Source organism: Phoenix dactylifera, chromosome 11 (genome assembly GCF_051530095.1).
Source record: "Phoenix dactylifera cultivar Ajwa chromosome 11, Ajwa_hap1_PhDact_Kaust_v1.1, whole genome shotgun sequence".
In the NCBI taxonomy this organism is placed as follows: domain Eukaryota; kingdom Viridiplantae; phylum Streptophyta; class Magnoliopsida; order Arecales; family Arecaceae; genus Phoenix; species Phoenix dactylifera.
The window spans coordinates 21,687,804-21,806,965 of NC_143200.1; the positions used below are offsets into that span (position 1 = coordinate 21,687,804).

At 41.8% G+C, this 119,162-nt stretch overlaps 9 protein-coding genes across 13 annotated transcripts in view; 5 read left to right on the forward strand and 4 right to left on the reverse strand.

The window, feature by feature from the left end:
• The window catches only part of LOC103714027 (inositol diphosphatase DSP4-like), an 8,671-nt gene extending 7,171 nt beyond the window's left edge, over positions 1 to 1,500 (forward strand). The window contains exons 3-5 of the mRNA XM_008801141.4: positions 663 to 720; positions 827 to 870; positions 965 to 1,500. Coding sequence (XP_008799363.1) covers positions 663 to 720; positions 827 to 870; positions 965 to 1,153 — 291 coding nt within the window. The 3' untranslated portion in view covers positions 1,154 to 1,500. The remainder of the gene's footprint in view (positions 1 to 662; positions 721 to 826; positions 871 to 964) is intronic.
• Positions 1,501 to 4,106: 2,606 nt separating this feature from the next.
• LOC103714034 (uncharacterized) lies at positions 4,107 to 6,726 on the forward strand. Its single transcript, XM_008801155.6, has 2 exons — positions 4,107 to 6,143; positions 6,240 to 6,726. The coding sequence occupies exon 1, from the start codon at positions 4,356 to 4,358 to the stop codon at positions 6,120 to 6,122; it is 1,767 nt and encodes a 588-aa protein (XP_008799377.3). The 5' UTR covers positions 4,107 to 4,355; the 3' UTR covers positions 6,123 to 6,143; positions 6,240 to 6,726.
• Positions 6,727 to 12,602: 5,876 nt separating this feature from the next.
• LOC103714043 (uncharacterized) lies at positions 12,603 to 13,805 on the reverse strand. Its single transcript, XM_008801175.6, has one exon. The coding sequence runs from the start codon at positions 13,468 to 13,470 to the stop codon at positions 12,847 to 12,849; it is 624 nt and encodes a 207-aa protein (XP_008799397.1). The 5' UTR covers positions 13,471 to 13,805; the 3' UTR covers positions 12,603 to 12,846.
• Positions 13,806 to 20,045: 6,240 nt separating this feature from the next.
• Positions 20,046 to 34,150, forward strand: LOC103714051 (zinc finger CCCH domain-containing protein 3-like). Of its 3 annotated transcripts, none has more exons than XM_008801186.5 (7): positions 20,046 to 20,576; positions 20,844 to 21,010; positions 21,194 to 21,247; positions 27,410 to 27,526; positions 27,679 to 27,990; positions 33,029 to 33,277; positions 33,394 to 34,150. In XM_008801186.5, the coding sequence occupies exons 1-7, from the start codon at positions 20,504 to 20,506 to the stop codon at positions 33,733 to 33,735; spliced, it is 1,314 nt and encodes a 437-aa protein (XP_008799408.3). In that variant the 5' UTR covers positions 20,046 to 20,503; the 3' UTR covers positions 33,736 to 34,150. The 3 variants fall into 3 exon arrangements, with proteins under 3 accessions (XP_008799408.3, XP_038973969.2, XP_008799415.3); XM_039118041.3 differs by having other exon boundaries at positions 20,129 to 20,576; positions 20,847 to 21,010; XM_008801193.5 differs by lacking the exon at positions 27,679 to 27,990 and having other exon boundaries at positions 20,129 to 20,576.
• A 5,843-nt stretch (positions 34,151 to 39,993) lies between these two features.
• Positions 39,994 to 42,766, reverse strand: LOC148700712 (putative plastid-lipid-associated protein 2, chloroplastic). Its single transcript, XM_088707237.2, has 3 exons — positions 41,961 to 42,766; positions 41,625 to 41,823; positions 39,994 to 40,519 (listed from the first exon to the last, which is right to left on the reverse strand). The coding sequence occupies exons 1-3, from the start codon at positions 42,443 to 42,445 to the stop codon at positions 40,208 to 40,210; spliced, it is 996 nt and encodes a 331-aa protein (XP_088563363.1). The 5' UTR covers positions 42,446 to 42,766; the 3' UTR covers positions 39,994 to 40,207.
• Positions 42,767 to 45,133: 2,367 nt separating this feature from the next.
• LOC149751648 (uncharacterized) lies at positions 45,134 to 48,808 on the forward strand. The gene is made up of 2 exons (XM_089926401.1): positions 45,134 to 48,498; positions 48,607 to 48,808. The coding sequence occupies exons 1-2, from the start codon at positions 45,134 to 45,136 to the stop codon at positions 48,806 to 48,808; spliced, it is 3,567 nt and encodes a 1,188-aa protein (XP_089782527.1).
• Positions 48,809 to 52,648: 3,840 nt separating this feature from the next.
• ATZW10 (centromere/kinetochore protein, putative (ZW10)) lies at positions 52,649 to 70,945 on the forward strand. Of its 3 annotated transcripts, XM_008801215.6 has the most exons (14): positions 52,649 to 53,358; positions 53,549 to 53,686; positions 56,086 to 56,259; positions 57,508 to 57,666; positions 59,245 to 59,478; positions 59,566 to 59,712; positions 62,686 to 62,778; positions 63,437 to 63,532; positions 64,451 to 64,579; positions 64,682 to 64,759; positions 65,980 to 66,138; positions 66,223 to 66,379; positions 66,540 to 66,622; positions 70,112 to 70,945. In XM_008801215.6, exons 1-14 carry the CDS (start codon positions 52,801 to 52,803, stop codon positions 70,193 to 70,195), a joined length of 2,289 nt encoding a protein of 762 aa, XP_008799437.3. In that variant the 5' UTR covers positions 52,649 to 52,800; the 3' UTR covers positions 70,196 to 70,945. The 3 variants fall into 3 exon arrangements, 2 of the variants coding, with proteins under 2 accessions (XP_008799437.3, XP_088563364.2); XM_088707238.2 differs by lacking the exon at positions 53,549 to 53,686 and having other exon boundaries at positions 52,672 to 53,358; XR_015971343.2 differs by lacking the exons at positions 66,540 to 66,622; positions 70,112 to 70,945 and having other exon boundaries at positions 65,961 to 66,138; positions 66,223 to 66,299.
• Positions 70,946 to 72,082: 1,137 nt separating this feature from the next.
• LOC103715864 (ubiquinol oxidase 4, chloroplastic/chromoplastic) lies at positions 72,083 to 86,155 on the reverse strand. The gene is made up of 9 exons (XM_088707239.2): positions 85,788 to 86,155; positions 85,279 to 85,471; positions 83,767 to 83,860; positions 83,487 to 83,602; positions 75,081 to 75,189; positions 74,560 to 74,628; positions 73,543 to 73,614; positions 73,404 to 73,451; positions 72,083 to 72,464 (listed from the first exon to the last, which is right to left on the reverse strand). Exons 1-9 carry the CDS (start codon positions 85,952 to 85,954, stop codon positions 72,259 to 72,261), a joined length of 1,074 nt encoding a protein of 357 aa, XP_088563365.1. The 5' UTR covers positions 85,955 to 86,155; the 3' UTR covers positions 72,083 to 72,258.
• Positions 86,156 to 93,936: 7,781 nt separating this feature from the next.
• On the reverse strand, positions 93,937 to 114,921 carry LOC103714087 (triacylglycerol lipase-like protein). Its single transcript, XM_008801224.5, has 5 exons — positions 114,610 to 114,921; positions 113,960 to 114,032; positions 97,421 to 97,485; positions 94,838 to 94,947; positions 93,937 to 94,500 (listed from the first exon to the last, which is right to left on the reverse strand). Exons 1-5 carry the CDS (start codon positions 114,778 to 114,780, stop codon positions 94,281 to 94,283), a joined length of 639 nt encoding a protein of 212 aa, XP_008799446.1. The 5' UTR covers positions 114,781 to 114,921; the 3' UTR covers positions 93,937 to 94,280.
• Between the last annotated feature and the right edge of the window lie 4,241 nt (positions 114,922 to 119,162).

Below are 119,162 nucleotides of genomic sequence, written 5' to 3' on the forward strand. Positions count from 1 at the left end.
TTATAAATCAGTGCTGATTACCTGGTTGAGGCAGCTGTAAATAAGTGATTGTTTACTGTGAATCCTGAAAGGTTGGTAGGATTGGAGACCTCCCTAACTGTTTATACGACCGGAAAATTATCATGCAACTTGGCAACAACCCTGTAAAGTTTGTTAGTGGCCAGAAAAAGCAAGATTTCATATGGAAGTTGATTCTTCTTTTGAGGCACAAATCATAAGCCACCAATAAACTTGATATAATGATTCCTGTTGACAAAATTTGGAATGATTTTCCATTTGTATTAAGAGATTTACTTCACTTAGTGTGAGAACTAAATTAAATCTAACAACTTTTTAGAATCCAAGGCCTTCATTGGGTTCGTAGATCATTTTGTGGTTAAGTTTGAGTTCTTTGCGTAGCTAATGAATGAAAATCACTTCATGCTCAAGCATTTTCCGGAGACTTTAGAGATCTCATCCTGATATAATGTCTCTCTTTATTGTCGAGCAACCTACCTCCCATAGGCCAAATCTTATAACGTCCTTGCAGAGATAATTTACAGGACACCTCTATATGGTTTCATGATCTAATTCCTTTTCTTATCTTTATTTATTCTTTGCTACTTTATGTTTCTTTTTAGTTAAGTTGTAAAGATTACACCAAAAGAAAATATTCCTTGCAGGAACCATTTGTCAACATTCCAGAAGATACAATTCGTGAGGCTCTCAAAGTTGTCCTTGGTATCAAACTATCAATCATGCACGATATGTTTTTTCTTGCTTACTGGATGGAATTCTGTTGAATTCCCTCTGCTTAATAGTTATATCATCCAATTTTTAATTGCAGACGTTCGAAATCACCCATTGCTTATTCATTGCAAACGTGGAAAGGTAAAAAGCTAACTTCAATCCTCTCCTTGCTTCCATTGTCCAAATTATGTTAAACTGAAGAACTCTCTTATGTTGGTTGTATGAACTTGTCCAGCATCGAACTGGCTGTGTGGTAGGATGCTTAAGAAAACTGCAGCGATGGTGCCTCTCTTCAATATTTGACGAGTACCAGCGGTTTGCTGCTGCCAAAGCTAGGGTTTCTGATCAGAGGTTTATGGAGTTATTTGACATCTCAAGCTTGAAACATCTGTCACCTTCATTTTCATGTTCAAAAAGCTCATAGGGAGGCCGACTTTTCTTCATATGGAGAAATTATGAGTTCACTCTCTAAGATGATAGAGGATTATTGCATTCCATTGGCATTAGTCATGAGCTAGAAAAGAATCCTTTTCTTGGCAATAACAATATTGAACTGCACACCGTCTGGGATAAATGCTGGCGGAAGTTTGAGTTCATTTATAGCTGTCTATTATTCTGGTATACTCAGCTTTTTGATTTAGATATTTATGAGCAAATTGCAAGCGGTTTACTTTTCTTTAGATCCCTTGCATATACATTTAATTTCTCCAGTCGCAACATGTAAACTCCAGTAACAATTTATTAATGTCATGTTGCAAGAATTACCAGTCCTCTTATTTGTGTCATAATCATATTCAACTTCAAAAGGATCTTTTTTTTCCTAATATTTGAGGGATAGCTCCATTTGTTATTTGTCATTTTCTTGTGCTTATCTCGCCCTAAGATTTCGACCAGCTGCTTACAAGCATTCTAAGGCAACTTGGATGATCCTTGATTACTATGTAGACGTTTTTCTTCCCCTTTTCTGGTCGAGGCTTTTTTTTTCCCCTTCTTTTTCTGGGTATCCATATACATTTGCTGCATAGCCTTTCTCATGAGGTGCATTGCATCATTTTAAGTTTGATCTATCCATATATAACCAATTTTTTAAAGAATATAAGAAAGAAAGATCCTTAAAAAGCAAAATATAAATCATTGAAGCATGTAAGCAAGAAGCAGTTGGGCTTGATGTGGACTTAAAATGTGGTGGATGTAATTTTTAAAACTTCCACTTAATGCTTCATTTCTCTTTGCTTATTCACACTTTCTTCGTTCATTCCTTGGGTGTTTCAATGCATTTATATTTTCAAAATCCTGGAAGACCGTTTCTAACCGTGAAGGGGCTGAAATAGCCATTAAAAGTGAATATAATTATTCTACTTTTGGTAGAAAAACTAGTTGTTACTGTTGTCAGACGTAGAGAGGTCGACTTGACTTCTTCAGGAGTCAACTCGTTATCTTCGGGAATCGACTCTTCTTCTTCAAGGGTCGATTCGAGAAAACGCTCAATTTTGCTGCGTTTTATCTTTCACTTGTGGCTATTGAGGGGTTGACTCGTTTAGTTTTAGGGTTGACTCGTGCTTGCCAAGGGTCGACTTATGATCCACTCAGGTCGGATCACAAATAAACTGGTTTTTCACTGCTTTCCTACTTTTATCCACAGCCATTCTAGGATCGACTCAACTTGTGCTAAGGTCGACTCATAATTTTTTAGGGTCAACTTGCAGAAGTATTGTTTTTCACTCCTCTACGTCTTTTGTCTGAGACTATCTTGGGATCAACTAAGCTGGTTCTAGATGTTAACTCGTGAAAGCATGCCAGTCTTCTTCATTATGCCGGGGTCGACCCATGTGCTTCTAGGATTGAATCCTGAATCCCTCCAAAAATAAAGCCTTTTGTCTAGGCCTGTAGACTTTCAGAGGTCGGTTTCTTATGTCCTAGGGTCGACTCCTCTTATATTGAACTTCATAAAATTGATTTACATCCTTTCCGCTTTGAACATTTTGAATTGAAGTTATCTTGGCTTTCTGTAAGCCTTCTTGTATACTCCAAAAATATAATTAGCGAGCTTTTTACTCAAATATTTTGTACCATTAAAATCAAACTTTTTGGGCCAACATTAATTAAAATAAACTTGAACTGAATTGCTAACAAAATAATGAGCTAGCTCATGAAAAATTTGCTTGTTTGACAAAGTCTTAAAATTACCAACAAAACATAAGCCCTCAAAGCAAATGAACACAGTCAGTCTGTCAATGAGATGAAGTAATAATAGCAACCCCTTTTTTAAGAAATGTGATATCAATTTATTTATTTTATTGAAAAGGTTGAAATGTGATCAATGGAAAATTAACATGATAATCATTTTCCAGCATTGATCTCTCACTTTTTTTCTCGCTTCTGCATTGTCAGGAGTTTTTAGAGGCTTTATGGTATATGTCCTATTCACAATCTCCCAAAAATCTTGCATGATCAAATAAGATTTGATGCAAGTCTTCCAATATGCATAATTGGTGTTATTCGGTTTTTTTTTAATCCTAATGTTAGAGATGGTAGTAGCTCTAACTATGATGATTTATCTCTTGAATTACCAAATAGGAGTCCACATGCTTGCACCGCCGCACAGCAAATTACTGGAAGCTCTTCAACCACGTCGAGCCTATGGCTCTAATAACATGTAGAATGGTACGTTACGTAGAGTAGATTGACCGTCCCAGCCTAAGATTTAGAACAAATTGGAACAAATAACAGAAAAATATATTGGAAGAAAAATAATTAGGAGAAAAAAATTATTAAAAAGAATGAGCCACATGAAAAAGTTCTCTCACTCCTCACTAAGAAGGATAACTCTCACTCTCTTTTTTCTTATGTCACTTTTCTTTTCTTAAATCACACCGAAGGAGACACTTTAAATAAAGTGAGATATTTGATTCCTACTCAAATTTAATACTTATTAAAGGCTTATTACTACTAAAAAAAATAAGACTTATTACTAAAAAATAGTTGAATGTTGGATTGCATCTCACATAGATCTCAAAGCAACCGAACTCCTCCATCATCCATCCTAATAGATCTTGAAGCGATCATTGTGCGGTCTACCGCTTTTGCGTTACAGATACAAATCCGTCCATTCCTGGTTGACATTACAAAGGGTCATCTATAGAATTTTAGGATAGGATTGCATCTTTTGTGCCAAAAAAACAATTCATCTTCCTTCACCCGAATTTTCCGTTGTATCGTGCAATAACTAACATCCAGATGGATATGTTGGAGTGTTTGAGTTCTATTGGGGGCGCGATCGAATGGTTTGTCTTCGCGAAAGAACTTAGTCGTTGTCTCGGTTGAAATATGCAACCTGAACTTGACTTTTACCCGATACACTGCTATTCCACCCGCCCTCTTTCTCCCCCAAACTTCCCACCAAAATTCTCACGGGCCGTTCTCCGCGAACCCGCGTTGCTTTGCTTTTATTCCATCCCGACTACTGTCAGGAAACCAGGCGCCCCCACCATCCCTTTCATTTCCTTCCCTTACAAGCAATCCTCTCCGTCCATTCCATCTCATCAACCCCCACCACCCCCTTATTTTCCATCCTTGCTCCTCCCCTTGCTCGCCCCTTCTTCCGGAGCCCGCTTGGCCCTCAACCCATGACTCCTCCTCCTCTTCCTCCTCCGCCGTCTGTCGCCGCCATTGCCACGCCCGCCTTGACCCTCGACCATATCCTCCATCACCTCCTCCCCGTCCTCCTCGTCGCCGCCCTCTCCGTCAAGTCCTTCGTCGGCCGGTGGCGGCTCCTCCATTCCAAGCTATCCCTCCTCCAATCCTCCCTCGCCGACGCCGCCCGTTCCCCCCACTGGCCGGGGAATCCCCTCTTCGTCGACCTCCTCCCTCCCCTCCTCTCCACCCTACGCTCCCTCCACTCCCTCTCCACCCGCTGCCTCGACCCCTCCCTCCCCGCCGGCAAGCTCCTCCTCCAGAGCGACCTCGACATCGCTGCCTCCACCCTCTCCCTCTACCTCCACGATCTCGACCTCCTCCTCCGTTCCGGCCTCCTCCACCACCTTCCTAGCGCCGGCGCCATCGTCCTCCCCCTCCCCGGCCCCTCCGCCACCCGCGCCGACCTCGCCCTCTTCGCCCGCGACCTCTTCGCCCGCCTTCAGATCGGCTCCATCGACCTCAAGAGCAAGGCCCTCGACTCCCTCCTCCAGCTCCTTGCCTTCGACCCTCCAAAGATCGCCCCGCTAGTCGCCGCCGAGGGCGACCTTCCCTACCTTGTCCGCCTTCTCGACCCCTCCGCCCACTCCCTCATCCGCGACCAGGCCGCAGCCGCCGTCTCCCTCCTCGCCACCGCCTGCGACGCCTCCCGCCGTGCCGTCTTCGAGGATGGCGCCCTCGGCCCCCTCCTCCGCGTCCTCGACTCTGGCTCCCTCTCCGTCCGCGAGCGCGCCGCTGCCGCGATCGAGGCCATCACCGCCGATCCCGCCAACGCCTGGGCCGTCTCCGCCTACGGCGGCGTCCCGATCCTGATCGCCGCATGCCGGTCGGGATCCAGATCCCCCGCTGTCCAGGCCCTTGCCGCTGGTTCCCTTAAGAACATCTCATCCATCGATGACCTCCGGACCGCCATGGCCGAGGAGGGCGCCGTCCCGGTCCTGATTGACCTCCTTCTGTCAGGCACCCTCGACGCCCAGAAGAACGCCGCCCTCTGCCTCTGGTCTCTTGCCTCCGCCGGCGGCGAGGAGATCCGGGATTCCATTGTCCGGGAAGGGGGCCTGCAGCGGCTCCTCCAGCTGCTCCGCGAGGTATCGGATTCGGAAGCGGCGGAGCACGCCCTGAGAGCGATCCACGCCCTCTCCGCCTCCCCCGCTGCCGCCAGAGCCCTCTCCTCCTCGCGGGGATTCTTCGCCCACCTCACCGATCTGATCCCCCGCGGCAGCGCAGCCACGCAGCAGACAGCAGCGGCGGTAGTCTGCAACCTCTCCCCCAGCGACGACATCAAGCGCTCCATGGCCGGATGCATGGCAGCGCTCGTGAAGATGCTGGAGTCCCCGAAGCCGACGAGCGCCCAAGAGGTGGCCGCCCGGGCGCTGGTGTCGTTGTTGACCGTCCGGTCCAACCGGAAGGAGCTATCGAGGGACGAGAAAAGCGTCACAAGGCTGGTCCAGATGCTGGACCCGCGTAACGACGAGGTCGGCAAGAAGTTCCCTGTGTCGGTGGTGCTCGCGCTCGCCGCCGGCGTCGGCGGCGGCTGCCGGCGGAGGATCTCGGAGGCGGGCGCCTGTCAGCACCTCCAGAAGCTCGCCGACGCCGAGGTTCCCGGGGCGAAGAAGGCACTGCAGAAGATCGCCGGCAGCCGGCTAAAGAGCCTCTTCTCCACGGCATGGAGGGAGTCGACCGTGCTACGTCCACAGTAACTAACCCAACCCACCGTTAAGGTACCTGTTAGTTTAGTTAAAAGCTCGGGATATTAGTTTACTAATTTCAGTTAGATGTTCGGATTAATTTTGTTTAGTTGTGGGGATCGAATGCAGGCACTCACGCCGGCCGGGAAGGCTAACTGTTGGAGAGGTGAAGACAAATGATTAAATTAATAGAGAACAAAAGCATATGAGGATGATAGGAGTTACAAGAAAACAAAAGAAAGAGGAGTTTTCATTGCAAATAGATTATAATTTGGTATTGTTAGTCTCAGCGACAAAAGAGAAGCCTGGATGCGGAGTTTTAGGAAGTATCCTTGTGCTCTTTAATTTTTTTTTATTTTTTTTTTTTTTGTTATGTTTGTTTGATTCGGTCTGTCATAAACCAGTGCTTGTTTTGGTTTTTAGTTTCAACTGTGTCGATTTTGTGTAAATGACTTTGGCTAAGATCCACACGCACATGTTGCATGTTGAGGGAAAGGTGGGAGCCATGTGGGTTTTGTCCACCACTTTTCCATGTTTGGCCGGTGTTCCAGATTTTGGCTGAAGACTTAGTTTGTATTTATTTGGTTGTTTTTGTAACAAGCTATCTTTTTCTTGACTTGCTTTTTATGTATGCGTGTGCTCGACTCAAATCTTTGAATTGATTACTCCCATGGAGTCTGGCGTATGTATATGATAGTGGTGTAATAGTATTGTAACCTTGCAGTGAACCTTGAAAGGTGCGACAATGCAAGGTCCTTTCCAGTCTTTAATTAGGATTTACTATTATGTTGAAGCCAATTAAAGATTCTCCCTGGGCAAAGCACCATTATTCGACTCTCAAGAAACATTCACATTTGTAGTGTTACAGCCATTGCAGATCTACTAAAATTTTATCTAAGCTAATGCATATCCTGCCACTCATTCCCTAAGGACATGGTGGATTCTCGGTCATCATTGGATTTAAGATTGGCCATCTTTCTCAGATAAGTATTCGTTCCACGGACTGGAAATTCGAGGCAGGAGCACCAGACTTCCCAGACTCCCAGGGACAATTAAAGGGTCTCGAGAGGGGGAAGAAGGGTGAGGGAGACAAAAACGCAAAGAGACTGATTCCCGGGGGACCCGAAGGGGCGACAGCGAGCTAACATCCCATGGAAAAGGACGGGAATTAGGTGCCGTGGGAGCTGGGTCTGGGTCCTTGGGAGATGAGTTAACAGGCGGTGGAGCTAGCGAGCGGCCTCTTCCCTAATTCCCCTTTCTCCACCCCCACCGGCCATCCCTGTCCTCCTCCCTCGGAAGTTGGAATCGCCTCCCCCCCCCTTTTCTTTTTCTTTAATGCCAAAACTCTTCGATTGGAAAAAGGTAACTTTTCCCGCCATATGTCCCGTGAAAGCCACTATAGCAACTGCAGCGGCGAGCTGTAAAGCCACCTCCCATTTTACCTCTCTCATCATTGCTTTCTTTACTCCACCACCTCCACTCTCTCTCCTCTTTCCATCTCCGCTGTAACTTCCACGCATTTACCAACGACACCTGCAGTAAAAATTTCAGCAAGGCTAGCCCGTTGGTAGCCACACATTCACCTGTCCTTATCGCACTTTTGCTTATCATCGCATGCCTTTTGGGCTATGCAATGCATCAACTACATTCCAACGGTGTATGATGAGTATTTTCTCCGACATGGTAGAGAAATTTTTAGAAGTTTTCATGAATGATTTTTCTGTATTTGAAACCAATTTTGAGGAATGTCTACACCACTTGACACTTGTGGTAGAACGCTGCAAACAGAAAAACTTAGTTCTTAACTGGGAGAAGTGTCATTTCATGGTAGAATCAAGTATTGTTTTAGGACACATTGTGTCACAAAGGGGAATTGAGGTGGATAAGGCCAAAGTAGAATTAATTGCTAAATTGCCACCTCCCAAAACTGTTAGGGAAGTCAGATCCTTTTTAGGGCATGCGGGTTTTTACCGCCGCCCCCCTTTTTTTTTACGGGATCGAGCCTGAGCTTTTCAGATGCCTTATTAAATGGTTAGATTACGTACCAGAGAGAAAACGAGGGTTTCCGGATGAGCATGGAATTCTTGACTCACCACATAACCAGTCCAATGTCGGACGTTTTCATCCATCACCATAAAATGAGGAGGAGCCAACTACGTCTCCAAGAAGCCATGGACTTCGTATTGGAGGCGAGAGACCTGAGAATTGCCATTGCCCGAAATGGACGTCAGCACGTCGCATGAGCGATGGAGCCGGATCCGATGACCCCATGAGCAAGAATTCCTTTGTTCTGCATGTGGTATGGCATTGGATCTCACCCCAGGCCATGTGACATGCATCATGGCTGCGTACATTTGCAGATAGCTGCGATCAAAACGGCATCCCTCCCTAAAATGATCGGAACAAGAACAAAAACCATTGAAAATAGCGATGCATAAGAAACAAAAATATAGATAGAGATAAAATATAGTAGACACCAAGTTCCAGACACACACCCCGTCTTTGCTCTTTTCCTATCTTAGGTCTGCAAACGATGCCGCTTACTAGATTACCTTCTTTGCTACTCACCACGCTGTAAAATTTATCTAGACGGACCATGTGTTTGCACCAGAGCCCTATGTAGCCTTTTGTTTTTTGATTTTATTGGCTGCATTCATATTCGCAAGATGTCAGCCACCATTGTACCACAAAAAAAAAAAAAGAGCCGAAGAATATTTCCTCTTCCTTCATCTTCCTTGTAATGTGCCTAAGCTCTCTTCTATTATATGTGAGAGGGGAAAAAGAGTTTTCCCTTATGTTTGTGTGTTCTCCGGTGAAAATGACCTTGGCTTCACTAGTTTCTGATTTAGGGTTTCTTCTACCCATTATTTATGTTTGTTCTAAACTATACCTAGGTTTAGTTAGTGCTTGCCTACTTTCACCTTTTATCATAAGTTGGTATTGTAACATGATTGAAAAGTTTATGATAACTTGTTTCTTGATCGAAAAAATGATCATAATTTTTTGATCAAGATGACTAGCTAATTCTTGTGAAAAAACTGTAAGGAAATCTGGAAGTTCCTCAATATAGACTTCAAATTCTTCGGTATGATTTCCATATTTTGCCCATATATGTGCTATCTCATTACCCGATCTTTTGGCTAGGCTAAATATATTTTTTGAAAGCTTTGCTTATAATTTTTCACATCCTTTTGGAGCAAACCTGCATCAGAGTAATATTGGTTTTGGGTGCTCATGATTTTTTATATTTAAAATGAAGAATTACTAGTAAGCAGATCTTGAGAAAGCTCAATTAAATATGAGATTTTTTGCAAGGGGAAAAGGAAGTTTCTCTGTTATGAGTTCATATTTTAATTTAAGCAAAAGTAACATGACATTTTTTTTCAAAAAAAAAGAAAGAAAACACTCTGTACCCAAAAAGAAATAGAAACACTAGTTAATATCTTATGTAAGATTATTTTATATGTCTGTTCCACATTTTGCTTATTTTTCATGACATGTTGGGTGCTCAAGGGAGGTAGGGTACATATGTGCATAGAATATTCTCAAGATCAAATAATATTTAGTCAGACTAAAAACTTTCAGGGATTAATTCAAAGATATCTATAATCTCGATCAAAGAGATAACCTTTATCAAGAAAATCATATCTAGAAATGAAAAGCTAAAATTCCTCAAAATGCTTTTCTCCTTTCTGAAAGTGTTGGATTAATGTTACTTGTTTTTTTTTCTAATTGTTATAATTTCCATGGTTAAAAAGTGATTATTTAATTGGTGTCTACTCTGAGTTAAATTGGATCAATCAAAAACATGTCTATAAATTGCTACAGATTGCGCTTTATATAAACCAGTTGATTTTTGATCGAGTTGGGCCAAGTTTTCACTGCCCCAATTTATCAATTGTAGAAAAGGAAATTGGAGTTGTGGGAAAATTCTTTCTTCAATCTATTTGGGTAAGAATGTCTCCATATTTATAGTGTTTCTATATAATTGCTTATACAAGGAAGAAATGTACAACAACAGATTTCAAGAATATACTCTGAACTTTCTCCATAATTTTGGAGATTTTACGAATAACTCAAGAAAATGCCACAACATAACATGCATCAACAAACCAAGAGAGCAAGAATATGGATCGTATTTTTTTAATCAGAATAAATGATTACATTATTCATAGAAAGCTGCAATAGATTTTCTATTGTTTACCTGAAATTTTGATTAAGAGCATCGTGCCTTAATTAGAGTGGCTACAATTACGAGGCCGATGAGCAAATGAAGAGTAGTTGTTGTTAAAACCCTTCTGACCGCAGCACCAAGAAAAGGGCATTGTTGTGTAAATGGAGAATTGTTGAAGAACAAGCCACTGGCTCATCAAGATAAATGCCAGGTTAGTTATTGAAATCTCTGGAAGTTATCAAAAAGGACCGGACCAATCCTTAGGTTACTTAGGCGGTCGTCTAAAGCTGCGGCCCAAAAAAGCCAGAAAAGCCTCAAAGACAAAATGGAAAGAAAAAAAGATCCCAAATTCACTTTAGGCCGGTCTACTGCAGAAAAGGCCTCAAAGATAAAACGACTTTAGGTCCCAAATACATTGGGCCGTTTCTATTATCAAATGCCTATGATTGCAAGCAATTCCATGAAATTTAAGGTATGAGGGATGAATAAGAAATCACTCTCTTTTTGGCACACTTTGACAATTTGCAACTGCAACGACTACGGCAGCACCTAGCTTATGTTTGGACAATGTATCCATGCATGTACCCCTTTTTTTTTCCTGACGTGGAGCTTCAATATTTGCTGGAGAAGATTAATGTTGCATTCAATTGATTGCAAATAGAGTATTTTCTTTCTCAATTAAATCTCTTTGGATTTTCTAATCTATTACTGATTTTTTTGTTGTATTTTATTCCTCTTCTTGCTTGTTTGCTTTGGCTACAAATATTTCATGTCCTTAATTCTAAAACACCAAACGAATTTTATCTGATCGACCTAACTTTTTGATTGACTTCATAGGTCTAATGCACCGCTCTATCCAGATTAGGTGTTCTCCTTGGAAACAATATTATTTATATAGTGGCTCATATAAAAGCAGGGCCAAAGAAATATATCTCTAGGTTTCTCGTGGTCTCATTTCAGATTTATGACATATACTGGCTAAATTAGGTTAAATTGGGTAGGATTAGCTAAGCAGTGGAACAGCCATCCCTCGTTATATAATAGTAATGAAATGGATGCAACATTGAGAAGAGAATCTGGAGATCCTCGAGCAAAAAAGAGCAGGAATTAAAGAGGGAGAAAACCTGAAAACCCCAGGTTGCTAAAAGACGGGGAAAGGGAAAGGCTTGCATATGCAAACAAAATAATATTTCATTACCTACAAATGACCGTTGATACTATTTCCCAAGAGATTTAACTACATCAATTTGAATTTGAGTCGAGAAGCTTGCATATGCACACAAAATAATATTTCACTACCTACAAGTGACCCTTGATACTATTTCCAAAGAGATTTAACTACATCAGTTGAATTAGAATCGAGAAACACACAAATCATATTGAACACGATTTGTTAAAGGAAAATTAATGGTCCTTCCCAAACCTCCCAAATGCTATCGAGTTATTGACCAAAAATTTAAAGCGTTAGGACGAGGACCGGCCCAGATTAATAAATCCATATGGCACCTCTTTTATTAGTTAATATAAGACTATGATTATCTCGCCCACCCAATCTCATGATGTCCTCATTATGATTGGTTCCTACTTGAGGGAGGAGGCCCATCCATGGATTAGGTCCTACTCGATCCTACCTTATCCTCCTTTACTGATATCCCTCATTAAAAGGTCTATATGATTAGTAAAAATTGTGAGGTATAATGGGCCTTGCTCTGATACTTGTCACACAGTATCTGTTTTATTAGCCAATATGGAACTACGATGCGAAGCACTTGCTACCGACTTTCCCCCTCTAATGAACCACCAAGGGTAAAATTGGCATTTAGCTGTAGATTAGTCCAGCTTTCCATGTTTTCTGCTCGTTGAACCAAAAAAATCCACCATGAGGTTTCCATTCTTTCCTTTGAGATGATATTATTTTTTTCCATTAAGATGATATTATATAAATAGCACTGCTCAACATCTGAAATCCATAAAAGATAGTCAGATATTCTTAAACGCATGTCATGATAAATATTATTACAAAACCAGACAATAATTATACAACCTGCAACACGTTAGCCTTCCTAATATCCCTATAGAATCTAGTAAAATTCCCATGATATGAAACAATTAGTAAAATTTTTACAAGACTAACTGGTTGATAAATTTAATTAAAATAAACAAGACATCCGTAATAAATGAATTTTGCAGAAACAGTTATTTATTTGTTTCCTATAAAACTTAGTTTTAATAGTTTAAAAAGGCAAGGACATATAACGTACATCCATATTACTAATGTTGTACCAATAGTTAAACAAGCAGATCCAATTCCGGTCGAATTAGCATGAACAGATCCTTCTTATAAACTTGGAATTACAAACATCCATCAAAATAGCAGAGTTTCCGAAGGGCACAGAAAAGAGAAGTACTGAACAAGAAAACAAGGGAGGACACCTCGCACCGCTCGATGAATCGGAAATAGCTCCGAATCGAATGCGGGACAGGAGGCGGAAGCAGGTGGCAGCGGGAGGAGGGAATCACGAAGCGAAGAGCCAAAGATTAAATGAAGCAATGAGGGATCGATCAGTAGATGTCCAGCGTCTCGAGGATCAACTGGTTGCAGAGCGGGCAGGAGCCCCGGCTGATCCAGAGTTCCCGCGCGCAGACCCGGCAGAAGGTGTGCCCGCACGGGATGAACGCCGCCCCCTTCCGCCTCCCCATACACACGCAGCATCCCCACCACTCCCCGCCTTCCGCCATCCCCTCCCCTCCCTCCTCCTTGCTCCTCTCCTCCCCACCTTCGTTCATCAGCCTCATCAGCGACAACCGCTCCGTGAACGGCGTTATCGTCCCGTCCCTCTCCGCCGCCAGCGCCATCGCCAGGTTCATCTCCTCCTCCTCCTCCTCAATCGCCGCCACCGCGTCCCCCGCCGGCGCCTGGTCCAGGATGCATCCGAAATCTTGATCGCTCTCCCTCCGGTTCCGCGCCGCCGCCGCCGCCTCCCGCCGGTACCTCGGCCCCGCCCCGGCCGCGGCGTCTTCTTGGGACGCGGTGGTGGAGGCGTCGAAGGGGGAGCGGTGATGGATGTCGGCGGCGCGGGAGCGGGCCCAGGGGCTGCCGCACCAGGCGACGCCCTTTAACCGTAGCCGATCTTTCAGTCTCCTCCACCGCTGCCGGGGCCCCATTCCTTCTCCCCTTCTTTCCATGCGCCGCCCCTTGGCTCCCCTCCTCCCCCTTCCTTCCTATCCTTGATTCCCTGTACCTTACCTAAATTAGGCGCCGGGTACAACAAATCAAGGAACCGACAGCGAGTCGGTTTTATTTACAGAAGGAAAACTACCCTACCCATCTCTCCGTAGGGATTTAAGGTCTCAGAGCCAACGGAGCAAAACGAAAGGGGAACGGAAAACATTCAGGCGAAGAGGAGGGGTACAAAGCGATGCGGATGTGTCCTTATTAGTGTTTTATAGGAACGTGAAGTCGGCCAACGCATTGTACTTGTCAGTAGGAGAAGACGAAGATGGAGAAATGGGGTGTCGGTTTTCTTTTTTTCGGTTTTCTTCTTCATGCTTTTGGAATTAGGTGGTGGGTGAGGACGCCACGAGGTCAAAAGAAACCCGACAGGTGGCGCGGGAATTGAGGCGGATTGGCACGTGGCCGCCAGCTGCGGTAGTGAGAGACGTCCCAAGGCCAAGGCAGGGGCGCTCCGCTTTCCCGCCAGCATGCTACCGTCCGAAATGGACAAGGCATCCCATGCGCGGCGCCTACTTTTCCTACGTGGCAGGTAGATGGGCCTATCGCCAAGCACCACATCATCCGAGCGTCAAACGGTCATTTTTGACCAAAAAAACGTCGTAAGGTCCTCAACTCACTACGAAGTTTTCGCTGGGAGACTAAAATCTGGGATGTACAAAGAATGAACAACCCTGAACCAACCACTCTGATTCATCAAAGGGCACACTTCATGATACGAACTCGAAAAAGAACAATAAGAATGCACCACACCAGCTAAATAATTTTTTGAGTGATATTTTTTGAGATACTTAAGCATTTTAATCTAATTATATATGATAATTTAATTTAAGAAACAAACAGGAAACTTAGATTTAAATTTCTTGTCAAGAGTGCATAATATCTTGCTGAATTCCTCCCTCACATGATCACTTGTAAGACTGTCGAAATACCAACAGTGGTCTTACAGAGAGTTTGGTTTATATGTGGTTTTAAGTCTAATTGATTAAAAATAACTTGTTGAAATTATGTTGGGAATTTTAAGAATTTTAGATTTTTTTTTTCCCTACAGATGAAAGGAAAATAAAGCATTCTTGGTTCCTAGCAAATAAGAGAGCTGTATCCATTTTGCAGACAAATATCTTTTTACAAAAATAAATTTTATCGTTTCCATAAATCTTTTCTTTATCAAATCATGTGATATCACCTGAGTAAGCTAGTTAAATGGCCAAAAAACGTTCAAGATCGAGTTCTTATTATATATTAACGTAGATATATAATTATTAAGATTTATATAACTTCCACTGTTTTGCTATTGCAATGGCTGCTATATAAAACGAATTAAAACATGTGTTATCTTATTGTTCATGTTCCAATTTATATGATATTTATGAAATTTCACATTTGTATTGTCATTATGCAGAGGTACGAAGATTTAGGCGAAAATGGGATTGGTCACCGAAGATCCATCTCTACCTCCAACTTGTGGTTTATAATTTAAGCTAAAATTTGGTGGGAGTTAAAACTAGTAAAGCGGTCTCCGGAGCTCCATAGCCGGCAGCTGACTGCTGATAAGAAGCCTGCAAATCGAGTCAGGCTACAATGGGCCTGTGGGTCAGCAAGTCAGCAAGGCAACACAAAGGACCAGGATGGGCCGAACAATCGTACACATACTTCCGTGTCACCCAACGTACACCCTCTCATAAAACTATGGGGACCATCTGGACCATACCCTGAATATCCAGTTGTTGACATCGGAGACCTCCACGCGGTGCCGTCTAAAACTATGGGGCACCTCTTGCCGATCCAGCATCAGACTGGGAGACCTTTCCCAGGTTATCCAGCGAGAGCATGAGTCGGGGTAGGACTGCATTTGGATCTGGAGGTCGGAGCTTCACCCGAGGGCGGCACTCTTTCTATGGAAGGTGGCGTGGGACCGCCTTCCGACGAGAGCAGTGCTGAGCAGGCGAGGCTGAGGAATCCCAGCGGAGTGCGTACATGCAGTGTCGAGGAGTCGGTCGACCACGTGCTCTTCCAGTGTACGTGGGCGAGGTTGGCATAGCAGTGGGCAGGGATCCCGCGAGAGGTCTGGAGTGGGAGGCTTCAGTTCTTACAGATGATACAGCAGTGGTTGGCCCGCCCTCAGATATGTTGGGAGGCTATCAGAGCGACCTGCACTGCTCATTAGATCTGGTTGGCCCGGCCCGCACCCTCGGTGAGCGCAGGGTGTCACCGAGGTTTGTAGCGGAGTTCGCGCGAATACAGGCATTGGAGATCAGACCCTCTTCTAATGGACCTTTGATAGCTTGGGACACCTGAGGTTCCCTCTCTGCTTCGGCAGCTCCTCAGATGGTGTTTTTCACCTGGGAACCCCCACCTCCGAGTTTCCTCAAGGTTAACTTCAACGGATTTGTACAGGATGGAGGTGCGCGGGTGGTGCGGGTTTTGTGATACGGGGTCCGCACTCCAGAGTGGTGGCAGCAGGTGGTTGTCAGTTGTTCGGCATTTCGGTCCTCGGGGCAGAGCTACGAGCTGCTTGGGCGGGTCTTCGATATGCGAGGCAAGTATTGCGGGCTGGCTCGGTTGTCCTGGAGGGCAACTCGGCCACAGTCATCAGGTGGATCCAGGAGGGGTTGAGGGGTGTGGGCACAGACCATCCCTTGGTTCGGGACATTGAGATGATGTGTGGGGTTGGGATGGCCGTCGAGACCAAACATGTATTCAGAGAAGCTAATGGGGCGGCCGATTGGGTGGCTGCCTTTGCGGCTCATCATTCAGGGTATACCTTTTGGGTGGGGGAGACGGAGATGCCATTGGCACTCTGTGAGCTAGTATTTTTTGATTTTATTGGATGTATTCATACACGTAGTGTATGGTAACCCGTTTTCAGAAAAAAAAAAAAAACACTTTATACCATAGCTAAAAAAAAAAAAATAGTACCTATTTTAATGAATGAACCGTGAAACACCCTCGCCGCTTCGTACCTGTTTTAATTAAACTGTGATCAGTCTGCCTTGCCTCCGGACACTGAAATAAGAAAAAAATTAAAACAATGAAAAAAACCCGACGAAATGGTACCCATTTTAATGAATAAACCCGGAAACATCTCTTCTGCTCCGTACCTGCTTTAATAAATAGTTAGTAGTCTAACTTCTCTCCGGAGTATATAGCCCACTAAAACAAGAAAAAAAATAGGTGGAGAAAAAATGAAGGAGATCACTCTTCAAACAAGCGTGATTGTGTCATCACATTGGTAGAGGGATGTCTGCGGTCGACTTGCCTCGTCATAGCTACTGTTGTTGACCAGTCGAGTCGTACTTGTCCTAATGAAGCAAGAAAAAAAACATAGAAAAACAAATTGGGAGAGATTACTCCACGCGTGACCGAGCCATCTCGCTTATAAGCGGATATGTGTGGTCAGTTCCAGGGAGTTCACACCGGCTAATAAATAGTGGCACGGGTGTTTAGGCAATCCCATAGGGCACGCTGGCTAAGAAATAGTGGCACGAGTATTAAAGCAAACCTATGGAGAAGGTGAAACATGATGTGAACATGGATCTGAAGGCAGTTTAGATGTTGAAAGAGTGAACAAAAGATAGATATTAGCATGGATCTTAATCTTATACGGATGAAAAGAGGGTGAACATAAGGAAAATAATTGAATTTAAATTTGGAAACGCATTTTGCTTCTTATTTAAAAATTCTGTCGTTAATAATTTGTTTAAATATAAATATATATAGTTCTTGCACAACTCTCAGAGCTATAGAATTTAGCTATTGTAGTCTTTTATTTATTGTATATTTAAGATTTAATGTTAGTATGATTTAATGCTGTTTTTTTGAGTTAAATATCATCTACATGCAATAAAAATTATTATAATTTGAAATTGAAAGTTATATTTTCCTACTCATTTTAAATTTTGATTGTTAATAGTATGTTTAAATATTGATGCATAAAATAGTTGACCAAATCTCGACTTTATAGAATTTTGCCATTGCATTTGAAATTAGATTTGGAAACCACATTTTGCTTCTTATTAAAAAATTTGATCATTAATAATTTGTTTAAATATAAATTTATATAGTTGTTGTACAAATCTTGGAGCTATAGGATCTAGCTATTGCAATTTTTTTATTTATTGTGTATTTAAGATTTAACACTAATATGATTTAATAATGATTCTTTTGAGCTAGATATCATCCAGATGCAACAAAAATTGTTATAAGTTTGAATTAGACGTTGTATTTCTCTATTCGTTTTAAATTTTAATTGTTAATAGTTTATTTTAACATAGATTCATAAAAGGGTTGCGCAAATTTCAAATATATAGAATTTTGTTATTATATTTTTTATTTATATATATTTAAGATTAAAAATTAATGTGATATAATGCTAATTTTTTTGAGTTAGATATCATCTCAATGCACAAAAAATATCAACATGCATTTGGGCGTGTACGAGACCTATGCACATGCACTGCATGTAGTCTAGTTATATAGGAAGGTACTAAGAATACATGAAAAATTTAAAAGATCGCAGATTTTGGATATATAATAGTCGCATGTATAATAAATCTCTCGTTAGGTCCAAAGATATGCGAAGCCAACTTTGATAATCTTGGGTTGGTTCGATTTGAGCTCAAGTCCAAATCAACGATGACCAATTGGGTCGTCCAAGTTAGCGTCTATGGACATTGGATGTCCCGAAAAAAAATATCTTATGGCAAGTGGGCTAAATCGGAAACCATGGGACTCAGGCTTTCTAAGGATCATAATGGTTCATTTGAGGTTAGGTCAAGATTTAGAGTGAGGATTTTACATAAGGTTGCGCTGACAAAGACATCAAATAGGCCTAGTTTGAGCCTTTAGATCCGTGGGCTATCTAAAGGCTAGGGCAAGCTCATATTAGATATGGTCAAATTAGCTAGGATTCAAACTTGGGACTAGGATAGGACAGGATTGGGCCAGAGCTAAAAGCCAGGTCATTTGGGATAAAATGTCATCCATTCAGCTGACAGGTTTCGTTGCTTTGCTGCAGTCTTTATCAAGTTCGTTCGAATAGGGTGGCTCTTAGCCGAGACTTCCAAGTAGAAGTTGAAGCACAAATTACGAAGAAAGAAGGAAAGAAGAAACAAGGTGGAAAGGATACATTTTTTGTGCGAAAATGAAGAGCAAATTCAAGTGATATGCCCCCTTCAACTGTCTCATGCAAGATCTATCTAATTCATACAGTTAGGATATGTTAGAATATGTCTGTATGCTTGTTTTTGACTTTGGATGGGATACATTTTTCAATTTTTTATCAAATATTTTTATATGGTTAACTATCAATTGCTTATTGCTTTTGTTTTGTTGATAATCATATCAGAGTATGGATGTTAAATTAAATGTTCATGAAATAGCTCTTGATACTGGATAGGAACCCAAAGGTCCCAAACTCCATCCATACCTATTCAATCTCAATGCATATTGCCCAGAATGCAAGATTTAAGATGCCTAAATCTAACTATTTGATGGGTCGTTCTGTCTTCGAATGAGCGCCTCTATCTCGACGTCTTCCACTCCAAACCCTCTGAGCCCCCCAAGCCCCTTGTTGGCACCATCCACTACCCCGTCAAGGACCTCCTCGGCACCGTCGCTTTCGCCGCCACCGTCGACGACTACCCCTACCCCATCAAAACCCTAGAGCTCTGCCGCCCCGAGGGCAAGATCCGGATCAAGGTCGTGATCCGAGCACTTGCATGTCATTTTTTTAAACGTCTTTTTTATTTTTTTTTTGGAACATATCCGAATTCGTGCGATCGAGAACCCTAATTGATCGTCGGAAAAAGTTCTTCCTCATCGATTCATCGCATATTGGATTCGTCGGGCTCTTCAGTTAGATCACCAGTCCTCTTTCCGACAAGCTTGCTATACCAAACATAAGGCATGGCGCATAATCCTATAGAGTGACTTAGTATAGATGGTTGAGTGGGGGGTGTCCGATCATCTATTTTTGGAGGCTGCTGAGAGAGTGCGATGGCTACCAGATTATGCATGTGTTTCATAAGACGAATCGAATTGCTGATTGGGTTGCCTTCTTTGCCGCTTATCATTCTGAAAATTTTTTTTGAACCCAATTTATATTTATTTTTTATTGTGGAGTATTTTGTTTTTTAATTTTGATGGCAATGCGCAGACGAGACTTAAAAAAAAAAAAAAAAAAAAAAAAAAAAAAAAACATAACTAGCATGTCAAAATATGATAGATTTGGTGATGAATGATGGTTGTCCATTTATGAGATGAAAATGTATCACCGTGGAACCTTATTCGTGACCCTACATGCATGCGTTGATGTCAGAGCCAGACAACCAATCGGATTCCTTTGGCCCCACAAGCGATAGCGGCGATGACGCAAGCACCGTCCGACTCCCAAATGCTTTCGCGCGCGATTACGGTGGCAGCACGTTCCTTTATTTATTATTCTTCCCCGTTTTTAAGCTATTTATAATTAATCAAGAAATTATATCACCAACTACTATAACTCCTAGTTAATGCCTCTTTAGCATCTAATCTACTTTAGTTTTTTACTTTATAAAAGAAAACTCTCACTTTCAAATAACATATAAATATTCGAAAACGGAGGAAAGCCCTAGTCTTTCAAATTTCTCGTGTTGAATTCGTCGGGAGAAAAAAAGGCAATTTAGGCAAAGGGAAAGATAGAGCGACAGATCGATCGATCCACGGAGATCTAAAAAGTTGTCGGGAAGTTAATCCGGTCCTTCTTCCCCCAAATTCGACGGTTTTCGGACCCAAATCGGTGGTGTCAACCCATAGATTCGCCACGAAATTCCACAGGAACGGGAGTTCCTCTTGCCAAACGCGCAAACTCCGACTCCATCTGTATCAATCGAGAGGCGATCGCTGAGGAGATTTCCCCAGTTGAAAGGGCGTTGTTTTGACGAAGCAATTGGTGTCTTTTGGAGATAATAATAATAATAACAGGGTTGGATTACATCGCCTGGAGAGATGCCGGATACCCGGCCGGTCCAGAGCAATGCCGTTGCCAATTCCTCCAATGCTTGCCCGGATAACCTCGGAGGTAGTTTCTATTTTGGTTGGATCCGTTTTTGTTCCTTTTCTTCTCTCTCTGCTTTAATTACATGCCTCCCATCGTGGATTTGGTGCTCCATCTTTCCCTTTTTGCATCGATTCGAGTAGCAATCCCCATGTTAAACTGTTTTATTGCATCATCTTGTCCTATTTCTTGAAAACGAAAGAACTTTGTCTGGTAAAGCAAGCAGACAACTGGTTCCTGACAGAGTTTGTAATGGTTGGTGGAGTAAAATTAGGTTGGTTTTTGTTGCAGAAGCCATGTGGCAGTTAAAGATCGAGGATTGCAGGGGGGGAGCCGACGCTATCCCGAATCTGTATCCCGATCGCCCTGGTGAGCCTGACTGCATATACTATTTGAGGACAGGGTATTGCGGCTATGGGAGTAATTGCAGATACAATCATCCTAATTACATTGGGCAGGTGAGAATAGTAAGAGTGATATGATTGCTGCCAAGAATTTTTTTTCTGTTGTTAATTGTGCTAAAATGCATTAATCCTGTGCTTTTGCTGTCATCTTAAGTTGCTAAACAAAAATTGTGCTTAGCATCTGTCTGTTGAGGTGTTTAATGCATCAATTTGATACAATTATATCGATTTTTGTAGGGGACTCTTTATACTGGTGAACTCCCAGAGAGGGATGGTCAACCTGATTGCCAGGTATGTTTAACTTCACCTGTAGCTACCTCAGTTTTTCTACTAAATTTAAGCAGTGTTCAGATTGACAATTTAACCATTTTATTCGGTTGGGAAATTAATTGATTATGGAAATTGAGTTCGTAACCAAAACTATAAGCGCAACCGTTGTCTTAGTTACGTGGCGCAACAAATTCCAAAGAGAAGCACATTATGATAATTCTAGAGATTGGCGTAAATAGAAATAAAATAATGAGGAGAAAAAAATAAAGAAAATGCGACATGACTGAACTTTGATTGCCTGTTTTGCTTTGCTAATATATGTTAAGACTCAAGAGATGACCTGAGTAATGAAATAATCTTTATTCTTAAAGACTAATCCTTATATTTCTAATAGTGGATATAAACTTTCAATCAAGCCAGTTGTTAAAAGTGATCCACTGGTATTGTTTTTCTCATTTATTAAAGATACTGTTCCAAGATGGTTATGGTAGTGTAAATATATTTCAGTTTATATAATTGTGATAAAGTTCTAGAAACTTTTTATTATCAAAATTATTAAATTTGGTACAGAATACAGCTTTTTATTTTTTTAAAAAGAATCAATAACCAGATGAATTTGAAAAGAAATGAAGAACATTCTAAGATGCAAGAACTAAAACAACATAGAGGGTGTTGCTAATAACATAAGCAAGAAGATGAAGATCCAAAATAATGCATGTGTTGATATGCCCGATGAACCTCTTTCTGGAAGATATGCACTGAGGAAGGGGAGAGTTTACCTCAAGGATTAAAGGACTCCATCATGGTTGTAATCGAGCCAGCAATAAGCATACCAAGCCATGTTGTGCCTGGTGCTGGATGAAAGAATTTGTTACCTAAATGAACCACTTTTCACTAATCAATAATCCTAAATGGTTATGGTTATGTGAGTCAAACAATATGGCCTGGTATGTCGTGCAATTTTTAGCCCAACGAGCTGATATAGAAACCATAATAACAGCTCTACACTACAAACCACCAACAAGTGTCCCATCAGCACTATCAGGGAAATAAAAATCATACTGAGGTAATAAAACTTCCAAAATCTTTTGCAGAATAAGTGTCTTGTTTTGCAACTAAGATACTCCGTTTTTTCATTGCGTAACAACCAACATGCTATCATGCTAAAGTGCATTATGGTGTTTATTATGCTTTCAATTCCAAAGAGGTGCTTGATATGATATAGTAATGTTGATACTTCAATCCAGGATTTGAACTATTGTTGCCTAGAATAGCTACTAGGCATTCATGTTTACACCTCAAAAAGCACAAAAAATATGCTGAGCACAGATGACATGGGGTCATATATGGATTTTCTCTATTCACTCAAATGAATATGGTTGAAAGACCGCATACATTTGAACCTCCCCAGACCCCCTAGTGGTGCGGGCCTTGTGCAATGGGACAACCCTTTTTTTTACTTAATTAAATGAATATGGTTTAAGGAATCACCTCAAGCCTTGAGCTGATCTCAATGATGAATGGTCATAAATGTGCTATTATACAACATGTTGTACATAAGTGTATCCTCATTCCAAGCATTAAAATTGAACTTTCATTTATGCAATCTCTTTCTCAAAATTGCACATTTCTTGTGATAGTGTTTCTTCATTATTCTTAATGGGTAAAATGTTGATATGAGTTAACTAGAAAAATTCACTCCCCCCCCCCCTCTCTCCAACTAGCAACTTCTTGTATAGTAAAAACTAGTTTTCCTTGGTACATAATAAATTAATTGCATGAGCAAAAATGGAAGATTTTGTACTGCGAGTAGGTTTGTTGCAGAATTTTCTGTGGTCTTTATATTAATCAAATCTCTCAAGTTGGGGCATATTTCTGTATTTTAATAACATATCATTTTAGAAAAACTTTGATATCTGCTTCATATCATAATCATACCGTCCAACTAGCACTATAAAATATATTTTATAGAAATACCTTGAATTTAGTCAATTAAACATTACCTTCACTAAAGACCCACTAACAAAGCCTGTGTTTGAACTTTACTTTTCCCTTTTTTAGAAATACAGTGAAGTTGCCATTATTTAGGATCGAGCATGGAGCCTCTCTATTGAGGAGAGGGGTGCCTACGGTTGGTCTAAGTTCTGTTGGCATGTTTAAGCATAATTTATTTCTTCTCATAAATCAATGAATAGTAAATGAGGAATAAGATACAAGGTCCAGGATGCATTTTTTCAACCTATAATAGTGTGTCCATACCTAGTGTAATTGTTTAAAATGTCACAATCAGTACTAGGATGTTTGGGTGATCAATATAAATGTCATTTAAATTGCTATGCTACCATTGCTATGATATGACCAATTTGTTTTTAACTCTTGGGATCCATATACTTCCCTTGATATACGTATTCCTTATCATGCCCTTCCTAATTTTACCACACCATGTCAACACTGTCATGTCACTCTACGTATTTAGATTGCTCTTCAATGATCATCTTTCTTGATCATATAGCTTTCTGAGCCTTATAAGTTGCAAAGACATCCATTAATTGCATAACATCCTAGAATTACCTAATCACTTCACTCACTTGGCTCAATTCTATTAGATCTATCTTATTTCTCTTTGATCTTTTATATAACAGATTCAATATGGCGAAAATGACTGCGACGTGCTCCCATAGCCATCAATATTTAGTGGGAGTCATTTTCATTTCTTTTCCACTAAAGTATCCAGGCATTTTGTTGTAATGCTGCTGTTATTATTTAGTTCTTTCATCCTCCATTTTTTTCTTCATAATTCTGTCTTTGCAAGCAACACTACTCTTATCTTCTTTTATATTATGCTATATTATTTGCAATAAAGAATATGTGCATGGTAGCTCTTCCTATATATTAACACTAAGTTTACCTATATTAAGGGTAAAGAGATGTGGTTTGGTGCTGACCCTTAGTGTTGGACTACCAAAATTGGAAGTTCACTTTTCTTTACCACTCTCAGCACTTGTCGCCCACCATCATACATATCCTAAATAATTTCGATATATTTCTTTTGTACACTTCTACTTTAATCTCACTTGATTGGTTCTTGAAATTGTTATTATGTTCAGCTTTAATGCAATATCCTCTCTGTTAACTTCATAGCATGGCTCATAAGTTTAAATTCATTGTGGTTGATGCAGTTTCGTGCCTCAATTGTATTCTATATGTATAAGACACTATTTCTCAAATCATTTAATATCTTCCTTTTGAAGTTCTTATCATAAAAGCTTACAAGCAAAATTGGCCCTACTTTTCCAAAATAGTTTTTTCTTTAGCATCATCATCTTTCACTAAAATCATCTTACCCTCACTTTTGGAAAATTCTTGTCACTTTCACTCTGGTTCTTTAATTTGTTGGTTTTGTGCCTTCCATCATTCTGTTTTGTCCGCGATCCCCATGGCTTTCACACCGCTTCATTGATGCTTTCAATTTCGAAAAGTTTCAACTCCTTTTGAATGCTCTCATGGAGACATTCGAATGTACTTCATAAGATTGAATGGTTATTAATAAAGATCTCTGAAGAGATAGCTCGCTTGTGGAACTTGGAGGTATAGTCCTATATAAATTGCTCATACTTTTTGTTGAAGGTTTTGCCAATTGATCCACCGATCTTGTTCATAGTCGATAGGGTAAAACATTTTCTTGATTAAATTTTCGAATTTCCTCCTTGTCGTATTAGAAACATCATTGTTTCTCATATAGGAATTCTACCAAGTAATAGCATAGTTGAAAAGCTTCAAGTAGGCAAAAGCAACTTTCTGGGCACTTGTGTATCTATAAATAGTAAAATAAGTTTCTAATTGATCTGCCTGGTTATCCATCATCATTGCAATTTTAGATCCATCACACGGGTATCTCAATTCACACTTCAACTTTAAAAGGCCGAAGTAGAATTTGAGTTCTTGTGGGTTGATCTTCTTTGCTGATGGACTAGTCATTGTCCCTAGATGTTGGGACAGTTTGGCGATAGAAGATGCAGGTGTTAAAGCTGAAGATATCAGTTGAGACACATGAGCTCGGTGAGTTGTGCAATTTGCTTCTACAGTTCAGTGAGGCGAGTTTTCACATTGTCATCTCTCGAGGTGGAAGCAATCATCCTCACTTGTCCTTTGATGTACTTCGAATATGAAAAACTTTTCTCTTCTTTGCTTGTACAGTTCGTGATTCTGGACTATAAACTAGGGCTCCACAAAGTTAGGATCCTAGGATTTGATACCAACTTGATTCAATCGAGGAGAAGAAGTAATTTTCTAAACATGCTCAACTTGAATCTATAAAGCAAAATAATCAAGAAAGAATTTTAAAAGTAGGGTTCTAAGTCCCTTTTTCTATCAGCAATTGCTCCATCAATTGATTATAATGCCTCTATTTATATAGTTATACAATTTGGATAGGATTCCTCTTCTTGTTGGAAAAGATTATGACTTTTCCAAAATAGTCGTGACTAGTGGAAACAATCATGAAAATGTTAAAATTTTTCTGGAGCTAGATATTAACTCCTACATCAACTTTGTCTCTAAGCTTTTTGTCAAATTTTTCTTGTATTAAGAGTTTTGTTCGGTTAAAGCCTTTCTCGAAAAGAAAATTTTTTACTTTGATCGGCTTGATATGAAGCCCAAATATTGTCACTGGATGCGTTGAACCATTTGGGGGTGGATACATCCCCATAGTATTGTTCAAGAGTTTTTTTTTTTTGGCATCTGATACACCAAAAATGGACGTCATATGAGAAAATTATCGCCTCTAGAAGTTGAAGTACGTGACTGGATCTTCTTAGATGTGGTAGATTTTGCTCCAAAACCTGCTCAGACCTGTCCAAGATGGCTGGTGCGGTCCATAATGAGTCAGGCGATCCTTCTGGATTAGCATTCATTTTCATCATCATACACTAATTCACAAGTTTTCTATACTATATTAAATTAGAGAGTAAGATTTCAAATACTAGTGCCAGGTCTTGTACCGGTTTTTGTTGAAACAGTACAGTATCAGGTATTGTCATACGATAGGGACTGCATCCTATGCCTACACAATATGTACCAGTGCTAGAAACCTGTTGGAACAGTATGGTATTGTTCGTACTTCGTACCATCTCATTCTAGCGGTATTTGAAATCTTGTTAGAGAGGAATATGCCAAAAAGATTCAGTTGATTAAAATTGGATAAAAGTACTATTAAATTTAATTAATAAAACTTGCTAAAAGATGATATTTAAAAGGATATAAATGAAACATGAACAGTTAAGAGTATTTTTTGTTTTTTTGAAAATGTTCCTCTAATCCAATTGTCAAACTAATATCTTTAATATCTTTCCTAACAGCCACCTTATTTATGAAACAAACTCAAGCATCTATAAAAGTTTAAATCTTAATAATAAAAATCAGATTTGGATAAAAATAAGCAACTTGGTTTAAAAAATTAAATATCAACTTATTTTTATAATTATTACTTTTTATTTATTTTCCTTAAACATGCATTGCATGTGCTCGATGGCTAGTATTAATTAAAACCTAACATTTGAAATGGCTGATATTATCTGTTTTGTTAATGTTAGCTTCTTCATTGTCTCTCATTTCATTGATGCAGAAATTCTTCTTTGCTTGCTCCAACTAGGATCCAGTGCAATGTTTTGTTTCACATTTAAACCCTAACCAATCCTTGCATATGTCTTACCATAATTAGTTAAATCTCCGGCACCCTGTGTACAGGGGATTCTCTCGCCAACCGTGCCCATATCTGACCTATTCCTTGCATGTGTATCCCTTTGATGCATAAATAACAGATGAAGCACATGATTTCTTGTTTCTAGGCAATACAGACATCATAGATGTCTGCATTTTCATTTTAGAAGGGTACTTGTGAAAATGGTCAGGGCCAATTAATGCTGAAGGTATTTTGGCTTCTCTCTCTAAAGGCACATATAATCAGGTAGCTTTTCATTTTGATCTGGCAGTTTTGTTTTAATTTTCTCATGAATATTTTGAAAGCAGCCATACTTTGATGCTAATCGAGTCAAGCAACAGACATGTTTTGCTGAATCAATTTAATTTATTGTTCTGTGCTTGTTTCATAAATGGATGGACCAAATATGCTTTAAGGCTTGCACGTGTAGTACACTCTGATCCTGTCTCACATTATTGTCACAGTTTTTCCTGAAGACTGGTACTTGTAAGTTTGGAGTGACCTGTAAATATCATCATCCACGAGACAATCATGAAGTACGACAAGTTCAGCTGAATATTCTAGGTTTACCAATGCGGAAGGTATCTGCTTCTTTTCTATTTCCCCTCATGCAGCTTGAATATCAGCTTCTCCAACACTTCAAAAATTGGCTTATGGTCTTGTATATAATGATTATTTTTTCCAAGAGTTCATTGATGAGATATTTATATTCATTGTTATTCTCGTATCTCAGGATGAAAAATCCTGTCCCTATTACATGAAAACTGGACTCTGTAAGTTTGGAATTGCTTGCAAGTTCAATCATCCCCAGCCTACCACCCATGCAGCCATGTTACCTGTAACAGGACCCTCAGCCTATGGATCTACAGGATCTTCTGTAGCAACACCATCCGGACTACCTTTAATTGCTGGGCTTTCAGCATGGTCTTTGTCAACAATCGCTTGCATGTCTAATCCACGTATGCAAGGCCTCCCTTACATGTCTCTTGTTCTTCCACTCACCCAAGGCACCATGCCTGTACAACAAGGATGGAGCACGTACATGGTTAGCATCTATTATTTAATATTGGAAAGCTGAAACTTCATTAGATTGCCTAAATGGTTGATATTGTTTTTGTTGCTTCAGTATTTTTCTTTGCAAAAGTCTTGCATGGTTTGGTGATATGTTAGGCATTGTACTTCATCTTGATACAAATCGAAACTCATTGATCATTGTTTAAACTGATGCCAGTGGAAATGTTTTTGTAACCTCGTACGTGCTGATAATGCTCCACAGTCTGTGACTGCAGATACATCTTCTCATCTCATTATTTTGTGTGACTGTGTATACATCATCTTATCATGTTATGATACATAAAACATTTTGGAAATTAAATTTTATATGGAATGACAATATGAAGGTGTTACGATATGATTGTAATTTTGTTTTCCTTTACTGAGCCTTTTAGATGCACTTATGGCTGTGGTCATGTGTTTCAGGTTTTGACTTATACTGAACCTAATTTCTTCTTGAAAAAGATAAAGTCTACCAAATTTTAGAATTCCTAATATTGAAGGTTTATTGCAATATCATGTATCATTAGTATGTACTACTAACAACACTAATGTCTATATTGTTATTCTCTTGCTTGTTATATGAAGATATAGACTATATTTGTTGAGAAGATGCCAAATGCCTATAATTGTCAAATTAGAATGTAAAACACTTTCACGAAATCCTGTATATGATCTTTAATTTATCTAATCTTCAAATACTTATAGTGTTTTGAAACTGAACTCTTGCCAAGACTACATAGATAAGCTACAGACAGACAATATCGATATTGTGAACATGCTATTTGAAGTTTACTGAAATATTTGAAAGCTTGTGAAATTGATTTTGGTGACTTAATACCTGGCTAGATTTTTTGGGATAATTGCATTAAATGAAAAGAAGATCTTTCATGGTCCTCATGTCTCTTACTGGTTTGTGGAATTATAAAAAAGATTTTCAATATTATCCTAGAACTTTCATTTGCAAGTGGAAAAGAATGGCATGAACATATCATTTGAGGATTAGTAGGATAAAGTAAGAAGAAGGTCCATTATTTTAAATCATCCATGTTTCTTATATTACATCAATTTGCAAAATGGCTTGCCCAAGTACATCCTAACGTTTGCTTCTCTAGTATTATACATCTACACATCAATAATAAGCAGAACCAATATAATGACTCATGAGCATTATAAGCACTGAAAAGGGATTGATAAGCATTTCTTATATTATACTTCTAATTGCGGTACTGAAGAGCTACACGAAGTCTGATTTTGAACTGTGGAGGTGGTGCATGATAAATATGAAATCTGGTGAAATGCACCATAGTGTGCCGTATCGGACGATACGGGGTGTGCCGTACCATACTGGTTCGGTACCGGTATCTAGTATGGGTGGCGTACCGATACTCGATACGCCAAAAAAATTTCGTACCATACCGTATCGACACTATGTTAGTGTGGCACCGGTACGGGGTCCGGTACTGAGATGGCGAACCTTGAAATGCACTGTAACATAGTCTAGCCTTCATAGGAGGCCCAAGCGACAATGCAGGTGGAACTCCTTGAATAGTGACCTTGACAAAATGTACTTCTTGTTGAAATCAAATGGCAACAGAACAGTTTCATTAGTGAAATCAACTATCAGGATTGACTAAAATGGTAGAAATGAAAATTTCACATCATAAGCAGATGATCTCAGAATATACAATCAAAAAATGGTGATGGTGTGGAAATCACCTAAACAAGGATGCAAGCAATGATGGCAGCTGAGTCTTGCTGCAAGATCTTAAGATTAGGATTTGAGTAATGCCAACATGTGAGAGTATGATGTAGGTGAAAGAATTTGTTGGCCTAAGAGTCATGAGTATCTTATGATAACAAAGCCAATAAGAACTAAATGTAAAAGATCTATTACTTGATGCAGATAACATAAGTGAATGGATGGCTGATGATCACGAGAGAAGTTATATGCCAAGTGCTGGCAAGCCTTAGATAAGTATGGTTATCTATGTTGAAGACTGGGAAATCTGTGAGTTTGCCTGCTGGGTGTAGCTTGAGCACAGGAGTCAACTACCTTGATAATCAGTAAATAGATGAGTCAAATATGACATTAGACAGTCTGATGGTTAGTATTGCATGGACATGGACATGAGACTGTCAGTCAGAGTAAGAAGCTTATCAGGAATGTGATACAGCAAAACCAGGAAAAAAAGGTCACATTGCGATATAACATTTGTTAAAGTGAAATATTTTTTTTTTATTAAGCTGTCCATCTTATATACAATTGCCGGGCGCATTTTTTGATGTTGTTGCTGACTTATTAGTAATTGATTAGCTCATATAACCATGACAATATTACGTGTACATTTCATATGCTAAGAGATCATCTCAAGCATGCCAAAAAAGGTGTAACAAAAAAAAAAGAAAACTAAATGATGCTTTAGAGTCCTTAAAAATGGTTACTATTATAAATCATGGTTTTTAATATTTTTTGTTTACTATTTTTGTTTGTAACTTATGGGCCTTAGCATCAAATGAAAACAAAATACTCTAGCATCATGAATTACATGTCTTCTTCCAAGTACTTACAATAATATTATTATTGTAGAGTTGTAAAAGATTTGAGGAATAACTTCTTGCATTTGCTTTTCTGTTGGTTTTGCTGTTTTGCTTTCTCTGTTGTGATGCCATGAGGTTTTTTTTAGCATGCTTGTTGAAGTGCCTTTTTTTAGTAAATTATTATTTTTCCTTCTATCTTTATTCTTACTCATTTTTAACATAGACATATTTGTGTGTCTCAATGCCCATTATTTAAAATACAAGAATACTTTGAGTTGCAAGATGTGGCCATATTTGTTATTTATTTGATACGTAATGGATACAACTAATATATATCTTGATAGTTATTTAAGTATATAAGATTGAAAAGTGGCTCAAGGTACATACTTAATACTCAGTTTTTTCTGATACATTTGGAGATGATTCTTGTTGGTGATAAATGCTAAACTTTTATCAATCAATATGGTGGGTAATTTTAGAATTTTTGATGTTGCTGTTGTTCTATTATGGTCTATGTTATTATGATAATCCACTATGTTCTGTGGATGATTTTATATGTATATGTAAATACATGTATGTACATATATATGTACATATCATTTTGTGAAAAGATCAGGCAAAAGCCTAATTACTTCATATGGATGTATATATCAGGAATCCCATATCTGTGTCCATGCTTCGTGGACTATTAAATGATGGGAATAATTGTTGTTATTTGACCATTTTAATGTTCATCTGATTAAAATAATCTCCTTTAAATTCAAATTTTAACATCAATTCAAAAACAATATTTTGTTAAGTGAACAGTGATATTTTAATAGAACAATTATCAAATGACACTTGCTTTCTTGTTAATTTGCATTATAATGGTGCCATGACAATATTCATTATTTTATTGCAAAAAAGTCCAGTCAAATGCTGGATTGGTAGATAATGGTTTTATGTCTGTTACTGCATTTAATAATGGTTTTGAAGGGGAGTGGTCATGACAGGGTAAAGGTGTTATCGAAATTTTGTAATGCAGAAGCCTCATTTGCAAAATATGAGTTACTTTGCTCAACAGTTCTTTGTTGGAGAACTGACTGACATGATAAGATATTTTTTGGGTTACTTCATACTCACCTCAATTTGATGACTAGGTTTACTTTTGTTGGTGGTAGAATTTGTCCTGTTGAGGCTTTCATGGTTTATTAAAATAGAAGACAGTTTTACAATCGTTGAAATTAAAGCGACAAGTTACCATAATAATAACAAACTACAATAATGAATAATAAATCTTTTATATTTGCTATTCAACTCTTTAAATCCTCACTGTTTGTTCCAATTAAGACAAGCATTCTTTGTCACAGCCAGTTGCTGCAAAACTTCTCATAATTTAGCCACATTAACCATCTTCTCTTTCATGGTCCTTCTATTAAACCCAGATTCTCTCCATGCATGAAAAGTTATAGGGTTTATATTCTCTATATTTCTGTCTACAAAGTTAAATGGGAATTTTGCAAGAAAATTACTTTATTTTCATTTAAGTCTAAATGGGTTGCTTTTACTTTCTTTTTTTTTTTCAAAAGATGGTCCATTTTGAAATTTGCTAGACCATTGTATAGCTGTCCTTATGACTACTATCATTTCTGTATGCACATTGACTTGTATTATGTATACATCTGTTACCAATATGTGATGCATTGACCTATTATTTCGCACATTTATGAGCTAAATGTGTGCATCTATGAGTGTGGGGGGGCGCAATGGTCTAGTCCAAAACAGGATGTTTCTGAAAAAAAGATTAAGGGGCCCATTTTTGCAAAAACGAAATAAGTGATTTTTTCCTGCAAAAACACCAAAGTTGATTTGTTACGCATTATTTATTATATTCTGTGTTTTCAATGACTACTATCTACAACCCGATTTTACAAGTCTAAATGCCCAGTCCATCTAGATCCCAGTATCTCACAGACAAGGGAATATTATATGAATGTTTCACGGGCTCAGGGGCCATTTCTAATGATGCCTATCTCATTGCTAAGGTATCCATGCTCTTTTTCAATTTGCTATGTGCCTCTTGGAATTTAATTCATCATATGTGGCTTGTGGCTATGGTGGTGCAGCTGTTGGATATTGTGCAAGGAGTGAATCAACGCCTTACTTGGATTGCACTTCAGATTGTTGAACTGTAGGATCTACATCGGCAGTCAGATGGATTTGGCTGTGAAATAATCTATGATACAGCATTGGATGGATTCAATGTGTCTCTTTAAGATTTCTTTGCTAATATGAAAAATCAATTTTCTTCTGAACTTGCTGCTCTCTCACAAAATAAAAGTTTCATAATTTTTGTTTATATTTCATTTAGATGTGAAAGATGGATCATACAGATATGAGAGATGGTGTAATAGCATTAATGCCTTCCATTTGTTTAATGCAGTATTTATTCATGTAGCTGACTTTTAATATGCCATTTTATAACTGAACATACTTCTGACATAAACCAGGGTGGTGTAAACCATGTCCCTTCTACTGATGTTGCTGGGCCTAAGCAGATTTCCTACCCCAAGCATCATGCACTTTTGGGTTCCAGCGCACCGGTAGATTTCCCTGAGAGACCTGATCAGCCACAATGCCAATACTATATGAAAACTGGGAGCTGCAAATTTGGAACTTCTTGCAAGTTCCATCACCCAAAAGAGAGGAACCAAGAAGCTATCTGCACAATTGGACCCCTTGGGCTTCCTCTAAGACCAGTAAGTTAGATTCCTATTTTTATTTTTTTATTACTTTTTACAACATCAATATCTTCTTTGCTGCAAGTATCTGACTACTGGTTCTTGGTTCATGTTATCGTGGTTTGACCACAAAGGGCCAGCCTCTGTGCACCTTTTACAGTATGTATGGAAGCTGCAAGTATGGTTCAACTTGCAAATTTGATCACCCATTCATGGGTTACAACTACACCTTGCCTGCATTCTCTGTTCCAGACCCTCCTGTTCTCTTTCCCAACCGAAGGAATTCACAAGCCATGCGAATGTTAGCAGAAGATTCAGACTCCAAAACAGTGAGGTTGCCTGATCAGCATGTGAAATATGAGACAAGTGACGAACCCCAGGACGCAAATGACCATAATCATGGCAACTCTTCTACACAAGTTTCTCCATCCTATACTGCTCGTCATTCAGAGTCCCCAGGAAAATACTCTGATTAATATCAGCTTTTCATATTTACTTCAGTTCCATCCGTGCAAATTTTGACATCTCTGCCTCCTGTAGCACCATTTTCGCCTGCGGCTGTGTGGTCTGAGTTGGGTTGTCCAAAGATTCATATAGTGGGTGACAGCAGGAGGCAAAAGGTCTTTTGTATTGAATAAAATGGAGGCGAGAATTTAAATCAAGTTATTATTATTGGACAATTGATGTGTGTTTCTTATGAGAAGAATCTGAGACTGCTGAAGGGATGAATATGATTTCTGTCTAGTCAATAATGTATAGCTAGTCTGTCACAATAAAGATGGTGTATGGGACTTTCATCCATTGCTACAGAAGTAAATTCTCAAACAAACCACAGATGGAACATATTTCTATCAGATTTACATTGACATATGAACTGAAAGGAGTTTGGTATGGTCGGTTGTGGATATGGTGCTATCATGATTCGTAGAACTCTTCTTTCTTTTTTTCCTTTTTTTGAGTGAAAACTAAGGCCAGAGGCCTAATGACTGCATTAAGTACTTCTCGTTTTCTTGTTTTCCGTAGAACTTCTCTAATCTTCCTTTTTTGGGTAAGGAACTTTTCTTTTTCTTGGCATGTTTTTGGGGTTCTTATGTCATTCACTGGCAGCTGCCGTGTACAGGGCATATGTGAAAATCGCCAAATCTAATGGATGATCGAAACATTTGTGCCAAAAGAGAAGGAAAAAAAGAAAAGGGATTGCCTTGACATTAGTAATTAATTTTCTTTAAAAAATCTTTTTGATTTTTAAAAGCAGTTTGATTAGATTCCGTATAGATATAGATACTTTCGGAATTAATAAAACATATTAACAGGAAAAAGGTATTTATTGCCTGGAGCAAATTGGGACAGGGTATTGTTTCTGTATAGTGGTAAAATGTTTCCTGACGAGCAATATTTCATTGGCTGTTCCCTGACCAGCTGCAGTAGAGTAGATCATTATCTTCAATCATATACAGGATTATCTAACTTCAAGCTATCCGAACCATTTTCTTTTTCCGCACCCTCCAGCTGACAAGGCAATGACGTGTCGGGGAACGTCTTTATGTATTGATTCTAACCAATAATCATTTATCTTTTATGAAGCTCCTTGGATTAACTTCATACTTGCCCATATAAACCTATGAGCTTCTCAGTATTTTTAACGTTCCAATGAGATCAAAATTTCAAAATTTTATAATAATATAATTTTCTTATGATCCATGATATCAGAATCTTTTAGAACTGATTTGCCACAGTTGTACCGTATCTTCCATAGATATCAGAATCTATGTGAATACGGCCCGCCCAATAAGAGGAGTTCCAGAAACCAGATGCGAGGTCAACATGTCTTGCATGTCGACACAACCCTCAATTGTTGTAGGTAAATAAGGTATTCTCCACTCTACTGGAAAAAAAAAGCTATTCTCCTATTTATGGAAATATGGCTTCCTAAATGGCCCTAGACTCACCCTAATTCATCCTAATCACTTCTAAACCTGATTTTCCATTTCCAACTTGTTCTTAGGTTGAATTTTCCCATTTTTCCACTCAAGTAAGGTTCTAGGGTCCCTAATCTAAGAAAAAACCTGATCTAATCTTGCCCTTTCTAACCTCAAGATCCTCCCTAAACCTTTTCAAATTACCCACTAACTAGATCCAAGTATATCTCCTAAGTCACCTATTCACATCCCTATCTATGCCATTATAGCGCAGCACTTATCCACAAGTGAACCACACAAGTCGCTAACATGTCTCCTAATTGGGCCCTTGCACCCGTACACCCATTCACTTAGCCACTTGCACCCTCATGCACACTTATGTACCCCCTCTTTATACTTATAAGCCTTATTCCATTTTCTTTAATTACATCAACCCTAGGACATTTGGCACCCCCGTGCTATGCTATCTCACTTCATTTGTGGGAAGCACCCTCATATCCACTCTTATATAAACCACACTCTTTTACACGTGCATGCACCTTAGCCACTTCGCCTAACAAAAGAAGGACACTTTACCTTACTAGACAGATTTCTATCTCCTTTACCATACCCTCAAGCAGACTCATAACTACCCAAGATTCTTATTTATGAGATAGGATGAGAGAGATCTCCGTAACAACCTCTTTCCCCTATCATATCAACAACTAAGATAAGCTTTATCAGAATTTCTCCTAGTTTGAGGTTGTTTTATTTATTCCTTAAGGCTTGTTTCCAAAATCTAGTAAGATTGGGCTGGATTTTTTAATAGAAATTTGGGCCTGTTGGATTTTAAAATTAAAAAAAAAAATCTATGAAGGTCTTTTTTTTTCTCCCACATGATTTGAGCTAGAGAGTGATTGAGTTGACATGAGCCTTGCTTAAATAGATTGTGTAATCCATGATCCAACTGGAAATCTAACCAATCTTACTATTTCTCAAGTAGGTTCTAAATAAAAACTATGATATGCAATAATCTTGCATGGATGCTATTCCTCTCAACCTTCTCTCTTAATCCTCGCTTTCCTTTTATGGTAAGACAAGTATGCACTCTTTAAATCTTGACCTTCATCTTTTTCCACTCAAGTAAGGTTCTAGGGTTCCTAATCTAAGCACAAACCTGATCTTATCTTTCCCTTTCTAACCTCAAAATCCACCCTAAACCTTTTCTATTACCCACTAATTAGATCCAAGTATGTCTCCTAAGTCACCTATGCACATCGCTATCTATGCCATAATAAGTCAACCCTCATCCACAAGTGAACCGCACAAGTCCCTAATATGTCTCCTAATTAGGCTCTTGCACCCGTACACTCATTCACTTAGCCACTTGCACTCTCATGCACACTTATGTACCCTCTTTTTATGCTCATGTACACTTATATACCCCCTCTTTATACTTATAAGCCTCATTCCATTTTCTTCAATTACATCAACTCTAACCCTAGGACATTTGGCATCTCTGTGCTATCCTATCTCACTCCATTTGTAGGAAGCACCCTTATATCTACTCTTATATGCACCACACTCTTTTACAAATGTATATACTTTAACCACTTTGCCTAAAAAAAATAGAAAAACTAAGATAAGCTTTATCAGAATTTCTCCTAGTTTGAGGTTGTTTTATTTATTCCTTAAGGCTTGTTTCCAAAATCTAGTAAGATTGGGCTGGATTTTTTAATAGAAATTTGGGCCTGTTGGATTTTAAAATTAAAAAAAAAAATCTATGAAGGTCTTTTTTTTTCTCCCACATGATTTGAGCTAGAGAGTGATTGAGTTGACATGAGCCTTGCTTAAATAGATTGTGTAATCCATGATCCAACTGGAAATCTAACCAATCTTACTATTTCTCAAGTAGGTTCTAAATAAAAACTATGATATGCAATAATCTTGCATGGATGCTATTCCTCTCAACCTTCTCTCTTAATCCTCGCTTTCCTTTTATGGTAAGACAAGTATGCACTCTTTAAATCTTGACCTTCATCTTTTTCCACTCAAGTAAGGTTCTAGGGTTCCTAATCTAAGCACAAACCTGATCTTATCTTTCCCTTTCTAACCTCAAAATCCACCCTAAACCTTTTCTATTACCCACTAATTAGATCCAAGTATGTCTCCTAAGTCACCTATGCACATCGCTATCTATGCCATAATAAGTCAACCCTCATCCACAAGTGAACCGCACAAGTCCCTAATATGTCTCCTAATTAGGCTCTTGCACCCGTACACTCATTCACTTAGCCACTTGCACTCTCATGCACACTTATGTACCCTCTTTTTATGCTCATGTACACTTATATACCCCCTCTTTATACTTATAAGCCTCATTCCATTTTCTTCAATTACATCAACTCTAACCCTAGGACATTTGGCATCTCTGTGCTATCCTATCTCACTCCATTTGTAGGAAGCACCCTTATATCTACTCTTATATGCACCACACTCTTTTACAAATGTATATACTTTAACCACTTTGCCTAAAAAAAATAGAACACTTTCTATCTCCCTTACCATACCCTCATGCAGACCCATAACTATCCAAGATTCTTATTTATGAGACTGGATAAGAGATATCTCCTAGCAAACTCTTTCTCCTATCTTATCAACAATTAGGATAAGCTTTATCAGAATTTCTCTTTGTTTGGGGTTGTTTTATTTATTCCTTAGGGCTTGTTTCCAAAATTTAGCTGGATTGGCCTGGATTTTCTATAGGAATCTGGGTCTGTTGTATTTTAGAATGAAAAAAAACCTATAAAGGCCTTTTTTTTTCTCTTACATGATTTGAGCTAGAGAAGGATTGAGTTGACATGAGCCTCGCTTAAATTGATTGTGTAATCCATGATCCAATAGGAAATCTAACCAATTGTGCTGGATTTCCCAAACAGGCCCTAATTAAAAACTATGATATGCAATAATCTTGTATGGGTGATGTCCCTTTCAAACTTCTCTCTTAATCCTCGCTCTCCTTTTATGGTAAAACAAGTACGCACTCTTTAAATCTTGACCCTCTATTTCATCGATGCCTATCACCTCTCCATGACTGATCATAACACTCTACATCACTATTATTCTAATCCTTAGATTAGAAAAACTCCAAATTCTAGCCCTTCATTGCCATCCTACTATCACAACTCTTGATACTAGCATACATCCAAGAAACATATTCCCCCTCAATTTTCACCATCTACGTCATTGATCCTAGTCATTTCCCTTTTAACCAATAACCAATCTCCATGTCATGACACCCTACAACCCTTAGATTAAGAGAACTCTCTAAAACCTTAATCTTAGCCATCAAACCCTTTCTTCTTATTAGAAAACGCAACTTTTCTCCCTGTACATAATCCTAATTGTCCATCATAATCCATCTCATCCATCTTTGTGATATAGCCCCCAACCAATTATCTCTCACCATCTCACAACCCTCTTCTAGTTAGCTATTAGATGAAGAGAAGACTGCAGAACCTCTCATCCTAGACTTTCACCTCTCTTTCTCCCTCTTGTTTATTCTCTCACTTCTTTTTTCTCTATATCTTTCTTTCCTTAGTATTAAAGTTTATTTTTATTCTAATTTTTAAAAGCAAGTTAGAAGTAGATTTCCAAGCATTAAATTATCTCTATGACCTTTACTTGAAGGGGTGATAGGGACTGCCCTTCTGTTGCCTTCCCCTCCATCAACAGATATCCAGATCCAGCCTCATGCACTCTTTTTCAGGTTTTCCTAGAATTCTTATCCTAGAAGGCTCTAGATGGTTACTCCATTTCAAATCGTGGGGTAGCCTACAATGATTTCCTAAACATTATGACCTATACAAGTTTTTGTAAATAGTAGGAGATTGATAGTTGCACTAAGCTTATGAGTCAACCATCTCAAGTTTCCTACAATATCTATAATCACATTAAGATATTGCCATCTATAAGTATACGAGGCAATATTTGAACCACTGAATTCAATGCCCATATAACTAAGATAGCAGGTTGGAATGGTATTATATTGACATGGAACTATCGATATATGATTTCCATATCAAGCAAAATTGATACATTAAAAACATATATTTTATTTATTTTTTTGTTGTTTTATATATCTTCCACTAGAGTAGCATAAAATTGCTTATTGTGAGGATAATCTTTTGGGTCCAATGAAACAAGCCTTTTTCCCAGAGTCATGCATTTATTATGTTTTTGATTACACATAGAAGTACCTTTCTACTTATCAAGGTACAAAAATATCTTTTTTCTTATCTCATTGATATATTATGCAACAGGTCTAGAGATGCACATATTTGTTGAGGAACCCATACCAGGTAGGTTAGGGACACTATTTGCTCTCATGAATCTATCCAACAATTTAAGATTTAGAACCGAATTTTAACATAGTACTGAAGCAAATTGTTTTTTTGTTTACTTACTAACACCTCAACTTGCGTGTATCCATAGACTAGATATTCCATATTATTCTTAGTTTTTATAAATATTTTTATTCTCTGAATTTCCTCAAAAGACTCCCTTTACATGCCATGGTTTGCTTTTATTGAGTGTTGGTTTGGGTTTTGCTGTAGATGCTTATGGTTTTTCTTATAATTACATATTTCATCAAATCTCGATATAGATTCTAATATATAATGCCAACTCTGAAAGGAGTGTGTTGATGAAGTGTCGCCACCTCATGGTTGTTCATCCATGCGTATGCGTGATATATTGGGCTTGAACGGACTAATGACAAAGCTGGGCATATGTTACTCAAGAAAAAGGGCGTGCAATGCTTAAAATGATCAATAATTCAGACAAAAATGCTTACAACTTTTTCCCTTTATTCATCCAGAAATTCTTAAGGTCTCGTTGTAAAACATTTAGATAGCAAAGCGCACACAAGGGATAAAAAGCACCAACAGCTGCTTACAAATGATACCCATAAATTAACTAGCATTCTGTGAAAGTTATATTCCACAGGAAGACATAGTATGTTCATCCACCATGAACAGAAGGTGTGCCTCTAGTTCAAGAGCGAGCTACCTTCCTTGATGAGAACGAAGACGCTGCCACCATCAGCTCTCGAGATTCTAAGCTCCTCGTCAAGGTAGGTTGTCAGCAACCAGGACTGCGCGTTGTTGTTGTTGATTGGGATCTTCCATGGCGGTCGTTCGGAGATTGTCCTAGCCACCGATGATGCTGCATCCTGGACTGAAGTGATCACACCCTTGAAAGGAGAGAGGTCAATATTCTGCCCCAGGAACTCTACTTTCTCGGGTATGACAATGGAGTCTGTTATCTGTGGAGTGCCTATAATGCCTTCCTCAAATTTTATCTGGAAAGAACACCAGTTATCCATTATCTCAGGAGTACTCTTGCTGAATGCTTAACATACCTTAATCAGAAATCATGTAGGAGCAAGAACTAGTAATTTGTAATTACAACCATACTCAATGTTTGTACTTGCATATCTTGACTGATCTTTTGGACTATCAGCATCTATTATGTTTTCTATAGTATTCTCTTATTGTTTTGAATGGATTAAATAAAACATTATAAGATAATCTTTAAAATGTACTGCTGAAATAAGTAGAGGCATCTTCACTTTTATATGGTACTTGCTTCTATAAATATAGTCATGAATGCTAAACAGCGAATATCAATGAGACTTAGGATTGTCGAACTACTCAGATGAATAATTCTTGAAAAAAGGAGGATGACCCCCACCCACCCCTCTATTTCACACACATACGCACATCAACAACCTCTTATCAGTTTCTCCGAGCACACTCTCTTTTGCTTTTTGGTAAGCTGGATGGTTTAAAATTTTAAATAGAATTAGAGAATATATACCCCGTGGAATCAGCAATAATTGGTCGCCCACACCACAATCTGAGCACAATTTTCTAATGACAGCGGTCCAACTATTGTCTGCACAAGCAATTCTCCTATGAGTACTCTATTTTAAACCAGTCGATCTTCTTCAACTCTGCGAGTCTCTCTGTACAATGGGAAATGAGCCATAGACAAGAAAATATTTGATCTACACAACAAAGTAATCATTATTTTCAAAGTTATAGCGATCCGTCAGTTAAAGTATGTGGTTTCTTACGAGCAGATGGATAGGAATCACTAATATCCATGAGGAAAGTATGTCAAAAACAATTAGACGAGTATGAAGGAAAACCACTTTATCACCTCAGAAACAAGCTATAGCGTAATGTGGTATTTGACTGAAAAAATGGATGAGAAAGAGTAATGGACCACCCTCTGAAGAAGCCTAAATCTTTAATTGATTAGGATTAAGGTTATTATATTGGAAAACATAACACCAAGAATTAACAAAGGAATAAGCCAAAATTTAGTGCAAGGAATGAGCTGCAAAGCATGAAACTTAAAAACAGAGATCAGAAATGGTTTCAGGTGGAAGTAGTGAGTACCTGCACGCGCTTGGGGCTTCGGACTTCGAACTTGGCGTTGGTGGTGACACAGGTGGTGGCGAGCGGCCCTGCAAACTGCACTGAATTCTGCACCGTAAAATTCTCAGAGTCGATCGTTTGCGATATCTCCTCCACCTTCACCACCTCCGGCAGCCTCCCCGACCCCAACAGTGGGAACAGCGGCGAGAACGAAGTATACCTGCAACAACCGATTCAGTTCAATTCAATTCTTCAGATTAAGAACAGAGCAATCCACAATTCAAACTGTTATACTAAGAATCGATAAAAGAATCCAAGAAAAGAAGGGGGAGGGTTGAATTGGATCGGCGGTCATACGCAAGAATCCATTTGCCGTTAAGGAGGGTGAGGGCCTCGGTGGGGGCGGGAGTAGGGTTCTTGGATTCCAGCTGGGTGATGAGCTCCAGGATCTCAGCCCGCGTCTCGCTCGACGCGTTCAGGCCCCGGTCCGTCCCGTACAGCAACTCCATCAGCTTCCGCTTCAGTTCTCCGATCTCGCTCGGCTCCACCTTCCCCTCCTCCTCCTCCTCCGCCACAGCCAGTCCCCCACCCGCCGCCCCCTCCTCCACCCCAACCTCTCTGCCCAGCTCGTCGTCGTCCGCCACTGCCCGGGGCCGGAAGGGCGCCGCGGCGAGTGGTAGCCGCGCTGCGCTCCTCAAGATCGGGGCTTTCTGGAAAGGGGAAGCTGGGGCGCCGATGGCGACGGGGTGGATGGATGGGTGGTGGCGGAGTAGCGGGGCCCCCGTCGCCACAGCCGGAGGGGCCTTCAGGGCCAAGGGTTTCCAAGACGCCACCCCTGCCATCTCTTTTCTTCTTCCTTCCTCCTTGCTCGAATTAACCAAGAGCCAGACTATATAGCGTTCTCTTCTCCCTTCTCGGCTTCTTCGATGGCCGAATGGAAGCAAAGGAAGAACTTGAAAGCGTTATTATTTCAATAACGGAGCGGATGCGTGCAAGTTTTCAAAGCGATTTCTTGATTTTTTTTTTTTTTCGGTACATCACTGCCCGTAGTATTTTTATATAAATATTATACAGCAAATAAGGCAATTCAATCAGTCTAGTTTATCTTTCGTAGGACGAGCCTAATTTGAACCGCATAACACCTTCAAAACAACGGACGTGTGCCAACTAAAAAAGAATGCCCTAGCTACCAACACCACATGCAGGAGAGAAAATATTCTCTTCCCTTTACCCTTCTCGAAACCCTTTGGAGGGGCGGCAGCTGGCGCTAGGGTTCCGGCGAGGGGCGGCAGCTGGCGCGAGGGCCCTGGCGTGGAAGACCGACAGCAGGCGAGAGGTGTGTAGGGAGCGAAGGGAGCGCAGGAGCACTAGACGGTGTTGAGAAAGCACTTTCAAACAACCGGTGGGCGGCCATGGTGACCCCGGGCACGGCGGTGCCAGGCGACCCGGGTAGGAGCCGACCCTCATACACTGCTCCTGGACAGGCCAAGACTACGCCGACGTGGTCGGAGGTGGCGAGAGGGGCGGTGCGTCGGCCGGAGGAACCCAGTCATCGTCTCACTGCGGGTGAACTGGAGGATCTACAACGGAGGTTCCCTCGGGTGGCGGTGGTCCCGGAGGAGCGGGTAGCGGCAGCCAGGAACCAATGGAGGGAAACGGCGGTGATTGCTAAGAGCCTGGGACGGAGAGTCTCCCCGGAGCTAGTGGCACGGGAGCTCAGAAGCAGGGGAAAGCTGAAGAATGAAGTTGAGGTATTACCTATGATGGAGGGCTTCGTCACCATCCGGTTTGCATCGGGCGACGACCGGGCGGCGGCGCTTGCTGCTGGGCCGTGGGTGGTGGCGGGGCAGCTCTTGGCAATGGAAAAATGGGTTCCCGATTTCATTCCGGGCACCCATTCGGTGAATCGAACGGTAGTCTGGGTCCGGCTGCCCGGGCTCCCTGTTGAGTACTGGGACATGGAGGCCATCAGGGTGATTGTGGCGGAGGTGGGGAACCCCCTGGAGCTCGACCGATTCTCCCATGAGAGGCGGCGCATCGGGTATGCCAGGGTCAAAGTTGAGATCAACGCCCGGCAACCACTGATCCCGGGGACCATTGTCCAGGGCGTGCAGGCGAGGTTCTGGCAGACCTTCGCCTATGAAGATCTGCCGGGGCTATGCTATCGCTGCGCCCGTTTGGACCACCTTGCCGGTGATTGTTGTTACCAGGCTCCGGGAACGCATTTGGGGACGGAGGCGGAGGGCCAAGGCGCGGAGACGGTAGGGCAGGGCGAGACTGCTAGTGGATCGGAAGCTCCCCCGCAGATGACTTTTGGTCCGTGGATGACGGTGCCCCGGCAAAGGCACTGGAGGAACACGGGCGCCCCGGGCGGTGTGAAGAAGACGATGGAGGCGGCCGAGTCGGCTCGGCGAGCAAGCTTGGTGAAGACGACCCCGGAGACGGCTGAGGTTGATCTGGCTGACTCTTCACCGGACACTGAGGGGTGGCGTAAGCCAAAGAAGGTCGCCCGGCGAGGGTCGCCGGGGAAGGGGTCGGGGCAACCGGAACCCGGCGTGGCGGAGGGAGTCCAGACGACTGAGCTGACTTGGCACCAGGACCGAGTGCCGGAATCGCCAACCAGACCCCAAGATCCAGGCCCAAGTCAGATTCGCGGGCCGAACATATCTCCAGGCCCACTGGACGTGGATCGGGCCTTTCATCGAGCCGAGGCGGGGCCTGTTTTGCTGAAACGGGCTCGTAGCCCAACCAAGAAATCGATTGGCACGGCCCGGCTGGCACGGTACCCTTCCGTGCCAAGCGTGCCGCGGCCGGTGATGGCAGGCCGGGGAGCTGACCGGCGGAGCTTCCGCAGCCGGAGTTTGTCGCCGGCGGTTGTGGGAGGAGTCCGGCCAACTGATGGGAAGGCCTTCGTTGCCGTGTTCGGTGGTACGGTGAAGGGGGGCCGCGACGTCAAGGCGGTGGATCGGCCGGGGAACTCAAGTTCGGCTTCTTCATCGGCGGCCGGCGGCGGGATCCCGGCGGAGCCTCCAGTGGATGGTTCGCTCTGCTCTGGAGGAGGGGAGAGCACGGTTACGGGAGACCACAGATCCTTGCCGGCCGACGGTGTGCAGTTGAAATCGGTCAGTCCGGATGATGGGGGAGGAGGCAACGCTGGCGGCTCGGCTCTTGCAGTGATTGCCAAACAAATGAGGGAGACTTTGTCAAAGAAGGTGGAGGATGGGTCGTCCATAGAGGAGAAGGGGCCACGGGTGGTGGATGGGTCACAGGCATCTGAGACTCCACCAAGCACTGTTCAGCTGTTTTTATGAAGGTCCTATTGTGGAATTGCAGGGGGGGCGGGGAAGCCGTCCTTCAAACCGGCTTTCCAGAGATTGGTTAGTCTTCATGATCCCGAGATTTGTATCTTATTTGAGACAAGATTGTCGGGAGGTAGTTTGGAGCGGGTCAGACATGTTATCCCGAGATCTTGGGGTACCTATGCAGTGGAGGCGCAGGGGCTATCTGGAGGGATTATTGTGTTGTGGAGGATGGGGTCGTGCAACATTGATGTTTTCCACCAGTGTAGGCAGCAGGTGAATATAGTGATATCAGAGGGTAATGCTCCCCCATGGGTTTTACTTGCAGTATATGCTAGTACGGACTATAGGGAGAGGAGAGTGTTGTGGGAGGAGGCCACAAGCCTTATACAGCTGGGGCACCCGGTGTTGGTAGCAGGGGACTTTAATTGCATTGACAGTCCAGTGGAGAAGAGGGGCGGTAAGGCATTCACCAATAAAATTGAGGTCAGGGAATTTCAGAACTTTTTGATGTCTAATGGGCTAGCTGATCTTGGATTCACCGGCCCAAGATTTACATGGTGCAACAACCAGCAGGGTCAGGCCAGAGTTTGGGAGCGGCTCGATCGAGTATTTGCCTCGACTGGATGGATTCAGAGATTCTCAGATTACTGGGAGCGCCATTTGCCTAGGATTGCCTCTGACCACAGCCCCATATTGGTGAGTACTTCACATTTTATTCAGTCTCATTCTCCATTTCGATTTGAGAAGGTATGGTTATCCTACCCGAGGTCGTGGGAGGTAGTGAGGGAGGCCTGGAGAACGCCTGTTCGTGGGAGTGCAATGTACAGGGTGTCTCGGAAGCTTGAGCTGACTAGACGCCGGTTGATTCGGTGGAATAAGGAGGAAGTGGGGAATCTTTTCAGAAGGGTGGAGGAAGTTGAAGCATCTATTACTAGGGCGCAGGCCCAAGAGGATAGTGGTGGAGGATTGTCGGAGGAGGACCAGGGGGAGCTTAGGGGACTCTTGGCCATGCACCATTCTCTACTCAGGCAGCAGGAGGTGTTCTGGAGACAGAAATCGAGGGTTCAGTGGATCCGAGAGGGAGATCGCAACACGAGATTTTTTCATCAGTCGACTATCATGCGGAGGCAGCAGAACAGGATTCGCAGGATCAGGGATAGTAGTGGGCAGGAGTCAGAGGATATGGAGGTTGTCAGGAGGACACTATTGCAGTTTTTTCATGCCAGATGGACTGACACAGAGCGACTGGATGGTGATGGCTATGAGTGGGGATTGGTTCCAGAGGTGCAGATCACCGAGGGAGAGAATGCAGCTTTGAGCAGACCAGTATCAGATATGGAGATTCAGGAGGCCCTATGGTCTCTAGGGGAGGATAAGGCCCCAGGGCCGGATGGCTTTCCCCCACTTTTCTTTAGGAGGTATTGGCAGATCATTAGACAGGAGTTTCTACAGGCTGTTCAGCAGTTTTTTGCATCGGCTTCGATGCCTACGGAGTGGAGGCGGACTTTTATCACTTTGATCCCGAAGAGACATGATCCAGTAGAGCCGAGCCACTTTCGGCCTATTAGTTTGTGCACGACTTTGCACAAAGTAGTGGCCAAGGTACTGGTACAGAGGCTGAGAGTTGTTTTGCCCAGGATTATTTGTCAGGGGCAGGGAGCTTTTGTAGGGGGACGTTCGATTTCTGATAACGTCCTCTGTGCCCATGAGTTTATGACTGATCTGCAGAGTGCTCCCCGCTGCAGGAGTCTGATGGGGATCAAACTGGATATGGAGCGGGCGTATGACAGGATGAGGTGGGATTTTGTTAGGCGGTCCTTGGAGATGTTTGGATTCCACCCACAGTGGATTAGATGGATTCAGGGGTGCATTCTGGCACCATCTTTTGCATTATTGATAAATGGCTCCCCATCGCGGTATTTTGAGTCATCAGTGGGTCTGAGGCAGGGTTGTCCATTGTCACCACTCTTGTTCATCATCTGCTCGGACTGTTTGTCACGAGCACTCCGCCATGCAGCAGTGACACAGGAGATTGAGGCATACAGGCCGGCGAGGGGCGCGACAGGTATCTCACATTTACTTTTTGCGGATGATTGTTTACTATTGACCCGCGCGACTCGGAGGTCAGCTCTGGCTATTAGTGGAATCCTGGAGGGATATTGTGGAGCTTCAGGTCAGATGGTCAACTTATCTAAGTCAGCCATCACCTTCAGCCCGAGGACTGATCCTAGGGTGAAGGCATCCATGATGAGCAGTTTGGGGATTGCCGAGCAGGAGGGGACCCTTAGATACCTCGGGGTCCCGATTACTGGTCGACGTCTACGGCAGGGGGAGTGCTCGTCCATGGAGGTGTGTATCAGACGGAGACTGGAGAGCTGGCAGGTGAGCACTCTTTCGATGATGGGCAGAGTTACCCTACTGAGGTCAGTTTTGAGCTCTATTCCTGTTTACCTACTGTCTAATACACTGGTACCGGTTTCTGTGCTCCGTAATCTGGAGAGGTTGTTCAGGAGTTTCTTATGGGGGCACCGTGGGGACAGAGGGGGCATCCACCTACTGGCTTGGGAGGCCATCTGTCAGCCAACCAGTCGGGGTGGGCTGGGAGTCCACTCTCTTTTGGAGCGTAGGGAGATACTGGCCACTAGGCTGGCAGTCAGATTTATTTTGGAGCCGGGAGGCATTTGGGCTTCCTTGCTGAGAGCGAAGTATGGTGACCCCATTACTTCGGATACATTCAGAGCCGGACGTGGATCTTCCTTTATTTGGAGAGAGATATGTACTCGTGCCCCGGGGGTGCTGCCTATGATCCGATGGGAGATTGGGGACGGTCGGACTATCAGTATCCTAGAGGATAGATGGCTATCGGAGGACAGATTGCAGGATTGGCCCACACTGATGGATCACGGGTGGCTGGAGGGGCGCACATTGAGTGCTTTGTTTGTCCAGGGGGAGCAGAGATGGGATGCAGACCTCGTTAGGCGGGTTTTTGATGATCAGCTGGCAGAGAGAGTGTTGGCCTTACCGATCCCGATGGGGATGGTAGTGGATAGGAGGATATGGAGCTTGTCCGGGAGGACGATAGTGAGCTCCCGCGACATAGCGCAGTGGAGAGGAGGAGTGGGGACCCGACACTTTGATGGTGCCTGGATCTGGAGACTACGCGTTCATCCACGCATCGCACTATTCCTGTGGAAGGTAGCATGGGGTTGCCTACCCACTAGGAGTCTTCTGATGCGACGGGGAGTACGGATAGCTGCAGATTGTGTTGTCTGTCCGGAGGTGGAGGAGTCTATCTATCATGTGCTAGTTGAGTATCCACGGGCTGTTCAGATTTGGAGGTCTGCAGGGATCGCCTATGACCCGAGACAGAGATGGTCGTCCATAGCCGAGCTTATCCGTTTCCTGGAGTTCCCAGGGGCAGGACCCGGGGTGGAGGAGAGAGGGACTCGTGTTGCATATCTGGCTTACCACTCCTGGTTAGACAGGAATGTACGAGTCTTTGAGGGTCGCAGCTCGTCCCCGGGGGCGGTGGTGGCCAGGGCCTTTCTGCATGCAGAGGAGTATTTTAGCACTGCTGTTAGGTCACCTTCCAGGTTGGCCAGGGACATCTGGGGTACCCCGACCGCTCTTAGAGCGCCCTTCTGTTTCGTATCCTGGGTACCCCCACCCCCTGGTTTTCTGAAGGTGAATTTTGATGGTAGTTTGGCAGCTGACGGAAGTGGTGGAGGTGCAGGCTTCGTCATCCGTGATCATGATGCCAGGTTAGTGGCACTGGGGGGGCAGCGGATCTTCGATGCATCGGTGGTTTGTGCGGAGCTCCGAGCCGCATGGGAGGGCATATCTTATGCGAGACGGATATTGCATGCCGACCAGGTTATTCTTGAGGGCGACTCAGCTGATTGATTGGATTAGGGGTCGAGGTCGTGCAGGTGAGGGTAGACCATTACTCATGGATATTCGCGGACTTTTGCAGGCGTGTGGTACCCATCAGGCTACACATGTCTACAGGGAAGCGAATTGTGCAGCCGATTGGGTCGCTTCCTATGCGGCTCACCATTCTGGTGGTTTTACTGTGCGGGAGCCCGACACTGTGCCGGAGTCTCTTTTAGATTTACTTGCTTCTGATTTTGTAGGCCGTATTCATACCCGTAGGGTATGAGCCGCCGTTGCACCAAAAAAAAAAAAAAAAAAAAAAAAAAAGAATGCCCTATCTTCTCTCTCATAGGCGCTCGATCAGCGAGACTGAGCCCCCTCTGGATGATATTTTTCTACTTTGCTTTGCTGGGGCCAATCGGTCAAGAAGAGATCGAGAGTTTGACCACAAAAAAAAAAAAAAGACGAGATTGAGCTTCTCTAGGAGGAAAAGAAAGTGTCTAATTGGCGGCTGACGATGCCACGTTTGACACCTTTTACGTGGGGCCCACAAGCAGTGATGCTGAAACATGCGTGGCCTGAAACGCCACGTACACGCGTTTTCGTGGGAACTTATTCGCCGCTCGATTAGTGTTAATTCAACGCTGCGTGTCGAGGCGAGCTCATCCGCATGAGCGTGTCGGTAATGTAGTGAAGCTATGGGCGGGGTTGGTTTTTGTGAAGCATCTCATTGATCGAAATGGACCAAATCTACCCCCTCTCACCAATGCACGGCAGCACGGGCTCAAGCCTTGGAAGCAATATTTGACGCACCCATGTTTATTAAGAACAAAAAAATAATGATAATAGTTGATGCACCCACTTTGGAAGACAACCAAATGTACATCCTCTCACTAAAGTTCTGATCATCTGCGGTGCTTTTTTTTTTGTGTGTTGCTTAAGAAAAAGAGGGAGGGGGCGGGGAAGGAACAAGCCCACCTCCGCATAGCAGCCCCTACCCCGCCAGGAGAATATTCGATGCGGATAGAAATAACCGTGTATTGGGCACCTCGGTCGGTTTTACTCATACCCTCCCCACCAATGGGCCCGGCTCGGTTACCCCTTTGGGCTCCAGCACGAATACCACGTGTGAGTATGTCACACCTGACACCACCGAGGCCACCAGCAGAGCGATACGTCCTTCCTGACCCCGCGTCCGAGCAAGGATCATCCGGTATCCACAATTTAATCGACGCCCGTGCGTTTCGAACTCGAAACTACTTGGTTGGAAGTAAAGCCATACTCCCACTGGGCTACCACCTCAGTGGTTGCGGTGCATCTTTTCACCGCTGAGAACAGAGCATGCTTGGATTGCTGCCATATGGTTCGTCCCAACGGTGAAAGGCTCTCTTTATCTCAAAAAAGGAGGATGTTTGATTGACGAGAGCCTTCAGATGGGCAATATGGCAAGGATCTAAGTATACACCACTCTCTGGAGGATGAGGTACAGGATCTTTGCTCTAATATCATGTTAAAATCATCACTTATTTCAAAAACTTAAGTTAATAGAGTTAATAGAATGAGGTAGATTTATTTATATGCTTTATATTTTTTTACATGTTGGGTGTGCTGAGCTTTTCATTCTTTTCTTGCCCTTCCATTTTATGTTTGGATGGAGAGAATGCTAGTCTTGAAACGTGTGGTTATTGAATAACTTGGTCATGCAGAGCATGTGAAACAAGAGCTAATTAAATCTTGAAACTCCCCACCTAGACCAAATGAGTTGCAGAGGATGGAGATTGATCATTAAGAGATTGAACATGGCAAGATGTCTTTTTAGGTTTTAAAATCACTTCAATTCAAATTATGTAAAGTACAATTCATTTTCAACCTATGATGTGATTTTTAAAAGAGTAATTGTAGGAAATTTCTGTTTTTATAGTGCTTGAATTTATAATCACATAGTCATGTGTTTTCTTCTTTTTTTTGTTTATTTTTTAAAAATGTCGTCTAATTGTGATTAGCATGGCATCCTTTTTAACCTCGCATAAAATTCTCTTCCCTTGCTCGAGAGAAGAGTCTTTCTCAACATAATAAGCTATACATCAAGGCATCACGATTGTTGCATGAGAAAGGAATTTTGATTTTGTACGCATGTTAGGTATATTTGATTTAGACATGACCATGCATAAAAAGAGATGATGATTTGAGACTCTTTATTAGGTTTTCCCTTTTTTATACAGTGAATGAACCAGCCATTACTTCTCTACCCACCATTGTTTTATAGAATCGCTGGATTATGGTATGTGTTATGCACATAAAAATGGAGGCATACCACCAATATGCTTTCAAATTACAATTTAATTGTGAAATGGATTTAAAAGACAAACTTTTATTTAATAGGTTAATTGGTAATAATCGTTGTTATATGGACCAAGCTTCATTAGCTTTGGAGAAGCTCATAAAGTACCTTTGAGAATAATCATTATCCGTTTGATTCATACTTTTAATTTTTGGCTTAAAGAGAGAGGGCAGCTGTGATGCCCACATATACAAGTCCTCATTCCAACCTGCATCTCCAAGCTGTGGCTTAGGAGGTTCTCCAAAATTAATTTGAATGAGCCTTTTCTGGCTCTGGCATTCTTCTTTTTCTTTTTGAGGAAAACGGAGGGAGACCTATCATACTATAATAATGTAAATTCAAACTTAGGGATTCACTACTAAGAACCGAATCTAGAATTTCTGATTGCGAAGCAAAGGATGTGGCCACTAGGTCCAACCCTAGTTCACCATCTTTAAATTCAATGTTTAAAGTATTTATTTATTTATTTATTTATTTGTTAAGGCGGGTGAATCATACCAGACGAGTACAGATGCACCTAATAAAATCAAAAACCAAAATATCTCGGAGTGCCGGGGACAACTCCCCATATCCAGCCTACAGATACTACCGGAGTGATTGGCTAAATAAGCAGCCACCCAATCCACCGCTCTATTAACTTCACAGAAAACATGCTTGGCCTGGAATGTCCCTCTATCTCTCACCATTGCTTAGATATCTTGGAGCAAAGGGTGGACGCATGATTTTCGGGACCACAATCTTTCCGGGACATGATTTCGCATGTAAAATTTAATTGGTGTCCTATTCTTTCTACTTGTCATCAATACTCCAATTGTGTGGTGAGTTCTCTTTTTTTTTATAAATTGGAAAAACAAAGAAATTCTCACATATGTGTAGATTTTAGAGATCTATGCGTAGATTTTAGCTTTCGCAAAGCTCGCACTGAACTCAACCCGGCCCAGTCTGACATCCTTGCAGCGTGCATAAATCTTTTTTTTTTTTGGTGGTTCGACTGCTCAAACTGCTCTCACATGAGCACTACCAGCTACATCACTAACAAGAATACTAGTAAAATCAGCAGGAACTAAAGCCTGCGGGGTCCATAGAAACTCTCTTGAATGCTGAGCAGCGAATAAGGCGACCCAATTAGCAGCTTGGTTCGCCTCCCGATGGACGTGCCTGATCTGAATAGTCAGTCCAACAATTTCGTAGCATCCATCGCATGTCGCACAGAAACGGGTGCTCCACCACCTCCCACTTCTCCGCCTGAAGTCGACTAATCAAGACAGCATTGTCCCCCTCCAATTAGTTCGCCTTTCGAAGGACGTGCTTGACCTGAATAGTCCGGCAATCCCATAACATCCATTGCATGTCGCACAGAAATAGATGCTCTACCACCTTCTGCCTCTCCGCCTCAAGACGATCAATCAAGACAGTATTGCATGCACAAATCTTCCGTTCCGCTTGACCCAAACCATGCGGCCATAACTCTTTCGTTCTTCTTGACCCAAACCATGCGGCCATAACTCCGTCTAAAAGCCCAAAATCGAGGCGAAATCTAAAACACCGACTCGTGAGCCGTGACGCCCGATTTGCAACGGGGCGAGACCCCCCATCCGCCCCGCTCCTTTTCCCATTGCCCCAACCAAGAAGTCCGGAATACGAGCGAGAGAGGTAACAAGAAAGAAAGATCGAAGAAGAGATGGACGTCCTCTTGGGCTCCATCGACGTGAGGGATCTCCTCTCGGTCCAGGACCTCGACGAGTCCTCTCCTCTCTCCGCTCCCGACCTCCGCCTCCTCATCGACCGCCTCCAGATCCGATCGCTCCACATCAAGGACAAGGTGCGCGACTACGTCCTCGCTCACCGCCAAGACTTCGCCGACATCTTCTCCCGTTGCTCCCAGGCCGCCTCCGGCGCTGATGCCGCCGCTGTAACCCTCTCCGACGCCCTCCGCCTTCTCTCCGACCGCCCCCTCGACCGCGAGATCCGGGAGATCGCCGAGGAGATCCGGAGCAGGCGGCGGGAGTTGGAGGAGCGGCGGGAGGCGCTGGCCATGGTGCAGACTGTATCCCTGCTGCGGGAGAGGCTGCGGTCTTCGAGGGAGGATCTCAGGGCCGGGAGGTTGGTGGAGGCTTCCGTAGCCGTGAGGGATTTGAAGGCGGGGCTGTTGGTTTCTGGGATGGAGGAGGTCAGCGGAGAGAAAGAACCGGCGGTTTATGGGTTCTTGAGGAAGGATTGGACGGAGTGCTTCGATGAGGTATAAAAGATTTCATGATTCCTTCCAGTTAATCACACTTACTTCAAAATTCTCTCCTTTTTTTCAGTCATATTGGTACATTGCCATGGAATAATTAGGCTTTGTATTTTACTAACTTATTTCTTGTTTTGATCATTTAAGTCTCCCAGAAGTTCACAAAATTTAGTGTTTCTTTTATTTATTTTAATAGCTGCAAGGGGTGCTTGCGAAAATTGTAGAAAGTTCTGTCCAATTTGATCTAGAGAATGTCAGAGTTATAGTAAGGTCTAGGTCCACTGTTGGAGATATGGGTGAAGTAGAGCTCCATCAGGCATTGGAGGCAATGGAGGTTAGTTTTCTCAATACTATACGTTTTCAGTTTTTCACCACTTGAGAAAAGCCAACCCTTTAATAATAACTATTTCTCTGCATTAGTGGCTTATCAACTATGGTTACTCTTTTGATAGCATTATCTTGGTTTTTATCTGTATGCAAACTCATATTTGACTTTCCGTATGTCCTTTTCATTGACAATGTACGGCTTTTTACATCTCATGAATTGGCATTTCTTTTAAGAGTACTGCTACTGATTACTATGGGAAGAGCAGGAAATAGTAACTTAATGTGTTTTGATTGAAAGAGACTGATGATAGAAGGCCAGTGAGCTGAATTTGAATCTTAAAAAACAGTTCGTTCCTAATGCAAATTGAAATCTTGTGGAATTTCGCATCTTGAAACACAATAGGCTTACATGATAGCCTGAGTTAAATCACATGCCATTCTCCCGATTACCCACCTTCAAGGCCATGCATAATTGGTTGTTTGGCATATAATTACGGCATTTATCTACTCCACTAAATGACGGCAAACCTCAAGGATCCTTGAATAAGAGGAGAAATGTATGCAACTTTTAGTTTCTTTTTCTTTCTTTTTTTTTTCTAACTGATCCTTTGAAGCCACAACTATTATCTCTTTTTTTCATACATGTGGTCAGTGATGAATCTCCTTGGATGAGGAGCTGTGCTTACACTTTACAACCATTGTCTGAAAGCCACAATACTCAAAGGGGATTATAGAGGAATTGACTCTTCTTACCTCGAGATCATGGAGGAGTCTTACATGGAAATTACCACCTTAAGTCAACGAAAAGCATTATTGGCATTAAAAAGTTTATACTTCAGGGGCTTTTATGGTTGACACCGGTTTGAGCACTATCAACTTTAAAGCAATAGTTCTGGTCAAAAGACGTGCTAACACTTGTCATCTGTTTACGATGTGATATTGTTGATGCTACCATTGGCTACAGCAGACTGCAGGATTCAGTGTTCGAGACTTTTTTGGTGTTGTTTTAATGTTTCTTCTAGTTCTTCAAGCTTGTAGGAATTGAGTCCAATCAGAGTGGTGATTATTAGGTGCCTTTTAGATCAAAAATAAAATCTATTAGAGGGCTGCTTCTTGTTTTCTCCAGGTTTTCTTGATAAGACCCTTTGGACTAAGTTGGTTTGGTGCTATGGTTGTTAGGATCCTAAAGTTTCTTCTTTTGCAGATACTATTAATGCTCTGTCCTAGGGAAGCCATTGTGTTAATGGTAGAGTGAGTTGTGTTGGAGGCTTGTTGCTTTTTATGGTTGAAACATCAGTAAATAATTTTTGTACTGACAAATGGAAAGAAAACCTAAACCTTTCTTTGCTAGAGAAATAACTTTTTTAGGTCAAGAATATCATGTTTCTACAAATCTTGAGCCAATTGATTACATCTTTCTTACTTTGCTTTCCAAGGTTAAGGCAAGCTTAAAAAACTTTATATTAAATGTAACTTTAAAAAATACCTTTGGTTTGTTTGTAATGATTGACTTATGACTGCAGTATCAGCCAGATTTTGATCAAAGAAAAGAGATGACTTCTTATGGTAATATTTTGCTAGCAGGGAAAGTCTAGTTGTGTTGATAATAGTTTGGTGATGGTGCCTTTGATAATTGATAGCATATTTATTATCCATTACTACTTCAAGCACTGGCTCAGCAAGAAATAAAGTAGGAATGAGATAGTTACAAAGTTAAAGCCACTGCTTTGTCAAAGATTGCAGATGTAGCACCATTTGGAATACATTTTGCAATCAATAACAATACTCAAAAATGGGAATTCATACTGAAGAGGTCCAAACATCCCTGAACATGTTCTTTTCATTTTTTCTGGACAAGACTTTACCAATCATCTCCAGGTTCTGAGGAAATAAAATCCTGTGCTTAAAACCTTTCCTTATTGGTCCCAGTTGTCTTCAGCATTGACCTTGTGGCTACAAAAGCTTGGCTTTTTGATGTTCTTCTCACCCCTATTATGATGTCTCAGAGCACACAGATTAAAGAACACATCTTTAGTGCCATTGTCTGCAGTTGAAACCACACAACTCGGTAATGAAGTAACAGAAACTATGAGAGTAAACTAGCATAAGTAGAAGGTTGGTTTAATGCTTTGCACTTATCTTTTGTTCTTATTCCTGTTTGAAATTTTTGAGTGTCATTGCACTTGTTGCTACTGGAAATTATTTTATTGAAAATTCTTATGGATAAACTCATGTCCTTCACAAATTTGGCTGATAATTGATGTCGAGTTGGTCCAGGTGGCCCATTAACATGTTATTTTCCTAAGCTGTAGCTTATAAGATACCATCTTTTAAGCTGGTTTGCTAATAAACTCAATATTATCTATTTTTCCTTTTCCTACTGTCTCCTTTGTGCATCATATGCAGGTAGTTGATGTTCTAGATTATGGACTGGCAAAAATGGCAGATTTAATGATCAAATATGTCATGGTTCCTGCAACAAGTAAGAGATCCATCAACATTCTTGTGGAACAACTAAATCAGGATTCTGATGGAAAGAGTGAGGCAATTCTTAGCCTGATTTCATCATCTGAAGTTCAGGTAAGTGCAACAGTTCTGCGGTCAATCAAATTTTAACTGTATAATATTTTCTTAATGCTACAATTTAAATGTATATGCTTCATCAATGTCTTTAGTCAATATTCCATTACAAAGGAAGCTGCAAGCTAAAAAAAAAAAAAAAAAAGCTGCACCATGAATAATAAAACTAAGAAATTATGTATTACATTTTTACAATTTGTAGGACATAAATGTACTATATTCTCTTTGTTTTATTGTTATATATGGTGCAGCTTGATGCTTATGGTTATTGTGTTTTTGAGGTTTACCTTCAAAGAAATGCAAGATCAGCTGGTGTGCTGGTCTTAACCACCTTTTGTCCTTTAACAACCTTGATTTTAATATGTTTAAAACAGGTTCAATAACAAAAACTTGTCTATTTCCAATATATAAAATTCTGGGTACATCATTAGACTGGGGTACATCATTAGACTGGTATACATCATGATCTCTGTTATTAGACTTTTTGTAATTTTATATGCAGGTATCTAATACTTACATGTCCAAGAAGAAATTGGCACATCACTCCTCATCTTAACCTCTAAGAGGGATTTGTTTTTTGCTGGAGTTCTTTATTTTTTTTGTTATTTTGATGTGACATCCTAACATATTTAAATTAACCCCCTTCGCCTCTTTCCTTCTTATCTTTCTCTAACTTGCTGCAACAGCTGTTAAATTGGCTGTGCTGCTTCCTCTGTTGGAAGGGTGGCCTTAATTATTCTTCAAGTTAATTTATCTAACACAGTGTCTGAGTGTAGCACTCTAGCTTAGGAAGATAATTTAATTTTTTGATACCCTAATCTTCTTACTGGATTTTCAAGTTAAGTTTGATCTTATTGACACTGTATAACTTTTAAGTTGAAGAGAGAAGATTAACAGTTTTTCCCTGTACTATCAGTGTGCTTAGGCAGTCATAGAAGGTATGAGGTGTTTGTCTTCATTGAGCCTTTATTAGCTGAGGTACACATTTCATAAATGATGAGTGTTCCTTGATTAGATGGTTCAATGCGTCATACTATGATGTGCCTTAAGAATCTGTGGAAACAAAATTATGAGCACTTCCTTTTCTAAGCAGTAAATATGCCACATTCAATTCAGCAAGGACTGTCTTCTTGTTTTTATTTCTTAAATAGTTTTATGATGGCTCCTATTAAACATAATTTGTTTATTAGTGTAAGGCTGGACAGATTCGAAAAATTCTTTTTTATGTTTTTGCCTCCTGTTTTGTAGGAGAGCCTAGATGGTGCAACTCCTTATGCAATACTTATTCAGATAATAAAATTTATATACCGATTCATTTGCTTTGAGAATGGTACATGGATGCGGTGCTTTGGAAGATTGACTTGGTCAAGAATGTCAGACCTCATTATCACTCACTTCCTCTCCAAGGTGTGTTTCAACTATTCAACTCATCAAACATTTTCATTTTTGCTATTTACATCAGCATTAGCTTCACATTCACAGTGATTATAATTTTAGTTGCATGATGCATACATAAATTGCCACTAGTATCATAGATGCTTTGCGAGGTTCTAAAATTGGCAAAGACTAATATTAGTAAAATGGCATGTTATTATCATGTACTGCATCTTCTAACTGTTTATTGCCGTCAACTAATGTTCCATTTTGTAGTCGTGTCATAGATCTTCGCCTAGGGGCCTATATGCGGTCGGCCTAAGTGCCTAAGCAGGGCTTGCTACTGGGAAATAACCACATAGGCACTGCATAGGTAAAGTGGCCACCTAGGCACTGCATAGGTAAAGTGGCCACCTAGGCACTGCAGTAAGTCTAGGTGCCCCCTTAGCCCTCTAAGCTAGAACAATGTACATGTTTTATGTTGTTATTTATGCGAGTTTGCTGAAGTTATTTTCTAAGTTTATTTAACGTTGCTCAAGATGTGTTGAGATGCTCAAATTAATAATTAGCTATAATACATTTATACTTAAAATATAATAACACTTCATATTCACATAACTTTGATAAAGTTATATGAAGAAAATAGGGACACTTTTCTTGAAGTATCAACAAAACCTTGATAACTTTCTATTGGAAACATAAGAAAACGATTTAAAATATCTAACATTCAAATCTAAGAGTCCTCTGCATTACACTGCAAAAAAGTGCCAAATGGCAGCTGATATCAACAAGACACTTCAAAGTTGAGTGTCCAACAGGTGTTGTGTCATTTTATATTGAAATGTACAAAGTGTCAAAACTCCTGGAAACCATAAAAATGGAGTGTCCGGGTAACATAGGTGCGTGCACATAAGCCCTACTTGTTTCCCCTGTTCATGAGAGGAGTGTAAAATATAGTGCCCTATAAAAAAGGGGAAATCAAATTTCATGGGTTTAACATTAGTCATCTCCTCAGGGTTGACAGAGACATTCAGCTGGGCTCTCCTTGAACATTGTTCCTTTTATTTTGTTGTGAGAAGGAATAAGCTACACCAAAATTTCTTTTTGTTGTAGTAAATCCTTTACATATGTAATTCCTCATTATCTTCAAATGCTACTCCAAGGTTCATTTTTCTGATGGCATGCTGGTTGTTCGTTTATTGAAGAGTTAGGTTAATTCCAAGAAAGCAAAAATATTTTCATGTGAAGTAATTTGTAATGAACGTGTGATCTTTCATCAATTCTTTGTTGCATTTTCTGTTGAAGCTAAGGTATGCCGTCTCGTTACCGGGCCCCATACCGGTGCGATTCTGTTACTATATCAGTACGCTCGGTATGGAGGCCGGTTTGGCATACCAAGTATCGGTACATCCTCATATCGTGTACCGGTACCAAATCGGTATGGTACGATACATTTTGTACCGTTTGATTTGGTACAGTATGGCATACCATGATTGAAACAGTATTGTACTTTTAGAGATTTTTTATTTTGGGAATGATGTTGATGTCCTGTTCACAACTTTGAATATGATTGTGAATGCTAAATAATAAAAGTTAGAATGGTTGTTTCAGGCTGTCCCTGATGATGCTTCAAAGATCACGGATTTTGAAAATATTATGAAATGTACTGCTGAATTCGAGACCTTCTTAAAGGAAATGATGTTTATTTCGACGACCGATAGAAATGAAGAAAAATTGAGTCATTTTGCTTACAATGTTGAAGTTCATTTTGCTTCTAGGAAGAGAAATGAGATTTTGGCAAATGCGAGAAACTGCCTTCTGCAGTTTGATTATTTCCTTTCCCCGGTGAGTCTATGTATGCAAATGTAGTTTTTATCATCGACTATTTCTTAAGTAAATTACTGTAACATGAATTGGTAATTCATGTTACAGGAAAATGCATCAAAAAGTTCCACACATGCTTCTGGTGTTGTAGAATGTCCCTCCGAGTATGTTGCTGATTTGCTTTTCCAGCCTGAAAGGTGTATCGTATCCAAAGCAACCTTTCAACTTATGAAATTAGTGCATGAAGCACTTAAGGTATTGTTCTTTTTGTTTAGCTTCTATATGGGCCCTTATCACTTTAGGATCAAATATTTCCTGCTTAGGAATTTCCTGTGCTCCCTGAGAATTTTGCTGTTATTGAGATTTGTACATAAACTTGCACAACTTTCTATGTTATATTGTTAACTCTGGGTCATGCAGGAAATCATATTGTAGATTTGTAGTTTGAGATTCATAATATTTTGTGGAAGTTTTCTCAAAATCTATTTAGTTGTATTTTGTTCAAATATTTATATCTTATGTTGAGTAAAAAATATAGATGGAACAAGGAATGCCAGGTTTTACCATGGATGGTAGCTCATTATCTTTTGCATTATTTTGAACTGCTAGGTTTATTAAACTTTACTTGCTGTATAGGTTGTGAGTGTGTTGTCACAAGTTTCATACAATAAATGGATTTTATAGTGTACTCTGAATAGTGATTTATCAGATCTCATTGCATTGGATGTGATCTTTTTTCTTCTGCTATGTCCTTTTTGAACTTTGGGAGATGCTTACCTACATTTGAGGTAAGCTTGGTTATTCATATGTATCTTCCTTTTTAGCAATGCTTCCATGTCCTAATCAGACTCCTGGGATGACAGTCTTGGATTGAAGAAGAACAAGAAGATGATGATGATGATGAGAATAGTGATTTATCAGATCTCATTGCATTGGATGTGACCTTTTTCTTCTGCTATTGCCTTTTTCAGTTCTGGTAGATGCTTACCGATGCTTGAAATAAACTTAGTTATTCATATTTTGCTTCCTTTTCGGTAAAAGCTTCCATGTCTACACTGTCCTAATCAGACTCCTAGAAGAAGAAGAAGAAGACATTGGCAGCACTTCAAAAGCCAGTGTTTTAAATGTGCAATTGTCAAATGAACTTGTACCCAGCTTAAGAGGGTTTGGATAAGCAGATCCAGGTTGTAAATTAGTTGGCCGACTTCAGGTTTAGGTTTAGAGTCATGACTTGTTTAATAGTTGGGTCAGGGTAACTTATGAACTGACTTGTTTAATACCTATTTAAGCCATTTTAAGACTTGTGTAATCCATTTAAACCTATTTAACATGATCCATCCTGTTGATTAAACGAGTTATGCAGATCGGGTTGGGTTACCTATTTAAAAGAGGTCGGGTTTGGTTTTGGATTTTTGACCTATTTAATAAATGGGTTAGGTCCAGGTGGACAAAATTTTGATCGACCTGTTTCCAACCTGGCCAGACTAGTATCTGACCCAACCCAACCCATTTGCCACCCCTAGCCTTGTAAGAGGGATTGGACAAATCCCACTTACAGGAAGGCTTAAAAATAACAAATGAATGTCAAATAAAAATGCCCAAATTACTTTTAATCCATGTCGAATTAAAATATGAAAACTCTATTAAGTCCAATGAAATCATGGGGGTGTGTTTGTCATGGATGTTATAATGGGACCTTCCCTTTATTGTTTAGGATTCTTAGTAGCTTGGTTACTGGGGCTGGGGTTTCTTATACTCAAAATCCACACCCTGTTGTTGGGCATTCCAACACTGAAACTTGTACCTACACGTTGTTGCCTGATTAGGAAGTGGCGTCTGTCCTAATTCATGATTGAGCATTATATTGCCAAGTTGCTTTTATGCTGTAGTTCTCAGTTTCCTTAACCATATCCGGCATGAGCTCTAGATTGTCATCTTCCTTAGCTGTTACCCAAGGATATGCATCCTCATAATAGCCATATATTTTTGCAGATAAAATATAGTTTTCTGACGTTCATATTGAATCTCCTGTAATTACATGATCATGTAGTGATACACAATATTCTAGTAGTGCTTCTTGTGTATTTATTTAACACTTCTTTTCCTGGGAACATAATCATCCATATCTCCATCCACTATTATAAGGTTTGAATCATTATTTGTGACTATGCAGATTTCAAATTTATTTGATTGGAGTGCTGGATAAAATGTGATAGATAACTGCTAGTCTGCCATATGTTCATATGCTTGTCTTCTTTTCCGCTTTTATATATCCATGAGCAATTTGTAGACATGCTAATTCTATTTTACTACTATTGTTTCCAATGAGGGAAACACTAGGGCATGCTGGGCTCCTAGAGCCATCTCAATGGGTAACCTCTTTAGTTATGTTGGATGCCCCACTCTTGTCCCTGATATGGCAAAGATTAATTTTGATGGATCTGTTAGAGATGGCAAAGCAGGTGCTGGATCTATGATTAGAGATAACAACAGCCATGTACTCTATGCTGGTTTGCGAAGATTCAACACTACATCTGTTCCAACAGCTGAGGTGAGAGCAGCAAGGAGGGACATGTTGCTGCAGTCTATGGCCTTGGGCTGACAAGGATTTCATGGAAGGGGACTTATTGACTGTTTACTTGGATCGAGAACTATTCAGAGGCCACAGCATCTCACAATCCACTTCTAAAAGATATTCATCACATTAGGAGACCACTCTAGGCTTTCCACGTAACTCCTACTATGCATGATGCCAATCAGCCAGCTGATTGGTCAGCAAGTAGACACATCAACCAGGACCTCCCCGATCATGATGAGCTTCATCCTCTACTTTATCTCCTGGTCAACGCAGATAGTTCTCTATTCTCCTTAGAACTTCACTTTAGGTTCACCTCCCACTGTACCACATAAAACAAGAGTCAATTTGTTTCCTATTTCAAGATCACTGAGGCATTAAAAACTTCAAAGGAACTTGTTGGCATGAACTTAAATCTGCTTTCGTTTATATAGAAGGAAATCAGATCTTTGCTTCTATCTTTGCTGTCGTTTACACTAGTTATATTCATCATAAGAACAACCTAATTGATTCAGTGGCCGTATATTCCTCCTCTATACCTGTCGTCGTTGCTGTTATTATGTTGAATGTAATTCGAATTTTGTTCTTTGATCTTTTGATCAACCAACAATATTTTGATGTGCATAATTTTTAATTGTGAACGATCAGTGCAGGATGCTTGTTTGTCATCCACAAGAGTTGCAAAGGAGCTTTATCATGCCGCAAGGGATGCTTTGCTTCTATACAAAGCTATTGTGCCAATCAAGGTTTGCACTTTGTCACCTATTGCATATAAAAGAACTCTACAATCTGAACTTCCTGACTGCTTGTAGATATTTAAGTTTACATGAATTTGAATTTTTTTGTACTTGGTAGTTTTATCTTTCCAGTAGGTTATTTGCAATGGCATCAATTTAGTGTTTTGCTTACCCAGAATTGCCATCGTATTAGACTTTGTTTCATTAATGTTGTCAAGGATATAGATTCAGCTACAGATCTACAGACTAATTCACCCTGTTTTCTTTGCTCACTTATCCCTTCTCAATCTTTAAGACCACTTTGAATGAGAATTCATGCTTGCAATTCTAATCCCATATATCTGATTCAGCACAAGAAAAAATTAATTTTTGTTGTTGATTTTACTGCATTATGATTATACTGATTCATCTGACAACTGCTACTTGATATACATAATCTAAGTTTTGTTATATTAAAGAGAATTTGTATATATTAAAAAGAATTTGAATATATCAAAAAGAATTTATATGCTTGCCAATATTAAGTGAATTAAAACATAAAGGTTTCAGGATTATTCCTCTAGTGCAATAGATCTTGCACTGGTGGTTCTTGATGTTTTATGTGTACATAACATATGTATCACCACTATGGCAATTGAACTTATCCTTTCTACTTCTGTGTATGAAGCTTGAGAAGCAATTGGATAGTATCAGCCAAGTGCCTATAGTCATCTACAATGACTGTAACTATCTGTCTCAAGAGATTCTTGGACTTGCCTTTGAGGTATGTATCGACTTGCAGTCTGCACTAATCATACATATACATATAGTCTATCAATATATCCTTCGTGTCTAGTTTTTTGTTTTTTATTTGACTGTTTGACAAGCAATGTGAAGACATAGTATGACAGCTTAAGTTGGTCAAAATTAATCTGAAAATATTCACATAGTGTGGTTCCTGAAAAACTGAAGTTTATAACCAAGGAAATGGTTTTCCGAGTGGTAGCACACTGAAGTTTATAACCAAGGAAATGGTTTTTCAAGTGGTAGCATATATCTTATATGCTAGCATTCAACTTGTGGTTTGTTGAAGACTCTCAACAGCTTCTGTTTTCTATTATAAATTACTATATGTATAAGTTGTTTAGGTATAAGTTAAGGGTTGCATTCAGATTTTTGTTCATTGGCTTATGGAGCTGGAAGCAGTTCCTGAGGCTCATTATCTTCTTTCAGTTTGTAGCACTTCTAATAAGTCCCTAAAATTTGCGCATTTTGTGGCTTATTCTTTTAAACCATTAAAGCATATGAAGATGTATAATATATGCTTGCATTCCTGAAGTGATGATTATTTACACTTTAGTACCTTACAATGTGTTTGACGCATGGTATGCTGTACTATACAGTACGATACTAGGCGTACCGTACCGGTTCGGTACTGGTACCGGTATGGATGGCGTACCGACCCTCAGTACGTCAGAAAAATTTCGTACCATATCGTACCGACACTATGCTAGTGTGGCACCGGTACGGGGTCCGGTACTGGTACGATGAACCTTGGTTTGACGTGATTCACGTGATAAACCTTGCACTAGATGTTACCTTTCTATGTACTTAACTATCTTTTACTGTGCTTATGAAACTACTCCAGCCTAGATTTTATTCAATTGACTAGCTTATACGAGATGAATTTCGCTCCGTTCAGTATCGTGCAGATTTTCCAAGTGGCTTGAAGAATCAGGCAGTATTTGTTGATCTGGCACCAAGTTTTTACCAGTTGGCAGAGGACATACTGCAAAAGCAAGTGCAACTAGTTTTTAGTAGTTTGAAGGAGGTACACCTTTGTAGTTTATTAGAATCATTTTCATCTAATGATTGCATTGCTCAATTCTTGTTAGACGTTTATCATTTCCATTTGATTTTTTTTGGTTTTCAGGCTATAGATGGGGCTAATGGGTTTCAGAATACCCACCAATCTCAACAATATGGGTCAGCAAAGTTTAGCATAGAGCAGGTATTTTAGCTATCTTGGACCATACACTAATAAGACTTTTCATATTCTTAATGTATTAAGATGGTCAAATGATTAGATTTAGTAAAATTGTAGTTATATTTCTTGAATGTGGTCAAACATGCTTGCTCTTTGGGTTGTGAAGCTTTCAATTTTGTGTTTCATAACTGTCTTAATTCACAAAAGTAATAATAGAAAGCAATCTGTTCTAGTTTGCATTTTCCCATATTATGTTGAAATAAAATTTATCTCAGTTTCTTGCTCTTTGGTATTCCATAGAAATGTGGTTTTCTTACAATTGGAATTTTTATTTGTTGGATGAACCTGGCATCCAAAATGTTTGGGTAGTTAATGCAGTACTACTTTTAAAGTTGTCTCTACATTATCTATCAATATCAGATCCCTCCAAGAGGGACTTGATGGCTTGTTACAAGTGCACCTGCTAGAATTATCAGCATCAGATGGTATGTGCACAGAGGTGAGCCAGAATTCTGCACATCCCCTTCTCAACTGCAGAGCTGTCACTGTGGACAGTTTTGGTTCAGTCTTGTCAACTTGCAATCCATCTCTATTTACATTGTAGATTGAATTGTTGACATCAACCTTCTTCTTGCTGTGGCTTCAAGAGTAAATTAAGTGGACATTCTAAAGACTGAACTAGTCAGGCTTACTAGAGCATAAATCCTTGTAAAAGGTAATCTATCCTTGTTTCATATGAAGATATGACTTTTAGACATTGGAGGTCTTGACCTTTTGCACTTACTTGATGCATGGTAGGGGTCCACTAAAAAAATGATTTTTTGTTTATTGGTACTTATAGTGGTATAGATCGTGATCAACAATATGGATCTCTATTTTTAACATTTTACTAAAGATTTAGCATTTCATGTGTAAGCATCGCCCTCTCTCCACTCCTTCCTCCCTCTCTCTCTCTCTCTCTCTCTATATATATATATATATATATATTACACATGAACATATGTTTATATGTATATTTATTTATAATTCAATATATCAATAGGAAGGATAACAAGGGATCACATGATTTGGGTTAAGTATGCTGGGATTAGATTGCCACCATAAATTTGTGTATCAGATTTGATCATTCTGATTATGAGAATGTTTTCTTACCCTTTCACGTTGTTACCATTTGAAAACAAATAGTCAGTATGTGATTAATACCTTTACATGTTGTGGTCTAAAGATGCATGGATCATGTTCAGGTTGTCTTCATTCTAGAGAAAGTACATATTATGTGGGAGCCACTTATGCTGGCATCAACATACAAGAAAAGTATGTGCACAATCTTGGATTCTACCTTTTGTAGAATTACTAAAGATATGCTACTTTTAGATGATATGGCAGCTGAAGAGACTTTGCAGGTTCTCCCAAAATCCCTTATCCAGATTCTTTTTATAGGCTTCAAATTACTGCAGAAGATAGGTAATATGCTCTTATCATTTCAGCTACAACGACTGATCCACATGGCATTAGAGAATTTATCCTCATTGTTGGAGTCCCTTATTGCTAATATGGATGAAAAGGAGAAAGTCTTGAATGACACTATATGGGTTAAATTAGATGACATGGTACCTTCTTTATGCAAATTCCGCAAGCTAGCAGGTATGTCCTTTCTTTTCTCCTAGACTTTATACATAGATCATAGATACATGCAAACATACGTAGATGTATGTGTATATGTGTGTATATGCTTTTGTATATTTACGTCTATATTCATTATAAAATTCTGACATGAATTTATTGGTGCAATTTATCCTGCTAGACTTGTATGATATGCCTCTGAAATCCATCATAAGATCATGGGAAAGTGGAGAACTGCTTGCCTGTGGCTTCATGTCATCAGAGGTATGTTTAGTTTTGTTAGCAGATCTATGTTGATATTTGTTTGACAACATAATTGCATTCTTGTTCCTCTCAAAGAAAACATAATTGTGTATTTTCCTTTTAGAGCCCTTCTATATCTAAAGCTTGTAATGACAGTTATTCATCTTCTCCCAAGCAACTCTTAGTGATAGCTTGAAATATAGAGATTTGTGACCTTTCCGTTAGTTCAGAAGAATGGGAAGATCCAAAAAAAATAGATGAAATGGAAGAGATCTGAGTGAATGGAAAAGAAACAACATAGGGGGAATTCCACTTTCACTTGGAGACATGCTATAAACATAACCTACTTTCCGAAATTATAGCACAAGTGATCTAAATTTTTTAAAAAAAGGGTACAAGTGTCTTTTGCAGTACATGATTACTGTAAACACCAATTTACTCTAATTTTGATAGGTATTGGGAAAACTTTTGGAGGCTGATGTCACAAAGCATTAGTAAAACATGAGTCTTGCTGCCCGGCAACCAGCCATCTCTTTTCTTTTTGTAGAGATTTATGGATTATGTAAGTACATTAGTATCCATCTATTTTAGGATATGGGTGTGCATCTTACATAAACATAAACATAACCATCTAGCTTGTGCTCAACTTTTCGGAATCGGCTTTATAAATCCTCATTTTCTAAGTATTCCTATTTAGGTGGCTCTGTGATGTTTTTCCAAGTTTCTCCATATCCTGTGACAACCTTTATCCATGTCACTTCAGGTCTTCCTTGGTCTTCCCTTCCTTTTCTTACCACCTGCAACACGAAACAAAATACCTCTCCTTACGGGAGCCTCCTCAAATCTTCATTGTACATGTCCATACCATTTCAACAGATTTTCCTTTACTATGTCCTCAATTTGTGCAACTCCTGTAGCTCCTTTAATATATTTGTTTCTTATTTTAACTTTTTAGTTTCATTACACATGTATCTTAACATTCTTATTTCTGCTACGCTCAACCTATTTTCATGTACTTTCTTCATTGTCTAGCACTCTATTTTACTGTTGTTCTATAAAATTTTCTTTTATGTCTCCAGGATATGCACCTATTACATGATATTCCAGATGCATCTTTCCACTTCATCCAACCAGCTCTAGTTCTGTTACATATTATCTTCAACTATCTCCCTATCATTTTTGTATAATAGATCTTAAGGTCATTGAAATGGGATGGAGATGTTTGGTGAGGTGGCAATTGTCCATGTGTAGCTAAGCTTGGAAGGAAAGACCTTTTGGTCCCCTCAGCTTTCACGTACCTTTTTTTCAACAGTATTAAAGAGGTTGTAGAGCCCAACTTCTATAGTTAAGAGAATTAATCAGGATTCTTATTGCAGTTGAACTTAACACTAGCAATATTTGTTGTAAATAGAATAAAGTCATGCAATAAGGAGGAGCAGAAGATGGTTTATAATGCTATTTCATTTTTGTAATCCTCTTTGATATTTAGACTCTTTGTTAGTCTAGGATGATTTGCTACAAGGATCATTAAAAGTAGAATGCTTGCTAGGGTAAGTTGTCTCTTGTTAAAATAATGACTGCACTGCAGGTGTGAAGTCCTTGTAGGAATTCTTGAAAATATAACAAAATTCAATCTGGTTTCTGAGAAAGGAGTTCTCATGTTTATTCAAAACGAATGTGCTATTGGTTTTGCACAGTTGCTAAAGGGTGGGTCTATATCTTATCAATAGGAGCTTCTTCACCATCCTATAAATGCTAACAAACTTGACCTGATAGTTGTCACATAGTTTAGGCAAACCCAGTCAATAGACTAGCCTATCACCCATGCAGTTGCTTGGAGCCTAGCTGATCATGCAGGTGACAAACTTAGCCAAAAAAAAAAAATCAAGATTCTTTGACTCAACTACTTATGTAAATGTATTTGGAACTATTTTAGTAAGTTGACATTTTAATGTACCTTAAGGTATACATTGCGAATGTAAATAAATCAAAGACTTCTACTAAATTTTGTCAAACTTATGTTAAGATGATAGAAGTAATGGCAGGTATCATTGCTGTCTTAGCTAAAATGGTAGGGTTTGTTGAGCTTCCTTAGTTGTCCATCTTGCTAGATGTTAGGGCTTATATCAAGATTTTGAATGCCCATGAGTTATTCAACACTTAAAATAGTTTAATTTAATTTTTTTTAGATACTACATTTTTTCTTGAGATCCACTCTAAAAGTGCTACGCTCCCTTATTAGCATATACATGTCTCTTAGATAAAGATTACAAGATGATAAAATATCTATTACAAGAAGATATATAGAAATGACAAATTCAAGATCTGCATGAGTTTGCTCCAGAATGAAGAAAAAAGACTATATGGTAAACATCAGAAACTTCGAGATGGCTACATAGTTGGATTTTGATATGTAGGTAATATACATGTTCACAGTATAATACATCAGTACAATTTATGATTTTCACCTATATGCGGTATTGGCTTCAGCATTGAACTACTGAAACTACATAAAGAAAGAATTCATGTAACAAAATACTATAAAATGTTGTTCGATAACTTGCTTGGCTTCTTTTTATTTTTCTTCTATCCTTTTAATGTTTTTTGAATTTTTTTCCTGATTTTGTTGGCCAAAACTCTGAAAGTTGGAGCAAAATTGCTGAAATTGAAATTCCAAAGGCCCAACTGAAATGAAAACCAAAACTGAGTTTTTGAAGCTTTGGTATCAAAATTTAGAAATGATATTGTGGCTGTGGTGGAGTTGGTATAATTTTTAGAAATGAGGGTGGAAAAGATTTGGCAGCTATTGCTAAGAAACACAGAAATATTTCAAAAGCAAAAAAAAAATTGAAGCTTTGGCAGTGAGGGAATAATTGTAGTTGGGCTATATAGTTTTGAGAGAAAAGGAGATGCCTTCGGTATTATACATGGATTTCACAAAAGAAATACTTGTAATTATGAGATTGGAGTTCTTTTTGAAGATTCTCTCTCTTGCTAAATATGTTGGTGTAGTTTTGTTCTCCTACATTGCTCGCTTTGGTAATGAGGTGGCTCATTTGTTAGCCAAGTATGCCTAATCTTTGGATGATTATGAAGCATGGATCGAGGAAGTCCCATCTGAGCTTTGTGACATAGCATCTTCAAACTGTATGGTTTGACTCTTTGGTGACATTAATAATATTCTCTTGTTATCATTTTGGCCCAAAAAAGAACTTGGCTACAAAGTTGTCTGTCACAAATTTCTTTCTTGAGATAATGATTTTTCCATTTCTTCTTTTTAAGCTGCCTAGTTCTGAATGAATGGATTTCATTTGCCAAGGAAAACACTGTGGGTACAACTGATTTAGTCGTTTAATACAAATCACTTAGATTATTTTTAACTTGCCTATCAGAATATTCTTTTAATTTTTGCAGTTGGAAGTTCATTATTTCAAAGTTGGAAAGATAAGACATTCAAATCTTTCTTGATTGAAAATTTTGCCAGCCTTAACCCCATGTTTCTTTATGCAGATAGAGAACTTTGTCAAAGCAATTTTCGCAGATTCTCCATTGAGGAAGGAGTGTTTATGGAGGATAGCAAATACAAGTAGATAAGCAATACAGCGTCCAGAAAATGGGGGGCCTCAGTCTTATTTAAATATGATGCCATTTGTGTGGATATGTTTTTGTTTTTGGCCCTTGGGAAGTATATGGTTCTTCAATTGTAGAAGCAAGTTGTAAATTCCAGCTTTTGGCCCGCCCACAAGAGGATTGAATGATGGGGATTCCCAAAGCTTGACCCAAATATATGGGGAAGGCTTCTTGGTGGGTTATGGCGAGAACAAATTTCAACAAACAGGCTACTTTCCTGACTGCGCTCTCATATTTCTGTGGAGTACGGTACTGAAATGAGGTCTTCCAGTGTGTCTGACAATTGCTAACATGAAGTAACCGTTATCAATGTTATTCCTGTTCTCGATGGTCAATTGGCCAGTCATGTCTGTAACACTGAACCATCAGTAGTATTTTCATACTTTTCTTGGCAATCAGAGACTAAATAAATAGTGAACTTACGAAAGAAGAAGCCGAAGCTGCCAGGTAAATCTCTGTGCACTAGTTGGTTTGCATCATTAATTGTCATGGACCTTGCAAACTAGTGAATTCCTAAGAAAAGAAGAGGCCACGGTTTCGCTTGCGATCAGAACCTTACAAAAACATTGGTATTGAACGGTGTACTTCTTTGGTGGCCTTGGTTGGGACTTGTATTAATGATTTGTAAATTATACTGGTTGGATGGGATAGACCCATCATGGCCCGTAATGACAATGTCATTGGATTGTAATGGAAAACGTTTGTTCTACACTATATAGCATTGTTCTCGACCTTCTTAGGAGTCTTGTTGAAGATCTCATCTGTGATGATTCATGACATTTATTCAAGCATTTGCACCATTAAGATATACTTTGAGATTTGAAAAAAGGTGGTGCAGCTGATCTGCAGCTGATCAAATGTTCTCGTCAAAGATATTAGCAATGGCTAAATAAATTAATATTAATTAATATATGTAAATATATTTAATATTAATTATATTAATATAACATTACTATAATATAAATGAGGGCATTTTTATCGAGAAATGATTCTTTCAAATTATCGATACATGATAATTCAGTGCGGAGAACAAATACTATCTTTCTGGTAGGAATTATTTTATCTTCCCTCTCAAAACAAAATAGATATAGAAGCTGTTATTTATTTTATCATCTCTCTTATCTATTTTTTCTATCAAATAAAATAATCTGATATGAGATTTATTTTTTTTATGTTGGATTATCTCCAACCAGACGGGCTCTTAGGAATTGTCTAACATTACAAGAACTTCTACCATTAGAATGGCTTGTGGCCGCAATGCCCCATGACTGCACCTGTGGTGCGACCGGTGAAAACGGTAGGCCGACTTTGACGTCCCAACTCGCCAATTACCAGTTTAAACAATTGGACACGATGGGACAACCCCCATGCCTTTCTTCCCAAAGGCCACGGGCGTTGCAGCATTGCCCCTGCGCAAATCTTGCTCAACCATGAACCCGCTCGAGACTCGGCCGCCGCCGTGACACGGCAGTTGACGAGAGAGAGAGTTCCAATTTTTGGCTCAAACAACCACAGACCATATATACCACCAGCCGGCATTCACAAAGCGGGCAAACAGTGGCAACTCGATAGATGGAACTTTCTGGCTCTGCTTTTTATCATACGGCCATGGTATCAAATGGGAGTTGTGTGATCAGCTAGGCAGCAGCAAAGAACTTTCAGAACAAGAGAAATGCTCTGCGTAATTGACAGCACAAGGAACCTTGCCATGGGGAGGGAATTTGTCTTCTTACATGACTGAAAGTGCTACATCAAGTATACAAGTGGAATTGCAAGTTTCCATATGGGATATTTGTATGTTATATCTCCTTCGCATTCAAAATTAAGCCTTTGGCTTTACTTGAGAGGAAATTTGGAGGGGGAAAACAAGTATGAGATATATGCATGTTATACAAGTCAAAATTCATGCATGGTGACATTTAATCTCCTCCTTCGTATTCAAAATTGTAAATTGTAGTAAGAATCCTCCTCTTGCTCCATTTCTTCAATATAACACATCCAACAAATTTTCAGAATAATTTAAATCTTCATCTATGAGAAGTCAATGACTTTTTAACACAATCTATGATACCCTCGCAGTCAGATTGAGACACAACACATCCCGAATCATCTTCCAAAGAGTTCAGGTCTGCATGGGGAGAGCGGAGATTTCCATGGGTTTGACAGGCCTTCATTGTCTTGCAGTGTTCTGCCTCGTCGTCCCGAATGTTTACAAACACATCGTACAAGTTCTCTGGATGAAAAGCATAAGTTCCAAAAAGATATTATTTTTCCAGTAAATGTTCAATAGCTTACCCCCTAAAAAATTTAATTTGAAATTAAGTAGAATAACAAAGAGACAAGTTAGATTCAGCAGAAGCTGGTAATCATCACAATAGAACTATAAAGCCAGTAACCTCAGGATTGCAGAATCAAGGATTCTCATTGTGTTCATTTTGATTAGGTATGAACTGCGAACAACAAATTATTATTCGAAAGCAAAGAACAACACCCCAAGGAAAACAAAGAAATAGAATATTAGGCAGCGTCATACAATCAGCACCAAGCTGACTCAAGCAAACCTGATGGTTTAGATTTGCTGCTGTGTAATGCCATGAAAGGATAGCAACTCAATTGAGAAGCTATAAAGTAAATATTTGAGTATAGAGCACAGATTCAACATGAGATATGCCTGTACGTCAAATCTATTAAAAATAGAATAGCTACCTTAGAGACATAGCAATAAACAAATGCATTTTTGATATCAACTATTTTATGCATGCAGATCAATTTCTGTTTAGTTTATAAATAATTATGCAGTTGTAACTAATTATACTAATTAATCCTGTGAGCATCCCTCATTTATTTAATTAAACAATAAGCCATCGAAAAGGTTCAAAGCATTCCTAAAATATTGTAAGAATTAAAGATGCAAAAAGAAACAAGGTAAACAGTATCTGAATTGTGTTCCATCCATGTTTCGCACATATCTGACTCATCCAGTACTTTTTTTTTCCTGAAACATACTCATCAAGGATGAGTGTTTGGCTGAATCCAACACATACTCATCAGCTATGTGTCGGGCACCACCACAGCTCCTCCAGGGGGGTATCCATGCTTTTTAAATAGAAAAGTGATGCAGCAACCGAGAATTTTAAGGCCAACAGAGAAAGAAGTTGACATCATCTCATACCTATTTTTGGCCTCCTGGAATTCGGAGTTCTAGCTGTTTGGAATTCATCTGGAGAGATACAGAGAAATATAAAAACCAATACTAGGGAGAAAAGGGCGAGTCATATTACAGAAGATCATGAAAAGATCATGCAACTTACCAAACAGGTACAAGTCTTCATTCATGTAGTATTTTATAGCAGCCTGTGGAGCAGGCAACCTTTTTAACTCTTCTGCACCCAGAAAATTAATGGGGAAAAAAAATCAAGGATAAAGCACATTAAACAAGTCAAACTGCCTTAAAAGTTCATAATTAAAAATTGTTCAATTTGGAAAGTAGTTGGCCTTAACTTTTCAGTCACTAAACAGTAACAGTTTCAGTTTGAACAAACTGAAGCTACTTGTACCGAAAAAAAATTGTTTGTCTTTAATAGGATGGAGCAAGTGCAAAGTAGGAGAAGAGTAGATAACCATGGTGAAGATCAAGTTATTGGGTAATATCCTTGATTTATTATGTGAGTTGTCAGCAATGCCAAACATCAAATTATTGAACTATGAAAATGGATACCACTCTAAATGATTTTCGCCCACTTGTCTAGGGTTATCTCAAGGACCTCTATCTTGACAATAGTAGTTTACTTAAGAGGGCAACATAGGAACCACATATCTACATATATAAATAGAATGAATTATTAGAACACGATCCTAGATAGCATATGCCTTCTCTAGTCTTTTCTTGACAAGTACTTCTCTGGACTTGTAATACGTATAAGATTGATCCCTCATTAAGTTTCAACAATTCAAAGGTCTCCTGCAAAGTTCAAAATAAAAACAAAAAGAACTTTTATATGAAAATGGGTATGCCAGAAATTGTGAACATTGTACATTTCCCTTGACCTCTACTACTTACAAATTGATACATGAATTAACCGAAAAAAGCCCCCATGGTGCGTTTAAAATAGCAGAGCAAAGATTTTTCACGAGGAAGAAGATAAGCTAAATTACACATTCGTAAAAATGGGTTGCAGGATTCAATTACAAAAGCCATTGGACCATTTTTCATCTTTCTCCCGTTCCTAGTGTTCTTTTTAATGTCTTATTTTACCACAGAGAAAATAATATAATTCCCACAAAAGAAAAGGAATAAATAAATTCAAAATAGAATCTAGAATCCTTACCTCCGTGAAGCTTTAGAAACTTGTCATATGTCGAGTATGCATGCCTTTCAACACATTCAGAAAAATGATCTGCAGAAAAATTGTAATAAAATATAAGCAAAAGAAAATGCATAATAAAACTGAATCAGAGCTAAATGGTTCCATATGATTGAGCATAGATAGTTCAAAACTAGTCACTGCCTTATGATGAGTGGAAATAGGTTATTGATAATACTGCATGTGTTATGTATGCCGTTTTCTTGACCATTAGATATAAATTTAACTGCATATTGCAAATTACAGGTTAGACCAACTCCTTGTGCCAATAAAATTCTTTATGAACACTCAACTAATTAAGGATTATTTATACTGCACCAGAAACAACTTTGCAAATAAAGAAATGCAACGCTCTAGCATCAATTATGTTATGATGCTTAGACAACATCCATTTTTGACAACAAACTTATCTGGCGCTGATACCTCTAATCAGAAAGTTCGATAAAATGTCAGGCAACAAAGCACAAAGATGTTTCTGTACTTACATGCCATTCTTGGGCTTAGAGCATACATGACAACCGTCATGAAGTAGTAGAAGATTGCTATATGCTGAGCGAGAAAACGATCAAACCAGAAAGCATTGCCTCCTAGTTCCTGGAAAATAAAACAAAGGCAAAAATTACACTAAAGTATCCAATATAGGTGCTAAATAAGTTTGAGATTCAGCGTAAACAATATTCGATTTGCATCACATGAGACATTTACAGGGTTCTATAATTAAACGGCCCATATACTAGTAGGAAACTATAAATTGATAAAATCAGTTATATAAACCAGATAAAAAGATCAGAATAAGCAACAACCAGCGGAGAAATATAAAACACAATAGCTGTAGGTGACATATGAAGCAGTATAATTTCCAATAACAAGCTCCCGAAACTACCTTTAGATTTTTCATAAACTAGTAAATATGAATATTAAAGAGTATTAACAAGTTTAACAAACATCAAACTTTTGAAGTATAAGCACGGCCCTTTAGAAGTGGCAGGTTTGAACAACTAGTATAAATCTTTGAAGCATAAAAAAACTTCTGTAAGTTATGATAAATTGGTTAAAGGAAAACATGCACTTCATAGACTGTTAGCGTCCTGGGTAGCTCAACGAGACATTTGAACTCAATTTCAATTGGTAGAAATTGGCTACATTTCACAAACTTAAAAATGCATGCTGGATGTAGAACATCAGACAGGACTTTGCTGCATTATCATTACATTGCATATATTGGTTTTGTCAGTCAATTATCCTAACAATATTTAATTAATCAAGATTACAAAATTTCATTATCAGTGAGACTGGAAGTAAAAGAAGAGAGAGCAAAAGCAAAATCAATCAACATCAAGTCACATAACCACAGCCAATAAGCGAAGATTTATCCTACAGTCAGCTTTATAAATCCTATTGACCAATCAACATCTCATTAAAAAAATAGAGATCTTTTTAGACAAAATTAAAAAGGACTTCTCAATCAAGTTTTTCTTCAATTGACTACTAAACTTTGAAATTGATATTTGATAATATAAACAAGCAGTTGTAAAAACCAGCTCTATAACTAGTTCCTCTAGTTTTGATTTTTTTTTTTGATCTTCATGAGAATGGGCTGCAGTAAACCTGTCTCAGGTCCAACCAGGTCAATTGCTCTGGTTATTAAATGAGTAAGTTTGTCAATCACCTAAGATAAACAAGATGAAAAACCGCATCGAGTAATTTACTTATATATAAACAAGTGTTTGAGGAACTATTTTGGTGTTTGATTACTTAGATGATATTGATTGATCCTTTTCATTTTTTGAACTACAAATATATGTTCTGTTGGACAAGTAGGAACTGCAACACTATTTGATCCTTTCCATTTTTGGCTTTTTCTACATATCATGTGTCTCAATGATGAAGATGGTTCCCTATATCAAGCCTTGCCCCCAAGCCAAGGCCCCCAATCCTCTTGGCTTGGAATCTTTCATTTTAGGACCATATTCAAAGAGTTCTTTAAGTGCATCTTAATTGCATGACTGCAAACTGCTTGACTGATAAGCTATAGCTCCTTGCTTCCAATTAGTTTTACAAGTTTCATTGCCTCTCTCTTGCCTTTAGAGTTGGCCAGAATTTAGCACCAATTCAACAGAGTTTGATGTCAAGATGAGAGCGAATAGAAAAAAAAATCTCATTTCTTAGGTCATGTTTGATCCACTAAGCTGACAACAACTAGATGAGAAGCAACTTACAGTGGATTTGTAGGGTTTTATTTCATCTAAGAACTATTAGATCCATAGAGTGACTTTTGAAATGTGGACATTAACAAATATAATGGAAAAGGCCTTCAATATCATCATCTTGACTCCCCAGGAAGATCCAATAATTTAGCAAAAGAATTTTCATCTTAGAGCAAAATATAAAATCCAAACACCTTTAGCCAATGAAGCACTTCATTTATTTGTCAGTCTAATGTTGGAACTAACTCAAGCTTAAGGATTAAACTACCACATGTCTTACCCATGCCAGTCTGAGGCTGAGGCAGTACATACTTTGCCATGCAGGTCAGGTACCTAACCATGTGATGGGGTTCATGGCAAACAAGATAGATCTGTGTCAGTCGATATGATTCATGCTGGTGCATGCCAGATCAGTACACAACATTGGAATGATATAGACTAGCACACACTATAAAAGGCATATGTTTTTGTATCTTGCCCATGACCTACTACATTTGGCATAGCATATACATGGACTGGCACAACATTGTACGTTGATCCATGTATACCATTACCAACCTGAATCAACACAGGTTAGTAAAACCCCCAAACACCTTTTGTTTGCCTTTTTGGAGGTCAATAGAAGCAAGGTTTGCAATCTCGATACTGGACCTCATACGGGTGCCAACTGGTACACTCCATAATATCAGTACAATACATACCTAGGTACCGACACTTAATACAGAGGTGTACCAAGTCTTCGTACCCTGTCTATATGGTACGATGCACCCCGTACCAGGCGATACAGTTCGAGATTGCAAACCTTAAATTGAAACTGTTGGATGCATGAAGAGGAGATCATGAGGCCACAAAGGAGAAAAGAGGAATAAGAGAAGAGATTGTATATTGGCTGTGGTTTTGGAAGAATGATGGTAAAAGGTGAGGGTGTGATGAACTTGAAAAAATGGTATAAGAGATTAGGCCAATTTGGACTCAAATTCATATGGCACCAAGGAGCAAAAGAAAGGAAGAGCAATAAAGGTAGAAATAGCTTTTTTAGAAAAAGGGTGAAGAGGAAGAGCAAGATTAGCATTTAAAGTTTTGAGCGCACTCTGGATATGTAAAAGAACTTGGTCATTTAAGGTGAATCAAGTCATAAAGTTTAATAATTGCACATACACCTGATACATAAAAGTATTGCATCATGATTCATAATGGACATAGTTTCTTTATGTCTAAATACTTCTATTTCTTTCTTTTAAAAGCATTCATGTGCTGGTGACCTTTGCCTACATGATTGAAGTTGAGTCCTAGATGTCTTGGTGATGCCAGCTGCCCCTGCAATCGTACGTCTTCTAAGGATAAGGACCATCTCTTCATGTTATGTCCATAATCAAGGGAGGTCTATCAATGAGCTCAGCTTAGGCGGCCTTGGCTTCTCCTTATCACTAATTTTGAGCAGCTTGAAGATATGCTTCAGAGGTGGCATAGGGGTGAGGAAGCGACAAATATTGCTGACATATGTTTTATCGTTCCAACCAAGATTCGCCATCTGGGTATTGGACCCGTGCTGGTACCACCCTATTATAGTATTGATATGCCCAATATGAGGTTAGTAAAACCATCTGGGTATTGGACCCGTGCTGGCACAACATTGTACGTTGATCCATGTATACCATTACCAACCTGAATCAACACAGGTTAGTAAAACCCCCAAACACCTTTTGTTTGCCTTTTTGGAGGTCAATAGAAGCAAGGTTTGCAATCTCGATACTGGACCTCATACGGGTGCCAACTGGTACACTCCATAATATCAGTACAATACATACCTAGGTACCGACACTTAATACAGAGGTGTACCAAGTCTTCGTACCCTGTCTATATGGTACGATGCACCCCGTACCAGGCGATACAGTTCGAGATTGCAAACCTTAAATTGAAACTGTTGTATGCATGAAGAGGAGATCATGAGGCCACAAAGGAGAAAAGAGGAATAAGAGAAGAGATTGTATATTGGCTGTGGTTTTGGAAGAATGATGGTAAAAGGTGAGGGTGTGATGAACTTGAAAAAATGGTATAAGAGATTAGGCCAATTTGGACTCAAATTCATATGGCACCAAGGAGCAAAAGAAAGGAAGAGCAATAAAGGTAGAAATAGCTTTTTTAGAAAAAGGGTGAAGAGGAAGAGCAAGATTAGCATTTAAAGTTTTGAGCGCACTCTGGATATGTAAAAGAACTTGGTCATTTAAGGTGAATCAAGTCATAAAGTTTAATAATTGCACATACACCTGATACATAAAAGTATTGCATCATGATTCATAATGGACATAGTTTCTTTATGTCTAAATACTTCTATTTCTTTCTTTTAAAAGCATTCATGTGCTGGTGACCTTTGCCTACATGATTGAAGTTGAGTCCTAGATGTCTTGGTGATGCCAGCTGCCCCTGCAATCGTACGTCTTCTAAGGATAAGGACCATCTCTTCATGTTATGTCCATAATCAAGGGAGGTCTATCAATGAGCTCAGCTTAGGCGGCCTTGGCTTCTCCTTATCACTAATTTTGAGCAGCTTGAAGATATGCTTCAGAGGTGGCATAGGGGTGAGGAAGCGACAAATATTGCTGACATATGTTTTATCGTTCCAACCAAGATTCGCCATCTGGGTATTGGACCCGTGCTGGTACCACCCTATTATAGTATTGATATGCCCAATATGAGGTTAGTAAAACCATCTGGGTATTGGACCCGTGCTGGCACAACATTGTACGTTGATCCATGTATACCATTACCAACCTGAATCAACACAGGTTAGTAAAACCCCCAAACACCTTTTGTTTGCCTTTTTGGAGGTCAATAGAAGCAAGGTTTGCAATCTCGATACTGGACCTCATACGGGTGCCAACTGGTACACTCCATAATATCAGTACAATACATACCTAGGTACCGACACTTAATACAGAGGTGTACCAAGTCTTCGTACCCTGTCTATATGGTACGATGCACCCCGTACCAGGCGATACAGTTCGAGATTGCAAACCTTAAATTGAAACTGTTGTATGCATGAAGAGGAGATCATGAGGCCACAAAGGAGAAAAGAGGAATAAGAGAAGAGATTGTATATTGGCTGTGGTTTTGGAAGAATGATGGTAAAAGGTGAGGGTGTGATGAACTTGAAAAAATGGTATAAGAGATTAGGCCAATTTGGACTCAAATTCATATGGCACCAAGGAGCAAAAGAAAGGAAGAGCAATAAAGGTAGAAATAGCTTTTTTAGAAAAAGGGTGAAGAGGAAGAGCAAGATTAGCATTTAAAGTTTTGAGCGCACTCTGGATATGTAAAAGAACTTGGTCATTTAAGGTGAATCAAGTCATAAAGTTTAATAATTGCACATATACCTGATACATAAAAGTATTGCATCATGATTCATAATGGACATAGTTTCTTTATGTCTAAATACTTCTATTTCTTTCTTTTAAAAGCATTCATGTGCTGGTGACCTTTGCCTACATGATTGAAGTTGAGTCCTAGATGTCTTGGTGATGCCAGCTGCCCCTGCAATCGTACGTCTTCTAAGGATAAGGACCATCTCTTCATGTTATGTCCATAATCAAGGGAGGTCTATCAATGAGCTCAGCTTAGGCGGCCTTGGCTTCTCCTTATCACTAATTTTGAGCAGCTTGAAGATATGCTTCAGAGGTGGCATAGGGGTGAGGAAGCGACAAATATTGCTGACATATGTTTTATCGTTCCAACCAAGATTCGCCATCTGGGTATTGGACCCGTGCTGGTACCACCCTATTATAGTATTGATATGCCCAATATGAGGTTAGTAAAACCATCTGGGTATTGGACCCATGCTGGCACAACATTGTACGTTGATCCATGTATACCATTACCAACCTGAATCAACACAGGTTAGTAAAACCCCCAAACACCTTTTGTTTGCCTTTTTGGAGGTCAATAGAAGCAAGGTTTGCAATCTCGATACTGGACCTCATACGGGTGCCAACTGGTACACTCCATAATATCAGTACAATACATACCTAGGTACCGACACTTAATACAGAGGTGTACCAAGTCTTCGTACCCTGTCTATATGGTACGATGCACCCCGTACCAGGCGATACAGTTCGAGATTGCAAACCTTAAATTGAAACTGTTGTATGCATGAAGAGGAGATCATGAGGCCACAAAGGAGAAAAGAGGAATAAGAGAAGAGATTGTATATTGGCTGTGGTTTTGGAAGAATGATGGTAAAAGGTGAGGGTGTGATGAACTTGAAAAAATGGTATAAGAGATTAGGCCAATTTGGACTCAAATTCATATGGCACCAAGGAGCAAAAGAAAGGAAGAGCAATAAAGGTAGAAATAGCTTTTTTAGAAAAAGGGTGAAGAGGAAGAGCAAGATTAGCATTTAAAGTTTTGAGCGCACTCTGGATATGTAAAAGAACTTGGTCATTTAAGGTGAATCAAGTCATAAAGTTTAATAATTGCACATATACCTGATACATAAAAGTATTGCATCATGATTCATAATGGACATAGTTTCTTTATGTCTAAATACTTCTATTTCTTTCTTTTAAAAGCATTCATGTGCTGGTGACCTTTGCCTACATGATTGAAGTTGAGTCCTAGATGTCTTGGTGATGCTAGCTGCCCCTGCAATCGTACGTCTTCTAAGGATAAGGACCATCTCTTCATGTTATGTCCATAATCAAGGGAGGTCTATCAATGAGCTCAGCTTAGGTGGCCTTGGCTTCTCCTTATCACTAATTTTGAGCAGCTTGAAGATATGCTTCAGAGGTGGCATAGGGGTGAGGAAGCGACAAATATTGCTGACATATGTTTTATCGTTCCAACCAAGATTCGCCATCTGGGTATTGGACCCGTGCTGGTACCACCCTATTATAGTATTGATATGCCCAATATGAGGGTTAATTTGGCATACCGAGTGTTGGTATGCCCCCTGTACTATGCACCAGTTCGGTACGGTACGATCATTATGCATTGGTACCAACTGGTACGGCAAACCTCGGTTCCAACATTCTCCAATGGCTCCATCTCAAGTTGTTTCAATTATTGCTACTTTAGTGGAGTAGTTTTCGTCCAATGCTAGATTGTTTCACCTTCTAACTCTCCCAACTAGTGTACCTTTGTATCTCAAACTAATGAATTATCCACCCCCCCTAACATATAATAGGTACACCCAGGTGTTGGTATTCCGAAGGTGATTTTCGATGAGGCACTAAGGCATAACGGTGGTGCTGGGGCAGTCTTCATTATCCAGGATCATCCAAGCCAGTTGTTGGCAGAGGGCATTTTCCCCTCTATCATGCAAATTGTGCGGCTCCTTGAACTCCAAGGGGCTTGGGAGGGCATCAGGTATGCTGTCCATGCAATGCATACCGATGAAATCTGACTTGAAGGGGACTTGAAAACAGTAGTATCTTGGATTGCCCAGAGATCCTCACCTTCAGTTCATCCCTGTATTAGAAACTTGTAGGATTTGATTGGTGCTCTTCACAAGTTTAAATGTACTCATATATGTCACGAGGGGAATCAGGTTGCAGCCCAGGCTGTTGATCTTGCTGTTAGTAGTTCAGTTTATAGTATTTGGACTTCTAATTTCCTGAGTTCTGTACTCTTGCCAGCCTTGGCTGATGCCCAAGGCTGATGAGCACATGGGAGACGGGCGTGGCATATGAACTGACCTAAACAAGACTTCCCTTCACAAATAGAATCTAATGTGAGTAGTAGGTATAAATGCCATAAAAAATGACTTTATAAAGGTCATATTCAATCTATAAACCCTAAAAGAGAACCAGAAAGGCAAACAAGATCATATGAAACAAGAAACAAAAATCTCATATAAGATGCAGTCAATACAGAGATTGGAAGTAAGCTTCTAGTGTTCATATCACAAATAAGAAAATATTAAATTACTTCAATTTTTGAGCAAATCATAGCCAAACAACTTTCTAACACCATCAGACTTTAAAGTAATTTGCTAACGAGAATGGCAACAATATTTACTCAGAACCCAAAGAATTCAGAAAGAATAGCCTTTCCATAGAAGATTCAAAAAAAATCAAGTATCCTAGACCCTACTAAAAACAAAGAGACGCAAGCATTAAGGACCGCAATGACTGAAATCTACTAAGAGGGATTAACTGCTCAACTATTCGACATTACACAAAGACTTATTTCCTTCATGTAACAAGTTTTATACATCAAATATACATCACAAATCAATCTATAACCCCATACAAAATAATATGACTTCAGCAAGAACACAGTTGCCAGGTCTCTTAGACAGGATACTTGAAAAACGTATTCTGAATGCTGCCTCTTTCGAGAGGCTGTAACATGCAAATACGATTGTTATAATATACTAAAGCAAGGAAAGAGGTGGAATCAGATACCCACGTTCAAGTGTTAGAGAAAAAGGAGGGAGCAACCAAAGTAACCTGGATGGACACTGAAAAATGATTAAAGACGCTTTAAGAATTTGAAGATCTGGCATAACTTATGACCTAAAGGCAAAGCAGCAGCCATATGGCGGATATCAAATTGATGGTATAACACTTGTTCTTATGTAGAATAAACACTTCACAACAAATATGCAGTAATTCAACAAAAAAGAGAGCAAGGTGCATCCCCAATTTGTAGGCATATGGATTCAGTAGTTTAGGGAGAAAGTAGTACCTCCATAATAAGTAGATGGTGCATCTCATTCCAGCTTTCAGCAAAATGCACTTTCAAATAATCAGCTCTTCTCCACCAACCGAAGCTCTCATACATGTGCAGAACAGATATAAAAGCTGCTCACTCATAGAGACAAATCAGCATAAGCAAGCACAATTCAGTAACTAATCAAAAAAGTACCCTACATTGCAAATTAATGAAAACCTACAATCTACTAAAGAGTGCATGAATTATTTTAAAAATAATACCAGAGTCTTTCATAATAAGTGGTAAAACTCACCAAAATATGGTACCCTAGCTATGGTCTCCAACACAAAAAATCTTTCATAATGGCGATCATGGTACAATGCATCAAGTATATTGATTACCAAATCCTATAAAAAAATAACATTTACATCAAATAATTTGCAATTTTAAACCCAATTATATGTCTAATTATAGAAAAGTATAACGGTAAGCTTATCACTACTTGAGACAACTAGGTGAGGATAAACACCAACAATATCAGAAAATGAAAAGGCAAAAGAGAAAATCTCTGTATTTCAGAAGGCACTTTAGCCTTCCAAAGTTTATGAATTATAGAAGCAAAAAAAAGTATTTCCAACAAATGAAAGCAGATACCTGGGTAGGATCTTGCAAAGAGAGATAAATTATGTGAGCAGTATTTATAATGCTCCTGCTGGAACAGGAATGTGCTGATAAAACTATCTAGATGGCTGCATATACACATTAGCAGGGAAGTTTGCAACTTCTTTCTTCTAACAGCAGGCTCGCCAACATAAGAATTTCTTCAGTATATAAGATATAGATGTGTCATCATGCAATTCATTAAGTTCCAAATTAAACCATTCAATTTCCATGATTTCTGTTTGGATCATCATCGCTTACCTATAACTGCTGAATCTTCATTGCTTATGGCAGCCATGCTTACCTATTTCCATTTCCAAGTTTTGGTCACATATAGTATTAATTACACCAACAGTTTGCAATTATAGCTTTCTTTATCATTTCATGTAAAGTAGCAATTCTAACATGGAATGGAGTGGCTGTTTTTGCTATATCATGCAATGGTTGAGAGGATTAATCAAGAGATCTTATATGGCCTATGAACCAGAGTCTGAAGTATAGAAGCAATGCCTACCATGGATTTAAATGCTGGCTGGCACGCGATGATACTTATTGTGCCAATCTCTTGCCAACATAGCACTAGCACAATACCACCTGTATGCTAGCACAGAATGTTGCCATGCTAGTCTGTACCAAGAACTGACATGGAACAGCACAGCACGGAACATGGTACCTACCATGCCAATGCCAGGCTGGCATGTGATACTTCAATCCTTGATACCTAGATATTTAGGCAGAATTCAAGAACTGACAAAGATCGCGGACATTCTCATGCAGCATTCACTTGACATATATATGATACAACTTGGAGCTACATTCAAGATGCATATTCTGAAGACACCAAATATTCTCCATCTATGCTAGATTCAAGATTTTTTGTGGTTAACATACAGAAGATACAAATTGGATTCTGCAGAAGCAACATTAGAATATTCAAGCATTCTGAAGTTTCCAGGTCAACTTCATAATGTACGGTTGAAATCTAACAAGTTCTTTTTGTGGTCAGAGCAATTAGGTAGTTGATCTCCACTGACAATTTAAATCACCACCAAGACCATGAAATAAAAAGGGGAGCATTGTAATAATTCAATCTAACAGTAGAGATTGGTAACTATCAAGCCAATCTTATGTTAAATGACTTCAACAGATAAAAAAGTGAACATACCGTGAGAAAAATATTCACGGATTGCTCAAACTTAATAACCCAGCTCTCCACAGAACCAGGCGCACTAGTCGTCGGATCGGCATCGATTACTTTTCCCTCGTTACCAGGAAATGTCTTCGCATTAAAAGAGTCTTCCACGGTCACCTTTTCCTCTTTCTCTTGCATTGTGGCGGCCCTTACCTTGTATAGCTTCCTACAAAGATGAAAAGGGGGGAACAAATTAAGTGACAACAATTGTGACAAGGACGGACAAGTCCAATCACTAGAAGCTAATCTCTCAAGGCCTTAATTCACCAAAGCATCAAATTTTCACCAAGATAGAAACAAAGGAAACAAATTGAGGATCGCACTTCACATATTAACAAAATTCTGCTTTATTAATTCATCATCAAAAGCCAAAGACTGCACAATTTCTTTTTTTATTTTTTGTGGGAAGAATGGAGGGGGGAGACTGCACAATTTCTCCACCAAGAAAGCAGGTACTACTCCAATAGAGAGAGAAATTATACCTTGAAACCCTTCCACGGGAAGGAGAAGGAAACGGCACGGAAGAGGGGAGCGAGAGGGGATTAAAGAGAAAAGGAGAGAGTCTTCTTCCCGGAATTGTCGGATTGAGATTAGCGAACGAAGAAGAAGAAGAAGAGGCGAAGAAGGAAGAGGAGAGCGTCGCGGCCATGGCTCCCTACTGCCGCTGCCTCACCCCCTCCCCTTCTAATTCTTTGCTCTTCTTCGGGCTCGGGGCTGCGAGAGAAGGAAGATTTCGTCTACTTCTTGGACTTCCTACGATCCCCGGCCTGCAGGGGCTGGAGAGGAGGGAATGGTCAGCGTTAGGGCCAAGTAAGGGGGGGGGGGGGGGGGGGGGGTTGCGGGGGGCGGCGTTGGTGGTGGTAATAAGATGGGATTTTAAAAAAAATAAATAAAAAAATTATAACGATATGATTTCCATATTTTATATTCGACAAGGTTAAGGTTAAGAAATTATTTTATTTTTATTTTTTTTCAAAAAAATTATTTAGATATTAAAGATATAATAAAAATTATATATAATTTTTTTAGAAAAATAGTTGAGCAACTAAGTACTTTAAAAATTTGTTATTTTTTCATATCTTTTTTCTGAAATTTTTTTTTCAAAAATTATATTTTTAGAAGCCTAAATAGGAAAGCCGTCGTCCAATTACCGTTAATAGTTTCCCGTGGGCTGTCGTCCAATTTACCGTTAATAATTTTCCGTGGGCGGTTGATGTAATTTACTTTGTCCAACGGGTTGTAAACGCCAGCGGGCACCCGGTTTGCGCCGTGGTATTGCGATGCCAAGTGCATGACCAGCGCTTGAGGGAATGCGTGACCCGGAGGACTGGAGCTTGTCTTATTTTCGAACATCTTATAATTTATAAATGGAAGATCCTAAGTTGAATTAAGTAACGTTTGGGCACTGTAATAATTCATAATCGATGGACAGAGATACCGCCAATCTTATCACTTCAGCAGAGCAGTGATTGATTGGTGATCGTTAGCAGTAACTCTTTGATAATTCGCATTCGCATGGCAACTCGCAAAGCCTAGTCATGGATGGGTTTAATTTTAGTTCATACCACGGTAGATTCGTTCATTGTCTATTAATTGTCTCTTTTTTTTTTCTGCATTGGATTAAGTTTGGTTTTCTCTTCAGGAGAAATCCATATTGCTCTGTAATCAACTTTAGCATTTCTCTCATCAGGTATTATGTTAGGAGATGCTTGGATAAATTAGTAGGATGATCAAAGAATTTTGTGCAGGATGAGTCTAGGTTGATTTAAATATAGAACAAGCTAGTATAGCTTGTCTCCCTGTACCCTTCAACGCGGAACTCGCACGCCCTTCAGAGAAATTTGGGACCAATGATGTTCATTTCATAAAATTGATGTAAAAAAAAAAAGCTTAAGCAAACAGTCCACGAGTACGGCCAGAATTTGTATAAGATGTAGAAGAAAAAAAAAAAAAAAAAGCTGTACACTCACTAAAAATTTCTATATTTGGAATATATATATATATATATGACGAAGCGCAATCGGAACAGCTGACAAATCGGTCCAAAGCACCTCTCTAGAATATTCTACCACAAAAGAAGCAATCCAATCGGCAGCACAGTTCGTTTCACGGTAGATATGTCTGGTCATCCCTCGAGCTTCTATAGATATCAAGCAAAAGCATGTGAGTCTCCCTAGATTCTAACTCTGAATTCAGTCGATCGCCGTTGTGCCTAGGCCACCCTCAGCTCCGCTCTCGAAACTGCGACATAAAAAATCGGCCACCAGTTCGCTGCAATCAGCCTCGAGTCCGGACCACGGATCACAAACCCAATTCTATCCTGCTATCATTGCCCATCGCACTACCATCGAAATTGATCTTGAGGAAGATCCTAGGTGATATAAATCAACCAGCTCGCTGTTGGAGCAGAAAGGAAATTCTATATATCCCAAGCTATCTTAATCTCTCCAGCTGTAGAAAGAAAGGAAACCTCAACAGTCTATGTCATCGTCCTCTCCATAACAAACCTTGCCATCTGTTAGCTGCCCTCAAAGATGTAAGCTTCCTGGTAAGCCACATAAGATAGGCGATATAAGCAACCATGATGCCTTAGGCCTTGGACGACTTGTTGTCGGTGCTCCCCTACAGGGAATCCAAAAAGGATTGGACGAGTGTTGAAATCATAAATTTGTCGGGAAGAGATAGGCAAGATTCCATGACCATTAAATATATTCTACAATGCCTAAAATATTTACCTATAAAATGCACATATTTTAATGATCCCTAATTATAGATCGAAATTTCCCATAAGTATAGGTTTATGAAACAATACAATATATTGATTTTGAGGTGATTTAATGAATAAAAAAAAGGATTCTCCAAAATATATGAATTTTTGCATAGAAATATTTTAGATCTCGTAGATCGCACCCAATAATTTATATTTATATTTTTAAATTTCTAATATTGTGATAGATAACAAGGGTAAAGCTCCTCTTACATCCTATATGTGTTATAATCTCAAAGAAATATATTGTCACAACCCAGGACCTCATCCAAAATGGTTAGCCGGAAGGTATTATTTGGGTTCCTTGATCTTGTATAAGTACCCAAGATCTACCCAGCGAATAACCGATGTGGGACTAAATACACGCCCGCACGGGTCCTCACATACTCCCCCCGTTCAAGCCCTGACGTCCTCGTCAGGCTAAGGGTTCATATCTATTCAAATCTAATCACAAACACCACGATTGGCCCGTGGTCAGTCCCAATGGATCCATGTTGCAGTGTCCCCCAATCCACATAGGTTATGGGCCGGGTCCGCACTGATACCATTTGTCACAACGGAGGACCTCATCCAAAATGGCTAGCCGGAAGATATTATTTGGGTTCCTTGATCCTATATAAGTATCCAAGATCTACCCAGCGAATAACCAATATGAGACTAAACACACGCCGGCACGGATTCTCTCTCTCACACACACACACAATATATATATATATATATATATATATATTATTTTTTCATAAAAAAAAGTATATCCTGGCACCTTCTTTTTTTTTTTTTTTTTTTTTTGGTCAAAAAATAGGAGGGGAGGGGAAGGGACCAGCCCACCCGCGTAGCAGCCCCATTACTGGGCCCCCTTCCACCAGGGAATGTTCGATACAGGTCGCAGGTTTCGCGTGCCTTCCCCGACCCGTGGGCTCACCCCACTGGGTTCACCGCCTCACGTGTGGGTACGTCACCCCAGCGCCACCTTGGTACAAGTGGAAGGAAAGCATAACCGCCAACAAGCCAGCCGGGCGTGGGGCATCCGGTCCCCTAATTTAATCGACGCCCGTGCGTTTCGAATCCGGGCAACTTGGGCGGAATTATCGCCCCCTTACCACCAGGCTACTACCTTGGTGGCATCCTGGCACCTTCTTCATGCGCGCAAGAAGTCCAACGTAAAATAGCAACCTGCTTTGGAAGACCGTTCAAACTCATCATCAAAAAAAGAAGAAACCTTTCCACTGATGGGAGTTGCAAAACCGCTTCCGTTTCTTTGTGCCTGATAGCATGAGGCACCCTGAGGAACTCACATCTCTCATGTGAACCTCCATCTCCATGCCTCCTCTACCTCCTCCTCTTTTTTCCCCCACCAAATACAAATACACCATGACGGCCCCAAGCAAATCATCATCTCCACCATTTCCATTACCAGTTTGGCACACATAAAACTATGGCCGGAAACATGCGAGAAATATTCATCAACTGGGTCACTAGGCTGAAGAAGATGCTCTGTTTAACTACGAAGGAGGACAAAGAGAGCACGAGTTTCAGTTCGTCATCAAGCGCCATCTACTGTGATGAGCTGTTCCGTCCTACCAACATGGGTGATCGCAACGCCAACCATTTTCTCTCGGCTTACGTAGCTGCTCAAAACCACTTCAGACTCAGGCAGAACATTTTCATGTAAACAGAAAGATGCATGGAATCTGCATTTATAATTTCCATCTTCCACTCTTTAGTTATATATGCTGTTCTATGTATGCTTTTTTAAAAGACTGAGATCCAATTAGTTGAAGCTTTGGTCTCTACACTTTGTTGTATTTTTCCAGAGATATTTAGGCCTAACAACATCATCTTGGGGAAATCTAGATATGGTTTGTGCGACATGATTGTGTTTTACCTATCCTAATTAACAAATAGGAGTTATAAGAAAGCAATCAAATGTAATGAAGCTTGAAGAAGGCAATGAGTGGATCATTGAGGCAGCAGCTTTGTCCTTGAGTTTGAGGATCCGGAACACACAAGATCTGAGTGTTTAAACAAGTTTTGTCATTTGTCTCTAAGGAATCAAAATAAACCTGTGAAAGATGTCATAATATCACAGCAAGTGACATCATATTGCCTGCAGATTTCTGAAACAAGCTTTTGTGCAGCTTCCCTGTCGTGCAATATAGAACTCATGCTTCCGTAAGCTGAAAAATAATAGGATTCGGATGTTGTGAGCTGGTTCCAACCAATAAAGAGATGCTCCATGATTTTAATTGAAACCCCAGATAAGTTGCATCATTTCAGTATAACTCATCTCTAATTCACATTGATGTTTTAAAGTACGGTCTTAGTTTTCAAACATCAACGGAGTTGGTGCTGTCAGAAAGTAGGTCTATTCCCAGATAACAAAAGCCATCACCCTCCAAATTAAATATCTAAAAGGTCAAGCTACTTCATGTTGATAACAGATAACTTTAATTAATTTTAAAAAAGATTATAGATAGTGTAAATGCTTATTCTATGTGTTAGGTTAATAACTTTTCAAAATCAGGATTAATCCTTGTTCTGATTGAAATTGAAGTGGTTAGCTCGTCACTCACCCAAGTGGATCGAACTCATCAATACCCAGCCAGTAATAGGTCTGCAAAGGAAGCCAAGACCCATCGTTCATGAACAACAGTGATATAGAGGCTTGAATTGAACATAAAATACCATTGAAACACTTCTACTTCTGCAGTGAAGGCATTGGCTGCAGCTCGGGAAATAGGGGATTTCACCTGGTTCGGATAAGCTATCGGGCAGAGCGAGGCAGCTGACCTTTCCATGTGCGGTAAGTGATGCTCACAGAAGGATGCAGGGGCCAACAAAGCTCCCCAACAGGAAAGTTCAGTGTTTCAGTCTTTCTTTTTCCTCCACCCCCCAAAAAAAATGTCTCTGAGAGTTAAACTAAACCCACTATTCTTTATCGACTGAAACCAAGAAGACTCACCGAGACAAGCGGAGACATTGATGTAAATTTGGTATGCGGCGGACTTGAACGAGATGACGATAAAGAAAAGAAAAGGATACTTAGCATATGATCGCAGTATTGTTAGTTAAGCAGGAATGCTCAAATATTGTGTAAATTTAAGCTCTGTTACTCTCACGCCCCGATCCGAGATCACGAGCCGGAGGTCGTAGCAACCGTCGTATACTTTTAGAGAACTCTTCCCATAAGTATGCAAGGCATCTTAACACAATATCATAAACCAGCAATGTATAAATTTAAATAATCAATATTCAAACTTTAATTTAAATAACTAGAATCAAATTATAATATGTCACGGAATCAACAATATTTAAAAGATCTTACATTAAACTCTAGGCAAATCCTGATCTAAATTAAAGATATCAAATTCGGTATCTAGTCACTCGCCCAATCATAACCCCATGCCATCTTACTCCTTGGAATATAAAAAATAAAGAAAAGATAATGAGCTTAACGACTAAGTAAATAATGAATACCCTAACTTGGTAATTCATGTTATAACATAAGATACAATAGTAAAATACAACTTATCACAAATTAGTGTAAAAACACAACCAATTTCGTTTCAACATACAAATCCATTAAAATCTATATCTTTCAAATATTCATACACATAATCATAAATTTCATTTGGAACTAATCACATTTAACTCAATAGCCTTTAACTATGGCTGCACCTATACTCTGTGGCTAGGCCAGAAATAGAACTGTATTTATACCCTACAAAGTGGGTCAGAGTGCCAATACATACCTCCCAATTAGCAGGATTTAGTACATAGTCAAGCAAAGAGTTCAAATCTGATACATATCAAATTTTTTTTTACAAATAACATATATATCATAATACAATCAAAATATGCATATATGATGTAAGATCAGTAAATAATAACAATAGTCCGAAAAGTATTAGTCCAAATTATATATCTATTTTTCATTCAAAATACCATCTCATAAAATTCATAAATTCTATAATAATTGATTAACAATTTATTTGATGTAAAAAATATTTTATAAATAAAAAATCTAAAAAAAGGCAAATCATTACTTAAATTGTGTATTTGTGTGCGAAATCAGATCCAAATAATTTCGACATTTTCTCTTAAAATCTAAAACACCACAGAAAATCAAGAGGAGAAAGAGAAGAAACCAACGATAGTCTAGTGATGGTGATCGGCAAAACTTAACGACAATGACGTGAAAGTGGGTATAAGAGTTTTTAAATAGCCATTAGAGGCTAGATTCTCTAGCTCTCGTAGCAAATCAAGATGGAGGAGTCCGTCTCCAAGTGCAAGTCAAACAAGATTTATCCTTTATTTTTTCTATCTCTTACTCTAAGTTGAACAGAGCTCTATTCTTTTTTTTTCCGATCTCCTACTCCAAATCAATAAGACTCTCTCTCTCTCTTTTTGTCATCTCTTACTCCAACTTTTTTTTTCTTCATCTCCAACTCTTACATTAGGCGAGTCGATTAAACTAGGCTCAATTCTTTATTAGCAAGGTTGGGTGTTACAAGTACAATACACAACTACCAAATACTCCACCGTGAGAAGCATATTAAACCTCTCCCAAAGTACTATTGCTATAAGTTTCTTTCTTCAATCTATGTCAGTGTCAATACTACGATTGACAAATTTTTCTTCTACTAAGAATCATATTCTTGAGCTCTGGCATGAAAATAATTCAACTAAGGGAAAGCATTCTAGAGAATACATCAAAAATCTTGAAAACATTAGGACAGATCGAAAGATAAACGTATACGATATGTAAAATTCCTAACTATTTTTACATTTATGCAAAAGAAATTATTGGAAAGTCTCAACAAATAATATGTTCCTACAACAAACAATATATGGTACCGTTAGTTTGTACTCATGAGTTAATTGGGCATTACTCATGTCAAAATCATAAAGCCTTTTGTTGGGGGGGGGGGGGGGGGGGGGGGGGGGGGGGGGGGGGGGGGGAGGGCTAGTAGCGGAAAAGTTCTGTGCCTTAAATGGGGGGTGGAAATCCTTTCCTCTTGAGGGCCCTTTTGTGGGACAAAACCGTGAGGGCACCAGTCTCCCCCCGTCTGCGCTGGACGCGCGGGCCGGAGCGCCCAAAGCGGACAATACCTCGGGAGGAACGCAGTCCTCTTTCTCTGTAGCTTAATGTGGGCTAACTGTTGCGTGAGGCTCCGGCCAAAACGTCCGTCCCCGCAACACCTTTAATCGCCGATAGTCCGGGAGTTATGAAGTTGTTCTACAATAGTTCGAAGAATGAATCAAACAATAAAAATTCAATTTTAAATAATTAAAAAGTTTCCGTTATTGTCAGTACGTCAAGAAAAGTAAGATGGCACCACCCTTCCGGACTCAAAACTACATTATCACCAAGACGATCCACATTATGAACGAAGGCTACAAAAATACTGCAAGTTCATAAAAAAAAATTATAAAACTATTTTTTTTGAGATTAGGAGGGGCTAATCCCCACCCTTCTTCCATATGCTCACCCCACTCTCAAGGGCCAATTTTGACCCAAATCGAATCCTGCTCCTTGCACAAACAGCATGGAATCATACCATCCAAGCAAACACTCAGCAGTGCAGGACCTGATGTTAGTGCACTTGCTGGAAGGATAGGAGGCTATCCAGGCAACTCATAGCTCATCAACTAAACAATAAAAGCTTAGAATTATGTTCCATATATTTTTCCGGACCCTACATGAACCATATCATAATGCACAAATAAGTATCATCTTGGTGAATACTTGCTCCTTGACAGAGAACTGTACTCTCTTCTTGGCAAATGCCTCTTAACCTTTTTATTCTAGTTCGATTTTATCTCGAACATAAGCAACCTGATGCAAACAACTCTTACAATCATTAATCACAGATGATAATGCTTTTAGAAGACTGCATTGAAAAACATTCTAATAATGGGTAAAGTTTTAATGAATTTCTTAAACTGAGCTCTAAAATCTTGCTTCTCAGTAGTTGCTCAAGGCAAATGAAACAGAGCTGGAAGTAAAACAAGCAAAGAACGACCTAAATCTCCTTAATACCAGCAACCATTTACCCATCATTCCACCGGGTGGCAGCACCCCACATGCTATACGATCCAAACTAAAATCCCTCAAATTTAGAGAGCTATATGGTTGTCTAAGTAACTGTCTGTCTTCTCCTTAGAAATATCTACAGTGAACCAAAATTGCAGCTGCTGTAACAGGTTACTGAGATTTGTGCAATTGCTGAGGAGCAAGTGAGCCAGCATTGGCCACTGGAGGGGACGTTTGAATTCTATGGACTGGTCGGGTTCTCCCGAATCTTACAAATGGTCTTCTCAGGAATTGCCATTTTTGCGGCTTTATTTGACCCATCAATTTGAGCTGCTCCCTCCGGAATTTTCTATTGGTGTACCATGCTCCGCCGCGCCAACCCAGACCATAGCTGCATCAGAATGGCGACAAGACATAAGAAAATCATTCTATGCAAAAACTATGAATCAGCATGCCATATCCCATCTACATGCGTCAGATCGTGCAGACACTGATTTACTCTTCACAACCACAATGCTTTATAGAAAATAGGAGCTTATCCCAAAACATTTTCTTATAATTGCTGACAGAAATAAACATTACAACAGGTAACTATTTCACTGACAGAAATGATTTTCATTTTGTATTGCATGCTTTGCCTGTTCCCAACATCATATCATAAAACTGATTGATCAATGGCCCAGCAACAATAATAGCCTAAAAAGAAACAGATAGGATTAGGAACAAACCCAATAACCAGAGAAGTCCAAGCTGTAGCAATACAAACTGCAGTGCTGGCATTTCCAGAGCTAACAATTTTTTTAATCTCTTGATGCTCAACTTCGTAATTATTTTTCAACTGCATATCAAACCAAAAACCATAAAACTTAGATCACGAAATCTTAATTCTAGACAAAGCTTCCAACAATAACCAAAAAAAGTTAAGGGCCTGTCTGGATGCACAAATGCATAGTCTGCTAATATAATGTACTGGGTGGGAAAGGCTTGTAGGAGAAAAAAGACAATGTTGGAGAGGATTGATGAATTTGATGGTTTTAGATTCCATTAGCCCGATTTTGTAGGCACAAGATAAATCACCTTTTCATCTGTTTCTATTTTCTAGAATTTTAGGAATAAGTTATCCATAGCCCCCTACAATTAGTGGAAACTTCTTTTCTACATAATTACTTCTCAACAATTCTCAACACTTCTTCCACCCCAGCGGATAGTATTCATGAATTATGTATCTGGGTGTCCAAACGATCCCTGATAAAAGTTTATTCAGGCATTCCAACTACACCTTTCTGAAAAAGGGAGAAACATGGGGAAAAGAAGCAGCATAATATGAATTTCAACTTTAAGATTCTGAGCTGGACAATGCACCTGAATTAACACAACAAACATAGTTCACATGCACATTTACAAATTCACCATCACTTTAAAGTATATGGAACCCATGTGCAACAAAACAAACCAAATGCATTATATGATCATTATAACAGATAAATTTATAGATAAAGGAAAAAAAAACAAGTAGATGTTTAAGAGTACCCAAAGATTATTTAACTGGTTCTACACGATGTGTTATTAGATGAGAAAAACTATATTTGGATGGTAAAAATCTTAATAAAACACTGAGCCTATTAACAAAATAATCAATATCCATTATAATCAACAGTTATAATTATTTTATTATCATCCATTTTAACATCAACAGTAATTTATTAAATTATTAGCCCAGGGAAATTATGTATAATATGTAACCCAAAACTTGGAACCTGGCAAGGATAAGAAAAAGGAAAGAGATGAAAAATAGTATAACATTCATGGTTCTAGTGCCAGAAAACAAAAACATAGATAACAAGCAGTACTTAGTCCTGCTAAGTCATCATACATCAATTCAGAAGCTATGTTCATGATGTAGAAGGAAGATACTAGCTATAACAATGCAATCAATAATGATGTCAGGACTTCCATATTTCTCAATAACAGAAATTGAATGTAAAGATATATATGGTGGAATAACTTTTAAGAGCAAAAACAAAAAGGTGAGAGCGGTGGCAAATGCAGATTACAATGTCATTTATCCTTACGAGGTCATCATTCAGATGGAAGATCCAATTAACTTGCTGCCTTCATGATTTCCCATTGTGAAGCATAGTTTGATGGTGTCAAGTAATATATTTTGCAGAAATAGACAAGGACAGGAGATAGGTCAATTTATTGCTTCAGATTAAGATTTGAGGTTTCATAAAGAGTTTTGAGGTAAGAAGGTTCAAAAATTTTATAATCCTTGAAGTAGAACTTAAAATTTATTTTTTTAAGAAATGAAGTGAATAGCAGGATATAAAGAATTTAAACCACTCCTAGGGGCATTTCACAGACTAAAATGAAGATAACTAAAACAAGATTAGTGAGAGAAGGCCCTGCATTAAGCAACAGCAAACATAATAGGCTTTGTGGTGCATGAAGAAGAGGCAAAAAAACTGTTGCTAGGTGTGATCTATATGATAGTTTGGTCAAAAAGTGTGAGAAGGAACATAGTTGAGAGACGATCAATATAAACATTTGTATAGCCCTTGGACATTCCTTTGTGTTCTTAGACCACCAAAATTCGCAATCAGCAAGGTCATCAAACAATGGCTGCTTTAACTCTCAAATAGTTAAACAGCTATAGTGGTGCTTAACTGTTTAAGCTGTAAATATTAAGTATTAAGCGACGATTAAACTGCACAGCTTTTCAACCATTCAGTTAAACATTACTGGCAGCCGTCTGATCTGCTTAACTGCTTAACAATGATCTAGCAATACATTATGAGACTTAGTCTGCAATTTTAAATACATTTATTTATTGGTCATCTGATTAGAATATAATATCTAATACACTACCTAACAGAATGTAATAATTAGATCTGCTTATAATTATCTAACATTACATCATTTCGAAGTACTACATAACCTAAAAATGTCTTGAATAAGCTCTTCTATTAATCCTCCTTTCATGTCTCCTGCTTCTATGTTTGTATTCTTGAAGACAGTTGAGTGTATCCTCTCCGTTATTAGGGCCAGAGTTAATAACATTGCTACCTCGTAACTGTCAAAAAATTGTTTCTATTGCACTAGTTTTATAGTTTGATGTATAATAATTAGATGTTATGCAAATTAGCTATTTCCCAAAGATTAAAATTATTCATAACCACATAACTATTTCGGTTCATCTAAGAATCATGAAACCATTTAAATGATATGTTATCATAGAATTCTATTAATTTTACAAGAATAACAAAAAAACTGATGACTAATACTCGAGCAACTATCAAATAAGCACTTACAGCTTGTTCAATTGATCCTAGCCTTTTCTCAATTTTTGATTGATGATACTGACGTAAAGAATAACCTGTAAATTATCTCACAATTAGAAACAAATTTCAGGTTTAGAATATTAAATGTTGTCAATAGGCATATTCAACCGACGAGCCTCACAAAATAATATAATTTATATTACAAAGTAGGAAAGATGGATATATATACTTCTCAATAAGCACAAAGAAGCAGAAAAAGTGTGTCTAGGATCACTATCAAATAGTGTGTACAATGTGACTTTTTGAAGTTAGACAACTTGCATTAAGATGGAGACACGGGTTTAGCCTCCTATAAAGCCTAGACTACAATAAACAAGACCCCCTTGCACTGTGGTAAAACCAAGTAGAGTATCAACCTGTAACACAAGAAGTTGTAAGGTTGATACAAGATATTTCTAATGTTTTATATATTCTTCACAAAACCTACAAAAATTGAAGTAATATTCATCAAACTTTGAGAACCGAATGAAAGCTAAACAATCTTAAGTCCAAAATACTGATTTAAGATTGTGGCTAGCATTTATGCAGAAATCCTAAGCACAAGAAAAAGGTCTTTTGACTAGGTCAAGCATGCCTAGCTTCTCATTAAAGTAGAGGCTGAATATATTCCACCAAAAGCCTATGCACTTCTAATTCTTTTTTTTAGAAATAATTTAGCTTGTATAAGTGTGTCTAAGAGTTCAATGATGATTGTCTACTTGCAATACAAATATTAATATAATTATAATTTAAGGTACAAAGTAATGCTCATTGTTGCTGGTGGTCCAAATCGTGAACGATTGGCACTGCGGTGTGAACAGGGTTCCGTCTGAGTTGTCTTGGTTGGTGTTGGTTGCGCTCCACCTTCCGCCAAGAAACCTGCAAACAAGCCTTGCACCACTACCAGGGTGGTGATGGCCCTCCGACGGTCAAGTCAGAGGAGATTGGAGGAGGAGGAGAGGTGATAATCGCAAGTAAGAGAGTGCTCTGGGAGATATTGCTCACCTCCCCCCTTTTCTCCCCCCAGCCGCATATATACCTGGCTGGGGGGTCTCTCAGGGGGGGTTCGTTATCGTGGGGCACGATGGTGTGGCCACTGACATGGCCGTTATAGGGCGTCGTGGAGCAGCACCGGGTACGGCCACGTCAGGGCATAGTGGGGCTCCGCTTTGTACGGCTGATGCAGGAGATCGTGGAGCAGCATCGGATACAGCCGTTGCAGGGAGTAGTGGAGCAGGAGGCCGCGGCGTGCCTCTGGGGAATAGCCTGTCGTTATCAAGAGATCTCCGACTCGGGGTCGGAGCGCTGGATCAAGGGGCAGCCGACTCGGGGTCGGGCTGCGGAGCCGAGGATATCCGACTCGGGGTCGGATTGCTGGATCAAAGGGCAGCCGACTCGGGGTCGGGCTGCGGAGCCGAGGACGTCCGACTTGGGGTCGGAGCGCTGGATCAAAGGGCAGCCGACTCGGGGTCGGGCTGCGGAGCCGAGGATATCCGACTCGGGGTCGGATTGCTGGATCAAAGGGCAGCCGTAGTCTTCCTGGGCGCGCGTGCCGGTCACGTGGGGCATGGCGGCTTATTTCCCCCGTAACAGTAGCCCCCCACTTCCGAGCCTGGAACCAGAAGGGGAACAGGTGAAGGGAGTGATGTTTCGGGATTGCCGCCGTTCCTCGGAGAGGCGCGCGCGCTTCGAGCTCCCCGCCCTTTTTATGGCGTATGGCGGTTATTGCTGACCTGGCAGTCTGAGGATTTCGGCGGACATCCTTCCTTAATGGTGTCGATTCGCCTTTGGGGCGCGAGCGACCCTTCGGCAGCCAGGCGTCCTCTGGCGTCATCGAGGCGTCACTTGCCTTTCCGCCTATTTAATCGGGGGCCTTTCCCCGTCCGTCTTCTTCTTTACAGATATTTTCAAGTTTCCCCTTTGCGCAGCTGTTGCTGCCGTCGGACTGTTCACTTGTTTCTCCTTTGGCGCTCTCGGAGCCGTTCTTACCTCTTTTCCGGTGAGTTTTCCCCATTCTTCTACTTAGGGCTCTCCATACTTTCCCCTCTTATACTAGTGTACTCCAGTCGCTCCGGTATCTCCCCCCTTCCTGTCCCCGTCCTGACCGTAGGTTGGCCATTAGGAATGGGCGAAGTGAGAGCAGACCAAATTAAGTCGGAGCTGGTCGCCACAGACTTAGACAGACTCGTGGCTCGGTACCACCTTCCCGAGGCCTGCAACGCCACGCTCCCGGGGCCTGAGGAGAGGATGTCCCATCCTCCTCCAGGGAAGATCGCCATCAATGAGGGCATTCTCCAGGCCGGGTTCCGCTTTCCCCCTTCGGACTTGGTCATGCAGGTGCTACGGGGTTTAAGAGTGGCACCGACGCAACTGGTGCCGAACTCGTGGCGGGCCCTGACGGTCTTCCAGGTTCTCTGCCGTATGCACGAGATCCCCGCCACCCTGAATGTTTTTTGGGAGTTCTACAGCCTGAGCGGCCACCCCCAGGACAAAGGGTGGTGGTGCTTCGCAGCGCGGCGAGGATGCGGCCTTGTCAAGGAGGCTCCTGATGACTCGAGGAGGGACGCGCCGAGACCCCGACCGAGCGGGACCCTATCAATTCCTGGGGTGACCCCCGCCCCGAGCGCGATCGGCCGGACTCTTCCCCAGGCGATGGATAGGGGTAAGGCTGCAGAACCACCGTCCGGCTCTGGGGAGAAATCGGGGTCTGCCTTCACTACCGATGGCGCCCGAAATCTCATCGAAACAGTGCTGCTGGAGAAGGACCGTCGGCGGGTCCGGGAGTTGGAGGTCTCTGACGTTGGGGCTGCCAGCTGTGTCTGTCTCATGTCGGTGAGTGTTCTTCTGGCCGCTTTTCACCATTTATTGGCTCTGTTGTTCTCCGCCTGACTCCCTTATTTTTCCTATTTCTTAGCTCGCCCAGTACATGATCCGTCTGGAGGAGTGCTACAAGGAACAGGCGGGGCTTCTGGCGAAGGCCGAGGACCGGCTGAAAGCAGTGGAAAAGGGAGGCCAGGCTGTGGCAGGCAGGACGACCGGGGACTTCGAGGCGAGGCTCCGGGAGGCCGAAGAGCGGGCACTCGGCTTTGCTGCCCTCGAGAAGCAACTGTTGGAGGCTCAGGAGCAGCTCAAGGTTGCTTCGGGTCTCGAGGGCGAGGTCAAGAAGGCGGATGAGCGGGCCGAGAAGCAGTCCCGGAAGGCTGCCGACTACCGGGAGAGGTGGGAGAAGGCCCAGCGGTCAGCCGACAACGCCCGCAACCGAACCCGGTCTCTTGAAGCTAAGCTGGGCGAATTGGAGTCGGCCTTGGAGAAGTCCCGCGCGAGCGATCAGGAGCTTCATTCGCGCCTGATGGAGGCTGAGGCTGCTCGCATTGCTGCCGAAGCGAAGCACAAGGAGGCTCGGGCTGAGCTGCTGAGGGTCTCCACCGAGGCGGAAGGCCGGATTGTGGCGAAGGTCTTGGAGGCGAAAGCCCAGATTATGGAGCAGGCAGAGGCGGCGCTGGCCGAGAGGAGTGCGGAAATCGGGCGTCAGGCGGTAGAGGCTTATCGCCAGTCCGCCGAGTTCGCTCATGATATGTCGGAGGCAGTACAGACCTATCGTCAGTCCGACGAGGTTGTCCGTGACGCGTCGGACGCGGGGGCCGAAGCCTTTATCTTAGGCTTCGAGGAGGGCCTGGCAAGGGTGTCGGCTAAGTACCCCGAAGTTGACCTGAGCGAGATCTCCCTTCTCGACTCCTCTCCGGCGCCATTGCCTGTTGGTTCTCCTGCTGCTTCCCTACCTCCTGCGGACGAGCCCGACGTTCCCGACCCGGGAGTTCCTCCAAGCTGACCTCTTGTACCTTTCGTTGTCTTCTTTTTTTTTGTATACCGGCGTTTTGCCAAATTGTATGGGCCTCGGCCCTGAAACAATGAAAATTAATGCAAGTTGAATGTTTCTTCATCTCGCCTTCGTCCTTCTTTTTCTTTTAACTCTCGGTAGCGTCTTGCTGACTCCTGGCTCCCGAAATTCTTCCGGCGCTAGGCCAGGCATCCGAGGGTTAGGCCTCAGGAAACTCTTCCGGCGCTAAGCCAGGCATCCGAGGGTTGGGCCTCAGAAAATTCTTCCGGCGCTAAGCCAGGCATCCGAGGGTTAGGCCTCAGGAAATTCTTCCGGCGCTAAGCCAGGCATCCGAGGGTTAGGCCTCAGGAAACTCTTCCGGCGCTAAGCCAGGCATCCGAGGGTTAGGCCTCAGGAAATTCTTCCGGCGCTAAGCCAGGCATCCGAGGGTTAGGCCTCAGGAAACTCTTCCGGCGCTAAGCCAGGCATCCGAGGGTTAGGCCTCAGGAAATTCTTCCGGCGCTAAGCCAGGCATCCGAGGGTTGGGCCTCAGGAAATTCTTCCGGCGCTAAGCCAGGCATCCGAGGGTTGGGCCTCAGGAAATTCTTCCGGCGCTAAGCCGGGCATCCGAGGGTTAGGCCTCAGGAAATTCCACTCGTTGGTCGACCAAGGCTGGCGCATGCCGAGGCAACTGGTCGGGGCTTCAGGCTAGTCTGCTCCCGGGATGGTCATCGGGTTAGCCTGGCATCCGAGGGCCGAGCCTCGGGACCTTCCACTCGTTGGTCGGCTAAGGCTGGCGCGAGCCGAGGCGACCGGTCGGGGCTTCAGGCTAGTCTGCTCCCGGGATGATCGTCGGGTTAGCCTGGCATCCGAGGGCCGTCAAGCCTCAGGAAATTCCGCTCGTTGGTCGGCCAAGGCTGGCGCAAGCCGAGGCGACCGGTCGGGGCTTCAGGCTAGTCTGCTCCCGGGATGATCGTCGGGTTAGCCTGGCATCCGAGGGTTGTCAAGCCTCAGGAAATTCCGCTCGTTGGTCGGCCAAGGCTGGCGCAAGCCGAGGCGACCGGTCGGGGCTTCAGGCTAGTCTGCTCCCGGGATGATCGTCGGGTTAGCCTGGCATCCGAGGGCCGTCAAGCCTCAGGAAATTCCGCTCGTTGGTCGGCCAAGGCTGGCGCAAGCCGAGGCGACCGGTCGGGGCTTCAGGCTAGTCTGCTCCCGGGATGATCGTCGGGTTAGCCTGGCATCCGAGGGTTGTCAAGCCTCAGGAAATTCCGCTCGTTGGTCGGCCAAGGCTGGCGCAAGCCGAGGCGACCGGTCGGGGCTTCAGGCTAGTCTGCTCCCGGGATGATCGTCGGGTTAGCCTGGCATCCGAGGGTTGTCAAGCCTCAGGAAATTCCGCTCGTTGGTCGGCCAAGGCTGGCGCAAGCCGAGGCGACCGGTCGGGGCTTCCGGCTAGTCTGCTCCCGGGATGATCATCGGGCTAGCCAGGCATCCGAGGGCCGAGCCTCGGGACATTCCACTCGTTGGTCGGCCAAGGCTGGCGCAAGCCGAGGCGACCGGTCGGGGCTTCCGACTAGTCTGCTCCCGGGATGATCATCGGGCTAGCCAGGCATCCGAGGGCCGAGCCTCGGGACATTCCACTCGTTGGTCGGCCAAGGCTGGCGCAAGCCGAGGCGACCGGTCGGGGCTTCCGGCTAGTCTGCTCCCGGGATGATCATCGGGCTAGCCAGGCATCCGAGGGCCGAGCCTCGGGACATTCCACTCGTTGGTCGGCCAAGGCTGGCGCAAGCCGAGGCGACCGGTCGGGGCTTCCGGCTAGTCTGCTCCCGGGATGATCATCGGGCTAGCCGGGCATCCGAGGGCCGAGCCTCGGGAAATTCCGCTCGCTGGTCGTGCGCTTGTCGCTCGCTGCCCGATGGGGTTTCTCCGTGGCCAGCCGCGATCATGTTTCTCCTTTTCTCTAAGCGTTGCCTGGGGGAACACGAGAAGGGCATTAATCGCTAATTAATGCGTTACCTGGGAAATCGGATCGCCAGCTGCTGCTTGCGAGGAGTGTTAGTTGAGCGGCCGCGATACGCGGGTTCTTCGAGGAGGATACGGCCTGGGCGCGAGCGGAGATATGTGGACCTAGGGGTACATGACACCCGGATTGTCCTGCACAAAGAATGCGGTTTAAGGAGAATGACGCTTAGGAAATCGCGGGGAGATACGCCTCGGGAGCCGGAACGGCTCCGGTTTCAATGCGCCTGCATTTATTGGAGCCACCCGCATCGGAACGACCAGGGGGCCGCAGTTTGGCTATAAATACAGGTGCAGGTACGATGGAGTTTGCCAAGCCGGAGCTGTTCAGGTTGCCATGGATCGCGGACCTCCTCCTTGGCATATGACTGAGAGACTCCTGTTGAAGGAAAGGGGAGACGCTCCCCTTGCGACCTCAGCCAACTAGCCGTTTCATCTGGGATCAACAAGGAGGGTCTTCCCGGCGGAACTCCGTTCTAGGCGTTTCATCCGGGATCACATCTCCCCTCCTTAAAGTTCAGCCTCCCGATTGAGCTCTGCACCAGACGCTCAGTCCGGGACCGCGCCTCCATATGCTCTTCCCCCTCGTATTCCTTCTCTTTCCTACCACTGGGGAGGATGGGAATATCCTTTGGAGGCGGCGTTCCCCTGGGGGCAGCGGGAGCTTCTTCTGCGGCGGCTCCTCGTCTTTTTGGTGAGGTGCTGGATGGCGCCTCCGGTTAGAAGCACCCACTTCCGGTGGGATTGCAGCTGCTTTGGGTTGAGGGTTTGGGATCCTCGGTCCTCAGCTCCACGGATTCTCCACCTCTTCTTTGCTTTCTTTACTCCCTAATTCCCCTCTGGGAATTCCTTGTAATCACACGAGCACGCCATTGTAACCAGAAATTATTGAAATAAAAAGTGTTGCACCTTTTCAAATTGTCTTTCTGGCCTTGTTGTTCTACTGGTAATACATCCGCAGGTTAGCGGAATTCCAGCCCCTTGGAATTTCTCGGCCATCTAGGGCTTCCAACTGGTAGGAGCCAGGTCGGTTTACCCAACGAACTTTATACGGGCCTTCCCAATTCGGCGCTAGCTTCCCACCTTCCGTAGGTTGAGATGCCTTAGCTCGCCTCAGCACCAGATCTCCAATTCTGAAAAGCTTCGGTCGGACTTTGGAGTTGTAATATCGGGCCACCCTCCGCTGATACATTGCCATCCGAACCTGCGCCATTTCCCTTGCTTCTTCCAAGAGATCCAGGTTCCCTCGGAGTTGCTCCGAGTTGGCCTCGGGTCGGTGTGCGGCTACCCGAGGTGAGGGAAGTCCGAGCTCTACGGGGACAACGGCTTCCGTGCCATAGGTTAGGCTGAAAGGCGTTTCCCCGGTAGGAGTCCGATGCGTGGTCCGATACGCCCAAAGGACATTCTCGAGTTCCTCGACCCAAGCTTGCCCCGTCCGTCCGATCCGCGCTTTGATACCTTGGAGGATTGTCCGATTTGTGACCTCGGCCTCGCCGTTGGTTTGGGGATGCGACACGGACGTGAACCGATGTTCGATCCCGAACTCCTCGCAGAAGTCTCGGAAATGCTTGTTATCAAACTGTCGACCGTTATCCGAGATGAGGACCCGAGGTACCCCAAATCGGACAATGATGTTCTTCTTTACGAACTTCCGGACTTGCGCCTCCGTGATGGTGGCCAGTGGCTCTGCCTCCACCCACTTGGTGAAGTAGTCGATGGCGACAATCAAAAATTTCCGCTGGGCCGAAGCGATGGGGAATGGTCCGAGGATATCCATTCCCCACTGTGCAAAGGGCCAGGGGGCGGTGATTGGCGCCAAGGGAACAGAGGGGACTCTCTGGATGTTGGCGTGGCGCTGGCAGGCGTCGCATTTCCGTACGTGATCCTTTGAGTCTTCCAATAAGGTCGGCCAATAGTAGCCTTGCCTCATGATCTTATGTGCCAGGGACCTAGCCCCCAGGTGCGATCCGCAGATGCCTTCGTGGACTTCGCTGAGGGCGTAAGCCGCTTCCGAAGGGCGGAGGCACCTTAAGAGGGGGGCGGTGAACGAGGTCCGGTACAGCCTCCCTTCGTAGAGTACGTAGTGGGCGGACTTCATAACAAGTCGCCGAGCTTGATCTTCATCTTCGGGGAGGATCCCTTCGGCGAGGTAAGCTACAAGCGGGTCCATCCAAGATGGTTCCGGATCAATTGCCATTACCGCTTCAGCTTCGCCGATGCTCGGGGCATCTAGGGTCTCCAGGTATATCGCCCTTGACAAGTTGTGTGCCTCAGCGCCCACCAAGCGGGACAACCTGTCGGCCCTAGCATTTTCGCTCCTTGGGACCTGCTGAATGTCAATACTGCCGAGGTCGGGAATGAGTGCTTGCACCTTCCGGACGTAGCTCTGCATGGTCGGGCTCCGTGCCTCGAACTCCCCTCGAACCTGCCCGACCACCAGCTGGGAGTCGGTGAAGACCTTCAGACGCCGGATGCCGAGCTCCTTGGCGAGTTTGAGTCCCGTGACTAGGGCCTCGTACTCCGCCTCATTGTTGGTCACTGGAAATCCGAACCTCAAGGCATACTCGGCTATCACTCCATCGGGATTGGTAAGGACCAGCCCAGCCCCTCCACCTTCAGGGTTCGACGACCCGTCAATGTGGAGCGTTCAGATCGGGAGATCGAGGCTGGGTGTTTCCGGCGGCCTAGGTTCCGCCTCCTGCACAGCGCACTCAGCGAGAAAGTCCGCGAGCACCTGGGCCTTGATGGCGGGCCGGGGCTGGTAGCGGATGTCGAACTCACCAAGTTCTACTGCCCACTTCACCAGCCGTCCCGCATTCTCAGGATTGCTGAGGATCTGCCGCAGTGGTTGATCGGTCAAAAGGGTGACAGAATGAGCCTAGAAATAGGGGCGAAGCCTCCTAGTCGCAGTCAGCAGCGCGAAGGCGATCTTTTCAGCCTTCGTGTACCGCGTCTCGGCACCCCGGAGGACTCGGCTGGTGTAGTACACGGGCTTCTGAAGTTTTGCCTCTTCCCGAACCAGTACTGCGCTGACTGCGGTTGGGGAGACCGCCAGGTAAAGGTAGAGCATCTCCCCCTCTTGCGGCTTGGACAGCAGGGGAGGAGACGCCATGTACTCCTTGAGCTGGTCGAACGCCACTTGACATTCAGCCGTCCAGAGGAAGTCTTTCGGGCGCTTCAACACCTTGAAGAACGGTTGGCAGCGTTCGGCCGATTTTGCCACAAATCGTCCGAGCGCGGCGACCCTCCCAGCGAGCTCCTGAACCTCCTTCACTTTGGTCGGAGGGGACATATCTTGGATGGCCTTGATTTTGTCCGGGTTGGCCTCGATCCCCCGCTGGTTGACAATGAAGCCGAGGAACCTCCCGGCCGAAGCACCAAAGGCGCACTTTGCTGGGTTTAGCTTCATACGAAACTTCCGCAAGGTGGCGAAGGTCTCCTCCAGATCCGCAATGTGCTGATCCGGATGGCGGCTCTTTACCAGCATATCGTCCACGTACACCTCCATGTTCCGGCCGATCTGCTCCTTGAAGATTTTATTGACGAGGCGCTGGTAAGTAGCACCAGCGTTCTTCAGACCGAAGGGCATTACCTTGTAACAGTACAGCCCCCTGTCTGTTATGAAGGCCGTTTTCTCCTCGTCCTGTGGAGCCATCATTATTTGGTTGTAGCCGGAGAAGGCGTCCATGAAAGACAGCAGCTGATATCCGGAAGTCGCGTCGACCAGTTGGTCTATTCGCGGAAGCGGAAAGCTATCCTTGGGGCACGCCTTGTTCAGGTCGGTGTAGTCGACGCACATCCTCCACTTCCCGCTCGCCTTCCGGACAAGTACGACGTTTGCCAGCCACTCGGGGTAGCTCACTTCCCTTATGAAACCTGCCTCCAAGAGTTTGTCTACCTCCTGGTCGACCACCCGGATCCGATCCGGAGCACAGTGTCTCTTCTTTTGCTTTACTGGTCGGTGGGTCGGGTCGACGTTGAGGGCGTGAGAAATGACCTCCGGGTCGATCCCAGGTACATCGGCCGCCGACCAGGCAAACACATCAGCATTGGCTCGGAGGAATTCCACTAACCGGAGCCGAGCTTCCAAGTCGAGGTTGGCACCGACCCGGACCGTGCGGTCCGGGCGGCCTTCTTCGAGGGGAACTTCGATTACGCCCTCGGCCGGCTCCCCGTGCCGCAAGGCCACTTCGTCTCTGGCGTCAAGGGACTCGACGCTTAGGGCCTCCATGGGCTTCTTCCCTTTGAGAGTTGCTAGGAAACACTGCCGTGCGGTTGGTTGGTCACCTCGGACCTCTCCAATCCCGGCCGCCGTGGGGAACCGCATGAGCAAATGGTAGGTAGAAACCACCGCGCGAAGGGCGTTCAGTCCGGGTCGTCCGAGGATAGCGTTGTAGGCCGAGGGGACACGGACGACCAAGAACCCGAGTCGCACCGTGGCTTCTGCGGGTGCAACGCCCGCAGTCACAGGCAGCTCAATGACACCTTCGGCCGAGATAGCGTCTCCAGTGAATCCTATGAGGGGGGTGGATGTTTTGTGCAACAATTGTCGGGACAAGCTCATCTTTTGGAAGGCCTCGTAATACAAAATATCAGCTGAGCTTCCACTGTCCACAAGAACACGCCTTACATCATAGTTCGCCATAGTGAGAGAGATCACCATGGCGTCATCGTGGGGAGTCTGAACCCCCTTTACATCTTCATCACAAAAAGTGATTACATTTCCGACCCGCTGCCTCTTCGCGACGGCCACTCCTGATGCTTCCGCCGAGCCCCCTGCGTTCCTCACGGGCCGAGAGCAGCCCCCAGTGATGGTGTGGATCACTCCCGCAACGGGTCGATTCTGCTCCCGAGGCTCCTGAGGGGCCGGGTAGACCGGACGCGGGTCTGCCGGGGGACGTCGGTCGTTTACATATCGACCGAGACGCCCTCGGCGAATGAGAGCCTCGATCTCGTCCCGAAGCTGGAAGCAGTCTTCGGTATCGTGGCCGTGGTCTCGGTGGTACTCACAGTACGCCCGAGAAGGCCTCCTCCCAGGGATCTTCTTCATCTGCCTCGGGACCGGGAGGTCCTCCCGCCCCTTGACCTCCATGAGGATCTGGGCCCGGGGGGCCAGGAGTGGGGTGTACCGGTTGAAGCGTCGGTGCGGGGAACGAGGGCGTGTGGCGCCGTGGTTCCTTGCTGGTGACGGGCTTCTGCGCCGGCGTTGAGGCGTCGAGCTCCTCCTCTGGGGTGCCTCTTTTTGCCTTTTCTTCCCGGGCTTTAGAGGGGCCTCGGCGGCCTCCTTGTTCCGGTGGGAGGCTGCCTCCTCGGCGTCTGCATACTGGTTTGCCCGAGATAACAGCTCCGGGAAGCTCCGCGGCAGGCGTTTGTCCAGGGAGAAGGTGAGTCTGCCCTTCCGGAAGCCACGCTTCAGGGCTGAGAGAGCCACTTCCTGGCTCAGGTTCCGGACCTCCAGTGTAGCCTTGTTGAAGCGGGTGAGATAATCCCGCAGGCTTTCTCCCTCGTTTTGCCGGACATCAAAGAGGGAGTCGGAGACCAGTCGCCGCCTGCTACTGACGGCGAAATGGCTGATGAAGAAGCGGGTGAACTGGTCGAAGGACTGGATGGAGTTAGCCTCCAGGCCGGCGAACCATGCCCTTGCCGGGCCACGGAGGGTCGCCGGGAAGGCCTTGCAGAGGAGCGGATCCGATGCTCCATGGAGGAGCATAAGAGTCCTGAAACTCTCCACGTGGTCCCGCGGGTCCGCCGCCCCGTCGTAGGGTTCGATCGCCGGCATTTTGAACCCCGGCGGGTTCGGGGTCCGCAGGATCCTCGAGGCAAGCGCCGGCTGGGAGGAGATCTCCAAGTCAGCGAAGGGATCTTTGGAGTGGCCCTTCAGGACCTGGAGTTGTCTGTGGAGATCGTCCACCCGCCGGTCCAGGGAGCGCGACCGGTGGGTGGGGGACAAGGAGCGGCGCGAGGGGGACCGACTGGAGTGCGGGCCCCTCGAGGACTGGGGTGTCTGAGAACGCGCCCGGGTCCGCCTCTCGTACCCCGCACAGCTCCGATGAGAAGGTCCTGGCAGAATGGACCGCACTCGAGAATCCTCCTCGCGCCGGCGCTCCTCTCCATGGGAGAGGAAGGAGCGCGGGTTGTGAGGAAGAGGCGAGTGCTCGGGGGGCAGCGGCTCCTGAGCCCGTTGCGGCACCCGAGAGATCACGCCCTGCAGATTCTGCACTGCCTCCGCGAGGGTGCGAACCTGCTGGGCTAGCTGGTCGAACTGGGCAGCTTCGACCGTCTGAATGGGAGAAGGGGCGGTGGAGTGCTGCTGAGAGTGCGTTGGGGACGCAGCAGCCTCTCGGCCGGAGGCGCGAGAGGCTCCGCGACCGGAAGCATTGGAAGCTCCACGACCACCTCGCCGTGCCATTACGATCGTTCTAAGATTCGGGTCCCTTCCTCTAGCGCCAACTGTTGCTGGTGGTCCAAACCGTGAACGATTGGCACTGCGGTGTGAACGGGGTTCCGTCTGAGTTGTCTTGGTTGGTGTTGGTTGCGCTCCACCTTCCGCCAAGAAACCTGCAAACAAGCCTTGCACCACCACCAGGGTGGTGATGGCCCTCCGACGGTCAAGTCAGAGGAGATTGGAGGAGGAGGAGAGGTGATAATCGCAAGTAAGAGAGTGCTCTGGGAGATATTGCTCACCTCCCCCCTTTTCTCCCCCCAGCCGCATATATACCTGGCTGGGAGGTCTCTCAGGGGGGGTTCGTTATCGTGGGGCACGATGGTGTGGCCACTGACATGGCCGTTATAGGGCGTCGTGGAGCAGCACCGGGTACGGCCACGTCAGGGCATAGTGGGGCTCCGCTTTGTACGGCTGATGCAGGAGATCGTGGAGCAGCATCGGATACAGCCGTTGCAGGGAGTAGTGGAGCAGGAGGCCGCGGCGTGCCTCTGGGGAATAGCCTGTCGTTATCAAGAGATCTCCGACTCGGGGTCGGAGCGCTGGATCAAGGGGCAGCCGACTCGGGGTCGGGCTGCGGAGCCGAGGATATCCGACTCGGGGTCGGATTGCTGGATCAAAGGGCAGCCGACTCGGGGTCGGGCTGCGGAGCCGAGGACGTCCGACTTGGGGTCGGAGCGCTGGATCAAAGGGCAGCCGACTCGGGGTCGGGCTGCGGAGCCGAGGATATCCGACTCGGGGTCGGATTGCTGGATCAAAGGGCAGCCGTAGTCTTCCTGGGCGCGCGTGCCGGTCACGTGGGGCATGGCGGCTTATTTCCCCCGTAACACTCATCAATAGCTAAACTTTAGTACAAGTCACACTATTAGAAGAAGTTATACCTTAAGGCTGTTTGCTTTGTGGATATGGACAATTAGAATAAGTTCTTTTACTTCTCTGTATTCCTCTGAATTCAAATTTATTTTATTTTTATATGAATATATCTGCAATTCTGTTTGGTTGGAAACTCTGGATAAACCAGAATATCTGCAAATGATGTTTGGTTGGATAACTTGAAATAAATGAATAACCGCTAACTTTTTTGCAATTCAGAGAAAATTAAAGCTACCTCAAATATTGAACAAAGTTATTCAACCCCTCCTAGCCGAATAGATTTATGCAGGTTAACGTGGTTATGTAACTGTTGACCAAAATAAAGTTATGCTGATAAGAGGTGAATAAAAATTTGGTGCTTGGCTGAATAAATCCCTTATCTGACATTTATTCAGGGTTTATTCATGAACCAAACACAACCTAATATTCCCTCACGTGATTAGCTTAGTCTAGGACCTACTATAAGAGAAACTGGTAAACAGGTTCCATTTTGACTAATACCTTTCGGCAATACACTTATAAAGGAATAGGTTCAAATGAACTAATTGAAATTAAATTTGAAATATTAAAATGTTAAAAACACGACGACGAATAATTATGCATGTGACAAAAAATGGAAAAACGCCAACCCATGAGGACCAACGTCACTCTTGCTGGTGCAAACAATTGTTCGTAGTGCCAATCTGTTCTGGCATGCACATTCAATGATGGGACAGTACTAGTACGCAGCCTTGGTCGCTTTGTAGCAACCCATTCCACAGCATAAGATTTTTTGGCACAGCATTGTCATTCCAGCAAATGGCCAGCCCACCCCATGCAAGCAACCATCTAAACCATAGAAAAAGTTCTACTCATAACTATCTTCATTTTAACTCCAACCAACTATGAAAAGGAAAATAGGATTGGATGAAAGGGAGATTTCAGCATTTGTTCAGTAGTGAGTGTGGTGATTACTGATTAGGACTAATATCGATCATCTTGATGCAATGCAAAATGCATATAGTACTGGTGTGGTGATTAAGACTGTTTTTGGTCATGATGATGCATTGTAAAATTTATAAAGCAGTGGTGAAAACCAATTATTGAAAAAATTTGTAAGGCGTCTTTGAGGTAGAAGTGAAACGTTCCAATATTAAGGAATTTCTAGTTTCGCTAGGAGAGAGAAGCAATCAATTGGTAGCATCTTTAATACCTAAGACAACTTGGAAATAAAAGTTAAGAGTCATATTAATTAATTGATATTATCCGAATTGTCAAGCCATAGCTTACTAAACTTGTGGTTTCATCATAAAATTTGACTTCCAAGATGTGTAAGATTTGCTTTATCAAAAATTGTTAGTGGACACTTGAAGTTATCTGTCTATTGTATCATGTGTGTCCCAAAACTCTATTATAACCGCAAACCATAACAAAAGCATCTGTATTGTTTTGATGTGATTTTAAAAATAAAAAAGGTTTAGAAGATGTATTTCCATCATCAGAAAGTAAACTAAAATTTTAAAGAAAGCAGAACATGTTAAAGGATACCTCATGGTTGCACACTCCTACAAGTCATGCCAAGCCAGCAAGGTATGACATAGTACACATACCATGCGGAGCCCAAAAAATATACAACATAAACTGCAACATCTTAAGCCTTAACTATAGGCATAATGCAAGTTAACAACAAGAGTGACATCTTGTTATTATGTTCAAAAGTTCTTGTGTTGCCAAATATGGAATCATCATTTCTCATCATGTCCATGAATGACAAGCTAGTCTTGGATGAGCATAGCTTAAAGAAAGAATTTAAACTTTTGATCTGGTAGTTTCAGTGATTTACATTACAGGAATTGGTATCACACTAGAAACATGATAGTTAGGACGAAATGGAACGAGTTCGCACTAAACTGCATTTGGATGCCGAATATTTAATCAGGGGGTAAAATAGATTAAACCATTGGTAATCACTCCCTTATCAAATAACTGTGGGTTAGAATTACTGTTTGGTTGACATTCTAAAGCTTCGTCAGATAAGTTGTAGAACAAAGTGAAAAAGCAAAGAGAGACAAGAGAGAGCTCCGTGGTTTTAACTTTATTTCACCCTCCCCCATAAGATAAAGTTAACCGGGTTAGGCTGCCTTTTGAAGCATTTACCAATTAAGTTTAACACACTATTTTAGACTCTTGTTTTAGATGATTAAACTGCTTGCCCACCTATAAGCATTGCATAACCGGCATCCAAACAAGGCCTAAGGAATTAGCTAAAACCATGCACCATGCAGCTATTTGTCTTCAAATCACCTATGCATGGTTTCCAATTGATAGTTGTCTCTTTCCTCTCAACTTGCAACAGGAAGAATAATGTGAAGAAAATATTCTCAACTTGCATCATAAGTAAAATGGGAATTCTAATTTCTATCAAGTCCGCTTTATCTAATAATTCATCCTGCAATATATTCTATTTTCTAGTGCCCATTAAGAATGTTGAAAGCTTGGAAAAGTTCTTATCTGTTTTTCTGATACATATTTTAAATGGGTGCTGGAGAAAAAGGAGGAGATAGGTGCACCGACCCCTTCCCCTCATCACCATTCAAGCGATGGCTTGCCAATATGAGAAGCACATGGCAAATCCACAATGGACTTGGCTCACTAAGATGAACTATCGCAAGTCCAACTCAAACCAAGACTAGGCCAAGACACATTGAATCAAACCAACTCAAGTTTAGTCCACTCAAGACCCGAGTTAAATCTTGTTGCACTCAATAAACACTAGACACAATGCATACTGGAACCGCAACAGGGCAAGTCAAGCTAATGCACATCATGGTTGAGCCTAAGTTAGTACATAGGCATCCGCACAAAAAAAGAAGAAAAAAAAAATCCACTCCAGTTTTTAAGGTAGCAAAAAATCATAAGAGGAAAATTTTAAACCAATGAAATGTAAGATAAGCAATATTACCATATGTGCAATCATACTGCATCCAAAATCTTCTTATTTTGGGAAAAGAATAGGTAACTTTGGGCCTCAACAACTATGACCTCCAGTACAATAAGGACGATTAAGCAAACAACCAACTCAGTGAATCATGGACAACCTCAGAAAACAAACACACAAAAAGAAAAAAGGTGAATTGTATGTTGTTTAACGGACAACAAAGCACCAAAGCAGGAGTTTAATTTCCAGCAGTAAAACTATAAAAGAGAGTATTCGACTACAGTGACTTGCTTCAGCCACAAGTACCCTGCAAAGCAAATATTGCTGAAGACAAAACTCCCAATATTTCATGTTATGTTGCTTCAATGGAATGTTTACGATTTAAACATAAAAAGAAATTCTCAAGAGGAAAAACAAAAGTCAAAATCAAAAGCAATGTACAAGACCAATGCAAGGATAACTAACCTGCCCAAGCAGTTAGAATAGATGTTAAAGATGTCCCAATTGTGAAGACCACCCGGTGACTCTCAAAGACTTGCTACAACGTTCAACAGGGAAAACAATATATGCATTCAAATCAGATATGCACGGAAAATTACTACACAGTCAATCTCAAACACATTCCATTACTGACAATAGAGATCAAAAGATCAATCGGTGAAACTGCAACAAATTTAATTGTCGGGACAAGAACAATCAAACTGCTTCCAATTAAACATTAGAAAAAGACCAATATTGGAGTAGAAGCTACGAGGATGAAAAACAGGACGCACTATGTGAGCAAATCATTCACAAAATAGTCGGGAGTGTTGCGGAGGTCCAAGAAGTAGACGGCAACCACCCACCAAACGACCCAAAGCTCAAAGGACCCCGCAATCATCACAAAAACAAGAAGGCATGATGAAAAGCTGAGCAGCCACGGAGTCCACCAAACACTCTAATGTATATATAAAAAAAAAAGATATATGATATAGATATTCCCAGTCGAAGATTGAGAGTCAGAAATTCCTACAAGTAGGCCACAAAAACCCCACGAGAACACGCGTCGTAACAAAAAGAACAAAGTAAGTGGGAGGAGGAATGAAAAGAAGTGGTGGGTTGGAGTTGGGAGGAACCTTGGTGGAGAGGTAGGTCTCTTGGACTGCCGACCAGGTGTTCGACGATTTCCTCTTGAGGTTGGGGAGCCCTACGGTCTGCCAAATAGAGCTCCCACCTCCGCCCCAAGCCTTCGGGCTCACGGTCCGAAAGATCGCGCGGCCGGAACTCCTGAGCCGCTGAGCCAACATCCCGTTATCGACCGAAGTCGAGTACCGATTGGCCGGAGACTTGAGAGGCAAATTAAATAAAGGAGTTAAGAGGAGGGGGGAATCGAAGGGAGGAGGAGGCGCTCCCTCGCTCCTATCCCTTTCTTGCGATCGAAGACGGCCCTCGGAAGTCTCCAACCGATCCACATTTAAGAACTAGCTTTTGATACGGGCCAAGGCTGTGCAAGCTCTAACCCACGGGCCACGGTTCGGCCCATCAGTACCCTTGCTGGGCTGTAATGTCTGCGTTTGCTGACAGATATTCTAGGCTTAGATTTTATGATGATACGTTTTTTTTAATAAAAAAAGTAGGGGTACTTCCCATGAAGAAGAGCATCAACCATGGCACAAGCTGCATGGCTGCCCACAAACATTAGGCTAGCTAGGATGGTTGTGAATTGTAATATGTTCAGTAGAGATGAATTAAGCTCCTCAAGAGATGTGAAAATAGATTTCAACTCTTTAGCATGCGCCGTGAATCTAAAAATTTGCTATTATGATTTATGGATGGAATTTAACTTGCTCGGTTAGATCAAATATTAGATACAATACAGTAGTGAGGAGGTTTTGTTTGGGCATAATTGAGTAAGCTTCTTATTATTACTATTCTTTTTCTTGTTATACTGTACTACATGAAAGAGAGGGAGAAAAGAAAAGCCCAAATGTATTTAGCAATACAGATTTGGTGAAGGAGAAATATAGTTCAGTTTGGGCCCAACCCACGGCCTACTCCGTTTGATCCATGTTTAGTAGGCTGCCCCGACAAGTTTTTGGGCTGGATTGAGGTTGGGCTAGAAAATGTCAAGCTTGATCAAATTTGACAGCAGCAGCAATTTGTGGGTCGGACACTATCTCGACCTAGCTTGAAATTAAATATATGCTTACTTAAAAAGTCTTGAATTCCCAAAATAAAATCATACAGCAACATCCTTTTATCGGTCCATGTAAGGCAATGTCCTGGTTTGAATTAGGCCATTCAATCTTAACCAACCTCACTTGTAGCATATTAGTCTAGGCTCAAGCCTGAGATTGGCAAGCACCATATGGTAGTGTACCATATCAATCACAAATGCTCGTTCATGTGAGCCAATCACCAAGATGAATGCTTGATAAATGAGGCTCATAAGAACGAGCGGCTATAATTGACAGAGTGCATCCTCATGTGTTGCATGTGGTGTAGGATATAATTTCTTCTAATTCATAATTATAGAAACCCGAACGAAGTCAGATATAGCACAGGCTGGCGACCAACCCAATGAAACTCGAGGTCACTGGTACCTCATGTTTTTAAGTATATTAGGCATCATGATAGGGTAGAATCTAGTGATTTTTCCTTCCTTCCTATTCACTCATTTCAAAATGTCATTGTCCTCTATTGCCATGTTGCAAGGTCAAGCCGAAGTGCGATGTGCAATAACTCAAAGGTGTGCTAGATGCCATGGCCATAAAGGCCTAGTGGCTTGCGTATTTTTGGACGACTCTGCCTTCCTAAAGGGCTTTTTGTCCATCCACTGCAGTTTTCAAGAGTCCACGTTACGGTATATGCTGCCATTGGTCAAGAGCACAAGTTGAGGCCAAGAGACAACAGGGAGAAGCTGGTGTTGATTTATTCATCAAGAGGTGAGATAGAGAGGCTGGCTATGATACAGATGATATATACCGGTTTGGAATTTGGAAAGCCTCTCTTCCTTTTTTTTGGCCCTTTCCCACATCATATATCGATGTCAAAGTCAAGCATAGGAGCCATAGGATTTTTATTTTAGCAGGCTCCCTAGCATTGCTTCCAGCCAAAAGCAACTTGACAAACCGATTCATGCAATTGTTTCCTATTTGGACATGTCAAGAAGGGTTTTTTTTTTTTTTTTTTTTTTTGCTAAAGCGAGTCATACTACACAGGTATGGACACACCGAATAAAATCAGCAAATAAAATATCACGGAGTGCCCTAAGAAGCTTCTTCTTTCGGGTCCATACGGTGCCACTAGAATGGCAGTCCACATAAGCAGCCACCAAGTCCGCAGTTTCGTTGACTTTCTTAAAAATATGCTTGGTCTGAAAAGCCACTCCATCACTGCCCATCACCCACATATCTCTAATCAAGGGGTGGTTCTCCTCGTGCCTCTCGGCCCACCTTGGATCTACCGATCACTGTAGCCGAATCACCCTCCAGTATGATCAAGCTGGCCTGCAAGATACGTCGTGCATAGCGAAAATCCACCCAGACAGCTCGCAACTCAGCACCGAGAATCGAGGTGTCAGATAGCTGACAGTCACCAGCCGCTACCACTCTCGAATTTGGATCCGTGATAACAAAACCCGCATCCTCTCTTCTTCCTCCATCTAGTACCGATCCATCAAAATTGACTTTGAGAAAGCTCCGGAGTAAAAACCCTTAGGTAAAGAACACGGTATATAGCAAAAAAAAAAAAGAGTTATAGATGTTTCGAACCGTCAAAGGCTCAATTATAATAATTATGATATTATACTCTTTACATTTAAAATTAATACAGTTCTCTGACCAAGTTTTTGCAAACACGGTAAAGATTGGGTGTCGCTGACAGCCACGGGGCCCGGGACTGGCTCCGCGCGCAGTAACGCCGCGCACGCGGCTCTCCTCCCGGGCCTGGAGACCGGACGGAGCGGCGCGCGAGGGAAGCAGGCGCGGTCAGAAAAATAAAAGAAATCGCGACGGTGCGCATCGGGCGGCGGCTGGTGGGAGGTGGACGGGAGAGTCGGAACAGGTGTCGGCAAGCGCGAGGCGAGGGGAAAATTGTCAGGAAAGACCGGGGGTGGTTCTATATACCCCCCCCCTATTGCTCAGGACACCCCCCAAAAATTAAAAAAAAATTAAATACTCTCTACACCCCCCATTTGCTAAGGACACCCCTAAAAAAATTAAAAATTCCTAAATTACCCCCCACCCTCCCCACCCCCTCACCTAAATTGCTCTCTACACCCCCCAAACCCCCCCCACCCCGCTCTTCCCCTCCAAAACACCCGCCGGCTTCTTCCTTCCGCCCAAAAAACCTCGCCTCAAGCACCTCGCCGACGGCCAAACCCCCTCCGTCTCCCTTTGAACTGTTCCGCCCAAAGCACCTCGGCAACGCCCAAAACCCCCCCGTTTCCCCTTCTCCCTCTCGTCGCCGGCATTCTCCCGATCTCCGACCACCTCGCCGGTTTCTCCCGGAACCACCTTCCCGGCCATCTCCCGAACAACGAGCACCTCGCCGGCGCCTCCACGACCACCTCGAGGTAGCTCCCCCCCCCCCCCCCCCCCCCCCGCCGGCATTTTTTTTTTCACGGTTCGTACTCCGTTCGGCACTGGATCGCCGAACAAAAGGCTTCTGTTCGGCTGAACAGTGCCGAACAGAAGCCTTCTGTTCGGCAACCCTCAACCGAACAGAAGCCTTCTGAAGGCTTCTGGCACTGTGCAGCCGAACAGAAGGCTTCTGTTCGGTTGAGGGTTGCCGAACAGAAGGCTTCTGTTCGGCACTGTTCAGCCGAACAGAAGCCTTTTGTTCGGCGATCCAGTGCCGAACGGAGCACGAACCGTGAAAAAAAAAAATTTCGAAACAAGGTGGAACACGTACCTTTGCGGCCGATTCTTCGTCCCAAATCACTAGTTGCTTGTCATGCTTCGAATGGGGCTTAAATCTCCTTCAAAGATCGCCTAAACGATGTAAATGGATCGAGGGGTTTAAGGGGGGGTTTGAGGGGTGTTTTTTTTTTTTTCTTTTCAAAACGAAACGGAGGAGGAGGAAGGGGGGGTGTACTAAGAAAATTTCAAGGGCAATATGGTAATTACACTAAAGGTTAGTTTGGGTATTTTTTTTTTGGTTTTTGGGGGTGTCCTTAGCAATAGGGGGGGTGTATATAGAACCACCCAAAGACCGGTCATAGACCCCACACGCTTTCCAGCCCTACCCCTCTCCCCTCCCTGCCCTACTCCATTTTATTTGGCATTCGTTTTATTTCTGTCAGAAAAATATACAAATGAATGAGGGAGATAGGGGAGGAAGATTTCACTTTTTTTTTTAAAAAAAAAAAAAACGCTCGCATTCCCACCCAGTGGAATTTAAAAAATATATTATAACTGTTATTAACATTTGGTAGATATTATGCACAGGATCTATGAAATACTACGAAGGATGATCTTGTGGATCGATATCTTTTTAGGATGAATATGTATGTATGTCGGTCGCCTTGTGTTATAATTTTGATTGTTTTAAAATGGATATAGAGAAAATATATACGAATTTATCCTTAAAAAATCTGGATCAACAAGATTATAATCATCCATCAAATCCTTCCTTGCATAATATCGACAAAATGTTAGTAGCAATTATAATAGTTTTATAAAACTCC

Bases quoted from the DNA above. Each gene is read 5' to 3' on its own strand.
- ATZW10 (XM_008801215.6), top strand. From the start codon at position 52,801: ATGGACGTCCTCTTGGGCTCCATCGACGTGAGGGATCTCCTCTCGGTC. The intron at 53,359-53,548 runs GTATAAAAGATT...TTATTTTAATAG, and splicing joins GGACGGAGTGCTTCGATGAG to CTGCAAGGGGTGCTTGCGAA. The intron at 62,779-63,436 runs GTTTGCACTTTG...CTGTGTATGAAG, and splicing joins AAGCTATTGTGCCAATCAAG to CTTGAGAAGCAATTGGATAG.
- LOC103714087 (XM_008801224.5), bottom strand. From the start codon at position 114,780: ATGTTGGCTCAGCGGCTCAGGAGTTCCGGCCGCGCGATCTTTCGGACC. The intron at 97,486-113,959 runs GTTAGTTATCCT...GATAATTTACAG, and splicing joins TATTCTAACTGCTTGGGCAG to GTTATTCTTTACGTCAGTAT. The intron at 94,501-94,837 runs GTTTGTTCCTAA...ATTCTGATGCAG, and splicing joins TGGACTTCTCTGGTTATTGG to CTATGGTCTGGGTTGGCGCG.
- LOC103714051 (XM_008801186.5), top strand. From the start codon at position 20,504: ATGCCGGATACCCGGCCGGTCCAGAGCAATGCCGTTGCCAATTCCTCC. The intron at 20,577-20,843 runs GTAGTTTCTATT...TTTTTGTTGCAG, and splicing joins TTGCCCGGATAACCTCGGAG to AAGCCATGTGGCAGTTAAAG. The intron at 21,011-21,193 runs GTGAGAATAGTA...CGATTTTTGTAG, and splicing joins ATCCTAATTACATTGGGCAG to GGGACTCTTTATACTGGTGA.
- LOC148700712 (XM_088707237.2), bottom strand. From the start codon at position 42,445: ATGGCAGGGGTGGCGTCTTGGAAACCCTTGGCCCTGAAGGCCCCTCCG. The intron at 41,824-41,960 runs GTATGACCGCCG...CGGTTGTTGCAG, and splicing joins AACGGCAAATGGATTCTTGC to GTATACTTCGTTCTCGCCGC. The intron at 40,520-41,624 runs GTACTCACTACT...TGTTCTTTCCAG, and splicing joins GAAGCCCCAAGCGCGTGCAG to ATAAAATTTGAGGAAGGCAT.
- LOC103714034 (XM_008801155.6), top strand. From the start codon at position 4,356: ATGACTCCTCCTCCTCTTCCTCCTCCGCCGTCTGTCGCCGCCATTGCC.
- LOC149751648 (XM_089926401.1), top strand. From the start codon at position 45,134: ATGGGGTCGTGCAACATTGATGTTTTCCACCAGTGTAGGCAGCAGGTG. The intron at 48,499-48,606 runs GTTGGCCAGGGA...TTTTGATGGTAG, and splicing joins GCTGTTAGGTCACCTTCCAG to TTTGGCAGCTGACGGAAGTG.
- LOC103714043 (XM_008801175.6), bottom strand. From the start codon at position 13,470: ATGGAAAGAAGGGGAGAAGGAATGGGGCCCCGGCAGCGGTGGAGGAGA.
- LOC103715864 (XM_088707239.2), bottom strand. From the start codon at position 85,954: ATGGCCGCGACGCTCTCCTCTTCCTTCTTCGCCTCTTCTTCTTCTTCT. The intron at 83,603-83,766 runs GTGAGTTTTACC...ATGAGTGAGCAG, and splicing joins AGCTAGGGTACCATATTTTG to CTTTTATATCTGTTCTGCAC. The intron at 72,465-73,403 runs GTATGAGATGAT...CTTTTCATCCAG, and splicing joins TTCCAGGAGGCCAAAAATAG to AGAACTTGTACGATGTGTTT.